The sequence below is a fragment of the Oncorhynchus mykiss genome, chromosome 17 (genome assembly GCF_013265735.2).
Source record: "Oncorhynchus mykiss isolate Arlee chromosome 17, USDA_OmykA_1.1, whole genome shotgun sequence".
Lineage (NCBI taxonomy): Eukaryota > Metazoa > Chordata > Actinopteri > Salmoniformes > Salmonidae > Oncorhynchus > Oncorhynchus mykiss.
The window spans coordinates 61,777,855-61,922,033 of record NC_048581.1 but is presented as its reverse complement, the minus strand read 5'-3'; the positions used below and the strand labels follow the sequence as shown (position 1 = coordinate 61,922,033).

The 144,179-nt window shown below is 42.2% G+C and overlaps 7 protein-coding genes and 1 long non-coding RNA gene across 16 annotated transcripts in view; 3 read left to right on the top strand and 5 right to left on the bottom strand.

The window, feature by feature from the left end:
* The window catches only part of LOC110494299 (GATA-binding factor 2), a 12,168-nt gene extending 11,814 nt beyond the window's left edge, over positions 1-354 (bottom strand). For both annotated transcript variants that reach the window (XM_021569244.2, XM_021569245.2), the window contains exon 1: positions 124-354. The gene's annotated coding sequence lies outside the window, so the exon portion shown is untranslated. The remainder of the gene's footprint in view (positions 1-123) is intronic.
* Positions 355-27,840: 27,486 nt separating this feature from the next.
* Positions 27,841-34,442, bottom strand: si:ch211-157b11.8 (microfibril-associated glycoprotein 4). Of its 2 annotated transcripts, none has more exons than XM_036950380.1 (6): positions 33,546-34,442; positions 32,555-32,750; positions 30,950-31,027; positions 30,532-30,680; positions 29,975-30,237; positions 27,841-29,587 (listed from the first exon to the last, which is right to left on the bottom strand). In XM_036950380.1, the coding sequence occupies exons 1-6, from the start codon at positions 33,804-33,806 to the stop codon at positions 29,257-29,259; spliced, it is 1,278 nt and encodes a 425-aa protein (XP_036806275.1). In that variant the 5' UTR covers positions 33,807-34,442; the 3' UTR covers positions 27,841-29,256. The 2 variants fall into 2 exon arrangements, with proteins under 2 accessions (XP_036806275.1, XP_036806276.1); XM_036950381.1 differs by having other exon boundaries at positions 30,532-30,644.
* A 1,710-nt stretch (positions 34,443-36,152) lies between these two features.
* On the top strand, positions 36,153-51,466 carry LOC110494293 (ras-related protein rab7). Of its 2 annotated transcripts, XM_036950378.1 has the most exons (7): positions 36,165-36,501; positions 38,811-38,869; positions 39,059-39,121; positions 44,083-44,209; positions 49,260-49,478; positions 49,773-49,901; positions 50,056-51,466. In XM_036950378.1, the coding sequence occupies exons 3-7, from the start codon at positions 39,069-39,071 to the stop codon at positions 50,149-50,151; spliced, it is 624 nt and encodes a 207-aa protein (XP_036806273.1). In that variant the 5' UTR covers positions 36,165-36,501; positions 38,811-38,869; positions 39,059-39,068; the 3' UTR covers positions 50,152-51,466. The 2 variants fall into 2 exon arrangements, with proteins under 2 accessions (XP_021424914.1, XP_036806273.1); XM_021569239.2 differs by lacking the exon at positions 38,811-38,869 and having other exon boundaries at positions 36,153-36,501.
* A 1,683-nt stretch (positions 51,467-53,149) lies between these two features.
* Positions 53,150-54,352, top strand: LOC110494294 (histone H1.10). Its single transcript, XM_021569240.2, has one exon. It carries the CDS (start codon positions 53,236-53,238, stop codon positions 53,818-53,820), a length of 585 nt encoding a protein of 194 aa, XP_021424915.2. The 5' UTR covers positions 53,150-53,235; the 3' UTR covers positions 53,821-54,352.
* Positions 54,353-55,440: 1,088 nt separating this feature from the next.
* On the top strand, positions 55,441-61,695 carry LOC110494296 (actin-related protein 2/3 complex subunit 4). Its single transcript, XM_036950379.1, has 7 exons — positions 55,441-55,584; positions 56,491-56,571; positions 59,028-59,146; positions 60,113-60,224; positions 60,560-60,655; positions 60,876-61,046; positions 61,133-61,695. Exons 2-7 carry the CDS (start codon positions 56,569-56,571, stop codon positions 61,136-61,138), a joined length of 507 nt encoding a protein of 168 aa, XP_036806274.1. The 5' UTR covers positions 55,441-55,584; positions 56,491-56,568; the 3' UTR covers positions 61,139-61,695.
* Positions 61,696-71,008: 9,313 nt separating this feature from the next.
* LOC110494292 (6-phosphofructo-2-kinase/fructose-2,6-bisphosphatase 4) lies at positions 71,009-105,544 on the bottom strand. Of its 3 annotated transcripts, none has more exons than XM_021569238.2 (14): positions 105,280-105,544; positions 77,460-77,576; positions 77,246-77,342; positions 76,852-76,918; positions 76,359-76,433; positions 76,168-76,224; positions 75,513-75,634; positions 75,127-75,334; positions 74,901-75,047; positions 74,533-74,637; positions 74,332-74,461; positions 74,058-74,120; positions 73,555-73,619; positions 71,009-72,683 (listed from the first exon to the last, which is right to left on the bottom strand). In XM_021569238.2, exons 1-14 carry the CDS (start codon positions 105,320-105,322, stop codon positions 72,624-72,626), a joined length of 1,356 nt encoding a protein of 451 aa, XP_021424913.2. In that variant the 5' UTR covers positions 105,323-105,544; the 3' UTR covers positions 71,009-72,623. The 3 variants fall into 3 exon arrangements, with proteins under 3 accessions (XP_021424913.2, XP_021424912.2, XP_036806272.1); XM_021569237.2 differs by lacking the exon at positions 105,280-105,544 and adding an exon at positions 82,994-83,230; XM_036950377.1 differs by lacking the exon at positions 105,280-105,544 and adding an exon at positions 78,926-79,082.
* Positions 105,545-108,377: 2,833 nt separating this feature from the next.
* On the bottom strand, positions 108,378-112,102 carry LOC110494291. 3 transcript variants are annotated; one of them, XR_005037041.1, is made up of 4 exons: positions 109,785-112,102; positions 109,015-109,567; positions 108,696-108,880; positions 108,385-108,579 (listed from the first exon to the last, which is right to left on the bottom strand). It is a non-coding gene; the product is annotated as an uncharacterized LOC110494291 (long non-coding RNA). The 3 variants fall into 3 exon arrangements; XR_005037042.1 differs by having other exon boundaries at positions 108,750-108,880; XR_005037040.1 differs by having other exon boundaries at positions 108,378-108,880.
* Positions 112,103-117,963: 5,861 nt separating this feature from the next.
* On the bottom strand, positions 117,964-126,990 carry LOC110494290 (MAP kinase-activated protein kinase 2). 2 transcript variants are annotated; one of them, XM_036950376.1, is made up of 11 exons: positions 126,791-126,990; positions 126,061-126,523; positions 122,130-122,269; positions 121,724-121,788; positions 121,532-121,611; positions 121,250-121,376; positions 121,002-121,077; positions 120,552-120,676; positions 120,260-120,345; positions 120,093-120,173; positions 117,964-118,534 (listed from the first exon to the last, which is right to left on the bottom strand). In XM_036950376.1, exons 2-11 carry the CDS (start codon positions 126,334-126,336, stop codon positions 118,325-118,327), a joined length of 1,266 nt encoding a protein of 421 aa, XP_036806271.1. In that variant the 5' UTR covers positions 126,337-126,523; positions 126,791-126,990; the 3' UTR covers positions 117,964-118,324. The 2 variants fall into 2 exon arrangements, with proteins under 2 accessions (XP_036806271.1, XP_021424911.1); XM_021569236.2 differs by having other exon boundaries at positions 126,061-126,512.
* Positions 126,991-144,179: the final 17,189 nt, after the last annotated feature.

Genomic DNA, 144,179 nt, shown 5'->3' with positions numbered 1-144,179 from the left:
AGTAAACTAATCATCGTCAGTGCACTCAGAACAAACTGTTAAAATTCTTACAGAGCGGAAGAAGTCATTTGTTTTCTTCACACAATTTTGGAGAATAAAATAATATATATTTTATGCAAATACCTTGTCTGTCTCAGGCTTGGTTATTCCGATTTCAAGCCCCTTTGGTAGAATTCTCCTCCAGTTGGCAAGTATATTTTCCTTTCTTGTATTGACTCAATTTATACGGCATATGTTTGGTCTATTTTTCCTTGGTTTTGGCGTAGGGTTATTTGCTGCGTAAACTCCGATGGAGACGGATAGGCCTTTAGCGACATGCAGCTGTAGGAACTGTCAGCACTGGCGCCAGTGAATTCCATGTCATGTGCGCAGGGGCGGGGTCTTGACTTCAGCGTTGATCCCGCGACAGCCAATTGGATTCTGCCTTTGCCAATTCTGACAACTGCCTCTGCAGAATCACCATGCCATTCGCCTCTCCATCCCAAGCACCAGCGAGCGGACAGCCCTGGCCCCTGTATGCTTGTCTCATCCCAGAACGTATTAATCAACAGCGTCACCTTATTAGTTAAGCAGCCCCGGGCCACCACCCACACCAATGCTTTCTCAACCAGGGGAGAAATGTCTTTGTTTATGCCAAGTGTAATGATCACTTTATATTTGAATAAAAAAGTTAATTTTCAATAGGAATGAGTATGTATACCTCTTTATATTTAGGCTACATTAAACTATATGCCAGACTTTTAAATCCCATACGTAAAAATGCGTAATAATTGAAATAGGCTAGGCTACTCCAATGTTAATCTTATTCATGCTGTTCAGCCTATGAATTACAAACATTCTGACAGAGTTATGGCTGTGGTGTAGGCCAGTGTGGTCTTTCGTGTAGTATAAACATGTTTGTGAATCAGTGGCAATCACATGCTGCTTTACATATGAATGCCTCCTTTGACTGGCGGGTCAGCAGCGCACAGGGCGTATACCAGCCATAGAGGGCCACCAAATGGGGTTGGTGTAGTATATGGTCACAATAACGCGGACCCAAGAAACCGAGCAGTCCAGCCACGGGTGCAAAGACACAGTGTCGCCACCGGTGTCTGAGCATCCTCATTATCCCGCGGGCAAAGCTTTCCAGATTTTTGTCGCACCTATCAAACCTGAGTAATCTCACATTAGATGAGAGAAATGAATGATGAATGTTTGTTGGGAGAACTGTTGGATTTTGGAGTGGGGGGCACATTTCAGCTGGTATATGTTATATGTTGTCATATCTCCTTATCGCCATAGCCGCGGGAAATAAAACTACTTATATGTTCACCAGTTTCTTGAAATACTTTGCAAATGTAACTTATTTTTATGTGAAAACTGAAATGGTCTATTCATTCCTTTTATATTTTCGTAGACACCCTTGTCCAAAGCAACTTACAATAATAATGCATACGTTTTCATACTGGTTCCTCATGGGAATCAAGCCCACACCGTTCTCTACTAACTGAGCCACATCACATCATCACAAACCACTTGATGTCTCAATGTACTCAATTACTGTATTGTGCATTGTTTTTCTTCATGGTGGTGGAAAGTCTACAGGTACAAACCTAGATGACCAGCCTATGTAAAGAAAAATTAAAAAGGAAAAATATGTAATTTGATGTGGATGTTTTGTGTCTTTACCCAGAACGTTGCACCTTTTGATGTAAATGTTTGAGGACAGGGTTTTCTTCTTTCTGTATTCCATTAGAATGTCAATCACAGAGAAATGGAGAGGGCAACAACTTTTTAATTCCAACTATTGAATCCTGCAAGACACTGTTGTAAGCGGAAATGCTAAAAAAAATGTTTTTGCCCCATGCTACAGACATCTATCTATATGGTACGCGAATACTGGTAAAGTCCCACCCAGTGCACTACTTTTGTGAAAAAATATATTTTTCAAAAATTATATTTATTTGTGTAACTTATAATCATTTGTATAAATATGTTTATTTTTTGGTAGTGTGAATATGAATGACAGGGAATAATGTGAGGAGGGAGCACAAGGCCCTGTCCCACCAACTAGCCGCTTATCTGACGCCCCTCCCTGACGTCACCGCATCTTTAGAGGAGAAAAAAAACATTATCGGGAAATGAACTTTTAATAATACTTAAAGGAGTAGATGGAGATGGGGGAGCACGAGATCTGCTTACCTCCCAAAGGATAAACTTGAATAAATGCAAGGACACTCTATTGTGAGGAATGCAGTAGATAGCAGTATTAATTATACATAAAGTAGTCTTTTGACCTTTGATGTGGTTTAGAAATGTGTGTACATAGATCCAGTGGCAACAGAAGACAGCGAGACTGAGATTGGGTCCCACTAGCCCCACCAGGAATTTGATTTGACCCCAGAGAACACAAGACACAATCAAACACAGTCAATAAAGCAGAGAAGTGAAGTCTGATGGACTATGGAGTGGACACAGCATGGGGGAGCACAACATAGACGAAAACAATCTGCTTTAATGCACTTTTGTTGTGAACATCCTTCCTGGTGGTTGGATGGTGGTCAGCGTGGTATCGTCACTTCCCTCTACCTGTTATTACAATGGTACAAGTAGCAGCCGCTGATTAGCCTATATAGCCAGATATATAGTCACCAGAGTCCTCCGCCTCCTATGTTTTTTATTTAACCTTTATTTACCTAGGCAAGTCAGATAAGAACAAATTCTTATTTGCAATAACGGCCTATTGAGGAACAATGGGTTAACTGCCTTGTTCATGGGCAGAATGACATATTTTTACCTTGTCAGCCAGGGGATTCGATTCAGCAACATTTCGGTTACTGGCCTAACGCTCTAACAACTAGGCTACCTACGGCCCCGATGACATGTTGATGACATTGCCACTACTAGACAATAGTTCGTTGTTTTTATGCTGTGCTGTAGCAAGGGTCTTGTGGGATGGGTGCCTTGGGGAAACAAAAAAGGCATTCAGAGCAGCAGTAATCACACTGATAATTAGCAAATGTCGCGACAAGTATTTGCGTTGCTAACCTGTTTGTTCCTACCGCGCTTGATCGCTCTCCCATTGGCAAGGTGGGCGTCTGGGCGAGGACCAAAAGGTAGGCGCGTCGCAGATAAAGGGTTGACATTACTGAGCGCCACCGTGTGAGCGCGCACTGCAGAGAGATGGTCCCTTGTCATTGGTAATTAGCCTGGATAGAAGAGGGGAGAGGGGCAGAAGGTCCTGCACAACAGGGCCCAGTCAGTCTCCAGCCCAACCACGGGAGGTGGCTGCTGAGATCAGTAACATTATTTTGAATTAGGTTAAAAATGTAAATTGAATGTCAAAATAAATTATTATTAGGCTATTATTATTATTATTTTATTATTATGATCATATAAACTATATATCTAGCCTACTATACTATTGTTATGTTATTATTATTGTTTCGTCATTGTTTTATTGTTATAAAGCAATCATAATATAGGATAGTTTTCAGAAATTAGGCCTATCCATGATTCCCAATGAAGTTCTACAAATAGTCTACTATAATGACGATAGGTCTACTGAATTGGAAGTCAAATAGTGAACATTCTGCACATATGTGATCTCTCTATGATACTAAAGCTGTATCAAGCTTTTAGCCAATAGCGCCCCTCATGCTTTCGATGCAGGATTTACGCTCACTTACAGCCACCCTCGCCATTCCTCATTTAAAGACGTTGCATTTGATAACACTGGGCTACTATAATACCTGTGAGCAGATGTCCATTGAAAATAAAGCACCATTTCTCAATTCAATGGTTCTATTTTTTCTGTGTGCCGGAATGAACAAATGCCACATGCAAAGTAGGTTACAAATACGAATATGCTTTGGAAAAAGTTATGCTCTCAGTAACACGTCTTCCAAAACAAAACTGCATATCCTATACATGGGAGATTTTCAGATTTTCAAATAGGCTACGTCTTGGCAATACTTGGCGCCTACTCTGTGGTGTGTGACACAACTAGGCTACTGTCCATTCAGAGCAATGCGCAGTGCTTGACTTTGCTTGACATAGGTTCCAGTACTCATTTTGGGTGCTGGTACTGTTTATATTTAGGTGCAGGAGTTCCACAATACTTTTCAGAGTATATTCTATAAGCGAACAGGAGCTCAAGCAATCAAACAAAATTGAGGTGCGGGTACTCAGCTCCGGTGAGCTCCTGCCCAAGTCAAGCACTGGCAATGCGCAACGACAGCGGAGGATAACAGAACGGCCATTTGGTTCGGATTCTCCTTTTCTCAAGTGAAAAGGCGTCGCTTACTATAGTCTGTGGCTGCGGTTAGAACCGTTACATTCTCTATTTTTCCAATCAGACACGAAGCTGGATTTCAGGTATTTTGAAAGTAATAGCCTATAACAATGCGTCAGATAGGGTTGAAATATCATCCTCCCTACTTCACCCCTATGCTCCCTGTCTTCCCGGCCAGGGTAAGCTATGTGACAGGGGAAGCTGGAAAACAGACTGCACTGTGAGGGATAGCAAGGCGGATTACAAAGTCGCGAGTCCCTGTTGTGATTGAGCCAACCCTGGGCGCGCGTGGAGTAGGCTACAGCTGTCAGAGCACGACTGGCACGGATGGCGGAGTCGTATTTTACACGCACTAGACACTCAAGAGCCTAAAAGCAAGATGGACAATCGGCAGATAGACCGTTAGCTAGGCTTATCTTAGGGCCATCAGAACCACATACCTGACAGTATTTAGATACATTTATCTACTAATTTTACTGTAGCCTATAGATGGATGAGACAGAACTTTGGCTGGCGAAATCTCGCATTTAAATAAGAAATATGTTAAATTAACCAATTATGTCCAATCCAGTGGTGCACACGATCTTGCTTTAATGGTTTACACGATTAACTTTTGTATTTAAAACATTGAAGTTACTCCCCCTCCTTGGCTATTGTGATTATAAATATACCCTTTACTCCTCCATTCATCTCCTTCACACATACACTTCACATTATGGAAAATAGCCTAGGCCTACTACACGCTAAGCCTTTGCAAAGCTGCCTAACAAGACCATGGGCTCGTGGCGCCGCAGCCGGCAGGTGCTTGAGAGCACGGGCTCAGGGTCTCGTGCCCACGTCCCCCCAGGTTCAAAGGGTAAAACACACACACACAAACACACACACACACACACACACACACACAAACAAAAGATTACTCGAGAAACCAAAACGTTAACGGAATTAAATTCACATATTTTAGAATAAGACAATACAAATCTACTGGGGGAAAAGGTGGCTGCTCTCAATTGCCTAAATGTTGGATGGAGTTGGATTTGAGCTGTATGATCATTGAAGAGAGAATACTATTATGAATACTATTCAATATAATTGAGAATGTTGACATTGTGTTGATAAATGTGCCTATCATAGACCCTAGCCTAATAACCGTTGCATAATGTTGCCTGTGTAAGGTGTCTTTCTTCATTTATCTTACTCGTGCTCCTCCTCAGAATCGAGAGAGAGAGAGAGAAAACGTTGCCAAAGTTCTATGTTGTTATGTGGCAGCAATCTCTCGCAGCACCGGCACAATGTGCCAGTTGTGTAGCCTATTTATGAGAATAATGACACCACTCGTCCTTTCCTCTTCATTTGCGTCATTACAATATGTGTACAAGCAGCAGGCGCGTGGCAATGTGCCTTTACTGCTTCTTTTGTTCACCCCCCTGTCTCTGCGTCTTGACTTTAATTTCAAACGAAAAGGGAGCCCATTTCAGCCGTTCCTCTTTCAAAGATGCTCCGAGCACGACAGGGCATGTATCCTTTACTTGTTAGCATGATTAACTGAACAACTGGCTAATAATAAGGATGGAGATTATTATTATTATGTTGAGGGATTATAATCGTGAATAGCCTAATGATAATAGTGTGATAATGCATTGATGATAAGGATAAACTGCCTATGCATGTCATATGTTCATTAGGCCTATAGATAAATTATTATTAGGCGATGTGTTGGAGCATCATTCTCAATAAGAAATTCTGATTTAGCAATATACGTTGTTTATTCTCACGTGAAGCCTATCTTTTTTTTTTTTTAAATCGGGTTTGGTTGGTCTTAATGAATTTACAAATGTCAGACATTGGCTAGGCGGGGAATTTGTCAGTGATGTGGAGTCTGGAAGCCTAAGGTCAATGTCACTTGGTAGACTTAATCACAATAGGACTGAACGCAGGCAGTGTTGTTAGACCGGCGACGGTGAAATATTTTGATTGGGCCTTATCTGCCATCACAGCTCCCAAAATAATCCTGTTTAAAAGACAGGAGAGGAGAGAACCTCAATGCAACAAATGAAATCTTGCATTAACAAGTGACAGCATTGTGCACAGTGAAATCTTGGATACAATACCCAGCTAACATATTTAAGTGTGCCAAATATTAAACTCATCTGCATGATAATGTGGCTATATCAATGTTGGCTGCGATGGGCATTTAGTGCGAGCCTTTTTGATCTGGTGTGGCGGGCAGAACCGGAGCACTCTTGATGCGCACGCGATAAAACCTTATCAGTGGCGAACATCCACTTCCATCTCACTTTTTTAATTAATCTCGCCACACTAACCCCTTTCCCTTTCTCCATACTCTTTATGTCTCTCTCTCTCTCTCTCTCTCTCTCTCTCTCTCTCTCTCTCTCTCTCTCTCTCTCTCTCTCTCTCTCTCCTCGCTCTCTCTCAACTCTAAACACACACAGGCACACACACACTGCCCTTTGCCACAGCGGCAGCAGTAATTATATTCAAACCACTAAAAAAGAGGAGAAGGAAGAGAGAGAAAGAAAGATGGAGATGCAGTAATTTACCACACTAATAATGTTTTTCAAAAGGAGGTGCAATGGACAATGCACAGTGTATCCCCCCCCCCCCCCCCCCCCCCCACAATAGTTATTATTGTTTTTCTAAATTGTTACTATTTTGAGTCTGAGATTATTATTATTATTATTATTATACCTGGTTATAATCCAATTCAAATAAATCCAATAAATGTTATGTGCCGCATCAGTTTGTTCCATGCAGCGGATGCAATGGAACAAACTGCATGCAGGATTGTAGGAAACATCCCTTATGCAATATATTGTGAGGGGCAGTCAATGTTTGTTTAATAGGAAGGAGAAGATGAGATTTCAAGGCTGTGTGTGTGTGTGTGTGTGTGTGTGTGTGTGTGTGTGTGTGTGTGTGTGTGTGTGTGTGTGTGTGTGTGTGTGTGTGAATGTATGAATATGCTCGTTGGATCCTCGGGTCCTCCTTCTGATTATAACCCATCCCGGGGTAATTTTTCAACGGTGCTAGCTAATCTTTGTTCTTTGTGAAGATAATAAATAGCCTAATCGTTATCAGCGAGCTGCTGAAGGTGTCGGGAGAATGAGGCTGATCGGCCCGGGAAATAGGCTCCAAAGTGCCGCGGAATAAATGGTATTTCTTATCTCCCTCATCCAGATTATCGCCGCCTTTTCAAACTCGCACAACAAATACATCCAATGCATCGAATGCATCATTTACCCGAGTAGATCTCTCCAAATGATAGACAGATAGTGGGGAGGGGGTTCGGAGGAGGGGGTACTGGGTCCCTGGAAATATTTCATGTGGCCCATGCGGCTCGTTAAATAAGTTTAAGCAAAGGCTTATATATTGATTTTGGCTTCAATGTATTTGGAGAGCCTATTTATTTCAATTCAACTCAATTATATTCTGTTACATTTGAGATACATATTTTATCTTTAGAATCTATCTGCAATCCATGGTCTTTGTTGTGGTATCGCACACCAGCTAGTTATTTTATGTTGAATTTCACTGGATAACGGTCTCAGAGGGAACACAAGTAATTCCTCCCATGGATGAAAGAAATCGAATAATTATCGCGACGGTTTTTTCTCTGCGAGAGAATTGTTGACTTTTCAGTATCCCTGTGCTAACATGCTAATAAAATTAACAAAATCATAAAATTACTCACGTAGAATCTCTCAATTGTAAAATACTTATAATAATTATAATAACTTTTCGATTAGAATTCGGATGTTTAATTTCTTTCGATAATAGCGGTCGTGTGGAAGTTGATTAGGCAGTTGTTGATTCACAGTCCACCCCCTGAAAAAAACTCTAGGAGCTTAAAGGGTGTTTTGTTATAGCCTAATGCTTCCATGTACTATATGCTTCTTATTATTGTTACTTAATAAATATATTTTTTTAACAGACAGAGTTCTTATTAATATCAGAATAACGAACTTGAATGATTTAGGGAATATAGGTTACTCACCATGAAACCCAACAGGTCTGTTATTTTTCAATCGGAGAATCTAGAATCCATAAACATTCATAGATTTTTTTGCATAATATGGCGTCCCCGCATCACAGCCAATCAATCATGTGCTGTGATATTTACATTTCTGTGTAGGATCCCCACGCCTGCCGCCCACGCCTTCTCTATGTGCGCACTCTTGTGGCCAGTGATCACCTTTCCATTAATTGAGTAATTAGCCGTTCTGCAATAATGAGCTGGCCAAGATTCGTTTTTTTGTTGTTGAGCGAAGCCCACCCCATGCCCAATGAATACGAATTGACCTAACCACGTTCGCGGCTGCCCCACTGTCTGCAGTCATGAACATAGGCTAAAAATGAGGGAACGAACCATCAAACCGATTTTCTGACCACAAGCAGAGTATATCAGAACTAACACAATTGAGAGCAGAGCTTTTTGATATCCAATGGGCTATTTTAGAAATATACATATCTATGTTCAGCCCAGCCTCACACTATGTTTGTAGCTGACCTAGGATGTATCCCCTACAAGTTAAACTCCACGTAGGCCTGGAAAGTAGATTGTGATGGTGTTGAGCCTGAGACGACTGAACCCCAGGAGGAGACTGAACCCCGGGAGAAGGAGTAGTTGAGGAGAATGTATATATCTGTACACGGCAGCAACAACACATCAGCAACGGTATTATATTGTATGCAAAACTCGGGACACCAAGTGCGACCTCTCATATGTTGACTATTTGATTAGTAATTTTATGTCATATATTAATTCGTTTCATTTCTAATTTAAAACGCACTTTGTCCCTAATGCATGTTCTAAGCCTATATGTTCGTAAAGCACGTGCACATTATCCTGAAACGCTTCTGTAATGTCTAAACATGTAGCGTAGGCTTACGCAGGTTCCAGTGGGCCAATCCTGTAACCTATAACAATATTATTTTTCGTGAAATCCTTTCATATACGAAAATTAAGCATACTTGTACACCTTTCATTCCTCTCGACAAATTGCATTCTTCAGGCAACGACGGAAAAACGAAACGCGTGGATGGCTCTGTGAGGGCACATGGCACAGGGAATGAAAAAGAGGCATCCACTTATTATCGCACTTGGAACATTATGTATATCTGAGTGACACGTTATGACAAAAAGCTGTATTTTTCCAATATACACAAACTCGGCGCTTAATAACCAGGCATCTCCAGGCGTCTCCCGGGCAACACTGATAATGCTACAGCCATTTTCCATATCTTTGCCATAGTCTATTATATTCAGGGATTAGCCCTCCTTCCGGGAAAGGTCAAACACAAAGTCATTGAACCTGGAGTATTTTTCCCTCCCTGTTTATCCCCCCTCGTGATAGTGCACATTCTATTTCCCCCATCCTCCCGTCAACCTGTTTTACTATCATTAAAACTACCCTTGTTTGGTTCCTTTGAAATAATCACAGTGAACCGAAGCAGCTCTTCTCACGACTTCAGTGCATGTAATAAATATTTAACAAACACAAACAAGCGCCAAGGAGTGTGCCGTTATCTCAATAGTCTCAATGCATTATTACAGTTTATATGATTATGGTCTATTAGCTGAAAGAATATGAGCGCCAGGCAGTGGGATGTGGTTATAAGCAGGCAGACAGTGACACCCAGTGGCGAGGCCGTGGCCAACACAACATTTTCTGCATTTAGCACTGCTTTAGTACCATCCACTCTTGCCACTTTTATGAAAAATACCATACCAGTTAAGTTGGAGAAAGCAGTTTGCTCACCCTCAATGATGATACAGAGAAACATGGAGTTTCACTTTGAAGAGGGTCTCTCTTGTCTGAGAGAGACACACCTGCTAGTGGTCTCCTTAAACTGTAAAACAGAAGTGAGATGTAGAGGAGAAAAAGTAGGCTCAAAAGTCTATGTCCTCTTTTCTGTCTCTCTCCACCCCCCTCTCTAATGTTCATTCAGGGTATTTCTGTGCCGAGCAGTAGAAGAGTTAGGTTAGTATTTCAGTAGAAGTGTTAGAACAGTAGAAGAGTTAGAACAGTAGAAGAGTTAGAACAGTAGAAGAGTTAGAACAGTAGAAGAGTTAGAACAGTAGAAGAGTTAGGTTAGCATTTCAGTAGAAGAGTTAGAACAGCAGAAGAGTTAGAACAGTAGAAGAGTTAGAACAGTAGAAGAGTTAGGTTAGTATTTCAGTAGAAGGGTTAGAGCAGTAGAAGAGTTAGAACAGTAGAAGAGTTAGAGCAGTATAAGAGTTAGAACAGTAGAAGAGTTAGAACAGTAGAAGAGTTAGAGCAGTAGAAGAGTTAGACCAGTAGAATAGTTAGAGCAGTAGAAGAGTTAGACCAGTAGAAGAGTTAGAACAGTAGAAGAGTTAGAACAGTAGAAGAGTTAGAACAGTAGAAGAGTTAGAACAGTAGAAGAGTTAGAACAGTAGAAGAGTTAGGTTAGCATTTCAGTAGAAGAGTTAGAACAGCAGAAGAGTTAGAACAGTAGAAGAGTTAGAACAGTAGAAGAGTTAGGTTAGTATTTCAGTAGAAGGGTTAGAGCAGTCGAAGAGTTAGAACAGTAGAAGAGTTAGAGCAGTATAAGAGTTAGAACAGTAGAAGAGTTAGAACAGTAGAAGAGTTAGAGCAGTAGAAGAGTTAGACCAGTAGAAGAGTTAGACCAGTAGAAGAGTTAGAACAGTAGAAGCGTTAGAGCAGTAGAAGAGTTAGAACAGTAGAAGAGTTAGAGCAGTAGAAGAGTTAGACCAGTAGAAGAGTTAGACCAGTAGAAGAGTTAGAGCAGTAGAAGAGTTAGACCAGTAGAAGAGTTAGAACAGTAGAAGAGTTAGACCAGTAGAATAGTTAGAACAGTAGAAGAGTTAGAGCAGTAGAAGAGTTAGACCAGTAGAAGAGTTAGACCAGTAGAAGAGTTAGAACAGTAGAAGAGTTAGAACAGTAGAAGAGTTAGAGCAGTAGAAGAGTTAGAACAGTAGAAGAGTTAGAGCAGTAGAAGCGTTAGAGCAGTAGAAGAGTTAGAACAGTAGAAGAGTTAGAACAGTAGAAGAGTTAGAGCAGTAGAAGAGTTAGAACAGTAGAAGAGTTAGAGCAGTATAAGAGTTAGAACAGTAGAAGAGTTAGGTTAGTATTTCAGTAGAAGAGTTAGAGCAGTAGAAAAGTTAGAGCAGTATAAGAGTTAGAGCAGTAGAAGAGTTAGAACAGTAGAAGAGTTAGAACAGTAGAAGAGTTAGAGCAGTATAAGAGTTAGAACAGTAGAAGAGTTAGGTTAGTATTTCAGTAGAAGAGTTAGACCAGTAGAAGAGTTAGAGCAGTATAAGAGTTAGAACAGTAGAAGAGTTAGAACAGTAGAAGAGTTAGAGCAGTAGAAGAGTTAGAACAGTAGAAGAGTTAGAGCAGTATAAGAGTTAGAACAGTAGAAGAGTTAGGTTAGTATTTCAGTAGAAGAGTTAGAGCAGTAGAAAAGTTAGAGCAGTATAAGAGTTAGAACAGTAGAAGAGTTAGGTTAGTATTTCAGTAGAAGAGTTAGAGCAGTAGAAAAGTTAGAGCAGTATAAGAGTTAGAACAGTAGAAGAGTTAAGTTCGATGTGTTAAAGGTGAAGAAAATAAACAGTTCTCTCTGGCCGTCCTGTTGGGGCCGGAGAGAGGGGGAGAGAGGGAGGGAGAGAGAGAGGGAGGGAGGGGGAGACTGGAGGGGGAGTGTGGTCCATGACCCTTGGGGACACAGGTTATGGACCTCATGTTTGTTATTGTAAAATGTTAGAGAGGTGACAGCAGGGGAAATTCTCCCTCCTCCGTCTCTCTTTACTCTCACTCTCTCACTCCCCCCCTCTCTCTGTTTCTCACTCTGGTTGTCTATCTCCCCTTTCCATCCTCCTCTCCCATATTGAAAATCGAAATCACAGGAAAGCTATTTGGAATGATTCAATTATATGAAATTGGACTGTCTATATACGAAATGGCCAGACAGTTCTGCAGTCAGGGATTCAGGGATATTTTAGTAAATGTTTTGTTTAGTTGCATTTCTGCTTATAAATACCATTTGGACTACACGTCTTCCACTCTATACAACCTACTATCTCTTTTCATTTAACATTTAAATATCTCTATCCCTCCTTCTCCTTCTCCATCTCCCTTTCCCCATAACAGTGTGGTGCCCTGAGAAGTGGCTGTGCTAATTCATTAGAGGTCAGGAGTTCACTTCCTGCCCAGAGTGCAACAGGAAGACAGCGTTTACAGCACCTCGTTGCTGACAACCGGTCAATCACACTGGCTTTCACAGGTCCTATCTAGGGACTTGGAGAATTCCAAACACTGAACTCAGCCTGTTTGCCTTCATCTGTCCGTCTGTCCGTCCGTCCGTCCCCGATTGGTTACCACAGACCTCTATGCAACTCTTGTGTTCATGTTGCTATCACTACCAGTGTTAGTGTAGCAAAAAAACAGGCATGTTAGACCAACGACTGGGCTAAGCGCGCACGTATGTGTGTGTGTATGTGTGTGTTTGTGTGTATGTGTGTGTTTGGGTGCACGTGTCCATTGGGTGTAACATAGTGCAATAATGTTCCAGACTTGAAGCCCAGAGTCTGGACGGGAAGTGTGGAGAGTCCATGAAGGTAGCATTTACCGGTAGTGTGGAGTGCTGAGAGAGAGAGAGAGTGAGAGAGAGAAAGAGAGAGATCACACGGTCTCTGTCTCTCTATATTTACCTACATTTTCCATATCTCATCATCTTCGTTCCAAATACTTAATGTAGCAGGGTTCCCATTTCCTCTGTGCAGGGATACATTGATAAGTAAGGTGCAAAGACAGCAGGTAGAGTGAGAGAGAGAGAGAGAGAAAGATAGAGACACACCTTCATATTTTGTGCATTTATGTATGTATGTCTGTGTGTGTGTGTAATGTTGTTAATCTGTATGTCTGGTTTGTCTGTAGATCCTGGTTGATGGAGAGACATAGATCCCCAGCAGACGTCATCCTACTCTGAGGAGCTGTCTCTGCTTTAAGCTGATTCACCAGAAACATCTGGTCCTGCCTGTCACATCCACTCTATATACACACAGACAGGGAGTAAATAAGATGCGGATCTGTCTGTGTGTATGTGTGTATGTGTGTGTGTGAAATGTCACTCTCTCCACACCGGAATCCTCTCCTCTGTTGGAAGTTAGCCAGTCAAAATCAAATCAATCACATTTTATTGCTCGCATACACAGATTTGCAGATGTTATCGCACTACAGAAAAATGTGTGTTTCTAGCTCCAACAGTGCAGTAATAATACCCAGCAATACAAAACAATAGGCACATAATCCAAAAGTAACAATATTTTTTTTTTAAACATTTTAGAAAAATAATTGTCAGAGTTCAGAAAATAAATATACTTTTGTTTTGGCCATTTAGCAGTATGGACAGTATACAGTGCCTTGCGAAAGTATTCGGCCCCCTTGAACTTTGCGACCTTTTGCCACATTTCAGGCTTCAAACATAATGATATAAAACTGTATTTCTTTGTGAAGAATCAACAACAAGTGGGACACAATCATGAAGTGGAATGACATTTATTGGATATTTCAAACTTTTTTAACAAATCAAAAACTGAAAAATTGGGCGTGCAAAATTATTCAGCCCCTTTACTTTCAGTGCAGCAAACTCTCTCCAGAAGTTCAGTGAGGATCTCTGAATGATCCAATGTTGACCTAAATGACTAATGATGATAAATACAATCCACCTGTGTGTAATCAAGTCTCCGTATAAATGCACCTGCACTGTGATAGTCTCAGAGGTCCGTTAAAAGCGCAGAGAGCATCATGAAGAACAAGGAACACACCAGGCAGGTCCGAGATACTGTTGTGAAGAAGTTTAAAGCAACAAAAAAATTTCCCAAGCTTTATTAAACATCCCAAGGAGCACTGTGCAAGCGATAATATTGAAATGGAAGGAGTATCAGACCACTGCAAATCTACCAAGACCTGGCCGTCCCTCTAAACTTTCAGCTCATACAAGGAGAAGACTGATCAGAGATGCAGCCAAGAGGCCCATGATCACTCTGGATGAACTGCAGAGATCTACAGCTGAGGTGGGAGACTCTGTCCATAGGACAACAATCAGTCGTATATTGCACAAATCTGGCCTTTATGGAAGAGTGGCAAGAAGAAAGCCATTTCTTAAAGATATCCATAAATAGTGTCGTTTAAAGTTTGCCACAAGCCACCTGGGAGACACACCAAACATGTGGAAGAAGGTGCTCTGGTCAGATGAAACCAAAATTGAACTTTATGGCAACAATGCAAAACGTTATGTTTGGCGTAAAAGCAACACAGCTCATCACCCTGAACACACCATCCCCACTGTCAAACATGGTGGTGGCAGCATCATGGTTTGGGCCTGCTTTTCTTCAGCAGGGACAGGGAAGATGGTTAAAATTGATGGGAAGATGGATGGAGCCAAATACAGGACCATTCTGGAAGAAAACTTGATGGAGTCTGCAAAAGACCTGAGACTGGGACGGAGATTTGTCTTCCAACAAGACAATGATCCAAAACATAAAGCAAAATCTACAATGGAATGGTTCAAAAATAAACATATCCAGGTGTTAGAATGGCCAAGTCAAAGTCCAGACCTGAATCCAATCGAGAATCTGTGGAAAGAACTGAAAACTGCCGTTCACAAATGCTCTCCATCCAACCTCACTGAGCTCGAGCTGTTTTGCAAGGAGGAATGGGAAAAAATTTCAGTCTCTCGATGTGCAAAACTGATAGAGACATACCCCAAGCGACTTACAGCTGTAATCGCAGAAAAAGGTGGCGCTACAAAATATTAACTTAAGGGGGCTGAATAATTTTGCACGCCCAATTTTTCAGTTTTTGATTTGTTAAAAAAGTTTAAATATCCAATAAATGTCGTTCCACTTCATGATTGTGTCCCACTTGTTGTTGATTCTTCACAAAAAATACAGTTTTATATCTTTATGTTTGAAGCCTGAAATGTGGCAAAAGGTCGCAAAGTTCAAGGGGGCCGAATACTTTCGCAAGGCACTGTATGTATGGAAAAAGGTCTGTACAGCGGAAGATTTATAGGATGAGCCATGACTAGAATACAGTGTAAAGTGGGGAAAACAGTGACCAGTGTTCAATAACTACGTTGCCTTCGGAAATTATTCAGACCCCTTGACTTTACAGCCTTATTCTAAAATTGATTACATTGTTTTTTCTCCCTCATAAAACTACACACAATATCCAATAATGACAAAGCGAAAACATTATACATTTTTTTGTTGCATATATATAAACAAAAAACTTAAATAACACATTTACATAAGTATTTAGACCCTTTATTCATTACTTTATTGAAGCACCTTTGGCAGCAATTACAGCCTTGAGTCTTCTTTGGTATGATACTACATGCTCGGCAGACCTGTATTTGGGGAGTTTCTCCCAATCTTCTTTGCAGATCCTCTCATGCTCTGTCAGGTTAGATGGAGAGCGTTTCTGCACAGCTATTTTCAAGTCTCTCCCGCGATGTTCGATCAGGTTCAAGTCCGGGCTCTGGCCGGGCCACTCAAGGACATTCAGAGACTTGTCCCAAAGCCACTCCTGTGTTGTCTTGGCTGTGTGCTTAGTGTGGCGAAGGCCGAATGGCATAGGCAAGATGCAGTATATGGTATAGAGTACAGTATATACACATGAGATGAGTAATATAGGGTATGTAAACATTATACAAAGTGGCATTGTTTAAAGTGACTAGTGATACATTTATTACATCCAGTTTTTAATTATTAAAGTGGCTGGAGTTGAGTCAGTATGTTGGCAGCAGCCACTCAATGTTAGTGATGGCTGTTTAACAGTCTGAAGGCCTTGAGATAGAAGCTGTTTTTCAGTGTCTCGGTCCCAGCTTTGATGCACCTGTACTGACCTCGCCTTCTGGATGATAGCGGGGTAAACAGGCAGGGGCTCGGGTGGTTGTTGTCCTTGATGATCTTTTTGGCCTTGTTGTGCCTTCTTCACCACATTGTCTGTGTGGGTGGACCATTTCAGTTTGTCCATGATGTGTACGCCGAGGAACTTAAACATTTCCACCTTCTCCACTACTGTCCCGTCAATGTGGATAGGGGGGTGCTCCCTCTGCTGTTTCCTGAAGTCCACGATCATCACCTTTGTTTTGTTGATTTTGAGTGTGAGGTTATTTTCCTAACACCACACTCCGAGGACCCTCACCTCCTCCCTGTAGGTGTCTCGCCATTGTTGGTAATCAAGCCTACCACTGTAGTGTCGTCTGCAAAGTTGATAATTGAGTTGGAGGCGTGCATGACCACGCAGTCATGGGTGAACAGGGAGTACAGGAGAGGGCTGAGAACGCACCCTTGTGGGGCCCCAGTGTTGAGGATCAGCGGGGTGGAGATGTTGTTTCCTACACTCACCACCTGGGGGCGGCCCGTCAAAAAGTCCAGGACCCAGTTACACAGGGTGGGGTCGAGACCCAGGGTCTTGAGCTTAATGACGAGTTTGGAGGGTACTATGGTGTTAAATACTGAGCTGTAGTCGATGAACAGCATTATTACATAGGTATTCCTCTTGTCCAGATGGGTTAGGGCAGTGTGCAGTGTGATTGCGATTGTGTCGTCTGTGGACCTATTGGGGCCTTAAGCAAATTGGAGTGGGTCTAGGGTGTCAGGTAGGGTGGAGGTGATATGATCCTTGACTAGTCTCTCAAAGCACTTCATGATGACGGAAGTGAGTGCCAAGGGGCGATAGTCATTTAGCTCAGTTTACCTTAGCTTTCTTGGGAGTTAGTCAGACCAGATTATCTTGTTTCTCATGGTCTGAGAGTCTTTAGGTGCCTTTAGGCAAACTCCCAAGCAGGCTGTCATATGCCTATTTACTGAGGAGTGGCTTCTGTCTGGCCGCTCTACCATAAAGGCCTGATTGGTGGAGTGCTGCAGAGATGGTTGTCCTTCGGGAAGGTTCTCCCATCTCCACAGAGGAACTCTAGAGCTCTGTGGAGCTTGGTTACCTCCCTGATCAAGGCCCTTCTCCCCCGATTGCTCAGTATGGCCGAGTGGCCAACTCTAAGAACAGTCTTGGTGGTTCTAAACGTTTTCCATTTTAAAATGATGGAGGTCACTGTATTCTTGGGGAACTTCAATGATGCAGAAATGTTTTTGTACCCTTCCCCAGATCTGTACCTCAAAACAATCCTGTCTCGGAGCTCTATGGACAATTTCTTCGACTTCAAGACTTGCTTTTTGCTCTGACATGCACTGTCAGCTTTGGGACCTTATATAGACAGGTGTGGGCCTTTCCAAATAACATCCAATCAATTTAATTTACCGCAGGTGGACTCCAATCAAGTTGTAGAAACAGCTTAAGGGTGATCAATGGAAACAGGATGCACCTGAGCTCAATTTCACATCTAATAGCAAAGGGTCTGACTACTTATGTAAATAAGGTATTTCAGTTTTTTTTTACTTTTAATTAATTTTCAAAAATGTCTAAAAACCAGTTTTTGCCTTATCATTATGGGGTATTGTGTGTAGATGGCTGAGAAAAAAAACATTTAATACATTTTAGAATAAGGCTGTGACGTAACAACATGTGGAAAAAGTCGAGGGGCCTGAATACTTTCCGACTGCACTGTTTGTACATAGGGAAAAGCAAAGCAGTCTCTAAGGTGCAGGGTAGAGTACCGGGTGGTAGCCGGCTTGTAACAGTGACTAAGGTTCAGGGCAGGGCACTGGGCGGAGGCCGGCTAGTCTGATGGCCCGAAGATAGAAGCTGTTTATAAGTCTCTCGGTCCCAGCTTTGATGCACTTGTCTCCTCCTTCTAGATAGCGGTCAGTCAGTGAGTCTCAGTCTGCGTTTGTGTTTGTGTCTGTGCACGTGTGCTCTCTGTCTGTCTGTCTGTCTGTCTGTCTGTCTGTCTGTCTGTCTGTCTGTCTGTCTGTCTGTCTGTCTGTCTGTCTGTCTGTCTGTCTGTCTGTCTGTCTGTCTGTCTGTCTGTCTGTCTGTCTGGCTGGCTGGCTGGCTGGCTGGCTGGCTGGCTGGCTGGCTGTTTTCTTTTCACCACAGCCCTGCAGGTGCAATTGAGGGAGACAGTTGGCTGTTGTGCTACTTTACCAGATCCTTCATCCTCCACCTCTCTCTATGTCCATCCCCAACACACACACCTGCACAGACATGGGTGGTGGGGAAAGACAAGGGGAGGGGCTAGGGGGCTAATTTCACTGAAGATGGTGGTGTTGATTGGCCTATGGATGATTGTCTACGAAGCTAACATACAGAATTGTTTTAAGATGTTCATACAAAGGATCATTTAGCTATTTGGTTTAGAATTTTAGGATCCCTTTAGGTATTTAAAAATATATACAGAAATTATTTGATTAAACATTGAAGAGATTGGGGCCTCCTGGATGGCGCAGTGGCTAAGGGCGCTGTACTGCAGCACCAGCTATGCCACCAGGTTCGCACCCAGGCTCTGTTGTAACTGGCCGCGACCGGGAGGCCCAGTAGGGAAATCCTTGTCTCATCGCGCACCAGCGACTCCTGTGGCGGGCCGGGCGCAGTGCGCGCTAACCAATGTGTCGGAGGTGCACAGTGTTTCCTTCGACACATTGGTGTTGGATGGCGCTGTGTTAAGAAGCAGTGCGGCTTGGTTGGGTTGTGTATCGGAGGACGCATGACTTTCAACCTTTGTCTCTCCCGAGCTCGTATGGGAGTTGTAGCGCTGAGACAAGATAGTAGCTATTAAAACAATTGGATACCATGAAATTGGGGAGAAAAAGGGGTAAAAAAACAAAACAAAAAAAAACAAACATTGAATAGATTCATACATGGAAAAACAGATAGTCCAAAAATAAATCAAAAGGAAGTTTGTTTTAAAGTGTCTGAGAGATATAAGAAAGATCAGGAAAGATCAGGAAAGATCAGGAAATATATTAAATGTACCAATTGTTAATAAATATTTTTGGGGGCACTAAACTACTTCCATATACACTGAGTGCACAAAACATTAGGAACACCTGCTCTTTCCATGACAAACTGACCAGGTGAATCCAGGTGAAAGCTATGATCCCTTATTGTTGTCACCTGTTAAATGTACTTCAATCAGTGTATCTGAAGGGGAGGAGACAGGTTAAAGAAGGATTTTTAAGCCTTGAAACATTGAGACATGGATTGTCCTAGAGCAAAACAGTTGATATGTACATGTTCACGAGAGTCTCACCTTTCCATACAGGGGCCAAACCGTTCAGATGCTACAGAAATGTTTGTGAGAAGACCAATTTATGGGATTCTCCTGGTCTGACAAACACTGCTGTAGCTCGGCCACCTTCCACCACAGAAGGGAAAGGTCGACATTGGCAGATGTGGTGGATTGAGACGCAGCCCATACAAAAAAAAACAGATTCTCTAGCTTAGACAGATTTTGATGGGGATTTTTTTATTATGCTAATTCGATTTCTGCAGGGGCTAATTTCATGCAAAATTACACATTTTGTTATGACTTATGCCATGTCAATGATATCTGAGTGAGAGTGACTAACAAAATGAATAGAGCCCCCCTGGTGGTCAGGACCCCTGGGCACGTGCCCTGCATGCCCGGTTTGTTTTCGGCAATGATTACTACAAGTTTAGATAACTTGCTAGACTAACTTACCAATCAACGTTTTTTTAGCTGACATGGCTAATTGAGTTACTGTCAGTGACTGGCAAAACAAGAGAAACTGCTGTTGCACAACCAAATGTTGAACTTGCACCTTCTGTATTCTACTATTCTAACTCTCAACAATAAGTTGACTGAGTGTATACTTTACTTGACTGACTTCATCAGGAAATAGATTGATGAGGGAAATCTGTGTGGAATGGTACTAGTTAAACTACAGAAGGCCTTTGATACAGTTAACCACTGTCTCCTAATCTCCAAACTGGAGGCACTGGGTTTAAGCAGTATCCCTCTAGGCTGGGTAAAGTACTACTTGACAGGTCAAGAGCAAGTGGTAGAGGTTAATGGTTCACTGTCTCAGGCAAAACCAGTAAGTTGTGGTGTTCTGCAGGGGAGCGTGCTTGTGCCTCTACTGTTTTTACTGTATATTAACGATATGATACTTGTTCTTGCCGTCTTTTCCTTTATGCGGATGACTCTACACTTCTGGTGTCTCATAAAAGTAAAACTATGTTGGAGCGAATACTTAGCCCAGAGCTTCCTGACATTAGTAAATGGGTTGTAGGTAATACGCTATCTCTGTACTTTGATAAAACTGAGGCAATTATTTTGGGGTCCAGACCTAAATTGTGTAGGTCCTCTGAAATCAGAGTGAAGTTAGGGAGTGAGATGCTGACTACTTAAATCTCTGTTAGCTACCTGGGATGCATCCTTGAACGAAGCTTGCGGCGTGTGAGCATGGTCACTAAAGTGCAGTGGCGTGCCGTGGGCCTGGGGCCTGTGCCTTCAGTGAGGTCCTACACAGTCCCACCCGAATTAATCCACCTCTTATTACCATCATTATGATGCCATGGCTCTAGACACTATACATTTAGACAGAAACGCAGTATAACCAGGCGTTGCGTCACCTTGAAATTGACATTTTTATTCAGAGAATTGCAGGGGAAGAGTACAATACCTTTTCATTGTGCAGCTCCGTTGCCCTGCACACTTGTTCGTTGAGCTGTAGATCCACTCGGGTGTCCCCAAAAGTTTTCAAAAGCACCATTGCTTGTAAGTGCCCAGCCGTACTTTGGTGTCTCGTTGCTGCCTTGGTTAGACAACTCACGTGTACTTCTCGGAGCCTGTGAGCCATTGATAGCGCTCGTAGTTGGAACTTTGAAAGTGGCGAACGAACCCCTTTCCCGCCTGTGACAGGCTTTGTAGCGTCGGCGTCGGGCGACCTCTCCTGACAATGTCTAACTTTTCTTGAAAAGTTTGTCTTGAGAATGGCGTTATAATTATATCCTCGACCAAATCGATATCTTCTCCTCCTTCCGCCATTGTGGGTTGAAAAAACAGCTTAGTAGTACGCAAATTAATTCGTTTATCAAATTCAGTTTCCTACATTTTCATTTCCATTCACTTTAAGCTACAAGCGCCCACACTGTTGATTCTGAAGGCCTGAGGGCAGATTTTAGACCCCTGGCAACACATGATGGCTGAATATGATTGGATAAAATATCTAACATAAAGACCAGCCCTCCAAATCTCAACCTGGGGTTGGAAGCAGTGCAACCAAGAGGAAAGCTATGAAATGAAGAGTATAACTCTTACTCTGGGGAATAATTTAATACATATTTGTGGGAAAATATATATTTTTTAAATAGGCCAGCAGAGAAGGCCTTGCTGGCCCTGACGGCCCACCACTGCTAAAGTGCTAGGGAAGGTTCATTCCTGGACTAAAGTATTGGCTAGAAAGTCCAAGCTGCTTGATAATGACTTCATGAGAGTGCTAGCCACTGCCCTCATTCAATGTCATTTTGACTACACTTGAACTTCCTGGTTTGGGGCTTATCTAAGCTTCTGAAGGGGAAGCTCCAGATAGCCCAGAATAAGCTGATCAGGGTAGTATTGAAGGTGAGTCCACGTATTCACATAGGCAGGAGCTGCTTTCAGGAACTCAACGAACTCAACTGGCTGCCTGTTGAGGATAGGGTGTCCCAGATTAGACTGGGTCTGGTTTACAGGAGTATCTATGGTTCTGCACCCAGTTATCTGACTGGTTACTTTTACCATGTTAGGGATGCACACAACCACAGCACCAGATCAGGTGTTGCTAATGTGTGCTTATACAGGTTCAGGAGTAATGCTGGGAAAGGTACTTTCTTGTGTACTGGAGCCTCAGATTGGAATGAGTTGCCTCTGCCCATAAAAACTGTGTCCTCTCTGGGCAGCTTTAAAAATAAAGTAAAAAACTGTTTGATGTCTTCTGTGCCCAAATGAATGTACCCTACGATGTAACTGCAATGATAAGATAGATGTTCTTCTTCTTTGTTTTCTTATCTCGCAGTCATACTATGTTCAACTGTGTTTGATCTTGCCTAGCCATCTTGTCTCAAGAGGACCACAATGGAAATAAGTCCCAGACTTTATTGTGTGTTATCCTCCATGCTTTAACAATGGAAATAAGTTCCAGACTTTATTGTGTGTTATCCTCCATGCTTTAACAATGGAAATAAGTCCCAGACTTTATTGTGTGTTACCCTCCATGCTTTTACAATGGAAATAAGTCCCATACTTTATTGTGTTATCCTCCATGCTTTAACAATGGAAATAAGTCCCAGACTTTATTGTGTGTTATCCTCCATGCTTTAACAATGGAAATAAGTCCCAGACTGTATTGTGTGTTATCCTCCATGCTTTCACTCATGTGCATGTATGGCTTTTTCTAGTTTTATGTGTGCTTGTTTTTTTAAATGGTCAAATTAATAAACGTAACTTAACACTCTGTGTGTATGTGTCTGTGACTTTCAGGGCAGTTTTATTAAGGGGAGACATCCCTTTGATATGAGGATTAGATTCTGCCTCATCCTCATCCTACCCTCTCCTCCTCTCTCTTGTAAAGGTGACAGATGACAGTTGAGCACTGGATTATTGGAGAGCAAATCAGCACATTCTGCAGCCTAAATTCCTTCCTTTCACCCTCTATTAGTGTGCACAACATTTACGGCATCTACTGTTGTCTTCATATACAGTACGTGTGTGGAGTTTGTGGTTGGAGATACACTGCACGCCTACACATTGGATTTGAGAAGGTGTTGCTTGAGGTTACCAACCAATTACACAACAAACCGTCCATTACAAAAAAGTCCCTCCACCACACCTCCCCTCTCTTCCACTCAATCCACCTGTGAGTACAGAGAGAGCATTAGAAACAGAAGACAGAAGGAGAGTTAGGCCAGCCACACGGCGCCCTCTATCTTCTCCTTCCCTCCCTCCCCTAACCTCTCTCCTTACCACATCAGGATACACTTGTTTTGGTGGGATCCGGTTTCAAACGGAACCCTGTCTTTCTCTGGTGTGCCGCAGGCCCGGTATTATTAGCAGACACATCCCGTCCCCTCTCAGTGGGCTGGTGGTCAGGGAGGGTTGCCCCTAACGGACTCTTAACCCCCCCACCGCCTTAGTAACCCCCCCACTCCACCGCCGACACACACATTCCCCCCCCCCCCCCCAAACTAACTCACCTCACCTTACATTCGGTCCAGAGTGCATTGCAGAGTGCATCCCTTCGTAGGGATCTTTACACGTTAAAGATCATAAAGGGAAAAAGTAAGAGACTGCTGCTTCTCACTTACTGAGCTCTCTTTTCTCTTTATCCCCTTTTTCAATCTCATCGTTTCCTTGCAATCCCTTTTCTGCCCCTATACCTGAGCACCAAGCCTTTATGCCTCAGCATGGGAAGTTAAGGGCAGAGACCTAGCCCAGCAGCCCAGAGACTGAGTCACATGTCACAACTCTCTCTTACTATCCCCTCACTCTATGTGCCCCAAATGACCCTTAGGCCAGGATCTGCCGCTCCAAGTGTTGAGATAAGGTAAAGCATGACTCAGGTCAGCAGAAGCTTAGCTCAAGTCTAAACTCTAGTCCTACAGGAGTGAATCTGGGAATGCCATCCTCAGCTATTGTCATATCATTGTCGTATGGCTATTCAGTATTCATACATTTGACATACTTTCAACAGTTGCTAAAGATCACATTAGGACCCACTGTGTGTTGTGGTTGAACTGCACTCTACCGTACAGATTATTTGGAGACTCCTGTCCCCACATACTCTTCATATCTCTGTCCAATAGCTATAGAATGGCATCATGCTAAGCTGATCCTCCACTGTAGGATATATGATACAGCCAGAGAACCATAGAGTGTAGAGTAATGATGAGGTCAAATCCCAGTGCAGTGGGAATGGCCTCTTATTCCCATAGAGAGGCACTGATCACGTCCCCTGTCCCCCTCCGCTCTGCTCCGCCACAATGTGCTTCTTATACACACTTGGGTTTTCTGTATGCACTGTATGTTACCGTACTATTTATTTTCCTACAAAACACAATATCTATTGTCTGGTGACGGAGACCTCGCTTACACACATTGTGATTCTGCACGTAGCTGCACATTGCCTCTGTGTGTTCGCTTGTGAATCTTTTAGGCTTTTGCCTAGTTTGTTCCCAGATGAACTTTTTAGTACAGGTCAGAAAGAGATTATTTTTTCCAGAACCGTCTCTCAACTTCAAGCGTCAACCCTCAGGCAATGCTGCCATCTGGTGCTGAGATCTGCTCTAGGGGTTTGTGTGTTCAGACCTCCTGAGTGTGTCAGGATACGGCCCTAAAGGAAGGCTGGATATAGTCATGCTCCAAATCCAGGCCCACACTTTGATTGGGCCTGTTTGGGTCCGTATGAGTTTCATTGTGTTGGATCTCTTTGCATAACCGTCTTTCTATTTTACGCTATTTGGACTTTACACACCTAAACAGGCCAACTGATTGTAGACTTCTACCATGTGCTCCCAAAATGTTGTATCTAATACGGGAAAAACAGAAAAAGAGTAACACTGAGTCTATCTTGGTCATACAACGCTCTTGAACATCACCAGTAGTGCTTTGAGGTTGCCATGGTAATGTTGGCACAGAACCAGAGGAGAGTGGGTTGTGAGAGCACCTGTCTGCTGACTCTCAGGCTCACTGTTGCCCAATGTCTATCTAGTGCCAGTGCCGAAGTGAGGTGAGGCAGGTTGTTGTTCGTAAAAACACTGTGCACTCTGTGCTCCAGGGCTGTTGAAATGGAACGGGTCACGTGTGTCACTTCCCCCAGGGGTGCATGGCGGTTCTCAGGGGGGATGTTGCTGGCTAACCGCTGCCCAGGCTGGGCTTCCGGCCCTTGGGCAGCTCAGCCTGCTGGGGCCCCTCTCGCCCTCCAGCACCCTCACTATCACCCAACTCCAGACACTGTGTCAGGATACTGTGGTGACACAGCCCTGGGCCCTCGGTTCCTCCAATGTCAAAAAGACTGATGGGAGGATAGGGGAAGAGAGATGCTTACAGGTATGAGGAGTTACTGAGTGATGGTGTTCTTAATCATCAATGTAGCGATCTTCTTCTGCACTGTTCCACAGCCATGTGTTCTGGCATAGTTTTGCCATCTGTCGAACTGCTTTGCTTTATCTTGGCCAGGTCGCAATTGTAAATGAGAACTTGTTCTCAACTTGCCTACCTGGTTAAATAAAGGTAAAATAAATAAACAAAATGTTCAACTTGACTCTGTGAGCCTAAAAAATGATTGCGGGCCCACAAAACATAGCCCTTCAACAATACTGTAACTCCATCACACTACAGATACTTTGACGTTATATGCTGTTGATTGTGTCAGTGACAGTGAACTTGCCATAGGTTTTGATCCTAACTGAAGATGTTCAGATCTGAGTTTGTTGGCACTAATAATTTACCTCAATAATGAGGTTTTTAAGCTAATTTCCTACAATTCAAAGTATTTTGACATGGTTAAGGCTGTATTCTTATTCTCAAACATTATAACAAAACCAGTGAGGGTCTGATTGTTTAGCTTTTATTTTGTTGATTGTAAGTTCTCAAAGATTTTAGGCTATTATTGAAAAATATATAGAGCCATTATCTTTTCCACATACTTTCTATTTGGTTTTAGTGATTTAAGTTTACACTGAAAGCCTTTTTTCCATCGCAAACACGTATTACATTTTTTTTGGGGGGGGGGGGGGGGGGGGGGGGGCAGGTCGACCACCAGTTTGACCATCACAACATAAAGGACAATATGCCTGCTTTGGTTTTTACCCTTCTAACTCAACCCTGGCTGCAGTGATCAACAGTTCTCTCTTTATATATCCAACCACAAGGGGGTAGATTGTCTCTCATCCCACATCAAGTTACAGTAAAGACCAAAATGTCAGTCAATGATATGACAAAAGAGCCATTATAGGAAAGTGTGTGTGAAGGGTGGACTGGTCTTAGGACAGTCAGGGCAAATGGCAGATGGCCTGGTCCATTTTCTGTCTTACTTGAGGGTTTTGCCCAAAATTGTCATTCTTTGGCTAATACCCTGCTGAAAGAAAACTGCATAGACCAACAGAAATTTCAAACTGGTCTATGCTGGTCTGATGCTGGTCAGACAAACATGGTCTAGCTGCAGGGCAGTGCACATACCTCTGGTGACCAGCATAACCAGGTCTATGCTGTTTTTTTCAGCAGGGTAAGGAGGGCCTCAAGGGAAAACATGGGCCAGTGTGTTAGAAATGCCTGGGACAATTTCTCTGTGTGTGTGTGTGTGTGTGTGTGTGTGTGTGTGTGTGTGTGTGTGTGTGTGTGTGTGTGTGTGTGTGTGTGTGTGTGTGTGTGTGTGTGTGTGTGTGTGTGTGTGTGTGTGTAAGAGAGAGATAATGATAACTGAAGCGGTATGATCAAACTACATCTGTGAGGGGAGAAGCCAGCTTGAAGCCTTTTCATCTCTAATAAAGGCTTGTTTTTATTAAGCCAAGCGCATCATTCACCTCCCATTCAAGAGAGAGTGTGTGTGTGTGTGTGTGTGTGTGTGTGTGTGCGTGCGTGCGTGCGGGCATGTGTGCATGAGCATGAATGAGTGTGCTTTTCTGGAAGTAGTGTTTATTCATACGTACCCCCCCCCCCCCCCCCCCCCCCCCCCCGGTGTTATTATTAGCCACTCAGAGCTTGTTGGACAGACTGGCAGCTCGTCGCAAACGCTACTAAAATGGGAACAGCAGTTTACACACCCCCTCACCCACCACTACCACATAGCTTCACCAGCCCCAACGCACACACTTACACCCCGCAGACACCCTGCACACACCTGCACACAGACAGTGCTCACACACACACTCTAAACTCCCAGAAAAGCTCTGTGAACCACAGCCAGAGAAGGAGCCGCCCGTCTGACGCCAACTTCAGAGGACAGCCAGAGATCAGTATGTGTGCGTGTGTACATTTGCGTCTTTCTCACTCTGTGTGCCAGAGAGTGAGCGAGCTACCAAGGTAGGCTTCACCGTGCCCCTAATGCCCATCATGATTGTGTGGGATTTTGGTGTGGGACAGTGTGAAAGCTGTTACAGGTTCTGTGTGGGTGGTACCAAAACAGAGCTGTTCTCTGTTGAGTGTCATAGCATCATTTCAAAAGAAGCACAGTTAGGGTTTGGCTGAGCAATCCCACAGCTGGAGTCAGAACACAGCGGCCTGGAGGCCTGTGGGTAAAGAGTGCTGAGTTGGCTTTCGGCTGCCTCTCTGTTGTACATTAGTACATTATCATGTTATCGGGCCATGGTTTGGAAAGGTCTGAGTATCACCCAACTGATGACTGACCCCCTTCTGCGTGAAGCTGGCACCAGTCAGAGGGGATGGGGGGCAGGAGAAGCAGCCACCGTGTAACTCAGAATGTCTACGTTTTACAGTGTAGCTTTGGATTCTTATTGAAGCTATACACCTTGTTCACCTAGAAATACAGGTGAAAAATGAAGAGGTGCTTGTTCTCTTTGGTCAAGTACTGTACTCAACTGGCATTTACAGTCAACAACACCAAAATAACACCTATAAACTGTTTTCAGAGACAATAATGAAGTCATAGCAATTTATTTCAAAAGTAATTTCTCTACAGGCATGATTGTTAATGCACATTTCTACATTACGTTTTTGTTGAAAGATTTGCATAACATATATATGAAAACTTTACAGTTGTTTTAATCTCACAAAAGAAAAAGATGCTGCATGGTATATGACTTGAATGAGGGATAATACAAATGAAGCAGGGGCGAGGAGCCCATGAGCCTTTAGGGTCACAGATTCTGCTGGTTAATGGTGTAATTCAATTTCAATACATACTTCAATCATAAACGCTACCTTGTCCTGGACCTAGTTTTCAACCCTCTCTCTCTCTCTCTCTCTCTCTCTCTCTCGACCTCTAAATGCTCAGCTATGAAAAGCAAACTGACATTTACACCCTCTACAACCACTGAGATTATTATTTGACCCTGCTGGTCATATATGAACATTTGAACATTTTGAAGAACAATCTTGCTTTAATGGCCATGTTGATTTGACTTGATAAGGACAGAGTCATCTGACCAGTTTTCCATTTAGCACCATATTTACACCTGGAAAAACTTCTTTAATGGCTCACTATCCCAACATTATCCAGTGAATCAAACATCCAGTCATTAGCTGAGTAACAATAACCTTCACACACTCTGCAGCCAGTTTAGGGTTTCCCTAGCCTGGTCCCAGATCTGTTTGTGTGGTTTTGCTAATATTGTTTGGAGTGACATGACTATAGGAGTTGGCAAGACAGCACAAACAGATTGGGACCAGGCTAATGTTCCCCACCCTAGATTTGCATATACAGTACCATGGCTCAGAGTATTGTGTAGTAGGCCTATGTTTTAATTTGAAGATGTTAAGTCCCCTATATAGGGGACTTTGAGCGGTTCAGGACATGTTCCAACTGATTTTGGGGTACAAAGCGTTCTGTGAAGGTATTAGGGTCCTGTACCTTATATTGTCAGAAAGCCCCATCTATCTACTCTGCGCTACCACTCTCTCAACGGAGCTGACTTGAAGTGTCAGGTATCAGACCCCACATTTGAATAGAGAGTGACATGTCACATTTTCTGGCCTATACAGACAAAGAATCGATTCGCTCTGCTTATGAGTGACAGAGCCCAGCCTGGGAGGCGGCATATGAACAGTAACAGTCTAGCGTACCCAACAATTGTGGTTCATGTCACTGTGATATTCTCAAATACTAAATCATTTCATAATAATTTTTTATATTTTCATAATATTTGAACTATGTAATTGAGCTTGTGTTCTCACAAGTGAGTATATCTCAGCAATTTATTAAAAATGTTTTACCGAAAGGTGAGATCCAGACCTTTCTATAACTATACAACATTACCAGTTATTGTTTATGGCCATCTCCTGAAAAAAGATTCTGTTTGGGTCTGTTTTTCTACTAGCTCCCAGGTCAGTCTTCATTAGAAGTTGCGTGGGCGTGTCTTCATCTCCACACTCTTAAAGGAGTAGCGCTCTCCGCTGTGAATGTCTGTCAGGATGTACCAGGTGCCCCAGTATATGCCATTAGTCAGCCCGCTGTAGCGCCCGCGGTAGAAGAGTCCATTCAGGTTAGACGCCAGGCAGGCGTCGAACCACCAGCCTGCACCATAGTACTCCGCACAGTTCCCTGACGTGTAGCGATCGTGGTCACGGTCGTTGGTGCTGAAAGCTCGGCCGTCGTGGTTGTAGCGTTTGCTGTAGCTCAGGGCATTGCCCGCGTCACCAGAGTACTCCCGTGCTGTCAGACGGTACCTGGGAGAAGGACAGACAGCATTAACACCATGTACTACTATGTTAAAGAGATATGTTCATGCCAAAATCGAAGTTTGTCAGATGTTTTCAGACCTCAAAAGAGGTCTAATGTGAAAACGAGTCCACGTCCTACTCCACCTGTTGTGTAGATCCAGCTACATGCCTTAATCCCAAATGAATGGGAAAGATTGTCCCCGTCTGATTTCAGGCCGTCCCTATCTTCCCATTCAGATGCCGTGGAACCTGAACTGATCTCGACAATATACCACTTTTGTTGTCGTTTGTCAAATACTTTCAAACTTTAATTTTGAGGCAAATAATCTATTTAATTTGTGTGTATCCTTGTTTGCTCATCGGTGTATGTGTGTGTTTGTGTGTTTCCATTACCTCTGTGCCTCTGCTGCCACTCTGAAAGTGTTGTAGGTGGCTTGGCGTTTCTGCTGGTGCCAGTCCTCCAGTTGTATACGCAGCAGGTGTTGACCAGTGTTGGTGAGAGCATGCAGCGCTGCGTTCCCCAGCCAGTATTCTCCCTGTGGGGAACCAAAACCCTCGCGGTACTCCTGCCACGTCCGGTTGAAGTCCACCGAGCCATCTCGCCGACGCTGGAACACTGTCCACCCCCCACCTGCTGTCTCCATGTCACACTCTGCCTAGGGCAGGAGGGTGCAAAGGTCACAACTCCTGGACATCAGACATCGGTCACATTTACATCAGAGAATAATGATGAAGTTTGCCTGACCATTGCTAATAGTAAAGGGAGTAAAGGGGGTGAGGAGTGAGAGACGTAACGCATAGAGAGTTTCTACTCTAATCTGTAAGCTCCATACTATATTTTACACTCTTTATCTCTCTGTATGTTCCCCTCCAAGCTATACAGATGGGACATAACCCATATACAGTATACAGGTTGTTTGCATTCAGTGTGTGTAAGTATTAGGAGGTACCTCCACTGCAGGTCTGCGTGGGTCAGGCTGGATGGTGTAGATTCCGTTCTCTTTGATCCCCAAACGATAGATCTCAGCACAGTCCTGAGGATGCAGCCTCGCTGAGGGGACCGCTGCAACACACACTCGCGCTCTTACAGCTGTATATTCTGTACGCACACGCACACGCACACACACATACACACACGCAAACAGAGTACACACACACACAGAGTACACACACACAGAGTACACAAACAGTACACACACACACAGAGTACACACACAGAGTAAACACAGAGTAAACACACAGAATACACTCACTGAGTACACACTGAGTACATACACACAGAGAGCACACACACAGAGTACACACACACACATACAGAGTACACACACACATACACACACACACACAGAGTACACACACCACTCTCACCTGTTGGAGGGTGTTGTGTGATGCTCCTCAACAGTAGTATAAGGTCTTTCTCTCCCTCTCTCCCAACCGCTGCCCCCTCTAAACACATCGACAAAGAAGAAGTTGTGTGTGAGATCGAGGACTCATCCTTCTAAACTGCTGTAGAAGTTATATGGTGGTTGTGAGATACCAGTGTCTGCCCTACTCATACCACACAGAACCTTGCATTCCTGTGCACTCACCTCTGACCGACACAGAGCAGGCCTTACTAAGGCTCTGTTTAGTGTGTGTGTGTGTGTGTGTGTGTGTGTGTGTGTGTGTGTGTGTGTGTGTGTGTGTGTGTGTGTGTGTGTGTGTGTGTGTGTGTGTGTGTGTGTGTGTGTGTGTGTGTGTGTGTGTGCGTGTGCGTCTGCGTCTGTGTCTGTGTCTGTGTGTAGTGTTTGTGTGGTCCTCTTAAGAGATAGGAGAGACACCATCATTGTGTGCAGGTGTGAGTGTTTATGGGGGCAGAGCTCAAGAGAATGAACAGGAGGACACAGAAAGAGAGAAGATCAGTGTGTGTTTTTGTTCATTTGAATCAGTAATGCCCAGAGCACGCAGGACCCCCCACCGGCGAACGATGAACTGAAAACTCGAAAGTCATGAGTCCACAAGCCTCTCGTTCAAACATCGTTCACCATAAGGGGCTTTTTGGAGCCATTGTTTGTGACTGAGACTTTTAGACATGAGCTTAAAACAATGTACATTTGTTGATTGCTAGACATACAAATAAGATTATTTGTTGATACATTTGAAATTAGGTCTGATAGCAGCCTCAACCGGACTACAATGTAAACAACTCTTGGTGAAATGCCTTGCTTGACTGCAGTGAGGGTGATAAACACAATGACGTTAGAACTGCAACAGCCCAAACATATTCTTCTTCTCTATTCTCAGGATCTATTTTCCTGCCCGCATATTGTCATGCCTGCTCCCGCTCTCCCTCCCCGAGCGCCAGGTTGCCCAGCACTACACACTCCTACCAACATAATTACACACGCCTGCTTCCCTTGTCACACGCATCAGCGATTCATTGGACTCACCTGGACTCAATCATCTGTGTTATTACCTCCCCTATATCTGTCTGTTCCCCAGCTCTCTTCCCCGCTTCAGCATTAATTGTTGTATGTCGTTTTGTTACCCTGTTCTGACGCTAGTCCTGTCCTGATCCATGTCTGTGCTATATTAAATGTTCTCTCTCCGTACCTGCTTCTCTACTCCAGTGTCGGTTCTTACATATATGACAGACAGTTGTCATATTGAAGGCTTCCACCATGCTTCTGCCATTTTAAAGTAGTCAAAGTAGTATACTTGGTGGGCATTCCTTTGGGTTGTAGCCTCACTGGCGCTGCCCATGTTGTTACAGACGCTATCTCAATGGGAGCCGCTGAGCCGGAGTAGTGTGTATTAATCCTGCTGTAGTAGGACTCATTGCAGCCAGCAGGTCAAACGAAGACAAAAATGTATGAGTCACTCAGATAAACTAATCATGACTCTCGAGTCAGTAAAAAGAGTTGTTCAAAAAGAATGAATCGTTCACAAAACTGCACATCACTAGTGTGTGTGTGTGTTTGCCATGCTCCTCACCCAGTCGCCTGGCCATAGCCCTGAGGGCCTGACTGTGACAGTGTAGGTCACACTCTGTCAGTACTGCAGCCATCAGAGCCAGAATGGCCCCCAGCGTGTCCCCTCCCTGGCCTACACGGCCCCTGGGGACCCCTGGCTCCTGGAGGGAATTCATACAGCGCTGCAACTGGACCAGACGCTCCGACACATCCCTGGACTGCAGAGACAACACTTTAGCATTACAGTCATAACATATGCATGTTATACACACCAGGATTGATAGACACATACAGCAGCATTCACATCACACACATACACAATAGTCACACTGCTCTCTCTCCCTCTCTCTCACACAAACACACACAAGCACGCACCATCATTGACAGTCATATCACACACACACAAACCGACACTAAGGGATGCAAAGTAGATCACTGCCACAGACTCAATCACTCAGTTACACTTCCATCACTCCTAGCCATGTCAGTGGAACACCTGTCATTGCATGGGCTCAGCAGAGCCATATGATGATGACATTTATAAACCCAGGCCTAATTTGACTCCCTCTTTGATTGTTATCCCTGGAAAGCGTCTGTCATGTGGTGCCCCTAATCCCGACAGTAGGGACCTGTTGCCCCCTCTCCATATACCATAACACTATTGCTAAAGGCACCAGTCACTATCTATACCACTATGCTACAGAGTTGGGCTCGATTCTATTTCAATTGGCTGAGTGATGTTATGTCCATAGTCACTTTTTCAACAGCTTAAACTTTACCCCCTGTCAAACCAGAGGCACATGGCGTGTCAGACTGAGAGACTCTAACCCGGCAGTATCTAATCACCCCTACAGAACAAACATTGTCCAGGCCTTCCTCTGTGCCACCCAGCTCAGAATTATCATTGTTTGGCGTGTACAATACCGGAGTCAGTTATATCAATACCTCACTCATTCTACTGGGAAAAGCACAGGAAATGACTTCAGATTGACCTGGTGCGTGATGTCACTCACCTCGGGCTGAACCTGTCGAGCTTCATGTCTGTGTTCCACCCTCAGAGGGGGGTCAGAGGCAGCCAGGGGGACGACCGCCACCCTGCAGCCTGCCATCCCGGGGCGTCCCTCACACCCCCCTGACCCTGTCCTCGCAGGTGGAGCGGCCACCAGACTGTCCTTGCAGTGGGGACAGGCTGGAGGTGCATCCGGGGGGGACAACATGGCCCCTACACACAGGGACAGCAGGGGGAGCACGCCGAGAGAGCCTAATGGAAACATGGGAAGACTCCTAAAAGAATGTGAAAAGCTGCAGAATTCGGGGCAGAATCCAGTCTCTCAGACACTACACCTCTGTGTTCTTCCTTTTACTGTCCCCCCTGACACCGGTTTTCACCTTAAAGCTGTTCTGCCTTGCCAGCCTCTTGGACTTGGGTGCCGACAAGTCTTTAGTGACGCTCTTCTTTTGAGTATTTTTTGGTGTTCTTGATGGGTTTCTGCTCCGCTTGATGCTTTGTTTGAAGCCTTCGATGGTGTTCCTCCACACTTTTCCCATAACCTTCTTCTATTTCTGTGTTAACTTCAACTTCTTCTTCTCTGTCTGTCTTTCTATCTGCATGCCTCTTTCATCCTCTCCACTTCTCTCTTTCCTATTTCTCTCTCCCTCTCTCTCTCTCACTCTCTCTCTCCCTGTCTCTGTTAGTGAGGTTCCTTTGACTCAGATTCCTAGATAACTGCGGCTCTCTTTGCTGTCTGACATGCACTAATGCACCCACCCCCTGATTCACACACACGCACGCATGGACACACGCCTTCACACAATCGATTCATCTCTTTGACCCGTACCCTCTCTCTCTTTTTTTTTCTCTCTCTCTCTCTCTCTCTCTCTCTCTCTCTCTCTCTCTCTCTCTCTCTCACACACACACACACACACACACACACACACACACACACACACACACACACACACACACACACACACACACACAGTTCATGGACACATGCACCAGGAAAGAGAGAGAGAGAAGAAGAGAGTAAGAAAAGGAGAGAAGGAGGGGAGGGGGAGGAACATGTGACTTGAGCATGAGAGGAGAGTAAAGAAAGGGAAAGTGATTGAACTCTAGAACAAGCTCAATCACTTTCCCTTTCTTTACTCTCCTCTCATGCTCAAGTCACATGTTCCTCCCCCTTCTTCTCTTCTTTTCTCACTATCTTCTTCTCTCTCTCTCTTTCTCTCACTCTATTCCTCTTTTGCTTTCCCTCTGACTGTCAGTGCCCACCTCTAACTCTCTCCTGTCAGTGTGTGTCTGTGTGACAAAATGTGTATATTTGTGATGGTTTTTCCTCCAAGAAGACAAATATTTTCAAACACTACCCTCTCTTGTATACCCCCACGTTTCTCACCCAATCCCCTTGGTTTATTGGCATATGTGTTAATCAACTACGTTCCTACCAGGTCATAAAGACTAGACAGACACTCAAAAGGGGAGAAAAGTCAGGAATTCCTCCATAAACACTAGGGTCATCCATACTCATTAGGATGTGCTAAACGGACACACTCTAACAGAATGCCAACAGCCAAGGGGCAAAGACACTTCCAGTGGACTGGCCACCATTCCCATTTGGCCTTTGCCCTTTCACTGTCAAACAATTGGCACAATTCAGCCACATCCACATTCCAGTACGTGTTGTCAGTCAGTAATGGCGAACAGTCCATTAGTCCTGTACCAGCGTCCCTTCTTTGAATGCACAGACAATAATGGAGGACTGAATGGCTTCAGGCAGCCCTGGATCTCAGGAAATATCAGGGTGATATCGAACACAACAGCACTATGATGATGAAGTATAGAGCAGCTATATATTTTACACATGAGATTCATTATACAAATAATTCAGTTACAGACAGAGACAACAGAGAATAGATAGCTCCTCAACATCTGTGGTGATGAAGATAACTGATGTTCATCTCAAAATAGTAATGATGACTAATCCAGTTGTCTCAATAGGCCTACAAGAAAATCCGTAAGGGAGATTGTTTTTGGCCTGCTCAATAACGCCATCTCATCATGACCAGTTCGCAAGTAATCAGAGCCTCTATCAGAAATGAACGAAGGCTGCCCTCTAGTGGTTTACTTCCCATAATATCTGTCGTCATCAAATAAATGAAATAATCACCAGATATTAGGATATGGCCTATAGAGATAAGACTACAGTTGGCAAATGTGTGGTATGTTTGGAGCCAGTCTGCTTTTGCGTAACATCAAAAACGTGGTCAATGTTTTTTGGAGAATAGACAGTCATGCCAGGTATGCTGTTTTTTTTTTTCTAAAATAAAATGTTTTTTCCCTAAACTTATTTTTGGCTGTTATCTGCTTATCTCCTACTGCTCATGGTGCTGTTTAGACTGGAATGTTATATCAGATGAAATGTGGTATTGCAATTTGGAGAACTTCCAAAAATGGATTTAATTTGCATCTGGGCAGTCGTGGAGTAAACATGTCATCATTGCGTCTGTCTTTGTCTATATTTGGTACAGTCAAAGCCAAGGTATTTGCAACCTTGCTAAAGATGCACCCCTGATGCAGTTATTAAAGTGGGCGTGGTGTATCCTGTTTGTTGCGTGAAACGTTTTAGAGCAATGACGCAATAGTTGTTTTGGAGGAAGTGAAAGAGGGGAGGAAAAAAATCAGTCTAGGAAAGAACCTCTGAGAAAGAAGCCAGAGCAAAAGGTACAAGCCAACCAAATCGGAACTGAAACTATAGCTAGATATTTGTATTTAAATTACCGTGGAGAGAGTCTGGAAATACTAATCGGGAAGCTGGATATCAGAGCGATAAGCAACGGCCACCAAGTCTGAACATTAACATTTTATCTGGCTAGCTTGCTAGCCTGAGACATTTATTCAAATCCAGTAAAAATAGGCTGTCCTGAGACAGCAAGTCGGAAAACAGCGTTCTGGTGTGTTGGAAGTTGAAGGTAAGTTATATGATGTAACATTAGCTAGCTATGACAGCAACTTATGAGGGTCATTATTTCTTACTAAGCGCTTGTTTACCGACGCGACAGGGGGAATGTGAGAAATGTGTGACCGTCAGTGGGGCGGCTTCTCTTGCAGACTCATTTAGCAATAGGTCGGGGACGGTCGCGGTGTACAAGTCGAACCATGGCGTCGTGTCCGGCAACAACCGAGTCGCAAATGTATGATGTTCTGTACCTTACGGATAACTATATCGGACGTCGTTTTAAGAGAGCCTAGAGGGGATGGGTCAAAGAGACGGATAGATTGTGTGCGGGAGTGTGTCCGTCCTTGCATGTATGTGAATCAGGTGGTGGGTGCATTGCATTAGTGCATGTCAGACAGCAAAAAGAGCCACCCTTATTTTAGGATTCTGAGTAAAAGGAAACTGATTTACGGAGTGTGTGTGTCGCATTGTTTGTTAGATATGTTGCACTTGGTATGTCGTATGCAAATGAGGCGATTTTAAAACAAATTCCTTTTCGGCAGCTACCTGAGCTTGGGAAAATCTTTAGCCCATGTGTTCCGACTTCTAGAGTATAGTGTCATGGGTTGCAGATTAGAAGGCGATGACTGGGGTGTTACAAGAAACATGTTGGTTATTTTCAGTTGGAGTGTTGGATCTACAATAGTTCCATTACAATCTAGGCAAATATGACTGCTTCTACACAGGCAGCCAATTCTGATCGTTTTTCACTAATTGTTCCTTTGACCAATCAGATCATCTCTGAAAAATATTTGATGTGAAAAAATCTGATGTGATTGGTCAAAAGACCAATTAGTGGGAAAAGATCAGAATTGGCATCCTGAGTGAACACAGCCATACCACAGATAAGACAAGCAGCCAGCTGTTTCACCATATGTTTAAATCTGGAGCATCCAGTTAGAATTTCCACTCCTTACCATGGTGAGGAGAGGAAACCCAGTGGCCGGCAGTATAGAGCGAGATGGAACTGGGCCGACATTCTGGGGTAGGGACATCCCAAGATGTATCTGCTAGCAGATACTCATAGACTTCCAGTCATTGCGCTAATGCTTTTTAGCATTGGCTCGTGAAACTACCTCTAACTTCCTTCATACTGGACACCAAGACATACAAATGGTATCCAGGAGTTCATCTGACTCTGGGGAAGTACATAAAAAGGCAATCATCCTAAAGTATCCCTTTAACCTTACCACAGAGTTGAACGTTCTTAGCACAGCATTTGCTTTATATTTGGGCAGAGCATCCATTGTTTGTCCTGACACCCAACACACTACCATAACTCTTCACATAACAGTATAAGGCCAGTGTGCATTTTTGTCACTTTATTGAGCTGTCAAGCTTCTATCTACTCAGCACTCACAGTAGAAGCGGTAACAGTTAGTTCACTCTTCTCTCTGACTGGTGTCGTTGTTTTGGACGATGGTGTCCAGTCTTGCTGTAGCATGCTAAGGAAAGATGGGCTAATAGCCATGTAAATAGAGCTCTCTTCTGGACCAACAATGAAGAACTGCATTTTTTCCCCCCGAGTGTTTTCGGTGGATTAAATGCAGATACAAATACATTCGTAAAAGGCTAATATCAGCTGATAATATCAGTCAACTGATAAGTTGGTCAGGCTCTATTAAGCTGACTGTTGGCCTGGCTGCTACGTTGTTGTTTCCCATGATAAATACACTGAATTTGAATGGGTCACTCATGTCGTTGTTTCAGTATAGCTTTGGGTAGCTTTTTTATGATGATAGGACTAGGCTGGGCGGACATGGTTCGCTCCAATGACACTGCACCAGGTGTGTGCCTTCTCTATGGCTCCATTGAGAGAGTATGCCCTCAGAAGTTGGGAGTATGGCAGTAGTATTGAAGTGTAATTGCAATTACTTATTAAAACTACAGTCTGGGAATGGACACCCTGCAAGTGATTGGGAAAGAGTAGAGTTTTATGGTTGGGTCATTCTCTAGCCTCTGTAACAGGAAACATGATCTAGTCCTCAGACTCACTTCCTGTGTGTGTTAAGAGAGCGAATTAATGATGTCTTACTCGTGACTTGGCCAGTAGCTTAGGGAACGCATGACTGGAATGAATGGAGCTCATGTCTGATTGGCTCATTGGAATAGCCCTGATTCTACACACAGATTGCTAAATCACACACATTATAGCATTGTCATACACTCATTGTGCAGAGCTATGGATTTCAACCCCAACGATCAGTTTGAAACTATTGGAATATAAGATATCTAGATAAAAATCAAGTCAATATACTTGCAATAACGACTTTTGGTTTTTAGGTAGGGCAGTGGTGTCAAACAAATTTTGCCCTGGGGCACCACATTCGTTCTTCATTATGGTACGTATCCCAGGAGTATCATACTGAAAATGTGCTTTTTCACTAACCTTTAGGGATTTAAAAGGAAACTCCCTCTAGGCCTACACCAATTAAAGGCTTTTAAATTGGTAGGGAGTAGTGAATGAGTACACACGAAGGGGAGATTATTGGGACACAACCCTGATTTTTGTGTGTGTGGTCTTTCCTCAGACTCGACAGAATGACATCCAGGAAGAAAGTGCTCCTGAAAGTCATCATCCTGGGGGATTCTGGGTAAGCCCCTGAGTATTGGTGTTCTCTTTCTGTTTGACCACAGTGTTTAGTCTTCTAGTTTGATCAGAGAATGCAGTTTGGGTGTGCCAGATTCATTAGAACTACAGCTTACTACAGTCTTCCTGTCCAACCAGACTGCTGTTGGTTGGTTGTCCCACACATCTACAGTGCCTTCAGAAAGTATTCACACTAGGGTTCGCCGGTATCCAGATTTTCATACCGTCATGCTGTCCTTTCATCCCGGATATAAGGTATTACTAGTTTAGTACACAAGGGGTCACCAAAAAAACGCAAAAAAAACATTGGGTGTTTTTATTACCAGAATGCTAACAAAATTAGCACAAGTAATATTGCATTTCCATGGAGGCTGTTAGCTAAAAATAAACAAATGGCAAAGACAGGCAATCCAGCTCAGTTATGCATATTTAGGTAGGAGCTACTGAATGTACTTTTTGGTGAGTTTGGCCCTCTTTACAAGTGAATGTGAACGAGAGAAATTGTACAAATGAACAAAGTTTTGACGCCTGCCTGTCTGAGGAAGAACAGTACTGACTCTGGAGCAGCATGTGTACAACGCTGTGTCTGTGTGCAGTCTGGAGCCGCAAGGGCAATTGGCCTGCTTGCTCTGCTTGGAGGAGAATACGGGCCTAGAATGTAGAGGAGAAAAAATGAAAGGAAATCAAGATGGTGGCAGCTGTACAAATAACTCATCCGAATGGCTTTAACTTGTCAAACACGGCAGACAGTGACACAACACGGTGCCCAGTCACCTTATTAATTCAGTCACTTACTTGGATAACTAGCAAGTTCAAATTAGGGGTCGCTTTAAATGCAGAATCTTGCTGCATTCTATAAACGCAGATGTAAAATGCTTCTTAATGTTATTTCTTCTCGGCATCAGACAAATTTTGCGCTCTGACTGATGTTTAGCTACTTTTCTCAGGTACAGTATAGTTGCACGTGCCTGATCACTCTGTTGAAGCAAAAAAACACTGACTTTCAATATAAAATTAGACTCCTGTCGATACACAGCTGGACTCACCTGCTCCTCCCGCTTTCTCCTGTTGTGCTATTTCCAACTGTTCTGGGAAACTATGGTAAGCTTCATAATGTGACAGGGGAAATGAAGAACGTAATCTGCTTTATCTCCTAACGGATTGCACAAGTTGACTGCAGATATTTACTTAAATAGCTACAAATATTAAAAGGTATTGAAAAAGGTCAAATAAATAGTTACAATGGTATTGAAAAAACCATCCCGTGGCTATTTCCAAATGCCCTGGTATACCGCCCAAGCCTAATTCACACCCCTTAACTTTTTCCACATTTTGTTGCGTTACAAAGTGAGATTAAAATGGATTGAATTGTTATTTGTTTTGTCAACGATCTACACAAAAAGCATTTTCTTCCTCTATCTTCATTAAATAAGTATTCAACCCCCTGAGTGTTAGAATCACCTTTGGCAGCGATAACATCTGTGAGTCTTTCTGGGTAAGTCCCTAAGAGCTGTCCACACCTGGATTCTGCAGCATTTGCCCATTTATTCTTATCAAGATTGTTGTTGATCATTGCTAGACAAGCAGTTTCAGGTCTTGCCATGGATTTTCAAGCAGATTTAAGTCATAACTGAAACTCGACCAATTAGGAACAATCACTGTCTTCTTGGTAAGCAACTCCAGTGTAGCTGTGGCCTTGTGTTTTTAGGCTATTGTCCTGCTGAAAGGTGAATTTGTCTCCCAGTGTCTGTTGGAAAGCAGACAACCAGGTTTTTATCAAGGATTTTGCCTGTGCTTAGCTCCATCCTGTTTTATTTTTCGATCCTGAACTCCCCAGTCCTAATGATTACAAGCATACCCATAACATGATGCAGCCACCACTATGCTTGAAAATATAGACAGTGGTACTTGGTAATGTGTTGTATTAGATTTGCCCCAAATGTATCACTTTGTATTCAGGACATATGGTTAATTGCTTTGCCACATTTCTTTTACAGTATTACTTTAGTGCCTTGTTGCAAACAGGATGCCTGTTTTGGAATATCTGTACAGGCAACCTTCTTTTCACTCTGCCAATTAGGTTAGTATTGTGGAGTAACTATAACATGGTTCATCCATCCTCAGTTTTCTCCTATCACAGTCATTAAACTCTGTAACTGTTTTAAAGTCACTATCGTCCTCATGGTGAAATCCCTGAGCGGTTTCCTTCCTCTCCGGCAACTGCGTTAGGAAGGACGCCTGTATCTTTGTAGTGACTGGGTGTATTTAAATATATATATTTATTTATTTATTTATTATTTATTTCACCTTTATTTAACCAGGTAGGCAAGTTGAGAACAAGTTCTCATTTACAATTGCGACCTGGCCAAGATGAAGCATAGCAGTTCGACACATACAACAACAGAGTTACACATGGAGTAAAACAAACACAGTCAATAAAACAGTGGAAAAATAAGTCTATATACAATGTGAGCAAATGAGGTGAGAAGGGAGGTTAAGGCAAAAAAAAAGGCCATGGTGGCAACGTAAATACAATATTTTTATTAAAACACTGGAATGGTAGATTTGCAGTGGAAGAATGTGCACAGTAGAGATATAAATAATGGGGTGCAAAGGAGCTAAATAAATAAATACAGTAGGGAAAGAGGTAGTTGTTTGGGCTAATTTATAGATGGGCTATGTACAGGTGCAGTAATCTGTGAGCTGCTCTGACAGCTGGTGCTTAACTTGTGAGGGAGATAAGTGTTTCCTGTTTCAGATGTTTGTAGTTCGTTCCAGTCATTGGCAGCAGAGAACTGGAAGGAGAGGCGGCCAAAGGAAGAATTGGTTTTGGGGGTGACCAGAGAGATATACCTGTTGGAGCGCGTGCTACAGGTGGGAGCTGCTATGATGACCAGCGAGCTGAGATAAGGGGGGACTTTACCTAGCAGGGTCTTGTAGATGACCTGGAGCCAGTGGGTTTGGCGACGAGTATGAAGCGAGGGCCAGCCAACGAGCGTACAGGTCGCAGTGGTGGGTAGTATATTGGGCTTTGGTGACAAAACGGATGGCACTGTGATAGACTGCATCCAATTGATTGAGTAGGGTATTGGAGGCTATTTTGTAAATGACATCGCCGAAGTTGAGGATTGGTAGGATGGTCAGTTTTACAAGGGTATGTTTGGCAGCATGAGTGAAGGATGCTTTGTTGTGAAATAGGAAGCCAATTCTAGATTTAACTTTGGATTGGAGATGTTTGATGTGAGTCTGGAAGGAGAGTTTACAGTCTAACCAGACACCTAGGTATTTGTAGTTGTCCACATATTCTAAGTCAGAGCCTTCCAGAGTAGTGATGTTAGACAGGCGGGCAGGTGCACGCAGCGATTGGTTGAAGAGCATGCATTTAGTTTTACTTGTATTCAAGAGCAATTGGAGGCCACGGAGGAGAGTTGTATCTCATTGAAGCTCGCCTGGAGGGTTGTTAACACAGTGTCCAAAGAAGGGCCAGAAGTATACAGAATGGTGTCGTCTGCGTAGAGGTGGATCATCGACTCACCAGCAGCAAGAGCGACATCATTGTAGTATACAGAGAAGAGAGTCGGTCCAAGAATTGAACCCTGTGGTCCCCCCATAGAGACTGCCAGAGGCCCGGACAACAGACCCTCCGATTTGACACACTGAACTCTATCAGATAAGTAGTTGGTGAATCAGGCGAGGCAATCATTTGAGAAACCAAGGCTGTCGAGTCTGCAGATGAGGATGTGGTGATTGACAGAGTCGAAAGCCTTGGCCAGGTCAATGAATACGGCTGCACAGTATTGTTTATTATCGATGGCGGTTAAGATATTGTTTAGGACCTTGAGCGTGGCTGAGGTGCACCCATGACCAGCTCTGAAACCAGATTGCATAGCGGAGAAGGTATGGTGGATTCGAAATGGTCGGTAATCTGTTTGTTGACTTGGCTTTTCGAAGACATTTAGAAAGGCAGGGTAGGATAGATATAGGTCTGTAGCAGTTTGGGTCAAGAGTGCCCCCCCCCCCCTTTGAAAAGGGGGATGACCGCAGCTGCTTTCCAATCTTTGGGAATCTCAGATGACACGAAAGAGAGGTTGAACAGGCTAGTAATAGGGATTGATACACCATCCAAATTGTTATTAATAACTCCACCATGCTCAAAGAGATATTCAGTGTCTGCTTATATTTTTTAATCTACCAATAGGTGCCCTTCTTTGCAAGGCATTGGAAAACCTCCCTGGTCTTTGTGGTTGAATCTGTATTTGAAATTCACTGCCTGGCTGAAGGACCTTACAGTTATCTGCATGTCTGTCTGGGGTACAGAGATGAGGTCGTCAGAATGCAACTTATTATGTGACTTGTTAAACACATTTTTACTCCTGAACGTATTTAGGCTTTCCATAACAAAGGGGTTGAGTACTTATTGACTCAAGACATTTCAGCTTTGGATTTTTTATTAGTTTGTAAACATTTCTAAAAACATAATTCCACTTTGACATGATGGGGTATTGTGTATAGGCCAGTGACTAAAGAAAGTGTCATTTTTCAATTCAGGCTGTAATGCAACAAAATGTGGAAAAAGTTAAGGGGTGTGAATACTTTCTAAAGGCACTGTATGTATCCATTTGATTTATGACTTTTTTTATTTCACTTTTCCTCCCCCTCTCTCTTTCACACTGTAATCTGATGCTGCTGTATTCTCATTGTGCCACTGCATGCTCAGCACTGCAGAGGAGAACTCTGGACAGTGTGTGGGGCACCTCTGATGGGGTTTTACTGGTGTCTGGTGTCTCTCTCTGTACCTTATTGATTTTGTCTCGAGGCATCAGTCATGGTTTCTCTTTCACCATTAGGACTGAATAGATAGATGGAATAATGCAGTCATGTTGAACAACAGCTATTAATTTATCTTTAACACCTCTCTCCCCTGATTGTCCCCCCCCCCCCCTTCATCTCTATCTCCCTCTCAAGAGTTGGGAAGACCTCCCTGATGAACCAGTATGTGAATAGGAAGTTCAGTAACCAGTACAAAGCTACAATAGGAGCTGACTTCCTGACCAAGGAGGTGATGGTGGACGATCGGCTCGTCACAATGCAGGTACAGAAACATGGCCACAGCACCACTATCATAGCGACAATATCTATTAATAACGTCACCATATAAACCGCACAGCCTGGCTGACACCATATTAACAGTATAACATAGGAGCACAACAGACATTTTCAGGCCGAGAAGACACATCAGAAGTGCCAGACAGGCACACAGATTAATTGACAATATTATAAGGACAGGAGAAGTCTTGGCCTGGAATTCCAGTATGGCGACCGTGAGGTAAGGTGATCTGTTTGGCATTCCCTTTCTTTACTAAAATACCCTTTTAAATACTGGGAAAATGCGTGGTGGAGGCCGAAACCGGGTTAACCATGGAGAAAATTGCATGAGAAAAGCTCCAGAGAACCAGGTGTGAACAAAAATACATAATTACGGGGCTTACTGAAATTGACTTCAGTTGCCGTTCAAATGTTAATTTTGTAAATTTCCCCGAAAGCTGTAATACCAACATGTTTCAAGCAGACCACCATAGTCCCTGTGCCCAAGAACATAAAGGCAACTTGCCTAAATGACTACAGACCCGTAGCACTCACGTCCGTAGCCATGAAGTGCTTTGAAAGGTTGGTAATGGCTCACATCAACACCATTATCCCAGAAACCCTAGACCCACTCCAATATGCATACCACCCAAACAGATCCACAGATGATGCAATCTCTATTGCGCTCCACACTGCCCTTTCCCACCTGGACAAAAGGAACATTTATGTGAATGCTATTCATTGACTACAGCTCAGCGTTCTACACCATAGTACCCTCAAAGCTCATCACTAAGCCAAGGATCCTGGGACTAGACACCTCCCTCTGCAACTGGATCCTGGACTTCCTGACGGGCTGCCCCCAGGTGGTGAGGGTAAGTAGCAACACATCTGCCACACTGATCCTCAACACTGGAGCTCCCCAGGAGTGTGTGCTCAGTCCCCTCCTGTACTCCCTGTTCACCCATGACTGCATGGCCAGGCATGACTCCAACACCATCATTAAGTTTGCAGACGACACAATAGTGGTAGGCCTGATAACGAGGAGACAGCCTATAGGGAGGAGGTCATAGACCTGGCTGGGTGGTGCCATAATAACAACCTATCCCTCAACGTAACCAAGACTAAGGAGATAATTGTGGACTGCAGGAAAAGGAGGACGAGCACGCCCCCATTCTCATCGACGAGGCTGTAGTGGAGCAGGTTGAGAGCTTCAAGTTCCTCGGTGTCCACATCAACAAAATAGAATGGTCCAAACACACCAAGACAGCTGTGAAGAGGGCACGACAAAGCCTATTCCCCCTCAGGAAACTAAAGATTTTGCATGGGTCCTGAGATCCTCAAAAGGTTCTACAGCTGCAACATCGAAAGCATCCTGACTGGTTGCATCACTGCCTGGTACGGCAATTGCTCGGCCTCTGACAGCAAGGCACTACAGAGGGTAGTGCGTATGGCCCAATACATCACTGGGGCTAAGCTGCCTGCCATCCAGGACCTCTACACCAGGCGGTGTCAGAGGAAGGCCCTAAAAATTGTCATAGACCCCAGCCACCCCAGTCATAGACTGTTCTCTCTACTACCGCATGGCAAGCGGTACTGGAGTGCCAAGTCTAGGACAAAAAGGCTTCTCAACAGTTTTTACCCCCAAGCCATAAGACTCCTGAAATGGCTACCTGGACTATTTGCATTGTGTGCCCCCCAACCCTTCTTTTTACGCTGCTGCTCCTCTCTGTTTATCATATGCATAGTCACTTTAACCATATCTACATACTACCTCAATCAGCCTGACTAACCAGTGTCTGTATGTAACCTCGCTACTTTTATAGCCTAGCTACTGTATATATCCTGTCTTTTTACTGTTTTATTTCTTTACTTACCTATTGTTCACCTAATACCTTTTTTGCACTATTGGTTAAAGCCTGTAAGTAAGCGTTTCACTGTAAGGTCTACTACACCTGTTGTATTTGGTGCACGTGACAAACATTTGATTTGAACCAGAATGAAAGAATTCCTGAAAGTTAATACCACAAATACTGGGCCAGGAGAACTTCACACAGGCTCCCACAATCAGACGAGCACATCGAACAAGCGGCCTGAGAGGGAACACAAGCAGCTAAACCAAGGGGTATCATCGCAAAGTTCCTTAACTATAGGGACAAAGAGATTAAGGCATGATAATGGAGAAATTGATATTTGAATTGAAAAATGTTATTAAAGTGGACACATGTTGTCATTACGTGTCTTTTATAAAAGAGGGATAAAAACAAGCAGCTATGTGCGTGCGCAAAGCCCACAATTATGCACCTTTTCGATTAATATTTTGAGCTCTTTGTTGGACAGTTATATCGAAATGTATTCATTAACTGAATCCTAAAGTGGAATGTACAAGAAATGTAGCTAGGTCAACTGAACATGTAGCCGGTAAATTCTGAAAATCAGATGAATAAATGGACGCACGCGCTTTGGTTCGGGCACTGATGTTGATTTAATATTACAAGTCATGATACCATCACTCTTAGTGATCTGCCTGTTCTGTCCCCCGGTGGGTCAAAACAAGTGCTCCCCACATGTGGTTGTGTTCAGTACAACGGAACTGTCGACTACTCCAGTGGGTATGGGCCTGTATCTGTGTTGTATTTATTTAGTTGGAGAATAATTTGGAAAGTTGGGGGAAAAAATGGCTTAATATACTGTAATGGTGCCTAAATAGTCAAATTAATTTTATTTTCAATTATCACAGTGATGGCAAGTGCTTTTTATGTTTTCCTCTTGTTCTAGGCCCTGGGAGGAATAACCTATTCCTTTCACTTGGCTTTTAAAAGTGTCTCATGTATCTCAGAAGGCAGAACCAGCCAGGACTCCTTAATAATAATCACTATATTTACCTAAAAAACACTAATTATACTAGTTGACTAGCATGGACATAGTATTTACACTCAGTCTCCAGCTGTTGAGAATGGGTATGGAAGCTGAACACGCAGCAACCCAGACCAGTTGTTGGAGATTACACATACTGATTTATGTATTTGATTAAACAATATATATATATCTGCATGAGATGATATGTTTCCCACTTAACACATTTTTCAATGAATATATCAATTTCTCCGTTATGTGGCCAGTTTATTAGATACGTCCATCTAGTATCAGGTCGGACCCCCTTTGCATCCAGAACAGCCTGAATTCTCTGGGGTGTGGAAACGTTGCTCAGTTGGTATCAAGGGACTTAACGTGTGCCAGGAAAACATTCCCCACACCTTTACTCCACCACCAGCATGTACTGTTGACACCAGGCAGGATGGGGCCATGGACTCATGGCCAAATCCTGACTCTGCCATCAGCATGACAAAACAGGAACCGGGATTCGGCGGACCAAGCAACGTTTTCTCACTCCTCAATTGTCTATTGTTGGTGATCGCATGCCCACTGGAGCTGCTTCTACTTGTTTTTAATTTATATGTGTGGTCATCTGCTGCAATAGCCCATCCGTGACAAGGACCGGCGAGTTGTGTGTTCCAAGATGCCTTTCGGCACACCTGTTGTTCTGCCCTGTTATTTGCCTGTTTGTGGCACGCCTGTTGGCTTGCACGATTCTTGACGTTCTCCTTCTTGTCAACTAACTGTTTTAGCCCACAGGACTGCCGCTGACTGGATATTTTTTTGTTTGTCGCACCATTCTTGGTAAACCCTAGACACTGTCGTGCGTGAAAAGCCCAGGAGGCCGAACGTTTGAGATACTGGAACCGGCGCGCCTGGCACCGACGATCATACTATGCTCAAAGTCGCTTAGGTCATTCATTTTGCCCATGCTAATGTTCAATCGAACAGTAACTAAATGCCTCAATGCCTGTTTGCCTGCTTTATATGGCAAGCTACGGCCACATGACTCACTGTCTGTAGGAGTGAACCATTTTCGTGAACTGGGTGGTGTACCTAATTAACTGGTCGCTGAGTCTATATTGGACTTACCAATGGAACCATAAGTTGTATTATTATGAATTTTGTTCTTCATAACACGCCTTACTTAAAGTTGGACATTTGTGGTTGACTAGAATGCATTTAAGTCTGGCCAAGACTGTACATATACTTTCTTTGTATTTCATAGAGACATAGTCACTGACCATTTAACTTGCATTACGGGGAATGACTACAATGGATGCACCAATAAGGTTGCTCTTTCACCTGTGCAACAGGACAGATTCATGCAGGAAGCATCAAAGGGGAGGAAGTGAAAAAGGAACATGAGGGATTTGTTTTATTTTTCATGTCCACTAAGAAGCCTGAGGATTTATAAGTTCTATTTTCATTGTAGCTGTTTTCTAGTGTTTCAACACAATGTATGGAGTCAATATATAAAGACTCATCTCAATATCATGTGTCGTGGATAATACTTAAGATATGAATGCATTAACATGTGTGTCATGGAATGTCAATGGAATTGTGCAACCAGCCAAAATAATAGAATTTTATTATTTGAAAAAGAACGCCAACATTTTTTTTTTTTTTTCAAGAAACTCACCTATCAGCAATCGAAAGTGAAAGGTCTGGGTGAGTTTGGGATGGATTGACATTCTCCTCCACTTATTCCTCAAGATCCAGAGGAGTATCAAGTCTAATTGATAAAGTTCCATTTAAGTCTACAGAAATGGCTACAGGCCCAAATGGGTGTTTTTAATAACAGGGAACAGGAAAACTGGCACAAGAAAAAGTAACTTTACTGAATTGCTATTGCCCAAATGAAGACGACCCAAAGTTCATTAACGACAATATTGTAATAGTGATTACATACTGAGGAAAGGCAAACAACTTGTCACGCCAATGGGTGATCGGTGTGATTTGATCAAAAGTTGATTTATAAAGTACTCTTTTGGTAGCACTGATGCTAACTTCATGAAGTGGCAACCAAACATGGCTGATTACATGACACAGTGAGTGGGATTAGTTTAAGATCTTAGTTCAGAAAATATGTTGCCCAACAATAGTTAATCCTCTTGCCTTCTGTCACTGTTTCCCTCCCTCCCTTTCCTTTCGTCGCTCCCTCCACCTGTCCTCATGGTCAGATCTGGGACACGGCAGGGCAAGAGAGGTTCCAGTCTCTGGGTGTGGCGTTCTACCGTGGGGCAGACTGTTGTGTGCTGGTGTTTGACGTAACTGCCCCCAACACCTTCAAGACTCTAGACAGCTGGAGGGACGAGTTCCTGATCCAGGCCAGTCCCAGAGACCCCGAGAACTTTCCTTTTGTGGTGCTAGGCAACAAGATCGACCTGGAGAACAGACAGGTGGGTGACAGATTGTTATAGGTGTTAAAACATCTCAAGTTACAGGACCTCATGCTACTGTTGCTAATGTCATCTCCACTGGTGTTTTTAATACATATGATTAATAATTTCTTAGTTGCAGGGTATTATCTAATGTATGTGTTTCAAAGTATTAATGTTGCCACTTTTTCAATCATTGAATTGGAATTTCAGTTTTCTTCCTGAATTGACTGCCCTCAATTGGAATTGAGCCCAACCCTGGTCTCCTCATTGATCTCATCTGATGTTTGTGAATGTCTTTCCACCCACACCCAGGTGACGACCAAGCGGGCTCAGGCATGGTGTCAGAGTAAGAACAACATCCCCTACTTTGAGACCAGTGCCAAGGAGGCCATCAACGTAGAGCAGGCCTTCCAGACCATTGCACGCAACGCCCTCAAACAGGTGGGTGTCCAGGAGAGGGAATGGGTGTTTTGGGTTTTTGGTGTTTACCTTTTTTGGGCGGTTGGGAACTTAAGTAGAAGAGCAAAACTTAGATTCCGGTTTCTCCATCTTCTCATCCTCATTCCCTCTTTTTGTTTCTTCTTCTTCTTATTAGGAAACTGAGGTGGAGCTGTATAATGAATTCCCGGAGCCCATCAAGCTAGACAGGAATGACAGAGCAAAGACTTCAGCAGAGGCCTGCACCTGCTGAGGGGGAACATGGACTATCTTCTGTCTGGCTTTCTGGAAAACCCTTCTCTCTCCTCACCTGCTCCCCTTTAGGGAAAAGACTGCATCTCTGGTCTCTGCACCCATGTCACATCCCCCTCCTACCATAATCACACTAAGTTCCCAGTTACACACACAATGAGTATATTGCTCCTCACATGCACCCCTAACACACATTCCAATGATCAAAGATCACGAGAGAAGAATTTGTAGATCCCTGCCTGCCTGTTCCTGAATCCATATCATGAGTGAACCCACAACCTGGCCCACCCACCCTGTCTAACTGTGTCCCCTCTTGGCCTCTCAAATTGGGGGGACCAGATGGAGCCATGTCCTAAGAATGCAGTGGGGAACTCTAGAAGTGATGGCTGATGCTTTTTTACATGATTATGATATCTTTGTGTCATTGTCCTGATACTTCTTATCCTGTATTTTCTGTTTATCAGGAATTAGTTTTGACTTGAAGTTCTATATTGCCTACCTAGCTCTTGTCAAATAATCAGCTGAATTAGAAGTTATTTTTGTTCTTATTGGCTGTCTAAGTTTAAGCCATCAGAAGCTTATACTTGTTTTGCACTTTGTTGTTTTACTGTTTTTTTTGTTTTTGGGGGGGGGGGGTGGATTTAAACGTTGAACTCTGATTTGAGCAGTGTCGGCTAGACCAACAACAATACTACTCCCACCATACTTCTCTACTACCCCTAGGAAGCCTGTTGATGCTATAAAAATAGAAAACAGAAGGCTAACTACGCCCTTTGTAGGGACTGGAGTGCATTGGTTGGTTTAGTAGCCTCATGTTGCAGGGGAAATATTTATACGTAGGCAATGACGAGAGAAGCTGATCACACAAACAATGAAAGACAAGAACTTTCTTCATAAGATAATAATACTATTTGCTACTTAATACTACTAGAACTACTGCTACTATGTGCTGTATGTCCTTTGTCAGCCATCTTGTTTCAAAACCAGAATTACAGCTCTGTCCCTATTTACATCTGTCCACTTATGTCTGTATTCCCTGTCTGTTTTTCTGTCTGCTGGTAGCTCAGTATGGCAAGAGTGCTTAATATTACTTTAATTGATTGTGTGCAACTATTGTGTGTAGATATAATAGGGACAGTCTTTAAAAAATAAAAAAAAAACAAGTTGAGATGAAACATAATGGGATGAGCTTCCTATCAATTAAAGAAACAGTCCAAGGATTTGCCCTCTTAACAAAATAATCAGTGTTATGCCAATGAATTTGTTGAAAGTAAGTCTTGGGATTTCAAAAGTAATAATAAAAATGTTGAATATAACCATTGTTTATGGTTGATTTATTTCCATGTGTTTTAAAACTGTTGGTGAGTGGTTGCATGCGAAGGTTGATGGGATAGAATGACATGGTGTTTATATAGGGAGCATGTTTTATTTGATTAACTTGTGAAGACTGCTTAGCAATCTCCACTTTTATTCAAATGGGAAGTAAAATAGGTGAGAGAGCTTGTTTTATAGTTATTTTAAAATCCCCAGTCATCCCTACCGTATCTTATAGGCTCATAGTTATTTAATGAATACTTTCTCCCTAATGCTACTCTACATGTTGTATGATTGGAACCACGTTTTAAAATGATTTTTCCGGGCAGGGTAGCCTAGTGGTTAGAGTGTTGGACTAGTAACCGGAAGGTTGTGAGTTCAAACCCCCGAGCTGACAAGGTACAAATCTGTCGTTCTGCCCCTGAACAGGCAGTTAACCCACTGTTCCCAGGCCGTCATTGAAAATAAGAATTTGTTCTTAACTGACTTGCCTGGTTAAATAAAGGTAAAATAAAAAATAAAAATAAAAAATAATGTGCATTAACTGGATTTGTTAGGAATGCCGATACATTATAATCAGGGTCAATTAACCTCTACAGGATCGGTGTCCCCCCTCCCCCGAGGGACAGTTGAGCTAACGTAGGCTAATGTGATTAGCATGAGGTTGTAACAAGAAAATTTCCCAGGACATAGACATATCTGATATGGGCAGAAAGCTTACCTTCTTGTTAATCTAACTTTGCTGTCCAATTCACAGTAGCTATTACAGTGGAAGAATTCCATGTGATTGAGGGTGCACAATTATGAACAAATGTATTAATAAACCAATTAGGCACATTTGGGCAGTCTTAATACAACATTTTATACAGAAATTAAATGGTTCATTGAATCAGTCTAAATATTTGCACATACACTGCCATCTAGTGGCCAAAATCTAAATTGCCCCTAACCTGAAATAGTACATTATGGCCTTTCTCTTGCATTTCAACGATGATGGAAAAAAAACGCATGTGTTATTCTCCTACATTGATTTCACATTTACGCAAACTTCAAGGTGTTTCCTTTCAAATGGTATCAAGAATATGCATATCCTTGCTCCAGGTCCTGAGCTACAGGCAGTTCGATTTGGGTATGTCATTTTAGACGAAAATTGGAAAATAAAAAGGGTCCGATCCTTTTAATAGTATTGGTGCCGCGCATGATAGGGAATAAATCTCGATTTGTCAATAGGCTGCCACGCGAGGGCGTTTGTGTTAGTTTACATGAATTAAACGTTTTGTGTTGCAGTGGTATTCCATTTAATCGGCATATCATTGATCCATTTCGAATGGCCATACTCTACACTGTTGATTTGCAAGTAGTATTTTGTCAAATAATTTACCGTTTTCAAGTATTTTTCTCCTGAAGTGGGTGCCCCCCTCCTATTTGGAGCTGCGTGTGTGGAGTGCCCTCTGCTCATTCACTGTTTTCTTTGAGATTTCGACATGGACTGATGTGAGCGCGATACAGAACATAATGCATCGCTTAGGCTTCAGAAAAGTTGCTGGTTATAAAATAATGACCTGTCCAATTAAGATAAAATCACCTCCAAACAAAAATCTAAAAGCACATATTCCAACATACCATTTCCGCACTCTGTGTTGTTGTTCCCAATCACGTCCGTTTGGTAGTTATATAGTCAAGCCAATCCACCACACACCCACATTCACAGCAAACCCGACGGTGATAACAGTGCATTGCAGAACTTCACCTTGGTTTGAAAGTAAACGTCATGGTGAAAAGCGAGGTGAATGTGACTATAAACGCGGAGGAGGCTCCAGTGGCAAGTGGGCCTAAACCAGCCAAGAAAAAGAAAAATAAGAAAAAAAAGAATAAGCCTGGCAAATACAGTGTTCTTGTGCTAGACGCTGTCAAAAAGTTGAATGAGCGAAGCGGTTCCTCTTTGGTAAAAATTTATAATGAAGCCAAGAAGGCAAGCTGGTTTGATGAGCAGAATGGGCGAACCTACCTGCGGTATTCTATCCGAGCGCTGGTACTCAACAACACGCTGATCCAAGTAAAGGGCATGGGGGCGAACGGTTCCTTCAGGCTCAATGAAGATAAGTTCGCGAAAGAGGTACCGAAAAAGACTCAGTCCAAGCCAGCCAAGACCACCACGAAAACTGCCAAAGCATCGACTACCAAGAAGGCAACCGTCAAGCCAAAGGCGAAGAGCAGCCCGAAGAAGGCACCAGATGCAAAGAAGCCCGCGGCTAAAATGAAGAAGCTGGGTGTCAAAAAGGTGATCGCTGCACAGAAGAACAAGAAGCCGAAGAAGGCCAGCAAGCCACCAGCCAAGTCACCGAGGAAGAAGTAGCCTAGTCGCTATCAAATACAGAACTTTATTTGAGATTTTTATTTTTACACATCTTTTGTAGTTTTTTTTCCTTCCATGGTTGGTTTCACTGGCATACAATGCATAATCAACGGATTATTATAGGCTAAAAGTTGTTTTCTATGTTTATTCTCTGCAAGGCAATGATTGTCTCAGTGGCGTATTGTCAGAGGGACCATGAGTGTAGTGTTGCTTTGAAAAACAGGCAACGCCCCCAGTTTTATGTTGTCACTTGTCAGTCCGAGAGATGCCCTGCTACAAAATGTTACATTGTAACCAATATGTTTTTACCTTTACCCAAAGGTTTCCCCTTACGGATATGACCAGGAAATCCTAGTCGTGGCTTTTCATTCTTTTCGAGGTGGCTGACAACATTGCGAAAGTGGTATTTGTAATTCTGAGAAACTGATGGTTTAAAAGACTAGGTCTATTTGATGAGCATTGTATTGTCTCTTCGGGACACGTGGCATTGAAGTGATTGTTAATCTCTGTAAATAAATACCTTAACACGGTCTTTTTTGCATTTTGTGATAAACATTTCTATTTAATGTGAGGATCATTTCCTACACTGTCTGTTTACTATACATAGACCAATATCCGAATACTATGGAGTATCTTATTTAATCATGCATGTTGGACTCATTTGTTTTTCAATGAGACAAATCTCAATGAGTGTCTCCCCATATTGTTCAGCTCCATATTTTCTGGTTGGTCTCATAGCTGCGGAAGAAGGGGTGCTGGGGATGCTAAAGCGCCCCTGAAATCGGGATTAATTAAAATAATTACATCAAATACAAATGTAATGCACTGGGCCCTTACTTGTCCTGTATTAGCAGACATAATTCTGTGGCGCAGCAAGAACTTGAGTGATTTGGAGCACATGGTATTAACAAACTGTTCATCTTTGTTGTATTTTGTTTAATTGAAAGTGTATATCCTGCCTAGTGGCTCAGTTTTTAACTACACAGCTAACCATCCTAAAATCTGGATAGGTGTTAGGTGTAACGTTAACATTAGCCCATAGGCCTGCTATGCTACGCTATTATATTTGGTTATGTTACATAAAATGCTAATTATGTGATCTTGCAAGACATTGATTAAGCTTTGATCTAACTTTACTAAACGAGCACCATTGTGAGAAGTGATCTGTTTGTGATGAGTAGGACAATTTGGTGTAGGCAACGGATCTTGGTAAGTGTTCTTGTAAATGATTGGAGCACCCCTTGGTTCAAAAATGACAGCGCTAAGTAAACTTTGATTTGATTAGCTTGAACACATGGTTACAATATACCTTATTTCAGAATAAAATAAAACAGAGCGGTGGACTATCAATGTATATAATTGATTTTCATAGATTTAATAAAGTAGTGAACATAAATCGTTAATGTGCAGGCAATTCATTTTAAAACAGCCATACAAATCTAGCTTTTAGTGTGGTGTATTCATGCATCTCAAACTCTAAAATATATATATTATTTTAGAAACTATAACCTAAATGCATTATCTCCAACTTGGCCCAATTTCCATTTTCCTACCCCGACATAGCCTACCAAGCTAGAACTGGCGCTGCGTCTCAACCAATAGCCAATATAGGCTAAATATCCCAAGCAGGGCTACAGCAACTTCCAGAAAGGGTCAGGCTCTTGGGCTTTGTGGTGGCTACTCTGGTTTGGGTGTCCTCGGCAAAATGGTGTCGCTGTAATCAAGGGGTCACATATCGTTCTGGGTTCCACTGTGCAAGAGCAGGTCTGTGGAGTTTTATGAACATTAACGCAGACACATTAATTTATATATATTTTTCAATGTTCTGATGTTCTTAACTTGTCAAGCCTCCAACGGGCCTCTGCAGTGCATACATGTAGCCTACATATTTATTTGATTTGTCATTCTATTTTTTTTTTTCTATTACTACACAGCATCTTCAGAGTCTCTCATTCTCTTTCTGTTGTCAGTTCACATGACATGCATTTAGTGGCGGCTTGAGTGTAGGAGCTAATTACACAACAGGGCAATTTTAAGTGTATAACGGTATAATCGTTTTCAAGATCATATGTAGTTTAGTCAATTTACACATGGGGCTTGCACACTCAACAAATGCAAATATCTAATGGGACAGAATCTGGCTCTGGAGCAGAAGCTTGCACACTGCAGCTCTTTTAGAATCACAAAATTAAATCGTTAATAATACAGAATCAGATTATTGTACCATAAAACCCACTAAGATTATGGAAACAGACCTTCGTAAATTTCCCCCCTATTGGCAAAATAGTGGAGAGATCCTTTTACCTTATAAGGAAGAAAACACCAGTCAGACAGGTTTTAGAATGATAAGAATAATGAGACAAAATCCTTATCATTCAGTTTAACCATTTATAGATTGAGTACTGTTCTCATATGAAGAATGAGAGAACCCAAAATAATTCAGAATTCTATTTTGTATTAACATTTTGCTGCTTGTGAATTATATTATCAAAATGTTCTCATCCTATGTAAATTGGGAAATTGTGTAACCAAATAATGAAAACCGCCAACAATTACTTTTTAAAATAAAATACAAGTATTACATGTTTGTCTGCTACATTCAAACAATTAATTGTATAGAAAAGTCTTTGTCTTAACGAAATAGGCTCCCCTATGAAGTTTTGTACATAGTGTGTTCCAGTGAGCGCAGAGGGTCACGGAAGAGCCTTGGTAAGTGTACTTCCGTCTTCCCCCAGCGGATACAGAGAAATGGTAAGAGAATGTAGCTATCATTTTTACAATAAAAATAAAGACATTTCGACATTATTTCAACATCAGTCATACGATGAGCAGTATGTCGAGCCTTGCTTGCGTTAATGTGTATGTTTATTGCTAGATTTGGTTTGGTGGCTAGCTAGCTTAGCTAACGTCAGTTAGCATCCCCACCCAAAAGGGAGAATCTGTTTTTAGCCAGTGATGTAGCTAGATACAAGGTTAGTTTGTTAGTTTGGAAGTTAGTGCCAAATACTGTAAACTAAAGTATCCTTTCAAATGTATGCATAAATATAAACATACATTTTCGGGTAACTATTAGCTAGCTATCTGTAATGGTGAAGCAGGGAGCTCACGTCTGTAATTTTACGTCATCTATCAAGCTGGTTTATACAAAAAATGATTGCCATGAGTAAAGATCCCCATGCCACATCGATATATTTTCAAAGACAAGCTGGTAGAAGAGGCTAACTAGTTAGCAGAGATCTCTAATCTCAAGCAGACAGCCTAGGTATTTAAGAGGTATGCTGTCTCAACATTTGCTTTCATTTGTCCTCACCACCATAAGTTATGCACTTGCATCTCGCCTGAATTATTTTGCTTTGCAGTAGGTAGGTCCAAAGTCTCTAGATTTCTCTTAATTGCACTTCACACACATAGGGTTGCAGTAAGACTTGCCCACTGAAATGTCCGCCCCCATTTACATCGACGGGGCTGCAGTGGAGCGGGTTTGAGAGCTTCAAGTTCCTTGGTGTCCACATCAATAACAAACTGTCATGGTCCAAAAACACCAATACAGTCGTGAAGAGGGCTCAACAATGCCTATTCCCCCTAAGGAGACTGAAATGATTTGGCATGGGTCCTCAGATTCTCAAAAAGTTCTACAGCTGCACCATCGAGAGCATCACCGCTTGGTATGGTAACTGCTTGGCATCTGACGCAAGGTGCTACAGAGAGTAGTGCGAACAGCCCAGTACTTCACTGGGGCCAAGCTTCTTGTCATCCAGGAGCTCTATATATGGCGGTGTCAGAGGAAGGCCCTAAAAATTGTCAAAGACTCTAGCCAGCCAAGTCATAGACTGTTTGCTCTGTTACAGCCCAGTACCGGAGCGCCAAGTCTACATCCAAAATGCTCCTTAACAGCTTCTACCCTGCAAGCCATAAGACTGCTGAACAGTTAATCAAATGGCTACCCAGACTATTTGCATTGACCCTCTTTTTTACACTGCTGCTAATCTCTGTTTATTATCTATGCATAGTCACTTTAGCGCTACCTACATGTACATATTACCTCAATTACATCGACTAACCTGTACCCCTACACGTTGACTCAGTACCGGTACCCCCTGTATATAACCTTGTTATATTGTTACTTTAGTTTATAAAAAAAAAAAAGGTTGCAAATATTTTCTTACTTAAAAAAAAGAAGAAAAATTGCAAATAAACTCACTTCTGAGTGAGGATCAAGGTAAGGTCTACTACACCTGTTGTATGCGTCACATGTGACAAATAACATTTCAAATCAAATGTTTTCTCGGCCCAAATCAGATGCAGACTGGATTGAAGTAGCTAGATATTGTCATTCTGAAAATGCATGTAGTGGCAGTGCACTCGACTGGCCCTAGGCCAGAGCCAATGTGTACACACCATCCTTATCTATTATAGGCTTTATTCAATGTAAAACATAGCAAACATTTCTAAAAACCTGTTTTTGCCTTGTCATTATGTTATGTGTAGATTGAGGGAGGGGAAACAATTTCATCTATTTTAGAATAAGGCTGTAATCAAACAAAATGTGGAAAAAGTCAAGGGGGAACTTGCTTAGTTAAATCAAATTAAGAGGTTCTGAATACTTTTCGAATGCACTGTACTCATGTGGTCAATATACTTGAGGGACTCCTGGATGTATCAATTTAATGGTGACTTCACTCATGTTCCACAGTCAACATTATTGTTTTGCATTTGGGTTGTTAGGCCTATTTGAATTTTTACTGACTGTGTTTGAGTTTCTGGGATGGTGAAACCAGTGTTGAGCTTTTAGAAACCGCAGTATCAAATACGCACTGCTGAGCTGTGTTGTCAGCCCAACCACGAGCCATTGCTATGGAAGACACAGTATGCCAAGAATTTTAGCTGCAGGTCTAGGCCTGCATGCCTGACTACTTTTGCCCTCAGTTTGTAAGGAGAGGTGGTGGTGTAGGAATAAGGGTAAGGGCCTTTTTTAGCTAATAGTTTTAGAGGATAGTAGGGTGGAGTGAGGTGGTATTTGGTGGTAAGAGAGGCAGAGGCTGCGGTCCAGTTCACTCCCCCTCTTGGATGTAAAATAGGATTTAGGGAAAGGGCATCTTCGTTATAGTAGCTAAGTAAAGCGTGGTAGGGGTATTTGGTGGAGTGTATGGGAGATATCCCCTCATCTTCTAACTTTTTTTCCTCCTCTTCCTCTCTTTCTCCCTCAGACAGCAACTCTGCGCCCGTACCTCAACGCTGTGCGTGCCACGCTGCAGGCCGCCCTCTGTCTGGAGAACTTCTCCTCTCAGGTGGTGGAGCGCCACAACAAGCCAGAGGTGGAGGTCCGGTGAGTCCCTGTGTGTCTGTCTGTGTGCGGGATAGTGTGTGTTTTCGGGTATTTGACCTTGCAGGTGTATGTTATCCCCCTCAGGAGAGTGTGTTTGACCTATCATGTGTATGTTATCCCCCTCAGGAGAGTGTGTTTGACCTATCATGTGTATGTTATCCCCCTCAGGAGAGTGTGTTTGACCTAGCATGTGTATGCTATCCCCCTCAGGAGAGTGTGTTTGACCTATCATGTGTATGTTATCCCCCTCAGGAGAGTGTGTTTGACCTATCATGTGTATGTTATCCCCCTCAGGAGAGTGTGTTTGACCTATCATGTGTATGTTATCCCCCTCAGGAGAGTGTGTTTGACCTATCATGTGTATGTTATCCCCCTCAGGAGAGTGTGTTTGACCTAGCATGTGTATGTTATCCCCCTCAGGAGAGTGTGTTTGACCTATCATGTGTATGTTATCCCCCTCAGGAGAGTGTGTTTGACCTATCATGTGTATGTTATCCCCCTCAGGAGAGTGTGTTTGACCTATCATGTGTATGTTATCCCCCTCAGGAGAGTGTGTTTGACCTAGCATGTGTATGCTATCCCCCTCAGGAGAGTGTGTTTGACCTATCATGTGTATGTTATCCCCCTCAGGAGAGTGTGTTTGACCTATCATGTGTATGTTATCCCCCTCAGGAGAGTGTGTTTGACCTAGCATGTGTATGTTATCCCCCTCAGGAGAGTGTGTTTGACCTAGCATGTGTATGCTATCCCCCTCAGGAGAGTGTGTTTGACCTAGCATGTGTATGCTATCCCCCTCAGGAGAGTGTGTTTGACCTAGCATGTGTATGCTATCCCCCTCAGGAGAGTGTGTTTGACCTAGCATGTGTATGCTATCACCCTCAGGAGAGTGTGTTTGACCTATCATGTGTATGCTATCCCCCTCAGGAGAGTGTGTTTGACCTAGCATGTGTATGCTATCCCCCTCAGGAGCAGTAAAGAGTTGCTGCTGCAGCCAGTCATCATCAGTCGTAATGACAAGGAGAAGGTTCTTATCGAGGGCTCCATCAACTCAGTCCGAGTCAGCATCGCTGTCAAGCAGGTCAGTGAGACTACTTATTCCAACGTGTTTAACTTGTCCTTCGGTGCAGTTGACATGCGTGATTTAGGTGACTTTCATGCTTTATTCATATTTAGGGATATTTTTCAACGTCATTGTCGTTACCCTAACAGAAGTGCAGAGATGTAAGCTCAGCTGTACCCTTTTCCCCCCTGTTATGTGAGGATGATTGTTTGCTGGTTTGTCATAGACATGAAATGTATACTGTGATTAGTTGTTTTTTACTACCTGGTGTATGATTGCTGGCTTTTAGAGCTGTAGCCTGTGATTGGTGGGTGCTAAGTCTGACTGCTGTGTGATTTGCTGTGTCCCTGAAGGCAGATGAGATTGAGAAGATCCTGTGCCATAAGTTCATGCGCTTCATGATGATGAGAGCAGAGAACTTCTTCATCCTGAGGAGGAAACCAGTGGAGGTGAGAAATGAGAGGGACTGGTGGTGCAACCAACAGTTTGAGTTGAAACATTATGATAATGTTTGTTCCCCTCTTAGAGAACTCAAGCGGTCATATTTTCACACTTTCAAATAAAATGTTTATATAGAAAACAATTGGCAGTGCAAAGAGCAAAACGGCCTCAGTGTTTACTCATCATTCCCCTCCTTTATCTCTCCCCCTCTCCTTCATTTGTCCGCAGGGCTATGACATCAGTTTCCTCATCACCAACTTCCACACAGAGCAGATGTACAAACACAAGCTGGTGGACTTCGTCATCCATTTCATGGAAGAGATCGACAAGGAGATCAGTGAGATGAAGCTGTCTGTCAATGCCAGGGCCCGTATCGTCGCTGAGGAGTTCCTCAAAAACGTGAGTCCTGTCTGTCTCTTTTACTTTCTGTCTTTTCACCTAGAAGTTTTCATTTGACCTGACATCCATGTTTTTGACTTACGCAGTTCTAAGAAAATTCCCAAACATTCCTTACGCTGATCACAACTGTCAACATGGTTTCTTGGAGGGTGCGCATCACAGGACAGAGAGAGAAGGGGCAAAAGTGTGACCAGTCAATCGCAGTCGAAAAAAGTAAAGACTCGTCAGACCAATGGGGTGTGGCCCTTCATTAAGGTATCCCTGTGCTCAAAAATATTGATGTTTGTACATAATGAATATTCACAGCCTCATTTAATTTCTGCTTTTAGAACAAAGCTTTAAAATCAGGGTGGGTCCTTAAAATGAAACCCTAATCAATATTAATGAGCACAGGGAAATTCAGATTTTTTTTTTTATAATGTAAACAGTTTTATTTTACTTTTTTTTTTAATATAAATATTATATGCACACCATTTTTTTGCTATGTTTTTGTTACAACAAACATTCAAACCTGAGGAAAAATGAATTGGTGCACTTGATTCTTGTCTTAATACACACAGAGCAGACCCTATCATTGATGGAAATTATTGTGATGATAATAATAGTGCTGGCAGTGATGATGAATAAACCCCTTTATTGTTTGTTTGCATTTTGGTGTGTTATTTACGGAAAAAAGACATTACACTACATTATTTTATTAATTAATCATTAACTATTTACATAGGGGGGAATTCCTACATGGGACTTAATTTTTTTACCGCATTCTGACTTTGAACTTAAGCATGGGGAAATGCATGTGCCAGCCAGGTATTCGTTTGGGATGGAGATTGCAGAAATGGAGGTGTGTTTACAGATATGCTTATTCTGACTTTGACTTGAATTCCACCACCTTTATGCGTGTGGAACAATGAAGGTCGAGTAACCTGTCAGTTCCAAGTGGAAAAACATTACTTTTTTTCTGACAAATAACACCATTCTCCATGCCCTGTAATTTACAAATTGATAAGGGCTAGGTAAATGACTTAATCTGGATAAGGGGATTGGAAATGTAAATGACAATTCTTTTAGATCCATTTGACCTTATCACTGGAGTTGTGAAACCAGTCATTTGGCAGCAAACTGAAGCGTATCACCTTTTCCACAGTGAAGTTAATGAAATGCTGTTCTTATAACTTGCAGGGATGTAATTGAGACCCAACCTATAGGCTTCTGAAGCCATGCACACATGACAGTATAGCGTCATTGCTGATTTCTAGAAGGTTTTAATTAAACGCCTGGACTTTCCACCAGTGGAGGCTGCTGAGAGGAGGACAGCTCATAATAATGGCTGTAATGGAATGGTATCGAAGACAAACGTGGTTTTTAAAACGTAACTACAAATATTCAAATGTATTTAAGTTAATACCTGCTGCTGAGGGGGGGGTCTGCTCATAATGTGTTTGATGATACCTTTCCATTGATTCTGCTCCAGCCATAACCACGTGTCCGTCCTCCCCAATTAAGGTGCCACCAACCTCCTGTGCTGCAGTCAATTTGTGCAATAGATTAGGAAATAAAGCAGATTGCGTTCTTCATTTCACCTGTCACATTATTTAACATTATGAAGCTTACCATAGTTCCCCAGAACAGTTGAGCCAGTCACGTGTGGTATTCAATTCACTACTAGATGTTTGCCATCAGATAACGGCTGACGTGCTTTAGAAGTAAAAAAATATATATAATCCGAGTTCTTTACAGCTGTCATTTTTTCCCCCCTATAATTGTTTCCCTTCTCTGTGCACCAATACTTTTCCTTCAGAAAAGCATGCATCACAACTTTATTCATTTGCACAATTTCTCTAGTTTAGGATTGTTGGCGGATCGCATCCAATTTAAGGTGCATGCACCGCCACCTACTGTACTGGAGTGTGAGGCTATTCACTGTCTACCAACATTTAGGCTCCCGAGATGCGAAGCGGTCTAAGGCACTGCATCTCAGTGTAAGAGGTGTCATTACAGACCCTGGTTAGATTCCAGGCTGTATCACAACTGGCCGTGATTGGGAGTCCCATAGGGGTTTGGCTGTCGTTGTAAATAAGAATGTGTTCTTAACTGGCTTGCCTAGTTAAATAGAGGTTACATTTAAATTATTATTATTTTTAATCTTTGTGATACAGTATTGTAAAATTGGGGAAAAGGAAAAATTATCCTGCCAACTATTAGCCCTCTAAAAAAAAATAAACACCACCCCATTCCACGATTTTACCCTACCAACAGTCTGGGAGGACAGAACACTATGGCTCAACACCCCCTGCAACTGTTCTGCAGTAAAACCTTGCAGTCTCAAGTATTTCTCTGCAGCTGCCACCACAACCTCTATTTTATGTGACTTTCCATCGAGTTCTGGAGTACAATTGACAACCATAGCTATGAATGCCAAGAAACCTACCTTACTGAAGCACATATTCTTCCCATTACTCTCTATTAGTCTCTGCCTACTCACAGGAATCCTCTCAGGATCCCTCACACAATTGATATTGTGTATGATAATGACATTCGGTAGCTACTAGCTACTGTTCAACCCCTATTGTACTTACCTTCCAATAGTTCATGGATTGAACAATTGCATATGCCAACTTTCAGGATGAATCAAACCACTATTTTTGATTCACCAATATATTTAGTGCGTAAAGGCTCTCCAAACCTGTTTTTTTATTATTCATAAATACTTTCCTAACCCTAAATAATATATTCTAATGAGTCTGTCGAGAAATTTGTATTTAAGGCTACACCAAATTTAAAGGTATGGCTTTAGTTAAATGTAATGAAAACCCTATTGAATGAAAATGGCACAAGAAATTCTGTTGGCCAGCAAGTGGGAGGGTTTTCAGCGGTTAAATGTATTCAGCGTGCAAGGGAACCACGCCTGCAAAGCCCTTAAGGTAAGTCTGAATACCAACTACTGAGGAGTGCGTAGGAAAGGCATACATTTCCTAAGTATGAATCGGGCCCATTTTTAAGTTCAAGGTCAGAATACCCATAGAGAGAAAAGTGCATAAAAAAGTAATTAAGTTCCATTTACACACACTTAATTTGGGTCAGAATCGGCCCCTTTGTGTGAAAGCTCTCCAAACCAGTTTTTTTTATGTAGGTAGATTCATAAATACCTTCCTTAGCCTAAATAATATACATTGCATTCGGAAAATATTTAGACCCCTTCCCTATTTCCATATTTTGTTACGTTACAGCCTTTTTCTAAAATGGATTTTAAAAAAAATAAATCCTCATCAATCTATACACAACCCATAATGACAAAGTGAAAACAAGTTTAATTGTTTTTTTATTTGAGCAAATGTGTGTGTGTGTGTATGTATGTATATATATATATATATATATATATATAAACAGGAATACCTTATTTAAATAAGTATTCAGACCCTTTGCTATGAGACTTAAAATTGAGCTCAGGTGCATCCTGTTTCCATTGATCATCCTTGAGATTTTTCTACAACTTGATTGGAGTCCACATGTGGTAAATTCATTTGATTGGACATGATTTGGAAAGGCACACACCTACAGTGGGGCAAAAAAAGTATTTAGTCAGCCACCAATTGTGCAAGTGCTCCCACTTAAAACGATGAGAGAGGCCTGTAATTTCCATCATAGGTACACTTCAACTATGACAGACAAAATGAGAAGAAAAAAATCCTGAAAACCACATTGTAGGATTTTTAATGAATTTATTTGCAAATTATGGTGGAAAATAAGTATTTGGTCACCTACAAACAAGCAAGATTTCTGGCTCTCACAGACTGTCCTCCACTTGTTACCTGTATTAATGGCACCTGTTTGAACTTGTTATCAGTATAAAAGACACCTGTCCACAACCTCAAACAGTCACACTCCAAACTCCACTATGGCCAAGACCAAAGAGCTGTCAAAGGACACCAGAAACTAAATTGTAGACCTGCACCAGGCTGGGAAGACTGCATCTGCAATAGGTAAGCAGCTTGGTTTGAAGAAATCAACTGTGGGAGCAATTATTAGGAAATGGAAGACATACAAGACCACTGATAATCTCCCTCGATCTGGGGCTCCACGCAAGATCTCACCCCGTGGGGTTAAAATGATCACAAGAACGGTGAGCAAAAATCCCAGAACCACACGGGGGGACCTAGTGAATGACCTGCAGAGAGCTGGGACCAAAGTAACAAAGCCTACCATCAGTAACACACTACGCCGCCAGGGACTCAAATCCTGCAGTGCCAGACGTGTCCCCCTGCTTAATCCAGTACATGTCCAGGCCCGTCTGAAGTTTGCTAGAGAGCATTTGGATGATCCAGAAGAAGATTGGGAGAATTCCATATGGTCAGATGAAACCAAAATATAACTTTTTGGTAAAAACTAAACTCGTCGTATTTGGAGAACAAAGAATGCTGAGTTGCATCCAAAGAACACCATACCTACTGTGAAGCATGGGGGTGGAAACATAATGCTTTGGGGCTGTTTTCCTGCAAAGGGACCAGGACGACTGATCCGTGTAAAGGAAAGAATGAATGGGGCCATGTATTGTGAGATTTTGAGTGAAAACCTCCTTCCATCAGCAAGGGCATTGAAGATGAAACGTGGCTGGGTCTTTCAGCATGACAATGATCCCAAACACACCGCCCGGGCAACGAAGGAGTGGCTTCGTAAGAAGCATTTGGCCTATCCAGTCTCCAGATCTCAACCCCATAGAAAAACTTTGGAGGGAGTTGAAAGTCTGTGTTGCCTAGCAACAGCCCCAAAACATCACTGCTCTAGTGGAGATCTGCATGGAGGAATGGGCCAAAATACCAGCAACAGTGTGTGAAAACCTTGTGAAGACTTACAGAAAACGTTTGACCTCTGTCATTGCCAACAAAGGGTATATAACAAAGTATTGAGATAAACTTTTGTTATTGACCAAATACTTATTTTCCACCATAATTTGCAAATACATTCATAAAAAATCCTACAATGTGATTTTCTGGATTTTTTTTCTCATTTTGTCTGTCATAGTTGAAGTGTACCTATGATGAAAATTACAGGCCTCTCTCATCTTTTTAAGTGGGATAACTTGCACAATTGGTGGCTGACTAAATAATGTTTTGCCCCACTGTATGCATCAGCTTACTAATTATACAAATAAGCCCTATTATATTTTTAAAATGTAATCAAATTTGCTAGCCTATAGGCCTACTTGTAACTGTGTAAGCTGCATGTGCTGCACCAAAATCGCATGTTCTCTTCTGCTTTGTTATGGTTTGAATGATGTGCGTAATTCCAGTCCATATAATACCCAGTACGATACAGTAATACAGTTTACACTCAAAGATTAGCCAACTGGAGCTAGTCTAATCTATTGAACCAATGGGTTGTATTGTAACTATTTTATTATAGTGCAAGTATATTCATGACGTCATATAAAAGGGGATTGGGCAAGTTGGTCCGTGTTCATTAAAGTCAACCAAAGTGATATTCGTCTCTGGATTCTTTACATAAAGCATAACACTACACTGAAGAGAGCATATAGCTTGCTACATCTATGGGCTTTTCTGTCGTGCGTAATATGCAGTAGCCTATATCACATGTATTGGATAACGGCACAATCATGTGAGCCTTTTTGGGCTTGAGCTCACTAAATGTTAATGTAGGGTTCATAAAATGTATTTAATATGGTTCGTCAGATTCAGGTAGCACCAGGTTATAATTTTCATGCTGATCAAAGCTACAATCAAATCCAGAAATATTTATATGCTTTATAATGCTTTTGAATGACACTTCCGGTTTTGTAGGGAAATACCGGGTTAGCCGGGAGAAAAGTGATTTATTCTCAGGATGAAACATTTGTAAAATACCAGTAAAATATTCAACCCTAGTGTGTAGCACTTGTTGTTAATCAAGCTAACAATCTATTCTCGGTAAAGTTATCTAGGTAGCTAGCTACATACATAGAAATAGGATAGACTGCCAATATTCGTTTTTTTAATGACACAAACGTTAGCTTGATCTACTAAAAACAACAATGTTAGCTAGCTAATTAACATATTTCATGGCCAAGATGTTCAAATGTTCATAGATGACCAGCAGGGTCAAATAACAATAATCAGTGGTTGTAGAGGGTGCAAGAGGAGTAAATGTCAGTTGGCTTTTCTTAGCCAATCATTCAGAGTATCTCTACCATTCCTGCTGTCTCTAGAGAGTTGAGAGAGAGAACTTAAATTCACACAGGACACCAGATAAGACAGGATAAATACTCCAGATATAACAGACTGACCCTAGCCCCCTGACACAAACTATTGCAGCATAAATACTGGAGGCTGAGACAGGAGGGGTCAGGAGACACTGGCCCCATCCGATGATACCCCCGGACGGGGCCAAACAGGCAGGATATAACCCCACCCATTTTGCCAAAGCACAGCCCCCACACCACTAGAGGGATATCTTCAACCACCAACTTACTAACCTGAGATAAGTTCGAGTATAGCCCACGAAGATCTCACCCACGGCACAAACCATGGGGGAGGGGGGGCGCCAACCCGGACAGGAAGATCACATTAGACTCAACCCACTCAAGTGGCGCACCCCTCCTAGGGACGGCATGGAAGAGCACCAGTAAGCCAGTGACTCAGCCCCTGTAATAGGGTTTGAGGCAGAGAATCCCAGTGGAGAGAGGGGAACCGGCCAGGCAGAGACAGCAAGGGCAGCTCATTGCTCCAGTGCCTTTCCGTTCACCTTCACACTCCTGTTTCAGACTACACTCAAATTTATTTGAGTTAGATGACAAAAAACTACAAATCGCACCTTTTAAAACCTCTTACAGGTCGGACCCTTTTTCCCCCGTCTAAAATGACATACCCAAATCTAACTGCCTGTAACTCAGGACCTGACGCAAGGATATGCATATTCTTGATACTATTTGAAAGGAAACACTTTGAAGTTGTTGGAAATTAGAATGTAATATAGGAGAATAACACATTAGATCTGGTAAAAGATAATACAAAACAAAAAAAACATACCTTTTTAAAAAAAAAAGTTTGTTCCATCATCTTTGAAATGCAAGTGAAAGGCCATACATTAACATAGGAGCCTAGGTGTAATTTAGAATTTGTCCACAAGATGGCAGCAGGTGTGTGCAAAGTTTCAGACTGATCCAGTGAAGAATTACCTGACTACACAACATTTTGCATCAAGTCTGCCAGGAGTTTGCCCAAATTAGTCAATTTATACATTTAGAAGTACATAACTATAGAGAACATACAAAATGCTATGGTAATAATAGCTTCCCCACAGAAAAGACACATCTAGATGGCTGGGCGGGGTGGGTGTGGAGCCAGAGACAGAAGTGGGGTCAAACCGTAGAACTCAGCTCCAACATTTTTTTCAAACAAAACTACATTACATTTTATCTCTGGGACCCTCAGGATGACAAATCAGAGCAAGATTACTGAATGTAAGTACATTATTTAGCCTCAGAGGTGAATGTGTCAAACCAGTTGCTGTGCACTATCATCAAACAATAGCATGGTATTATATATATTAAAAAAACTTTAACAAGGCACCCCTGTTACAGTTTTTGACAATTGCTTACACATGATATCTGAAACTATGGCTCCTTTTCTCTAGACTCTACACACAAAACCCCAAAACACACACAACATGCAAAACGTCACATATCTTGCAAAACAAACACTTAATTCCAAACAATTTGAACTCTTCTCAAAATTGTGTTTTTGCAACAAAACTCTACACACAAACCATAAAATCCGCTCTTATACACGCCAACTACACACAGATTTGAAAAATGTAAAAACACTACCATCTTGTGTCTTTTGCATGTTCAATGTGCAGTGGAGTCCACGGCAGATCATCATAGCACACGTACATGTGCACAAATATATACAGTATGTATGCATATTCAGTATATATTTACGCTATAAACATAAATGCAAGGGGGGAAAAAATAACATTGATTTATTTCTCAAAACGTATTTTCATCCATATTTCGGGATGAACAGTAACAGACAAAACAAATTCAGTAGAAGATAAACAAATAGGCTAGTTACTATAAAGAAATAACAATGCATCCTGTCTCCTATTTGGGTCTGGCCACAGCACCTCATCAACATCACAAGCTCTGTTCTCTCTGGCTAAACAGCGGGGGAAGTAGCGTCTGGAGTGGCGTATCCAGCCCTGGCATGCCCCCTCGTTTGTCACCACAGGCCTCCTCTTTGTCCTCGTCCCCCTCTTACTCTCTCCAAAATTTGCCTCCATTGTTGTCCAAACCAAGAAAGCCAACCTGAAGTCTATTTATAGCGCTCAATCTCTGATTTCTAAGTGAAGAAATTAGCTATGTGTTTTCACTCGTGAGCACTGGGTGTAGGTAATCGGCAAATGAGTGTGGCATTTTGAATGGCAGTGTTTTCCAAACGAAACACAGGATCTGTTAGTTTTGAAAGACGTCTAATGTAGAGAACTGTGTTTAGTAAAAAGTGTTTTAAAATTGCAAACTGAGTGTAAAGCAGATAACGTACTTGCAGTTTTGCAGACTTGGTTTTAAGATTAGGTACATGAGTTTATGGTTTCAGAGTGTGCCTCAAGTACCACTTTTAATGTTTAAGCGATTGTAAAAAAACTAAAACGAATTGCATTCCAGGTGACTTCCATATGAAGCTGGTTGAGAGAATGCCAAGAGTATGCAAAGCTGTCAAGGCCAAGGGTGGCTACTTTAAAATACAGTTGAAGCCGGCAGTTTACATACATACACCAGCTAATTTTCAGGTTTCCCCCCTCTCCACTCGGACAAATTCCAGACCGTTCTAGTACGTGTTGCTTGAGAACATGCTCTTTGCTAAGAATTATAATAATTATATATATATATATATATATTTTAACCATTTTAATTGAAAACAATCACAGTGAGGTACTTAATTGTTACGCAATTTGTTTTGATATTGAGATAAAAACAGCTGCTTTGGTCCTGTTTAAAAAACAGTTTTCTGTTTGAATGTTATGTACAATACAAATGATACAGCTCAAGCCAAAAACATGACAGCATCCTCTGAGGGGATAGCAAGCATTTTTGAAACCGTCTGAATGAGATACAAGTTTGAGGTGGGGTTTTTGAAGTGTTTCTCTCACTTATGCTTTGGCCACAAATACAAGTATAGGATGAATCAAAAACACTATTTGGGTAGGAGTTAAGATGTGCTTTTAAAAGTGAGACTTTCACCTGACAGTTAAGGCCAAGGCTTGAGTAAGGACTCTATAAATATGGCTCTGACTATAACTACATGAAACACTTCAAAGAGACATTTATTTTAGCAGAAGACTACAGCAAGAGATTTAACAAAAAAAGATTTATTCCATTTGGATGATGTAGATATTTACATTGAATGCATCATATTCTTGGCACGTTGACAAACAAGTCAAAATGGACAAACAAGACATGGTGAACCTGCTGAAAACGATAAACAACCAGTGAGCGATTTATTGACATTCACAGCATTACTGACACTTGATTATTATGGTGATTGTTACTTGTGTTTACACAGATATTAGTAGTCATTTCAATTGATTTGTCATGATACTACAGATGGTAAACTACAGCAGCATTTTAGACATTTTTTTTATTTTATTTTATTTTACCTTTATTTAACAAGGTAGGCAAGTTGAGAACAAGTTCTCATTTACAATTGCGACCTGGCCAAGATACATTGAGCAATAGAGCCAAACACATTCTAGATATAGCAGATCACTGATGCAACATGAAAAAAAGTAAATCAGTTTAGATTTGAACTAGATGACGAGGACCTTGATTGAAAAAAATAGATGTGCAAAACCACCTTTATGTCTGATTTTATACCAGACACACACATATATATATTGAAAAAAAAAATATTACCTACAATTTATGTCCCCACCTAGAGTCCGATTCCAAATATCACATCTTCTGCAGCGGGTAAACGCAAGAGTTGGTTTAATAGGAAATTCACAAACTAAAAAACAGCTTTAAAAAAACACTTGTTAACAGACAAATGGTTGGACAAAAACTAAAATACTAAGAACAAGGAGTATTACATTTAGCTTCCACAGGCTGCCAATTCTGATCTTTACCAAACGATTGACAAAAGAGTTGATCTGATTGGTTAAAAGGCCAATTAGTGGACAAAGTTCAGAACTGGGCTGCCTATGTAAACGCAGCCAGTGTCAAGACACTTTACAATTTGATTAAAAGCCATATGTCATGTATATAAAAAAGGTTTCACATCAGATTGTCCTTACATTGTTCATAATACACTCACTCACACACATACAAAACACACTCACAGGCACACATACCCCGATAGTGGGGTGAATCACCATTGAACTGGATTCCAGTTCTCTAGACGTTTAGACAGGCAGCCTAATTCTGATATTTTTTTTTCACAAAATTGTTTATGATCAATCAGATCAGCTCTGAGAAAGATCTGATATGATTGGTCAAAATACCAATTTGTGGAAAAAAGATCAGGATTGGGATGCCTGTCTAAACACAGGCAATTTTACACAGGCAATTTTGCACAGAAGGAAAGACACAGATCAGGTGAAGAACCAAGATGAAAAAATGATGTTTTTTTTTAAGAACCTTAAAAGGGGAAATCAGCAGTCGCTAATTACATTTTTGGACTTATAAATGAATGATTCTTGAAGAATAAAATGTATAAATGCCTCCATCAGAACCCAAAATCTAAGCTTTTACTCCAATGTTTGTAACCAAAGTAAATGTAAACAAACACTTTTTGCCTCAAAACATGGTTAAAACTCAATGTTGATATCATGAATGGTCATCCCAATTTGAGAATAGTTACATTTCTCCAGCCCATCCCTCAGCTTTTTACCGAAACCGGGGATCACTCTTCGTTATTGTTTCCTCTGCTGATTGCCACTGTAGATTGAAATATGTCAAATGAAAGATTCGGATGCACTCTTCAAATCCCGCTGCAAGGATTTTTTAAAATAGCAATTTGCATTGATTTCTGATTGAGTAGATGAAGTAGCCATGGTGAGCGTTGGCACTTTGGAGTCTAGGGCCTGGATTCAATCAGATCAAGCATTAACCAGTGGTAGCCAACACCTGCATAGCTGGTGTTTAGAAGGTGCTGGAAGTGGAACTGCTTTAGAGCTGAGCGGCTGCTCGTGCGGTTATTGTCACCAAGCCACACCCGTCCCACTCACGTTAGAAGTTCATAACGAGAAAGTCTAGGCTATATAGAAATAATGACACTCAAATTGAACATCATTAACCTAAATAATGAGGATTCATATATCAGCCTAATCGAGGTGTATATTACAACACATTCCCGTGTTTGAACTTGTAACAAGGCTGCATGGGATTATTACTAATGCGACTCGTCACATAAAATGGAAATGTCCGCAATAGGTATCACGCCGGGAGTCGCTTCCTGATTTGACAGCTCTAACGCCGTTACACCTACGACATTCAATGAATAAAAGCAATGAAACTGCTATGCAGTTGTCAGTTATCGCAGGTGAAGGAAGAACTGATTGAATCTAAACTTTGTGCGCCGTCACTCATCACTGGTGGGCGGGGACTGTGAACAGGGCTTCTTCCGGCATCCGTGAAATGTCTACATTCTGTACAATGAAAAGAGAGAGAAAGCAGTCAGTACTAGGACACAAGATTAGTTTAATTGAACCTTTTTCTCTCTGTTTAGCTGTGTTCACATTGGCAGTTTGAAGTGACTCAAATCCTACTTATTTGCATATCCGATTCGAAAATCTGTACTTTTTCCTGCAGTCTGAACAGCCAAAAAGTACATAAGATTGGATACCTAGGTGGTTTGACGTCGGTTACAATCCGATTTCTGGCCATGCAACTTCTGTCTGAACGGTCAAATCAGATTTATGCCCTCAAGTGGTTTATTATTAGTCATATTTATTTTTTCATTTTTTATTTAACTAGGCAAGTCCACTAAGAACAAATGTTTATATATCTTGTTGCTTGCGTGTGGTAGCAAACTAACTTCTAATTGTTTACATAAAAATGAGCGAATGTGCTAGAAAGTTAAACAGCTACCTAGCTAGCTAGTTGAGTGCTGTGGCTAGCCAAAAAGGACTGGTTTTGAAAGTTGGATCATCTTATCTTGAGGCTTTAAAAAAGTGTTGTTACACTATGATTTTGAACATTCAAAGCAAACATCCATGGCAGGCATCGTTGTCACCTTAGCACGCTACATAACGTCTCAGTGATAGGAGGCACGAGCACCACTACCAATCTGCCTACACACCAGTCATTACTATGACTTCTGTAGCCTTGTCAGCAAATTAATGCTGTCTAAACACACAAATCCGATTTGGTAACTTGTAACTTGCTGTTTGGACAGTCAGTAGTACAAATTGTATTTGAAAAACAAAAAAAACGTATTTGAGCATTAAGGCCTGCAGTGTGATCAAGGCTTTTGAGAGTGCAAGCCCAGTAAAGAGTGCTTCTGTCTGGGGTACCTACCTCTGGCCTGTCCCTATGGGTGTTCACAGCTTCCACATTCAACCAGACAGACTCTACTTTACATCCTACATGGACAGGATGGGAGACAAAACAAAACATGTTCCTTCGTCAGACCACTAGAGAGCAGCAGCAGTACACTGGGTCTAATACACAGTTCAACACTACTAAGGTACATAAAATATAGGTGCAGTGTAAAGGATCCAGGTGTTCCGAATCAAATGGATAAATACATGTCATGGGAGTAAATATGCATGGAATAAAGCAGGGGTGCAACTTTTATACAAATATAAAACACTAAAGCACACAATGCCACTTTTTGTATCACAGTGTAATGATACAACTGTGGGGGGGAGACATACACAAAAATGCTATTTCAGAATGTGTGGGAAGGGGGGGGCAGGTCCCCAGTGAAAGTTGCATCCCTGGAATAAAAGCATCTCATTGAAACCACTATGCTGTGTTTATTAATACTTTCATGCAGTTATTGATAATAGTGTACTCACCATACGCCACAGGGGTCAGCTTCAATACAGTGTGCAAAGGGCACTTCAGGTAAGGCAGCTCCTCTGAAGAACAAAAACAGAACAATGTTGTAAAAGCCTAAATGGATTCAATTGAGTTGAGTTAGAGCTACTAAAATCATATACCAATGCTTCTCTGATCATGACTGATGAACAGCACATGCAGAACACTCACTCTCCTATAGTTTGTTATTGAATAGTAGGAATTAAACCGTACTACTGGGGTGTGTTGGGTATTTTAAGAGATATATGGTACCTGCACTCTTATCCAGGAAGTAAGCGAGCAGGCAGCGCATGACAGCCTGGTGACAGATGACCAGGACGTTCTCCTGCCTCTCCAGCTCCATGATGACTGGCTCCAACCGCTGCACCAGGTCCTCATAGGACTGAGGGGACAAGTAGAGGCCTGTTAACACACACACTTTGTCAGTCAGTGTTGGTGCTGTGATGGACTCACCTCTCCTTTAGGGTAGCGGTAGCGGTATTTGTCCTGGTCTCTCAGTGAAAACTCCACAGGGAAATGAACCTGGATCTCCTCATACGTCATCTCTTCACACACACCCTAGGAGAGGGAAACAAAGTAAAACAAGCTGTTTAACAGCAGGGTTAGGATACATGGGAAGTGGGAACCACCAATCCCATTGGCATAATCGTAGATACACTATGAAAGAATAAATACAAACAAAACACCAAGTCTAAACACACATGCAACAAAAAACTAAAAGGTTGTTTAACAGCAGGCTTAGGAGACATCACATTGAAATTAAAAGGACACATTCAATTCATATTTTAGGCCAAAATTGCATACACACACACACGACTTACAGCATCGATCTCGTTGAGAGCCTTCCACTGCTCATAGGGGACAGCCACGGCCTCGGCTGTCTGAATGGTTCTCTTCATCTGACTGGTCCACACCTTCAGATTCTTAATGTTTTGCTCCTGGATAAACTTCCCCAGACACTTTGCAAACTGACCAACAGAAAAGGGAGAGAAAGATTGTTGCATATACATTTTTATTACGGAAAGACAGACGGCCAAACCAACAAACCTCCTTGCCCCTGCCAGACAGGCCTGAGTCTCCTCCGATGCGTCCTTTGACGTTGAGGTCACTCTCTCCATGGCGACACAGGTAGATGGAGCGTGGTGTGATGTGGATATTCATTAGGTAGTAGACAATGCGGCTCTGGATGTGGTCCAGCACCCTGTTCACCAGGTATCTCCGGCCCACGTCCATGATCTTAATGTAGGACAGATCCCTGGGGTGGGGGATGGAGTAGGAGTGACTATCAGATCTATTAGCAGTGTGAGGTTAAGACTGCTGACCTTGTCCATGTGTATTCTGAGTATGTGTTTGCATTCTCACCTGTCCAGTATCTTGTCAAAACGTATTCTGAAACCACTAGTGTGTGTGTGTGTGTGTGTGTGCGTGCTCACCTGTCTAGAACCTCATCCAGTGGCTGGTAAGAGTTCTCGTAGCACTTGATTCTCTTCATGAAGTCCTCGATGACCTCCTCTGTATTACAGTCTATGTAGTCAGGACTACCCAGCTTCACTTGCTGCACAGACAGATATGAAATACAGACAGTAAGAAGAAATACAGACAGTAAGAGGAAATACAGACAGTAAGAGGAAATAGAGACAGTAAGAAGAAATACAGACAGTAAGAGGAAATACAGACAGTAAGAGGAAATACAGACAGTAAGAGGAAATACAGACAGTAAGAGGAAATACAGACAGTAAGAGGAAATACAGACAGTAAGAGGAAATACAGACAGTAAGAGGAAATACAGACAGTAAGAGGAAATACAGACAGTAAGAGGAAATACAGACAGTAAGAGGAAATACAGACAGTAAGAGGAAATGAGTCGAGAGAAAAAGAGGAAAACCATCTTGCGTGTCTGAATGTTTGCCAGGGCATATCAACAGAAAGATAGTACAAATTATTCATCAGGAGGCCTGTCACACAGGAATATCAATTATTAAAGCAGAAGTCTTGAATTTTATGAGCAAGTATGCTTAATAATGTCTGATCTTTTATACAACCAGTGACACACGAACAGTGCTGAAAGATAGCAGAGATGTCACGCACCGCTATGTTCTCTGCAATGACATCAGGGTCTTCACACACAGACTCCACAAAGAACACCTGGGAGGTTGAAAATGAAGATTCAGTATAAAATGCATTACAGTGAAATATACTGTACACTATAAGAAAAGGTAGTGAAGCCAAAGAATAGACAATAACTACAGATAGTAACACCTGGCCCTGTGGTTCCATACCTTAAAGCCATTCTGCTCTGCAAACCTGGTGATGGTCCATCTCCTCTCCCTGGTGGTGTTAGTGGCATCAAACACCTGAGGTAAGGAACATCAAACTCCAGTCAGTCACAACATCCTCATTGCATTCAGGTAAGGAGTCCCGGCAGCATCAAGCAAAACATGAACATGTATAGGAGTTGCTGCACTTACCCAAACAAGTCTTGTAGACTGAAGAGCAATAGTGGGAACAAGGGTGCACATGCCAAAACACAAGTTATTCTCTGCATAGTAGGCTAGATTAATTACATACCTGTATATTGAATTTAACATTCAAGACAGCCCTGGCATTTGAATACATGTACCGAATGTACATAAATACATTCAGTAAATGTAATTACCAAGCAAGAAATAACTATTGGCGTGTGCACCCTTTTCCCACTATTCAGCAACATCCTCATTCACACTGTGATCATGAACCAAACAAGTCACCGTGGGCCTGATCTGCTCTACTCACCGCCACCTGGCCTCCCTCCACAGTCAGGTACTGGCACACATCATTCAGCGCCGTCAGTGCACACTGCCTATGGGTGGACACGAACACAACAGAATCAGAAAGATGGCAAGAAACTACTTCAAGAGACAATGTAGGTACAGATCTATGATAATTAACTGAATTGAAACTTTGCTAAAATAAAGCAACTGGGTCAAAATGTATTTTGTGGATATTAATGTAAATAGATACAGTTGAAAGAGGGGGGGGGGGGGGGGGGGTGGAAAGAAGTATCTGCCTAGTAGAGCCCAACAAAGAGCCTATTCCCTGTAACTTTGGCCTGTAATGAGGGATAAGGGAATAGAGTGTTGAGTTAGGCCTAACTCATTTCAATCCATCAGCCCTTCTCCAGCCTCACCTCCTGATCTTCAGCCCCTCTTCATTGTCTGGACGGAAAAACTCAAAAGACTTGTAGATCTTCACACACTCCCTCCTGTACTGACCCACGTTGAACTCTAAACAACACATAGATACTTTTAGTCAAGATTAACATGTTTATAGGGTAAACCCTATTCCCTGTGTGTATGTGTCTATGTGTGTGTGAGACCGAGAGAAAAAGCTTGACCTAGTACCTTTGGTTGGCACACCAATCCAGTTGAGATAGCGGGTCAGCTTCTTGGAGATGTAGGTCTTCCCTCTCGCTGGGAGGCCCACCGTCACAATGAGGGTGGGACAGTTGGTCATACATACTGAGAGAGAAAGAGGAGATACAGAAAAATAGGAAGAGAGAGACAGAAAGTTGAATGAACACAGACATTGTGAATATCAGTGGAAGGTACAGTCTATTGTTGAATCAAGTGGGACCTTGCCCCATTAACGCAGAAACGAATCGAACAACTCAAGACGTTAATTAATGCGTAGACTGGATGGAGTAGCTTTGGGTGATCATTTGAGTGAAGGTAAAGCAGACACAAACAGATACATTCATTCACAACGAGAATTAAAACCCCTAGCATATCTGAACCAACTGAGGAACAATGAGAATGTAGAATGGAAAGAGGAGAAGTAGGCATGAATTGTGTTGTTGACAGAGGGAATCTAGGAATAAAAATAAATTAATAAATTGCTCCCATACCGGAGAGCAAGTCAAACAGACTATGGCTTTGCAAAGGCTGGTGAAGCTGTGAGACACATATTTGCAGATGTAATTATACTAGGGTAAATAGACCTGACGCTAAGAGGGATCCACAGACTGCACACAGGCATACTATCCGATGAGCCTAGAACAACCAACGTACAGTGATCAACTACAAAACAGCCTTATTGAAACCATCAACAAAAGTTCAAAAACAGTGATACAGCATAAAACGCTGACCAACTGCTTGCTCCTAGTGCTGAGGGCAAAAAAAGCATCTAATGACGTACTTAGCTTTTCTACGAGTGGTCTGAGGCAGGCATTAGATTACGAGCTCCTACGAATGTTGAAACGATGAACTTAGCCTTAAGATGCTTTTGGTAAACCGGGCCTGGTTTGACAAAGTCATCCTGTGGCCCTCTTCTAAACAGAGGAAAAGTAGCCAACTGTACTACAAACTCTGGCTGCTAACAGGCTATCCCTCCTCCTTGGTAAACAAGCAATTGTAATCCCCTCCACTAGCCCTATGAAATCACACCAAGCCTGGCATGGTTCTGTGTTCTAGTATTTTTCCAATTACTGTGCCAAATATACAACGAGCCAAAGTGGGCACAACCACCTCTGAAATCTTCAGCGGTTGCACCTGAGGGAGAGAGTCGAGCTCAGCACAAGGGAGCATCTGGAATAGGTCAGAGGGAGAACAGTGTTTTTTTAGTGTGAGGACACGGAACAAGTCAAACCTAAAATATTACAGATTCCAAGCAGTGGCTGACTGAACCCTTGGTTAACTCAGCGAAAAGTAGACAGAGTTCCACAGGAGGTGAGACAAACCAAGACTGCAGAGTAATCATCTGCTGCCTACCTACCACACACAAATGACACTGCCCTCCACACAAACAACATCTATCTTCTGCAACACAGTTATGCAGCAGTATACCACCCTGAATCCCATTGCTGGCTTGCCTTTGAAGCTACGCCTGGTCAGTCCTTGGATGGGAGATCAGATGCTACTGAAAGTGGTGTTGGAAGGCCTTTAGGGAGCACTCTTCCCTCTGATCAAAGGAGATCCCAATGCCCCAGGGTAGTGACAGGGACACTGCCCCAAGTAGGGTGTCGTCTTTCGAATGGGACGTTAAACGGGTTTCCGGACTTCCTGTGGTCACTAAAGATCCCATGACACTTATAGGAAAAGTAGGGGTGTTAACCCAGGTGTCCTGGCTGAATTCCCAATCTGGCCCTCATACCATCATGGCCACCATCCCAGCTTCCAATTGGCTCATTCATCCCCTCTTCCCCCCTGTAACTCTACCCCAGGTCATGGCTGTAAAAGAGAATATGTTCTTAGTCAATTTACCAGGTAAAATAAAGATGAATTAAAGAAATATGCCCTCTAAGGAAATGTTCTTCATAAAACCGTCTGGGGAAACCCCTGTTGGGACCCGAATCCACAGTGAAGGGACATATGGAAGTTCTGTAGTGAATCAGTAAGTTTTCCCCAACTGTTTGTTTTGGACTTTTGACGATGGTTGGCTGCCTGTTATTCTGCCGCGCAACAATAACAGTGGCTCATATTGATCGTTTACCAGTCCCTTCTCAATGCTGCTGGGACATAGACAGGTGGACCAAACAAACAAATACACAAACAGGCGCTCCTGTGCTGTCCGTTCCATAAGTTCAACGTCGCCTTCACTGTGCATATATTTGCTCAAATTATGTTTAAAGGGCGGCTGAACTCACAGAATTTGCCTGGGCTTTCTGCTGCTCATTAAGAAAAACGTCAACAGTGAAGTCAACGTCAACAGTGAAGAGGTGACTCCGGGATGCTGGCCTTCTAGGCAGAGTTAAAGAAAAAGCCATATCTCAGACTGGCCAATAAAATAAAAGATTAAGATGGGCAAAAGAACACAGACACTGGACAGAGGAACTCTGTCTAGAAGGCCAGCATCTCATAGTTGCCTCTTCACTGTTGAGACTGGTATTTTGCTGGTTTGCTGTATAACCACCAAAAAAAAAACAAGTGTTAAACAAATCTAAATATATTTCAGATTCTTCAAAGTAGCCACCCTTTGCCTTGATGACAGCTTTGCACATTCTCGGCATTCTCTCAAATAGCTTAATGAAGTAGTCACTTCGAATGCATTTCAATTAACAGGTGAGCCTTGTTAAAAGTTCATTTGTGGAATTTCTTTCCTTCTTAATGCATTTGAGCCAATCAGTTGCGTTGTGACAAGGTAGGTGTGGTATACAGAAGACAGCCTATTTTGGTAAAAGACCAAGTCCATATTATGGCAAGAACCTCTCAAACAAGCAAAGACAAATGACAGTCCATCGTTATGTTAAGACGAGGTCAGTCAATACGGAAAATGTCAGTGCAGTCGCAAAAAACATCAAGCACTATGATGAAACTGGCTCTCATGAGGACCGCCACAGGAAAGGAAGACCCAGAGTTACCTCTGCTGTGATGAAACTGGCTCTCATGAGGACCGCCATCGGAAAGGAAGACCCAGAGTTACCTCTGCTGTGATGAAACTGGCTCTCATGAGGACCGCCATCGGAAAGGAAGACCCAGAGTTACCTCTGCTGTGATGAAACTGGCTCTCATGAGGACCGCCATCGGAAAGGAAGACCCAGAGTTACCTCTGCTGTGATGAAACTGGCTCTCATGAGGACCGCCATCGGAAAGGAAGACCCAGAGTTACCTCTGCTGTGATGAAACTGGCTCTCATGAGGACCGCCATCGGAAAGGAAGACCCAGAGTTACCTCTGCTGTGATGAAACTGGCTCTCATGAGGACCGCCACAGGAAAGGAAGACCCAGAGTTACCTCTGCTGCAGAGAATAAGTTGGTTAGAGTTACCAGCCTCAGATTGGAGCCCAAATAAATGCTTTACAGTGTTCAAGTAACAGACACATCTCAACATCAACTGTTCAGAGGAGACTGTGTGAAATCAGGCATTCATGGTTGGATTGCTGCAAGAAACCACTACTAAAGGACACCAATAAGAAGAAGAGACTTGCTTGGGCCAAGAAACACAAGTATGGACATTAGACCGGTGAAAATCTGTCCTTTGGTCTGATGAGTCCAAATGTGAGATTTTTGGTTCTAACCGCTGTGTCTTTGTGAGACGCATAGTTGAATGGATGATCTCCGCATGTGTGTTTCCCACAGTGAAGCATGGAGGAGGTGGTGTGATGGTGCTTTGCTGGTGACACCGTCAGTGATTTATTTAGAATTCAAGGAACACTTAACCAGCATGGCTACCACAGCACTCTGCAGTTATACACCATCCCATCTGGTTTGTGCTTAGTGGGACTATCATTTGTTTTTCAAAAGGACAATGATCCAACAGACCTCCAGGCTGTGTATTTGACCAAGAAGGAGCGTGATGAGTGCTGCATTAGATTACCTGGCCTCCACAATCACTCGACCTCAACCCAATTGAGATGGTTTGGGATGAGTTGGAGCGCAGACTGAAGGAAAAGCAGCTAACAAGTGCGCAGCATATGTGGAAACTCCTTCAAGACTGTTGGAAACGCATTCCAGGTGAAGCTGGTTGAGACAATGCCAAGTGTGCAAAGCTGTCATCAAGGCAAAGGGTGGCTACTTTAAAGAATCTAAAATATATTTTGATTTGTTTAACACTTTTTTGGTTACTACATGATTCCATGTGTTATTTCATAGTTTTGATGTATTCACTATTATTCTACAATGTAGAAAATAGTCAAATAAAGAAAAACCCTTGAATGAGTAGATGTGCAAACTTTTGACTGGTACTGTAAATAAATCAGAGGCACTGCGTAATGGGCAGGTTTGTCTCAGGTCCTGCTGCTATGAGTGGATAGAGTGTAATCAGCCATCAATCATGACAATTCGCCCTCGTAAATCATAGTCCACAGATGCTAGGACGCCATAGTCCGGCATCCCTGTGACACTAGCTACACTGCCCAACCAACATGTCTCCAGTACATGTACTCTCTTAATTTGATTATGTTGACAGTTTGAGAAATTGTCTGAGCTGTGCTGAGAATTTTAAAAGATTGAATGCCAATGGTCCAATATTCTAGAACATTGCATACGTGTACATGTTTGGTCTGAGTCCGCAGATAGAGACGCTAGCTATAGTCTGGCATCACATTGTGACATAGCTTCGTAGCGCTCTGAGACCACCATCCACGGGACTAACAGCCCTAATGCGCACCTAGCCAGAATTTCCAACCACTGCACTGCGTCCATTTGAACGTGTTGACAGTTTTGATTGAGCCACGCAGATAATTCGAAAATCGAGAAGTATGAAAGCCAATGGTCCAATATTGTAGAACACGCGTTTTGGACATTTGTGGCACTTTAATGGGCAAGTGCATGATTGTAATCCAAACCAACCCTCATGTAAATTGTGACAACCTCAGTTACACACATCTCACAAAACTCGGAATAGACTGACTTTATGACCAAAGTTATCCTACTTACACGATTTAGTCAATTTTGCAATTGGAATACGTGTTTGACTAATACCGATGCCACATATGCAATTTCCACTAGATATGTTGGTTTTAGCATTCAGTTTCCATTTAAACATGATTAGTTAAACAATAAAATAACCTTGTTTTACTCTACATCGGCATGGTTGGGTTGATCGGTTGTGCGATCACGGGCCAACAGGCGCGTTGTCATGTGCGTGTCATCTGCCTGGTCTAATTCAATTCTGAGCGCTTCCATACCCTTTCGGTATCATAGGCCATTTCTCTAGCAATTCATATAGTCATAGCCTATGCGTAATTGCAATATTGGCATGAATAAACATTTTGAAATGGAAATAGTGGATTCAATATTTGGCTAGTCCCTTGAAGAAAAGCCTGACCTTGTCATGCTGCGCAACGCCACTGTGTAGAACACCTGGGTATCTCGAACTTCGATGAAGTACAACATATCTACATTTGTTTAAAATATAAAGTATTTGGCCAAATCGAGCATACCCTTCCGCTGCGCCCATGTGCTGTTGGCACAAGCCGGTGTTTCTCCAAGGCAACTTACCCCTTCTTTGTAAAATGTGTACAAAGAGCCCGTTTTTCCATGGCATCCATATTTTCTTCAGCGGGTTCTGAGTAAGCTCACGGGGTGATGTTGCCATTATATGGTATTCGTTGGAAGTCATCCCGACAGAAGCGATATTCTACTTAATGACAGCTAGTTTGAGCAACAGAGCTGCGAGGGAATGATATCATTTTGGCTGAGGAACATAAAACGTATATCATTACCGTAATGTCACTACGCTGAGCGCATTAAATGGTGTAGGCTACTTTTATTATCATTCAATAGTTGAGCAAAACGTTGTAATTTAGGCTATTTTCTGTTTATTTACGTTTCTATGAAGATGACCTACCATTAACTCAGAGCATCTGTGTGTGTGTGAGGTCTGACTTTATTGTATGGGGCTTACTTGAAAAGGGATGCCAGTGTCAATGACTTCCCTGTTTTAGTCTACAGGCCTAGGCTTAAATGCAACATTAACATAATAACATGCCATGTTATATAGGAATACTATTAATGCTCCAAATACTGTCAGAGTTAGGAGAAAATATACATAGCCCGTTTGATTTTAAAATGCTTCAAAATGCATTGTTCACGTTTTAACAATATGGCTACTGCATGCTACAATTTAACAACACAACTGTGCTTGTACCGTAATATCATAGAACAGTGCCCCAAAAAGAGGGGCGCACTAAACTAAAGTAGGGGAGGGATAAGAAACGGGTCTTCCGCTGTTCGCATGCAACGCACATGGACAGAGAATGTTGATGTGAATTTAACCAATCACAGGTGAAAAGAGGAAATGCATCATCCAATGGTAAGGCCGACACATTGGTCAGGTGGGCGTGTTCACTGCATGGGATCTAACGATAAACAACACAACACATCATGCTAATTCATGGCATATGTTCACGTTAGTTAACAGCAGTCGGTCAGCTACCTGGCCAAACGGGGTGATACGCGGTAGTGTAAAGTACTTAAGTAAAAAATACTTTAAAGTACTACTTAAATAGTTTTTTCAGGTATCTGTACTTTACTGTTTATATTTTTGACAACCTTTAATTTGATTTAGGAATGTAGTGAAGTAAAAGTATGTGCTTTTTACTCCTTACATTTTCCCTGACACCTAAAAGTACTTGTTACATTTTAAATGCTTAGCTGGACAGAAAAATTGTTAAATTCTTGCACTTATCAAGAGGACATGCCTGCTCATCCCTACTGCCTCTGATCTGGCAGACTCACCAAAGACAAATGCTTGTTTGTAAATGAGGTGTGAGTGTGCCCCTGGCTAGCTGTAACAATAGTGCCATCTGGTTTGTTTAATATAAGGAATTTGATGATGATTTTTACTTTTGATACTTAAGTATATTTTAGCAATTCAATTTGCTTTTGATACATAAAAGTACATGTAAAACTCCAGAGTGGCGCAGGGGTCTAAGGCACTGCATCTCAGTGCTAGAGGCATCACTACAGACAATGGTTCGATTCCAGGCTGTATCACAACCGGCTGTGATTGGGAGTCCCATAGGGCGGCGCACAACTGGCTCAGCGTCGTCCGGTTTAGGGTTTGGCCGGGGTAGCCGTCATTGTAAATAAGAATTTGTTATTAACTGACTTGTCTGGTTAAATAGAACCCAAATACTTTTACTCAAGTAGTATTTTACTGGGTGACTTTCACTCGAGTCATTTTTTTTATGAAGGTATATTTACTTTTACTCAACAATTGGGTACTTTTTCCACCACTGGTGATACGTTTCCCTACACAGAAAGTGTCATTGAAACAGAGTTGATTAAAAGTTAATTAAAATGTGTATTATGCCACTAACAGTCGGTATGTGCTTTGAACTGTAGCAATAGGATAAACACAGCTTCTAACCAGTGTGTTGTTTTATTGTGCCTGTATCGTAATATAATAGAACAGTGCATCTGACAGCACATTATGCTAAAAAGAGGGGCGCACTCGGCGAAATGAAGGGGAAAGGTTAAGATAACACGCTAGTTTGCGAAAAATACGTCTTCTGCTGTTCACATGCAACGTACATGGACAGTGAATGTTCATGTGAATTTAACCAATCACGGGTGAAAACGGAAAATGCATCGTCCAATGATAGGGCTGACACATTGGTTAGGAGGGCGTGTTCACTGCATGGGGATCTGAAGATAAACGCAGTGGTCAAAGAGTGGGAGGTGTACAATTCATTCATGTTCAGCAATTCGAACAAACTGTTCAGAACAAACTCCCTTCCTCTGCATCAAAATAACCTGGATGAAAATAATCCAAGGTAAACATACCACACACAGTACATAACTGTATTTTGCAACAACACATCATACAGATTCATAGCATAGATTCACAGGTTAGTTACAGCAGTCGGACAGCTTTATCCACTGTCTTCCTGGACAAACTGGGTGATTATGAGTTTCCCTAATCAGAAACTGTCATTGAATCAGAATCGATTAAAAGTGAAGTAAAACACGTTTATTATGCCATTGACAGTCGGTCTGTGTTTTTAATTGTAGCAATAAGATAAAAAACAGCTTTTAACCAATGTGTTGTTTTATTGGCCGAGCTGACAAAGTTCTGCTAATGGACAGAATATTGAATCATGTTGCAATATTGTAGCTACAGTTTTCCCAAATTGCCAGTACTCACTTTCAGAGTAGAGGGATCATAGCGCCCCCTTGTGGCATTTCCTAGCGGAAAACTGTGGACTTTCTAAAAACACTGGGAGGGGCTGTGTACCCACTCAATCCCCCCATTGACACCAAGTAACATAGTAATGGAGATAATACAATCATATCTACCTACATATACACACACACACTACCGGTCAAACGTTTTAGAACACCTACTCATTCAAGGGTTTTTACATGTTTACTATTATCTACATTGTAGAATAATAGTGAAGACATCAAAACTATGAAATAACACATATGGAATCATGTAGTAACCAAGAAAGGTTAAACAAATCAAAATGTATTTTATATTTAGCCACCCTTTTCCTTGATGACAGCTTTGCACACTTGTCATTCCTTCAACCAGCTTCATGAGGTTGTCACCTGGAATGCATAACAGGTGTGCCTTCTTAAAACTAAATTTGTGGAATTTATTTCCTTCTTAATGTGTTTGAGTCAGTTGTGTTGTGACAAGAACAGCTCAAATAAGCAAAGAGAAACTACAGCCCATCATTACTCTAAGAAATTAAGGTCAATCAATACGGAACATTTCAAGAACTTTGAAAGTTTCTTATGTGTAGTCGCAAAAACCATCAAGCGCTATGATGAAACTGTCTCTCATGAGGACCGCCACAGGAATGGAAGACCCAGAGTTACCAGCCTCAGATAAATGCTTCACAGAGTTCAAGTAACAGACACATCTCAACATCAACTGTTCAGACTGTGTAATAAGGCCTTCATGGTCGAATTGCTGCAAAGAAACCACTACTAAAAGGACATCAATAATAAGAAGACACTTGCTTTGGCCAAGAAACACGAGCAATGGACATTAGACCGGTGGAAATTTGTCCTTTGGTCTGATGAGTCCAACTTTGAGATTTTTGGTTCCAACTGCCATGTCTTTGTGAGACGCGGTGTGAGTGAACGGATGATCGCCGCATATATATATTTCACACCGTAAAGCATGGAGGAGGAGGTGTTATGGTGTGGGGGGCGGCTTTGCTGGTGACAGTCTGATCTATTTAGAAATCAAGGCACACTTAACCAACATGGCTACCACAGCATTCTGCAAGCGATACACCATCCCATCTGGTTTGGGCTTAGTGGGACTATCATTTATTTTTCAACAGGTCAATGACCCAACACACCTCCAGGCTGTGTAAGGGCTATTTTACCAAGACGGAGAGTGATGGAGTTCTGCATCAAATGACCTGGCCTTCACAATCCCCCAACCTCAACCAAATTGAGATGGTTTGGGATAAGTCGGACCGTAGAGTTAAGGAAAAGCAGCCAGCTAGTACTCAGCATATGTGGGAACTCCTTCAAGACTGTTGGAAAAGCATTCCAGGTGCAGCTGGTTGTGAGAATGCCAAGAGTGTGCAAAGCTGTCATCGAGGCAAATGGTGGCTAAAATATATTTTGTTTAACCCTTTGATTACTACATGATTCCATATGTGTTATTTCATAGTTTTGACGTCTTCACTATTATTCTACAATGTAGAAAATAGTAAAAATAAAGAAAAACCCTTACAGCCGTATTCTAAAATGTATGAACGTTTTTTCCCTTCAAATCAACACACAATACTCCATAATGACAAAGCAAAACAGGTTTTTAGAAATGAATATAACCCCCCCCCCTGGAAATATCACACTTACATAAGTATTCATACCCTTTACTCAGTACTTTGTTGAAGCACCTTTGGCAGCAATTACAGCCACGAGTCTTCTTGGGTATGATGCTACCAGCTTGACACACCTGAATTTGGAGAGTTTCTCCCATTCTTCTCTGTAGATCCTCTCAAGCTCAGTCAGGTTGGATGGGGAGCATCGCTGCACAGCTATTTTCAGGTCTCTCCAGAGATGTTCGGTGTGGTTGAAGTCCGGGCTCTGGCTGGGCCACTCAAGGACTTGTCCTGAAGCCACCCCTGCGTTGTCTTGTGTGCTTAGGGTGTGCTTAGGGTCATTGTCCTGTTGGAAGGTGAACCTTCGCCCCTGTCTGAGGCCCTTAGCGCTCTGGAGCAGATTTTCATCAAGGATCTCTGTACTCCATTTATCTTTCCCTCAATCCTGACTAGTCTCCTAGTCCCTGCCAGTGAAAAACATCCCCACAGCATGATGCTGCCACCACGCTGCCAGGTTTCCTCCAGACGTGATGCTTGGCATTTAAGCCAAAGAGTTCAATCTTGGTTTCATCAGACCAGAGAATCTTGTTTCTCATGATCGGAGAATCCTTTAAGTGCATTTTGACAAACTCTAAGCAGGATGTCATGTGCCTTTTACTGAGGAGTGGCTTCCATCTGGCCACTCTACCATAAAGGCCTGATTGGTTGAGTGCTGCAGAGATGGTTATCCTTCTGGAAGGTTCTCCCTTCTCCACAGAGGAACTCTGGAGGAACTCTGAATTTACCACAGGTGGACTCCAATCAAGTTGTAGAAACATCTCAAGGGTGATCAATGGAAACAGAATGCACCTGAGCTCATTTTAGAGTCTCACAGCAAAGGCTCTGAATACTTACATAAACAAGTTTTATTTTTTATAAATTAGCAAACATTTCCAAAAACCTGTTTTTGCTTTGTCATTATGGGGTAATGTGTGTAGGTTGCTGATCATTTTTATTTATTTAATCAATTTTAGAATAAGAGAAGGGGTCTGAATACTTTCCAAATGCACTGTACTCTAATAGACCACTAATAGGACCTGCAGTAATATGCTGCATCCAATGTCATTCAGAATAGGGATAGAACAACAGAGGCTCTTCATATTACTTTAACAAGTCCTAGGCACCTGGTTTTATAATCTAATGTGTGTTGAAGAACGATAGTTTTTAAAACATTTTATTTTAACCTTTATTTAACTAGGCAAGTCAGTTAAGAACAAATTCTCATTTTCAATGACGGCCTAGGAACAGTGGGTTAACTGCCTTGTTCAGAGGCAGAATGTCTGATTTTTACCTTGTCAGCTCGGGGATTCGATCTAGCAACCTTTTGGTTACCAGCCTCCCCAGTTACAGGAGTTGTAACTCCAGTTCTATGGGTGGAGCAGAGCCCCCGCTGCCTAGGCAGCAAATAGCATGAGAGAAAATTATGCACACACCTGCAGCCAATAGGAGTACAGGTGTCCCTATATAAGGGGACGCTTCCCCTCAATCAGCCTTCCAAAAAATTAACTTCAGCGAGACTGGGGGTCGGCAGAGCCTTAAGTCCTATGGGGCTCCGCTCCACTCATAGAACTGGAGTTACAACTCCGGTAACTATCGTTCTATATTGTGGAGCTCCGTCCCATAGGGGAGCTCTGCTCCTAGTGGTTTATGTCGGAGCGAAACGGTCCAAAATGTACTCCCTGCCGAGCCTAACACTTCCCACTTAAAGAAAGGTTGGGCCCAACAATGGCTGCAACAGTAACACACTGTGAAAACAGACTGCGTCATAATGTACTGGGTCCTCAGTCTAATCCACCCTACGCAGTCTAAAAGGCATAACCAATGACTAGTGCGCAGACAAACAGAATATGAGTCATACTAATCTGTACCACCAGATAGATGAGCTCAAAACTGTCAATACTAAAGATTGGTCTAATAGTACTGTAACACCAGTTACAGAAACTATTTCCCCTAATCCTTCCACCCAAACACAGTCATAGACCTGTGAGCAGGATACAACACATGACTCTACTGTGCCACATCCCCAGCCAGGAGTCATGTCATGTAGTCATTCTAATAGGAAAAAGCAGACCTGATGGAAACCCTGTCCATTTGTTCTGCTTTTCCCACCTTAATTCTAGCCTTCACCTCAGCAAAGCTGAGTAGAGGCTGAACCAACTTAGAAGACATACTCACTGATTTCTCAGTGTAACCCACCACACTCAATCCATAGGCAAAGCCAATGATTCATGGGGCAGATAATCGAATATGGACTAGACATTCCCTACTGTACTGACAAAGTCAAACAGAGGTCATGTCGCACATGCCTCTCTTTGCCAAAAAGAACGGACCTAATGGGAACCCAACACAATAGTCCCGCATCTTTTCGGCCACGCTGAGTACAGAACGAGCTAAAGAGTTAGTCGACATGTCCAACAGGTAGAATCAGATAAAAGGAGACAGTGACGACCACGACACCGCTGCACAAATATCCTCTACCCCAGTTCCTCTGAAAAGGGCCGTAGACGCCACTACTCCACGAGTGGAGTGGGCTCTTACGCCTTGAGGTATTGGTCGCCCTGCTGCCTCATAAGCCGTCTCAATGCCTTCACAAAGCCAATGACAGTCGCTGTTTCGAAAGTGGTCTACCCAGTGTACTAGCACCGTGACACACAAACAGCTCAGGCGATGACCAAATCATCAGCGTGTTATGTGCAGCGCACGGCAAGGCGCGCACCGGGCACAAGCGTGAAGTCTCTCCTCCACCGAACTTTCCCAATTCACAGCGAACGTATGAGATTAATTACTGTCTGTGTCGTGTGTGCCATTACCAGCTCTGTTGATGGAGCCAGAACCACTAGGTTGTCTAGGTAGGCTAATAGCCTTCTCCCTTGACGACGCAATGGTTACAATGCCTCCTCCATGCATTTGGAAAAGGTGCGAGAAGCCAGGCCGTAGCCAAATGGCATCCTCGCATACTCGCACGCCACCCCTTGAAAAGGCGAAACGCAGAAATTTCCTGTGACGCTGATGTATCGGCACATGAAAGTATGCGTCCTTAATCTCTATGCTTATAAACTCAGCAAAAAAAGAAACATCCTCTCACTGTCAACTGCGTTTATTTTCAGCAAACATAACGTGTAAATATTTGTATGAACATAACAAGATTCAACAACTGAACAAGTTCCCCAGACATGTGACTAACAGAAATGTAATAATGTGTCCCTGAACAAAGGGGGGGGGGGGGTCAAAAGTAACAGTCAGTATCTGGTGTGGCCACCAGCAGCATTAAGTACTGCAGTGCATCTCCTCCTCATGGACTGCACCAGATTTGCCAGTTCTTGCTGTGAGATGTTACCCCAATCTCCACCACAGCAACCGGCAAGTTCTCAGACCTTTCTGGGGGGAATGGCCCGAGCCCTCACCCTTTGATCCAACCCAACAGGTCCCAGATGTGCTCAATGGGATTGAGATTCGGGCTCTTCGCTGGCTATGAACACTGACATTCCTGTCTTGCAGAAAATCACGCACAGAACGAGCAGTAAGGCTGGTGGCATTGTCATGCTGGAGTGTCATGTCAGGATGAGCCTGCAGGAAGGGTACCACATGAGGGAGGAGGATGTCTTTCCTGTAATGCACTGCATTGAAATTGCCTGCAATGACAACAAGCTCAGTCCGATGATGCTGTGACACACCACCCCAGACCATGACGGACCCTCCACCTCCAAATCGATCCCGCACCAGAGTACAGGCCTTGGTGTAACGCTCATTCCTTCAACGATAAATGTGAATCCAACCATCAACCCTGGTGAGACAAAACCGTGACTCGTCAGTGAAGAGCACTTTTTTCCAGTCCTGTCTGGTCCAGCGATGGTGGGTTTGTGCCCATAGGCTACGTTGTTGCCGGTGATGTCTGGTGATGACCTGTCTTACAACAGGCCTACAAGCCCTCAGTCCAGCCTCTCGCAGCCTATTGCGGACAGTCTGAGCACTGATGGAGGGATTGTGCGTTCTTGGTGTAACTCGGGCAGTTGTTGTTGCCATCCTGTAACTGTCCTGCAGGTGTGATGTTCGGATGTACCGATCCTGTGCAGGTGTTGTTACACATGGTCTGCCACTGCGAGGACAATCAGCTCACAACGTCCTTCTGTGTGTGCTCAACTACGCACTCATAGTGGGCTGTGCTACACGCAGAGTGGTGAGAGGAAGATAGAGAGAGAAGGAACTTGAGCGGTCTCAGTTTTGTTATGGAAGAGGTTCTCATGTGACAAAGTCAAATGGAACACACTCTTAATTAAACTTCTTGACGCTACCCATTCCTTAAGCGGGATAATTGTCATCAGCAACCACTGAATAACATAGCGCCTCAGTCAAATAATATTACTAAAAATATTAATATTCATGAAATCACAAGTGCAATATTGCAAAACACAGGTTAGTTTTTTGTTAATCTACCTGTCATCTCAGATTTTGAAATTATACTTTACAGCGAAAGCAATCCAAGCGTTTGTGTAAATTTATCGATCGCATGACAAAACATTAAGTACACTTAGCATCAGGAAGCTTGGTCACGAAAATCAGAAAAGCAATCAAATTAATAGTTTACCTTTGATGATCTTCGGATGTTTTCACTCACGATACTCCCATTTACACAACAAATGTTCCTTTTGTTCCATAAATTATTTTTATATCCAAAATACCGCCGTTTGTTTGGCGCATTATGTTCATAAATCCACAGGAAAGAGCGGTCACGACAACGCAGACAAATTCCAAATAATATCCGTAATGTCCACAGAAACATGTAAAACGTTTTTTATAATCAATGCTCAGGTTGTTTTAAAAATATATAAATCGATAATATATCAACCGCAAATGTCTTTCACAGTAGGAGAGGGAAAAACAACAGCTGTCCAAATTCTGTTGCGCGAGCAAAACTCAAAACTTGACGCGATGTTATCGTTCTGGCTAATTTTTCAAAATAAAAGCCTGAAACTATGTCTGAAGACTGTTCACACCTTGAGGAAGCGATAGGAAAAATAATCTGGTTGATATCCCTTTAAATGGAGCAATGGGAGGCTATGGAACATGGAGTTTTCTAAATAGAGGATACTTCCTGGTTTGATTTTTCTCAGGGTTTCGCCTGCAATATCAGTTCTGTTATACTCACAGACAATATTTTGACCGTTTTGGAATCTTTATAGAGTTTTCTATCCTAATCTGTCAATTATATGCATATTCTAGCATCTGGTCCAGAGAAATAGGCCATTTACTTTGGGAACGTTATTTTTCCAAACATAAAAATAGTGCTCCCTAGCTTCAAGAGGTTTTAACAAAAGGACACATTGGCTCCTCCATCCCTTTGCAGGGGTGGGGAATGAACAGTGGGCGCTGTCACAAGAAGTGCTGTGTTCTCAAAGGTCTTCTCCCCTTCGTCCCGTCATAGTCATCGTCTCTTCTGACTGCCTCTCAGCTGCCAGGGCGACGAAATTAAAACCTCTCGTTGGTTGAGCCGCTGTCTTCTCTGGTGCTGCTGGAGGGGCCCGCTCTTGGTACACCAGGTGCAGCTGCTTGGCGGGCTCTCCGTCTGGCCGTAGACCCAGGTCTACTGGAGACGGTGGAGCGAGGGGGTGCCTTTGAAGCTGCTCTAGACCCTCCTGCAAGTGGCAGGTGTCTAGACAGCTGCTTCTTCTCCTCCTCCTCAAGCATCCAGAAATGCACCCCTGCATCTTCAACGGTGGTTCCGATGAGACCGCAGTCAGAGATGGAGGCGTTCAATAGGGCGGTTTCGTTGGTCTCCTTCATAGCCGTCAAAGACAGCCAACGACATCGAGAACAGGATATCGACGGTGGGTTCGTCCTGAGATTTCTCCTCTTCTGGGCTTCTTCAGACCAGTCCTGTCGCTGAAGATGATGGGAGGCTGATTGAGGGGGAAGTGTCCCCTTATATAGGGACACCTGTTCTACTATTGGCTGCAGGTGTGTGCATAATTTTCACTCAGGCTATTCGCTGCCTAGGCAGCGGCACAAACCACTATGGGGCAGAGCTCCACGATATAGAACAGCACAGATGCAACATTTGGTAACAAGATGACGTTCACATCTCCCCAAAACTCTTAAAAATCAGTACAGTACAATACTGGACTCTGCTCTAGTGAGCTTTACTGTACTCTGTACTGAACTGAACTCTGCTGTACTGTGCTGTACTGTGCTTATAGCCGTCTATAATTGGTTCAGATTTGGTCCGGTCCAAATCTGAACCAATCATAGAAGTCTATGTTTGGACCAAATCAAGGCCAGTCTGGAAAAAAAAAACGACATCTGTGGATTTTGAAATCAAGGCCAGGGTGAAATGTAATGTAATCTCTTTCTCATCGCCTATGGATGTTTGCTTTCGGTTGGTGCTCAGTGGTTGAGGATGCTGGTTACAGTGAATGGAAAGAGAAGGGGCTCATGGGTAGTTGTCAGTTAAATTGTGAAGATGGGGAAGAGAGGGAGGGGTTGTCCAGACTGGTTTCACACTCTTTCTTTGACCACCAGATGACAGAATGAGAAAGAAAACATTATGAGTTGACCATAACAGTATGCCAGTGGAAGGGAAAACAGTAGCAGGTGACAACTATGCCTACTATGATTTCCTATTGTAGCCAATCGCAGTCATTCTGTTAGTGATTTCTCAGTCCTTCCATTACCGATTTGGTTATAGAATTATGGTTTTTAAATCACTTAATAAATCAAAATTGTTATCAGTAAAAACAAGTGATAGGTCTACCTTTTCTTGTTACTTCTGTGAACTTTCATTATCACCCCTCCTCATGAGGGAGAGATATTAGAAAATATCTTAAAAGATGTGGGTTTTTGGTAACAAAATGACAAGGCACTAGGCAATATTTCTTAAACTTACAAAACAAATCAAATTTATAGAAGGCAAATCCTTTCCGCTAAACTACATTTAAATATTAGTAGTTGGCAGGGGTCTATTTCAATATTATTGTGTTTATGTATTTCTAATACATTGGTAAGACAAGACAATTTAATACATATCTAGATAAAAATGGGCTCCGGTCCAAAAACTATATTTTAGTTTGAAACGATTCGGTTTGATTAGAGGAACGAATTGGTGTGATTTCGTTAGATGCGATATACATTTGTGATACTGACATTTGTTGCATAAAACACATTCATTTTCCATTCTAAATTAAAATCTGCTGCCAATGGAGCTCAGCCTCTCTGAGCTGGATTTGTCAGAGCTGACTTCTTTCTGTGTGTGCATGTCAATGATGTATATGTCTATTAGTCCATGAGCAAGTTTTCATCCAATATGTTGCGAATACAATATTGTAAATGATGAAAGTATTGTTGGTAAGATAGGAATGCTATTTTAGGTGTCATGAGAACTTCTAATCATATCCTTTGCACATTAAGTAGCCACGCCCGAGTGAGGTCAGAGAGTTTGTCAGCATGACGGAACGCCCCTTTTGACCAGGAGTGCATAAAGGCTTGGAAGAGGAATCAACCTTTAGACCAGGAAACGTGAGGCGAGAACTACATGTTTTAAATGGTTGAAACTGATACCAAAACAAGGAGGAATATCTTGTTTTTGTATTCAGGATTCGGACCACGATGGACATGAGCTGCAGCTCTTCATGTCTCTGGAAGGGGAGTTTATTTCTTCATCTCCTGTTGAGGTTCAGAGTTTCAAACATTTAAAACATGTAGTTCTCGCCTCACATTTCCTGGTCTAAAGGTTGATTCCTCTTCCAAGCCTTTGTGCACTCCTGGTCAAAAGGGGCATTCCATCATGCTGACAAGCTCTCTGACCTCACATTACTGTCATCATCAACAATATTGTATTCACAACATATTGGATGAAAACTTGACAAATAAAGGGGTTGCTGAGGGTAATTAGCTATAATTGGGCTATTAACTCACTAACTAGAAAATAACATGAACAAATGTGCACACTTGGCAACATGAGGCTTTGGTCTCAAAACAAGTGTATCTTCTCGAGATCACTCAAGCCTGTCATTGCAATTGAATTCTCCAATGCGATCAGCCTAAAAGAAAATCACAGACTGATTATTGCATAGTTATATTTGTTATGGATTGCATTGATTCAAACAATTCTCACAGTAGAAGAAACCATTGATAGTGTAAATTAATGGGTCAAACTTGAGTAAAATTGATTGAAGTTCAATCTCGTGCATCTGCGCAGGCTGGTATTTCTTCTACACGGCAGTCCTGGATGAGCTGTGCACCCGCACAACTTAGAGGGAACATTGGGTCCCTCTAAGTCCCTACGGGAGTTGCAGCGACCCATTTGACACCACGAAATTAGGGAGAAAAAAAAAATATTAAAAAAATGGCCAAAATGAAACAAATAAAAATAGCTTCTTAGCCAAGAGCAGTTTCTCAAGCAAGAAATTAGCTAGGCTCCCGAGTGGCGCAGCGGTCTAAGGCACTGGACCGCAGCGGTCTAAGGCACTGCATCACTACAGACCTGAGTTCAAATCCGGGCTGTGACCAGGAAACCCATGATGCGGCGCACAATTGGCCCAGCGTCGTCCGCGTTAGGGCAGAGTTTGGCCGGCCGGGATTTTCTTGTCCAATTGCACTCTAGCGACTCCTTGTGGCGGGCCGGGCGCCTGCAAGCGGACATCGGTCGCCAGCTGGACGGTGTTTCCTCAGACACATTGGGGCGGCTGGCATCCGGGTTAAGCGAGTAGTATGTCAAGAAGCAGTGCGGCTTGGCAGGGTTGTGTTTCGGAGGACACATTGCTCTCAACCGTCGCCTCTCCAGAGTCCGTAGGGGGGTTGCAGCGATGGGACAAGACTAACTACCAATTGGATATCATGAAATTGGGGAGATAAAAGGGTAAAAGTACATCAACAAACATAATTTAGCTAGGACTGTCTGGGAGTGGGGAGAGGAAAACTGAAAATGAGCTTTTATTGGCAAAGAGGTTTAGAACTCTTTCTTATTGGTCTTTTAACTAATTTACCGCATGGAGATGTCACCATGTAAGGCCAAAACTCCCACCCACCAAAACAGGCTGAAATTTCAGGCAGTCTTTTCAAACAGCTCTTACACCAAAAGGACATTATCACCATTTTAACAATTTAACGGCATTATTCCAACCTCATAGTGTGGAAATATATATAAACACAGGAAAATCACATTTTTGACTGCACTGGACCTTAAAAAGAGATTTAAAATGTTTTAAAAGTACCTATTCAATGTTTGGAACCACAACCATCGTGTTGTTGAAATGTGTATGCTAAAAGTGGCTTATCAGTTTCAGAACCATAACCACAGGAAGAGGGCCACAGAACGTTGGAGCCCTATGGGGCCGTTTATGGGAATTGTCTTTCTGGGCTGGACATCAGTTAAACTGCAATACCAAAGCTGTCCTCTGGGTACAGTCAAAAGTGTGCTACTACCAGAGTTGCCAAACCAGACAGATCAAAAGGTAATTCGGGAATAATCACATACCAGGCCTAATGTAAGAGAGAAACAGTCACAAGCAGGAACCAGGACGCGATTATCTAATTTTAGCAACAAAGTAAAAAAATAATCTGTGATGATCAAGGGAACTCTGTATTTATCATGCACAGTGGCCTGCATCAACACAGACAGCAATGGAAAGTTACTGGCTACAGTTCAAGCTTTTAGAAATGATCCAGCCACCCCACAGACAGAACAGACACCGCCTTTAAAGCCCTTCCTGGTCCTTGTGAAATATCCGTGACTTATTACTCTGTTACAACAACCACCACCCACCTCATCAACTCTCCTCCAGCTACAATGGGATCAGGGGATGGGCTGACAGTGCAACGACAATTTATAGCGGGAGATACTAGCATAAATCAGGCTTCAATTCATTGCAATGGTTGGTTCTATGCTCCACTTTGACACAGCTCTGCAGTAGGATCAGGAGTTTTTCCTGGGCCCTAACAATAAAACGCAGCTCTGCTTTGCGAGCCTTAACACAAACCAAAACACACACATATACAAACAATGGCATCAGCCTCTCTCTGACCTAACTAATATTGTTTCATGCTGGTGCACACCCTGTAATCAGTTAAATCAACGGAGCAGTCCAAAGAATGACTTCATGGTCCGTCTATCATTCGACTAGTATCAACGATAGGCCTATTTCATTTTCTATTTCATCAATGACAAAGGCTTATAGAATAATATGTTGCGTTTGTAATAAAAACACATTCAATGCAAGCCCCCTCTGGCATTTGTCCTATGTTTATATTGTAGTGTAGGCTATGGCTTTTAGGAAGCCAAGACATTCTCATCTGGATGGACCTACAGACAAACATGGATTCATGAACATGAGCATGCACACAGGCAACATAGGAGAGAGTGGAGTAAGTTGAGACACACCTTGTTTCTAGGAAACAATACACAAAATTAATCATGTGAGCAAATATTTAGGAAGATAATCATTTCATGGAGTCTTTGAAGGAATAAACCACATGGAAAAAGTGGTAAGCAAGTTAAGTCCAGCAAACTGACTTTCACAAAATCAAATGTAGTAACCAAAAGGTGTTCAATCAAAATATATTTTATATTTGAGATTATTCAAAGTAGCCACCATTTGCCTTAATGATAGCTTTGCACACATCTGGCGCACTCAACCAGCTTCACCTGGAATGGTTTTACAAAACTGTCGTTTACATGAATTCTGATTATTTCCAGGGATACACAACATCCTAAAATATATTTAGAGATCTTTCCCTTGACATAGTGATGCTGAATGTAAAAAAATGTCTCAACTTATCCCACTCTTCCCTAGACAGATGAACATGCACACAGACACACAGTAGCACACACAGATAAATCTCTCCCTGGAGCCTTTAATGGGATTGAGAGCGTGGGGTTGAACTTTCACACAGATAGAGGCAGAGGAGAGATATAGGCAGCATAGATGGAGGCAGATGGAGAGGCAGCGTAGATAGAGTGAGGGAGAGAGAGAGAGGCAGAGAGAGCAGAAGGTGTGAGAAAAAAAAGGTACTTTTGAGGATTTATTAGGCAGAGAATGAAGATAAGGGTGGAAGTAGAAGGGGGTTGTTGGCGTAGAGGTTTGATTTCATTTATATCATTCATGCTTGCAGACTGAATATGCAGAATGCACAGTCACATTTAGACAATACTTAAATATACTACATTCAATTAAAATAGGTCCTAGCTTAGAAGAACAGTTTACAAAGTGACATTTTGTTATTAAAAAGTCTGATGGCATTGGCTATGGTAGAATTTGTCAGCGTATTTGTCCTTGCGTCGACACTGGACAGTTGTTCCTGGTTTCGCAGGACTCCCTTCTCTGTGTAGAATACCTTGTAGAGAGGGTGGTCAGGCTGGTGCATTTCAGTGACCAATCTTATTGCTGCTTGCTCTAGATAAAAACCCTGTGGCATACTGTCACAGTGGAACACACACTGGCCTGATCCTACCAGTCCTGTCCTGTCCCTATGACAGTCTTGGGCACAGCACAGATCTCCAAAACACCCCCTTCTGTCTATACCTGACATAAATGATTAGGGGTCCACCTGTTTCTAACACACACTGACATAACCTAAAAAACAATGGGATGAGGGGGTAAATAGCCTCTCTTTCACTCTGACCTCAGTAGCTAGGCTATTTAGTGTCTGAGACATTCAGATGGTTCTTTGGCTCTACATCTGAGACGGTGAGAACAATGTGGTGGCCCACAATGTCTAAAAACTATGTCAATGTCGAAAACATTCTCTAATTGACTGATGTCGAAATAGCAAATGGTTTACAACTAGATTTCCTCTCTCTTTGTGGTCTAGTTGCTGCTTGTGGTCACTAATCTGCTTTCTATTATGTCTGTACTTCTCTTTAGCGTTTTGTGATTTCAAACACCACTGTGAAGGGCACTTCACCATCATATAAAGAATTGACATTGGGTCATAAGTAGAGCCAGGAGATTTTTTCTGCCCATTTGGCCTGGGCCCTAGAATTCTCAGGGGGGGAGCTTTTAGCAGGACACAATGTTTAGGAAAGTTCCAACAGAAATACGCTATGTAGCCTAATGTAAAACAAACAAGGAACCATGTCGGCTGTATTCATGGCATTTCTATCTGCAACGTTACACAAAGTTTAGAACCTAAACGTGGCCCACTTCAGGTCAAGTGATCAGGTCAAATAAAATAAAATTGTCACATGTTTCGTAAACAACAGGTGTAGGTAGACTAACAGTGACATGCTTACTTATGGGCCCTTCGAAAAAAATGCAGAGAGAAAAATAGAAAGATATTGACACAGGGAATAAATACACAATGAGTAATAACTTGGCTATATACACGGGGCACCAGTACCGAGTCGATGTGCATGGGTACAATGTTATTGAGGTAGATATGTACATATGGGTAAGGGTAAAGTCAGTTGGCAACAGGATAGATAAAAAGCAGTAGCAGCACCGTATGTGATGAGTAAAAAGAGTTACTGCAAAGGGGAGGTCAATGCAGATGGTCCGGATAGGTATTTAGCAATCTTATGGCTTGAAGCTGTTCAGGGTCCTGATGTACTACCCTCTGCAGTGCCTTGCAGTAGGATGCCAAGCAGATCCGCACCTCTAAAGCCCTGTCGATGTGGATAGGGGTGTGCTTGGCCCTCTGTTTCCTGTAGTCAGTTTATTTTTTGTTGTTGTTGATATTGATGTAAAGGTTTTTGTCCTGGCACCACACTGCCAAGTCACTGACCTCCTCCCTATAGGCGGTCTCATTGCCATTGATCATGCCTACCACCGTCGTGTCAACTTTAGCAAACTTAATGATGGTGCTGGAGTCATGCTCGGCAGTCATGGGTGAACATGGAGTAGAGGGGACTTAGCACGCACCCCTGAGGGCTTCCATGTTGAGGGTCAGTGTGGCGGATGTGTTGTAGCCTACCCTCACCAGCTGGGGGCGGCCCATCAAGATCCAGTTGCAGAGGGAGGAGTTCAGCCCCAGGGTCCTAAGCTTAGTGATGAGCTTGGAGGGTACTATGGTGTTGAACGCTGAGCTGTAGTCAATGAACAACATTTTCACATACAGTGCCTTCGGAAAGTATTCCGACATCTTTACTTTTTCCACATACGTTACAGCCTTATTTTATAATTGATTAAATTATAAAATATCTATACACAATACCCGATAAAGACTAAGTGAAAACAGGTTTTTAGGAATGTTGGCAAAAATAAAAAACAGAAATACCTTATTTACATAAGTATCCAGACCCTTTGCTATAAGACTCAAAATTGAACTCAATTGATCATCCTTGAGATGTTTCTACAACTTGATTGGTTGTAGAAACATGGTCCAGGGTGTCTGGGATGATGGTTTTGATGTGAGCCATGACCAGCCTTTCAAAGCATTTCATGGCTACACAGTAAATTGGCCAGTGTTACCGAGTGTTGATTTTTCAGTGTAACATTTCTAGTGTCGATTCAGGGTTTAAATGAACACTCAGTGGTGTAAAAGTACCGCAATGTTGTCGTTAATAATAACCACTGTTGTGTGTGAAAGAGTGATTGTGTCAGTTATACTCTGTGGAGAGTAAAATACTCCCTTCAAAACCACACCCATCATTATCATATTTCCCAGCATGCTCTACTGAAGTTTGATTTTTTGGGATTGTTTTTAATATCTGTGTATTCGCATGTACATTGATTGATTGATTAATCTCATGCTACACAAGCATAAATAACAGAATGATTTCTAAACTAATCCAATCAGCTAGTTACATTTATTGCACCTTATTGATCCAGTTTAAATGGTTTAGGTAGTCTCCTTTATCAATGTCAGTCATTCTGAATGTAGGTTGCTGATGAAAGGTTCCAACAGTTGGATGTCCTAACTCTGGATGGATTCCAATTGGAATTACACATCGCTTGGCAAACCAGCCGAATGTGCCCTGCAGGCCTGATGTGGCCTGTAAACCATGATGTTCCTAGCACCACTGTGTCAAGGTAGAACTCTTCCATCAAAGTAAGTGATAACATGTATTGGTCAACAGTTTTATTTTAATGATAACATTCGTTTACAGTAGGAACTCACTTGGTGAATTGCACAGGAGTGAAACAGAACAAATTTAACAATCAAGTCACTGTCACTAACACATACAGTCATGGGTGGTAACTCTACAATTCAATTGAAAAGGCAAGGGACACTGGGAAATTATATTGGGGGTGTGGCTTGATGGGGACAAATGTTTGGCTACCCGTGAGTGGAAGTGTGGTACCAGTTTAAGTGGTCTATGGTTATGTAAATTAAAATGAAAAAAGACCACTACTAGTGCTGAAGTATATAACTTGCTTACATAACGGCATGTGACAATAAGGATTTAGAAATACTATTGTAATGTCCATAACCTAACACTGAGTGATCTTGTCAAGCGATAAGGACCTTTATGTGTTGATTCAAAATACTATATGAGGTGTTATTACATAACACCGTTGGTGCAAACTATACACACTTCCTGGAGTTAAAAATACTATACAAATCAAATCAAATGTATTTATATAGCCCTTCGTACATCAGCTGATATCTCAAAGTGCTGTACAAAAACTCAGCCTAAAACCCCAAACAGCAAGCAATGCAGGTGTAGAAGCACGGTGGCTAGGAAAAACTCCCTAGAAAGGCCCAAACCTAGGAAGAAACCTAGAGAGGAACCAGGCTATGTGTGGTGGCCAGTCCTCTTCTGGCTGGTTGTTATTGCATAACACCTTTGGTGTAAACTATATACACTTCCTAGAGTTAAAAATACTATTGAAGGTGTTATTGCACAACACCATTGGCGTAAACTATATACCCTTCCTAGTGTTAAAAATACTATTCAAGGTGTTATTGCACAACACCATTGGCGTAAACTATATACACTTCCTAGTAGTGATGTTACGTTTGATACTGGAGCTCCAAGGCATGCGCAGAAATCGCTAAGGGACTAACTTCGAAGCAGTGTGCCGATGCGTGTCACTTTATCAGAGGTACGTCATCAATGACATCCAAAGCTTTGTTTGATCACATGCCTTTTCAAACTGTGTGTTACAAAATGCGAGATCCCACTGATTTTGCATTTCCTACACATTTCATTGTTTATGTGTATTTCACACTATGTTGAGATAAAAATCTGAGTATAATGCTTGTATGGATGTCAACCCCAACACATGTTCATGTCATTGTTACCAATAAACTGCATTACAGTTAAAAATTACTGACCAGCTTATACGAACGGGAGTTAGCATTTAGCAGTCACTTCTTCTCAACCTGAAAAGGGACAACTTCTACATGTTATGTAGCGAAAAACAGCCAACTATATCTAAATCAGACTTAAATAACAACGTTCTGCACCTGTTACAATACATAAATCATGGCGGATTTGACAAATATCCACTTTGTTAGATCAGATTTGTTGAATGTGCGCCAATCTGGTTAATGGAAGGTCTGAGCTTGTTTTGATGCCAGAACAGGGGTCTTGCATAATAGTGCAGTGTCATAATGACTGAGTCATGGGATAACATACAGCATCAGCTGTTTAAATATGGAGATAGAAATGGTATACTGTGTAGTCAGACAACAGCAGAAGAAAGTTTACCTATTCAACTGCCAACATTGTAATGCTTTTTACCATTGTTGGACACTCAGTGAAAAAGCAGCTTGTGCACTCACACTCTACAGCCTACATACAGCATGTGTCCAGTCTGAAATTGATGGTCATGTTCATGCTGCGCCCTTGATATGGGACAACAGATTGTTTGTTCATAGAGAAACAGCCAAGCCTTCTGGAAGTGAAATCTGACAGTCCCACATATGGAAGAAACAGACCTGATATGGCTCTTCTAACAGTGTCAGTAAATTAAACTGAGTCTGTAGCTGTAAAAGTATTAACAAAGAATGCTGTTTTCTCTCATGCCACAGACAGACTACAGTTCACCAAGGCTTTCAGAATCCCACATAACAGAAGTCAGTCCATTATTGGGATACACGAAGCCCAAAGGAACCTAACGTTACTCCTTATAGTCCAAGGACCGTACGTGTTCTGTTGAGAGGCCAATTGGCTCTGACAGCCAAAACAACCAAAAACTCCATCTAAACGTGAATCGATTCTCAATTGCGTTACCGTTATAGAAACATAAAGCCCTTATCACATCAAAATTATTTCACGAATGCAAAATACACACTTAGTGTACACTGTTTTAAGAGGTTTTACAGTTGCAGCCGACAATATATTTTTTATAACACGTTTGTGGCCGTCTTCTATTTGCACACAGTTCTTCGGAGAAACAGATAGCTAATTAGCACAGGTAGCTACGCCTCTGTTTTACGCAAGTAAATGCTGTAACATGGGGAATATGGCTGTGTGGGAACCCTAGCCCTAATAAGGTGTAGTAATTTAACCCTTTTTTTATGATTATTTCTCAATGACTGGAAATATACATTCCATTTGTTTCCAAAACCGGGCTCTTAACAAAACTCTCCCTGCCAGAAGATACTCTCGTCAAGGCATCTATGAATGGGTTAGGCTATGTGCAGTACTCAGCAATTAAATGCTTGCATCTGACAGGAGGTTTATGGTGACACATGGTTCAATATATAGGCCTGAGAATCATAGCATTCTATGACAAGGATTGGGCTTTAAAATACAAGGCCACGTGTAAATACCATTTTAAAGAACTTAGATTAGATAACACGTTCCCAAGGGTAAAGCCTCCCCTACATAAACACTATTATGGTACACATTCACACACCCCACTTCTCCAGTCCTGCAGATGTCAGTTCAGGGCTTAGCAAACTAAACCACTCCATGGTGAAGGACAGGGCGGCGCACAATTGGCCCAGCGTCGTTAGGGTTTGGCCGGGGTAGGCCGTCTTGTAAATAATAATTTGTTCTTAACCGACTTGCCTAGTTAAATAAAGGTAAAAAAAATATATATATATATATATATATATATATATATTTAAAAAACGGAGTGGCGCAGAGACCAAGTTTTGTGTAATCTAGCTCCAACCACATCGGTTCGACAAGGTCAATACTTTAAACAAATGTTTAAATGAAACGCCTACCTTGTACCGATGTTTGTCCTCTGTAGTTGTGTGGCTTTCTTTGCTAAAATTCATACTTTTCAATAAACGTTAATCAAATACAACCACTGACTGTTTCCTTGTTGAGATTCAATCGGCACATGCACATTTGCGCTGAGCAAACACTCAGAGGTTGTATTTGTTCATTAAAAAAATATGGATTTCAGCAAACAAAGAAAAGCATGCAACATAGGCACAAGGTAGGTGTTTCATCATTTCCATGTTTCGTTAATATTGAACTTGGGCGAATCGATGTAGTAGGAGCAAGATTTAATGTAGCATGATTCTCTTCTCCTCTGTTGGTGGAGTCATCAGAAACTTCCTTATTCAGGGAACTGCGTGATAGGCTATTTGTGGATCAAATATGCGCAATGTATTTAATTTCCCAAAACATTGCCTCTCACATAGCATTTATTGCACAATATTTAAACGCATATTTAATAATGAAATAGACTAGCTAACGTTAGCAAGATACATTTTGACTAACAGCTGTCATCACCACGATTCCACTAATACAAACGCAACATGTACTAACATTGACTAACCAACCAATAGTCACTGACAGTTGACGGTTCACTAGCTAGACAGATTGCGATTCTTCTAGAGGGGCACTATGAACAGCTGTCTTTGCAAACGCTGACAATATTCGTCTATTGCTTCTAAAAAAAGAAAATCGGTTGACATCGCTTTATTATTATTTGAAGAGTCGATATGGTTCTGTTGTTGTATGTAGACCTAGCCTACATGACAACCTTGTTTACTTCCTCCGCCGCGCGCTAGCTAGCCGGCGCACTAGGCAGTATGTCCTCGTTAAAACTCCCTCATCGCATCCATCATGAAATTATACATGTTACAACTCCATCGGTGTTGAAACCCTACCTGTCCAGTCTTGCGTGGCTCGTGGTCGGCAGGAACCCCTCATAGTCCAGGTTTGAAGGAGAGCTGCTCGTTGCCAGTGTTGTTTCGTTGTGTGCGTCTCTCCGCGGTGCTTGATGGCAATGAATGGAGTCACGTTTGGAGAGGCATGCAAGTCCTCTCCAACAGGACGGAGAGGATTTCAGACAGCGCAGATGCGCTACAACAGGCACGGGGTTATGTGAGCACTAGCTGAATTGAGTTTTTCACTAGCTGTAATGACTAATCTTTGAAAATACACATTTCATTGTTTTGTTTAAATATGGTTGGGTTCACATTAATCAAAAGATGACAGCCTATGTGGCAATAAGATCAGGGGTCACCACTTGTGTTGTGTTGAGTTGTGATGAGGTCAGCAAGAATGAGAACGTTCATAAACTCATAACATCTCTCTCTTTCTCACACACATTCACACAATTCATAGGACATTTTAGTCATAGTTCAATGGAAAGGATTTCACATATTTAATTTCTTAGAAAGGGCTTGATTGTGCATTGCAATCTTCAATAAAATATCAGTACTTCCACAATACATCTTAGAATGAATAATGATGCAAACTTTTTTCAAAAGCAGAATTCATTAAAAAGAAGAGAATGCTTGTGAAAGCAAGATATTTCTCCTCTCAGCTGGGATCTCTACAGCTGCACCCCACTGCAAGAATCCAGCCCTGCAGAGAGGACAGACATAATGATGAGTTGCAGAACATGACTGACCTGACAAAACCAGTGGCGATTTTAGCATGTAAATCTTGGTGGGGCAAACTCCCTCAATTTTGGGGGGGATGCATGCCAGCAAAGTCACAACACTAAACAATATATTAATTGCACTATAGCGGTGAGAAACGGTGCCCACAAACTGTTAGGGCCTACATAAAACTGTCCCAACAGCAGAGTCCCAACACCTTACCACCGCTACACCTGGCTATCAGCAGAGCCTTGTCTGGCAGCGAATCAGTTCATTCAGCCTCATTTACTGCCATTTAAAAAAAACAGCTGATACGGCTGACCTGCTTAAACAAATGTGTTTTTTTAACAGCTTTTTTTCTCCCCAATTTCATGATATCCAATTGGTAATTACAGTCTTGTCCCATCACTGCAACTCCCGTAAAAGAGCCATGCGTCTTCCAAAACACGACCCTGCCAACCCACACTGCTTCTTGACACAATGCTCGCTTAAACCGGAATTGTTGAAGGAAACACCAACCATGTCAGCATGACCCCGGCCCGCCACAAGAGTCACTAGAGCAGAGCGCAATGGGACAAGGACATCCGGCCGGCCAAATCCTCCCCTAACCTGGATTGTGCGCCGCCTCATGGGTCTCCCAGGCTGCGATACGCCCAGGTTCGAACCCGGGTATGTAGCAATACAGTGCCTTAGACCGCTGCGCCACTAGGGAGGCATACAAATGTGGTTTCTACTGAGAATTGAGATGTACAAAGTATGGCGTAGGGTGACAACGAGCAGATAATTCGTATTTATATATTTATTTTATTTAACCTTTAACTAGGCAAGTCTTAAGAACAAATTCTTATTTACTATGAGGGCTACCCCGGCCAAACCCGGACAACGCTGGGTCAATTGTGCGCCGCCCTATGGGACTCCCAATCACTGCCGAATGTGATACAGCCTGGATTCGTACCAGGGACTGTAGTGACGCCTCTTGCACTGAGATGCAGTGCCTTAGACATCTGCGATACTCGGGAGCCCAAAATAAGAGGCAATCCGTAATTTCAATTAAGACATTAATGAATGAGCTAGTACGGACGTAGTCAATATAACTTTGTTCGGCACTTTTGAAATGTACAGTGACAGAATTCAGAACATGGGCCATTCTTACAGTATTCTCCCTGTACACCAAGTCAGAACCATATGATTAATAAAGGGAGCATATAAGCAGACAATGAAAGCTCTTACAAATGCTGCATGTGCACCACCAAGTCAGAACAGTAGGTGAAATTATGAAGGGAAAAGGGACCAAATTATTAGGTTGAGGCACATGGGCTACTAAAAGCTTACTACACAACATACTTAGTATTACTTTCTTAGCTACAGTATATATATCTCCTGGCATATTAGATAATTTATGCAGCAACATACAATACCTTTTTTGGACCTTGTGCTGTGCTCACTTGAACTGGAAGGTGGTGCGGCAGTCCTTCCTCTGCAAATGTTGTCATCAAAGTCTGGCATTCTCTGGATTTATGGTGCTTTTGAGATAGCTGGGAACTCATAAAAAAATAAGGTTGAATCATGATGTCAGTGATCTTCAGGTCGGAGCTCTAGAAAGAGGCCTGAGTTCCTGACTTGCAATTCCGAGTTGGATGACCGTTCAAAACGTATTTTCCCAGTCGGAGCTAGTTTTTTCCCAGAGAAACCAGTTGTTTTGAACTCACTGAAGTCTGAGATTTCTCAGTTCCCAGTTGATTTGAGCGCAGCAGACATCATGCTGCATTAACGGCATGGTCAATGTTGTAATGTTTGTCCTTTTAAGCTTGGAAAAGAGACCCTTAAACCCAGACTTGGACCACACACCCACTCCACTGAATAGCAGGCTAGTGATTGCTTTGTAATGCTTGCAGTTAGCCTCTGATTCCTTGCAAACCCTTCATTGTTGAATTTGCGATTTCCGACTAGTGTAAGGTTTATGTCCAATGGCCGAAGAGCACCGATACATTTTACGTATAATTTCTCTTCATGTGGCACGGATTGGAAATAATTGTCCAGTATATTGTTGACTTGATTCATGATGGTGACTGCTAGCTAAGATTTTGAAAGTATGATGTTGACATGATCAGTCCAATCAAAGCTACTGTAGATATGTGATTTGACATCATTTTATCTGTGGCCAATGACCTTGAGCCTTCTTGGATGGGCACTTCTAATGTAACTCTATAGCAGCACCCAAGGGGCTTGAATTTGAGCTCTACTCGTAGATTTTTGCGGTGACGTGTCCCCATGAGTGAGCCAATCACGGCGCAACTAGAGAACATTACCAACCCCTAAGCTCTATATTTTCCGCTGGTTGCCCCACCATCACAGAAAGCACAGAGCCAGGCTGAAACACCTGCATTTTGGATCTGCTTTACACAAGAAAGCAAAAAAGAGACCAAGTTTGTTTGTAGCTTTATTAACTTAATGATTATTTGACATTGTTTGCAAACATGTGTGACATGTATTAATGCCAAAATAACATGAAAAACAGGCAACAAAAAGCTTAACAGGTGGGGCTCTGCCCTGAATGACAGGTCACCACTGCGTCACAGACTGTGGATGAGATGAAATAGAGAGAGATACAGATTAGTTCAGACTACAGCAGAAGGTGAGCCCACCTATCATACGTGCACACAGACACCATTGTACTAACCACACATCAAATTCACCATGTATTGGAAATTGTCTACTGTCATTGACATGCCACAGTCATATTCTCTCACTGATCGAAAGCTCTTTCTGATCATCTCAGGGTGTGCCCCTCTAGGAGGAGGGTGTGTCTGTCCTTCATATCCTCCTCGTTTAGCCCCGCCTTCCTGAGCAGCTTCCTCAGAGCAGGGTCCAGCTCACTAGACTGCACACAGATGAGGATGTTACAATACAATAACATTGATAACTGTGATATAACAGAGATATAAATGTGATCATAATGCAGTATCATAATAATCATAAGTATCACCACAATAGTGGTGCAGGTGCTGTACTCACACTGAGGCCTTGCTCTGGGCCCACTCCCACCTGGGACTACTGTCTGGAGAAGAGACAAGATTAAATCAGTCAGACAGCCATTTATATTTTCTTCCATTCTAATGCAGCATCATAAAATGTATCTAATAGTGAATTATCTGGGTCTGTCTGAGCTCCAGTGTGCTGATGTTGGCCTATATATTTCTCGTTCTGACACATCTGGATATGGAGTGCTGATCCCAGATCTGCTCTGTTCCTGTTCACACAAACAGCCTGAGGCAGAGTCCACACTGTCAGTACGGTGCAGCTGAGTCTGCCCACTAGCTCTGTTTGAGAAAGAGAGGGAGAGGAAGAGAGACAGCAAGTGAGACAGCGAGATCGGGGAAGAGGAGACGAGGGGAGAAAGAGAAGAGGACTGGCCTGCCTGAAGCTGAGAGAACTAATTATATTGTAAATGTGATGTGACGTGTGTGTGTGTGTTGCTGTCCAAATCTGGAGCTTGTTGGATCTGTCTCTCCAAGGCTGCACAGAACCTCTCTGCCTCAGCTGCAAAGTTCAGGCTCACCTGGCAGTCCTGCACAAACACACACAGCCAGTGTGGGATGCCATCAAGGACCAGAACAAAGATGTTTTCAGAGCCATGCTATTGACCAAAGCCTTTTTAATAGCGGAATGGTTAATATTCCCCTAAAAGCTGTTCCATAAACAGTTTTGTTGCTTTGACCATCAGGGTTGAAACAGGCTTATAGGATTGTGTTTGAAAAGGGGAAAACTTGGAGCATGTCACTTACATATGCAGGGAAGGTGTGGCAGTAGGGGCAGATGCAGAGTAACAAAATGGAACATACAGTTCCTGTTCCCATAGCAACTCAGCTCTCTGGTATATTAAAGGAGAAAGAGATTAGAGAATTAAGTGTGGTTAAAATGAGTCATCAGTAATTTACAAAAGAAAAACATCCACACCCTTTACAACAAAGCCTATTGTTTTTTAAGGAACATGCAAGCTCATGGTGACTGGTAAGACATAAGAAAACTATGTTACGTTCCCCAGTTTCTGTGTTGTTGTGGGTTTGTATGTATATGTGTGTGTATTTCAGGAAATGGAATCTTGTATTCTTCAAGCAGCTGATTGGTCGGCCCCATCGATGATTGGCGCTCTGAACCCTCCCTCTCGTCAGGGGAAACACCTGTCTTCAATTACCAATTCCTTCTACAGCTGGATAAAAGCCAGTGATCCTTGGTCAGGAGGAGAGAGCTTCTTTGATGTCCTGTGTTGGTTGTTAGTCTGTGAAAGTTTTGTTGAAGTATTTTGTAGCTGCTACTCCTGTATGCCAATAGGGCCTAGTGTTTTTGATTATTGAAATTGTTCACTTTCAGTTAGTAATTATTCTGTTTTATTTGTTCCTGGGGGGGGGAAGGGGAATGCACCTTTGGAGTGTTTAGGCAAGAGGCCTGCGGGCATACATAAGCTGTAGTATTTACTGTCTATGCACACTAGGCAAGACCTGGGCGGACCACCCCCTGTATTTTGGTTAGCTCGCCAGGAGGTGCTAAAATATTAGGTAAGTAGTGGGTAGGTAGGAGAGGGGACTATTTAACTTTTACTTTATTTTCTTTGGTTCTGTCCAGCCCCTTTTCCCCACATTTCTGTGTTAGGAATAATAAATTCACTGTAAATGGTAAAAAAAATTCTGTCTGTTGTCCTTCCCCTGTACCTACAATCACATACCTTTTTCACTCCACGGGGAGTTGAGTTGTAGCAGGGTGTTGCGTTCCCTTCACCCAGGGGGCGTATGTAACATAATGGGGGGCTCATCCGGGATTATTAAATCCACAGGACCCCGCTGCTCTGATCTCTGTGATTGGAGACTGAGGTTTGGTTGTGAGTTTGGGTGACTTAATTTACATGTGTTCACTAGGCTGCTGTGTACCATGACTGCCTCAGCCATCTCCCATTTTATTGAAGCTCCCTCGGTTGGTGGGGTTTTGTAAAGTAGACCTTTGCGCTATAGCTGATCATTATGGACTCTTTGTCCCTGAGGAAGCCCGAAAAGCTAAAGCTGAGCTGTTGGTGCTAGTCAGGGGGGGTTTAGTGAGAAAATGAATTTTCTTTTTGAAATATGAGGGAGGCGGATAGACCTTCCGATGCCAAGGCGGAGGAAGGGGTTGCTCGTACCCCTTCTACATTGCCCCGATTCAACCCTTTATCTTCTGCTTCGGGTTGTTCAGACGGGACCGCTAGGCTAAAGGTGGTGCTGGCCTGTTTGGAAATGGAGCTAAAATATAAAGAGCGTGTTTATCCAGCTGGAGTTTGATTTAGAAATTAGGAAAATGGCCATATGAGCCGACAAGGAGGTAAGGATCCGACAACTCCACAACCTACCCATCATCAAGCCTACTTTGAAGTGAGTAAAAATATTGCGTTAGTCCTTCCATTTCGGAAGTTGATTCCAATTTCTCTGCTTTGAGCATGTGGCCACTCGAGGTTTGGCCGCTCCTGTTGCAATGTAAATTGTCTGGAAAAGCCCAGGAAGTAGTAGCCGCTTTCTCCCTGGAAGACAAGTTTACAGTACGATATAGTTAAAACAACCGTGTTGCGGGCTTATGAGTTGGTGCCTGAAGCTTAAAGGCAGCGCTTCAGGAACCACAAACCCTCTCACCGTACTTTTGAGTTTGCTAGGGACAAAAAATCTGTTCAATCGCTGGTGTTCGGCCCGTTACGCTAACACCTTTGATATTCGGAAGTTGATGCTGTTGGAGTATTTTAAAAGCAACCTGCCTGAGAGTAGTAGTTCATTGAAATGAACAGAAAGTGGCGACATTGGCCCAGGCAGCAGTGTTGGCAGATGAGTAAGCTGGTGTGACCTCATTTTGAAAGCCTAAGGTCTTCAGTGCCTCGTTCGGGTTGTTGTTTTTTCTACAACGACCCTAGCCTTCGCATGATGTCACCAAAAGGGTCACGTGATTGCGGACTGCACAGTTTTGCAAAATAAACCGAAACAATCCCTGTCACCATCCCCTAAGTTAAAAAGCGTGGGTTTATTACCGTCTTTGGCTCGTCCTTCGAACCGAGTTAATGATTCAGCATTTGGGAAACCGGATCCTATCTATGCTGCTAAAACTAGGGAGACCGCCTACTTTATGGAAGCAGGAGTTTTGATGCGTAAATGGGCAGCTCATAACAGTCAGTAACTGGAGTGAAGTGGTTCAAGTGGTTGTTCCTACACCGTTCTGACAGCAGGGGCTGTCACTCCTCCATGACCAGGTGTGGTCCAGACATTTGGGGATCACGAAGTCCTTCATAATTTTTTTTCTGGCCAGGTTTGAAGTCTGACATTGTCCAATTTTGTAAAACATGTCATGTATGTCAACTCACTGGGAAAGCGACTCAAACAGTTTCTTGTGCGCCACTCTGCCCGATTCCTGTGGTGGGGGAACCATTTGAATGAGTGATAATTGATTGTGAAGGTCTGTTGCCAAAAACTAGGTCGGGTAACCAGTTCTAACTAACAATGTGCTGTGCTACTCGATACCCAGAGGCTATCCCTCTCCATACTATAACGGCTAAGACTGTGGTGAAGGCACTAGCGAAGTTCTTCTATGTTTTGACTCCCTAAAGTAATCCAAACTGATCAAGGAACAACATTTATGTCAAAACTGTTCTCAAATGTGTTAGACTGTGTATTTCCCGTCAGGTCTCCATGGGCCCTTGAATGCTGGCATCAGACGCTTAAGGCGACTCTACGCAAGTATTGCATGGATACCAGTACCGATTGGGATGGGGGGGTGCCCTTTGTCTTATTTGCTATCAGGGAAACAATACAAGAGTCGTTATGCTTCAGCCCTGCTGACCTTGTGTTTGAACACACCCCATGGGGTCCGCTAAAAGGATATGCTCCTTCAAAACTATCTCCTACACCCAGTAGCGCCCCTAAAAATGTGTTGGATTATGTCAGAAAAGACATGAAATTACATGACAAAGATGTACATGTTGGCCATTCTTTTGCACAAGGGGATCAAGTTTTGGTTTTGGTTCCCATCCCTGGCTCATCTGTTGGAACATATTTTTTATTTTTTTTTACATTTTATTATTATACCCCATTTTCTCCACAATTTCATGGTATCCAATTGTTAGTAGTTACTATCTTGTCTCATCGCTACAACTCCCGTACAGGCTCGGGAGAGACGAAGGTCGAAAGCCATGCGTCCTCCGAAACACAGCCCAACCAAGCCGCACTGCTTAACACAGCCGCACATCCAACCTGGAAGCCAGCCGCAAAAATGTGTCGGAGGAAACACAGTGCACCTGGCGACCTGGTTAGCGTGCACTGCGCCCGGCCCGCCACAGGAGTTGCTAGTGCGCGATGAGACAAGGATATCTCTACCGGCCAAACCCTCCCTAACCCGGACGATTCTATGCCAATTGTGCGTCGCCCCACGGACCTCCCGATCGCGGCTGGCTGCGACATAGCCTGGACGCGAACCCATAGTTTCTGGTGGCACAGAGATGCAGTACCCTAGACCACTGCGCCCTTTGGCACGTTTTTCTGGGCCATATCTTGTGGAAAAGAAACTGTGACACCAATTATGTGATGAAGACCCCGGTTCGTAGGCGTTCTTCAGGTGTGTGTCATGTTAACATGCTGAAAGCATATTATATGCGTGACTCTCCAGACAGCTCCTCGGGTAAGCTGGTCCAGCCTGCCATCTCCATGCTGAAAAAGTTACCCTCTCAAATGGAACATTTGGATAATGATCAAACTATTGATCTTATCCTATTAATAAATAGTTCTCAATGTGTTTCAGGATGTTCCAAGTCATACGTTCATCTTGGAACATGACGTGGATGTGGGGAACACTGCTCGTATACGTCAGCAACCGTACCGGGTTAACGCTAAGAAAAGGGATGTAATGAAAAGTGAGGTAGCTTATTTATTACAGAATGAAATGGCAAAACCCAGTAACAGCTCTTGGAGTTCCCTGTGTATTCTCCTTCCTAAGCCTGACGGTAAGTCCCGCTTATGTACGGACTAGTACGCAAGTATAAACACCATGGGACCACGCAGCCGTCATACCACTCAGGAAGGAGACTCGTTCTGTCTCCTAGAGATGAACGTACTTCGGAAAAGTGCAACTCAATCCCAGAAGAACAGCGAAGGACCTTGTGATGATGCTGGAGGAAACAGGTACACTAGTCCTATATCGACATAACTTGAAAGGCCACTTAGCAAGGAAGAAGCCACTGCTCCAAAACCGCCATAAAGCCAGACTATGGTTTGCAACTGCACATGAGGACAAAGATCATACTTTTTGGAGAAATGTCCTCTGGTCTGATGAAACAAAAATAGAACAGTTTGGCCATAATGACCATTATGTTTGGAGGAAAAAGGGGGAGGCTTGCAAGCTTAAGAACACCATCCCAACCATGAAGCACGGGACTGGCAGCATCATGTAGTGGGGGTGCTTTGCTGCAGGAGGGGCTGGTGCACTTCACAAAATAGATGGCATCATGGGGTAGGAAAATTATGTGGATATATTGAAGCAACATCTCAAGACATCCGTCAGAAAGTTAAAGCTTGGACACAAATGGGTTTTCCAAATGGACAATGACCCCAAGCATACTTCCAAAGTTGTGGCAGAATGGCTTAAGGACAACAAAGTCAAGATATTGGAGTGGCCATCACAAAGCCCTGACCTCAGTCCCATAGAACATTTGTGGGCAGAACTGAAAAAGTGTGTGTGAGCAAGGAGGTCTACAAACCTGACTCGGTTACACCAGCTCTGTCAGAAGGAATGGACCAAAATTCACCCAATTTATTGTGGGAAGCTGGTGGAAGGCTACCCAAAACATTTGACCAAAGTTAAACAATTTAAAGGCAATGCTACCAAATACAAATTGAGTGTATGTAAACTTCTGACTCACTGGGAATGTGATGAAAGAAATATAAGCTGAAATAAATAATTCTCTCTACTATTATTCTGACATTTCACATTCTTAAAATAAAGTGGTGATCCTAACTGACCTAAAACAGGGAATTTTTACTAGGATTAAATGTCAGGAATTGTGATACTGAGTTTAAATGTGTTTGGTTAAGGTGTATGTAAACTTCCGACTTCAACTGTGTATATATTTAATTTTTTACTGCCGCAGCAGTAAGTTGTTGGCTGTAGTAGCCCTCAATCAATTGGAATAGCAGGTTCACATGTTTGCCTTCAAGTTGACTATTTTTTCAAAAACATAATCTGTGGATTTATTTAGGTTGCTTAAGACAAACTTATTCAATACTAAATAAATTATTTCAACGGTGAAAAAAGTGTGGTTTCAAAACAAATGGTGTCTTCTATGTCTTCCATGCCCTCACGTCCCTGAATGTTTCCTACTCGACCTAATGAAACATTTGCTACAAAATCCTAACTAGATTTGTAACTACAGTGTCCAGTGGAGGTCATGTTTGAAAGCAGCTTGGAATATACAGTGCCTTGCGAAAGTATTCGGCCCCCTTGAACTTTGCGACCTTTTGCCACATTTCAGGCTTCAAACATAAAGATATAAAACTGTATTTTTTTGTGAAGAATCAACAACAAGTGGGACACAATCATGAAGTGGAATGACATTTATTGGATATTTCAAACTTTTTTAACAAATCAAAAACTGAAAAATTGGGCGTGCAAAATTATTCAGCCCCTTTACTTTCAGTGCAGCAAACTCTCTCCAGAAGTTCAGTGAGGATCTCTGAATGATCCAATGTTGACCTAAATGACTAATGATGATAAATACAATCCATCTGTGTGTAATCAAGTCTCCGTATAAATGCACCTGCACTGTGATAGTCCCAGAGGTCCGTTAAAAGCGCAGAGAGCATCATGAAGAACAAGAAACACACCAGGCAGGTCCGAGATACTGTTGTGAAGAAGTTTAAAGCCGGATTTGGATACAAAATGATTTCCCAAGCTTTAAACATCCCAAGGAGCACTGTGCAAGCGATAATATTGAAATGGAAGGAGTATCAGACCACTGCAAATCTACCAAGACCTGGCCGTCCCTCTAAACTTTCAGCTCATACAAGGAGAAGACTGATCAGAGATGCAGCCAAGAGGCCCATGATCACTCTGGATGAACTGCAGAGATCTACAGCTGAGGTGGGAGACTCTGTCCATAAGACAACAATCAGTCGTATATTGCACAAATCTGGCCTTTATGGAAGAGTGGCAAGAAGAAAGCCATTTCTTAAAGATATCCATAAAAAGTGTTGTTTAAAGTTTGCCACAAGCCACCTGGGAGACACACCAAACATGTGGAAGAAGGTGCTCTGGTCAGATGAAACCAAAATTGAACTTTTTGGCAACGATGCAAAAATTCAAAAATAAACATATCCAGGTGTTAGAATGGCCAAGTCAAAGTCCAGACCTGAATCCAATCGAGAATCTGTGGAAAGAACTGAAAACTGCTGTTCACAAATGCTCTCCATACAACCTCACTGAGCTCGAGCTGTTTTGCAAGGAGGAATGGGAAAAAATGTCAGTCTCTCGATGTGCAAAACTGATAGAGACATACCCCAAGCGACTTACAGCTGTAATCGCAGCAAAAGGTGGCGCTACAAAGTATTAACTTAAGGGGGCTGAATAATTTTGCACGCCCAATTTTTCAGTTTTTGATTTGTTAAAAAGGTTTGAAATATCCAATAAATGTCGTTCCACTTCATGATTGTGTCCCAATTGTTGTTGATTCTTCACAAAAAAATACAGTTTTATATCTTTATGTTTGAAGCCTGAAATGTGGCAAAAGGTTGCAAAGTTCAAGGGGGCTGAATACTTTCGCAAGGCACTGTAAGAAAGCACCGGAACTACGGTGATTTAGTGGGATTTTGCAATACATGGTTTGAAAAAGCATGTGATCAAACAAAGCTTTGGCCGTCATTGTTTACGTACTTCTGATACATGAATCGGTACACTGCTTCGAAGTAAGCTGCTTAGCAATTTCGAAGCATGCCTCAGAGCTCCAGTATCAAACGTAACATCACTTTTATTTAGGATAATACCATACGTATTTCACAAGGCCTTATTTTGAGGGCCTAGTTTTCCCTAATATACAGGGGCCTGAAACTCATACACATCCCTTTGAACCAAAACCATGCCCATCATATTTCCCAGCATGCTGTATTGCAGGTTTATTTTTTAGAATTATTTTAATAGCTATGTTTAATAGCTATGTTTGCATGTACATTGATTAATCTTATGCTACACAAAGATAAATAACATACATTTTTCTAAAATAATCTAATCAATTAGTTAGATCGCTGGAAGAATGTTCAGGCCTCGCTGTTGCTCAATGACTGACAAAACATTTGAGACCCTGATGTTCATCAATTGCCATCTTAAATGATTAACCAAGATCTAAAATGATCGGTGAAGAACCATAGGCTATGACGGTGATGTAAAGAGTGATGTAATGCATGATGTAAAAAAATTCTGGAAACTAAACAGTCTGTTTAGCTTGATATTTGTATTACTTTCATTCTTTTGATTGGTAAATGTTAATGTTCATCATGTAAAAAAAAAAAAATTCAATCATTAAGTATTTAATTCTAGGCTATTAAGATTCCTATCTGAAAGCCCTCCAAACCATGTGCTAATTATATTTAGACTAAACTAACTTCTAGTTTTTGGTTCTTCATCAAAAAAAGTTTATTTTTTATTTTTTTAACTTTTCTGAGACCTGTATTTGAATATCAAAGGAAATAGTTACCTTTTAATTGATTCTCTATATTCGACTACTTCAAGTATTTGAAAAGTTGGTCATTTCAAATAAACTACAAAATACAACAGTTTTTCTCTCTCACACGCATCAGTCACTTAAACAGTCATGCATACACATACAGAAATGTGCATGAGGAAGGGGAGGTACTGTACTCCATGTGAGACCACATCTTCATACATGACACATTCAGACCCAAACAAAGTAACACAAACTTCCTTAGAAACAAACATTTATTTCATGAAAATAATAGCAGTAAATAAACATGACATCTACAAAACAAAAGCAATTATATTATAGATCAGTCTGATTAACTGAGCTGGAATCTCGTATGAGCTGGTGACAGAACAAGTAAAGGACAGAGAAAAGCCTTATCTTTCTGATTACTACCAACAGAGGGCAAATTGCTGCCATCTCAATCTTGGTGTGGTCCAATTAAACACTTATTTTGACCAATAACGAGAATAGTTTTCCTGACCACAAGATCTGATTAATTCCAGAAACAACTTGTGATCAGGGCCCTGGTGAATATTGGTCCAAATAATGTCCTTAATATAACACCCCCTCCTCAAACTCTCACTGGCTGTTACAAACCATTGCTCCGACTACTCCTTCACCCCCTCCTCCCCCACCACCTCCCCCTCCTCCCCCCTCTCCCTCAGCCTGCCCAGCACCAGGTCTATTGCGTCTCTTATTGAGCAGCGGGTTGTTGGACGTGTCCAGGTCTTTGATCTTCACCTGGTCATAGTCTACACGCATGGTGGCCAGGGCACTGGTCATCTCTTCCTGTAGGCAGACAGTACAGATACAGTGCTTTCAGAAATGATGCATACCCTTTGACTTATTCCACATTTTGTGTTACAGCCTGAATTCAAATTAAATATTTTTTTCACCCTTCCAAACACAATACCAGATACGGTAATGACAGTGAAAACATGTTTTTAGAAATCTTTGCAAATTTATTGAAAGTTAAATACAGAAATATCTAATTTACTGTACATAAGTATTCACATCCCGGAGTCATGTTAGAATCACCTTTGGCAACGATTACAGCTTTAAGAGGTTTGAACACCTGGATTGTACAATATTTGCACATTCTTTTAAAAATGATTCAAGCTCTGTCAAGTTGGTTGTTGATCATTGCTAGACAGCCATTTTCAAGACGATTTTAAGTCCACTGTAACTAGGCCACTCAGGAACATTCAATGTCGTCTTGGTAAGCAACTCCAGTGTATATTTGGCCTTGTGTTTTAGGTTATTGTCCTGTTGTAAGATGAATTTGTCTCCCAGCAGACTGACCCAGGTTTTCCTCTAGGATTTAGCCTGTGCTTTGCTCCGTTTTCATTTATTTTCATCCTAGTCCTTTGCCGATGACAAGCATACCCATACCATGATGCAGTCAACCTCATGCTTGAAAATATGAAGTGGTAATCAGTGTTGTGTTGGATTTGCTCCAAACATAAAACGTTGTATTCAGAACATAAAGTTAATTTCTTTGCCACATTTGTTGCAGTTTTACTTTCGTGCCTTATTCCAAACCGGATGCATGTTTTGGAATATTTGTACAGGCTTTCTTTTCACTCCGTCATTTAGGTTAGTATTGTGGAGTAACTACAATGTTGTTGATCCATCCTAAGTTTTCTATCACAGCCATAAAACTCTGCCTGACTCTCTGGCAACTGAGTTAGGAAGGATGCCTCTCTTTGTAGTGACTGGGTGTATTGATACACCATCCAAAGTTTAATTAATAAATTCACCATGCTCGAAGGGATATTCATTGTTAGTTTTTTTTACCCATCTACCAATAGGTGACCATATTTGCGAGACATTGGAAAACCACTCTGGTCTTTGTGGTTAAATCTGTGTTTAAAATTGACTGCTCGACTGAGGGACATTACAGATAATTGTATGTGTGGAGTACAGAGACGAGTCATTCTAAAACGATGTTAAACACTATTATTGCACACAGAGTGAGTCCATGCAACTTGTTTTGTGACTTGTTTATTCCTGAGCATATTTAGGCTTGCCATAAAGGCTTGAGTAGTTATTTTCATTTTAAATGAATTTGTAAAAATGTCTAAACATTAAATCCACTTTGAAATTAGGAGGTATTGTGTGTATGCAGTGACACAAAATCGAAATGTAACCCATTTAAAATTCAGTTTAACACAAAATGTGGAAAAAGTCAAGGGGTGTGAATACTTTCTGAAGGTGCAGTGTGGGTCTTGTAAATATAGTGTTTACCACCCCCTAATGGCTTCTTAGTTTTATATTAAATTGGCCCATTGATATGCAGTTTTTCTTATTACCACAGTGTCCGTATTTTACAGTTCTCTAGTCTCACCTTGACATCGTCCCACAGTTCTCTGTCCTCTGTCAGAACACGGGACGTGTGCAGAGGAGTCGGAGGGACCACCATCGACTGCTGTAATGTCAACACACACACACACACACAGTGTAAATGAGAGTCATATTATCCACAGCACTCAGACATGCAGTAGTAATACTCACATTGATCCAAGGGTGGTTCATGAAGTGCCCGATGGTCATCCTCTCGTTAGGGTCTGTCTTCAGCAGCTGGTTGATCAGCTGTTTGGCTACAGAGGTAAAGGTCATAGGTCAACAAGCATAGTAAATAAAACATGATCAGGTAAACTAGTCAAGATGCTTATCAAAGGACCTACAAATCACAACCGTAGAAAAATCTGTCAAATATTTGGAACTTAGCAGAACATAGTTTGTCTTGCAGTGAAGCATCTCCCTCTACTATAGACCACCCCCAGTTTTCTGTCTCTAGTCTGACCTTCCTCAGACACTTCTGCCCACTCAGGGTTGGGGAACTTGTACTGGCCCATCCTGATCCTCTGCTTCATCCCTGGAGAGATTGCCTGGCCAGTGTTAGAGTAGAATGGAGGGAACCCACATAGCCTGGGGACACAGCACACTCTTCAACATGAGAATAGAGCAACTACAGCTACTGTATGCACTCCAACTGGACACTCATTGAACAGTCATTCATACTATATACAAGGAGGGAGATAAGGAGAGGGGGAAAGCAAGTGGACCATGAGAAGCTTAGTGTTAAAAGAGAGGTAGTAGAGAGAAATGAGGGTGTAAATGAGGCCCAGGGGTGAACAGTAGGGGGAGTGAGAGTGAATGAGAGGCCTGTGACTTGATTCTCACACACAAACAGACACACTTACAGACACACTCACTGACACACTTATAGCACACAGACACACTAGGTACTCACAGGATGTACATGATCACGCCCAGAGACCACATGTCACACGACTTGTCATACTTCTCTGGACCAAGCACCTCGGGGGCTGATAGACAGACATTGAGACAGAGACCAAGACACCAAGAGACAACCAGTCAGGCAGACAGACAGGGACAATATGATGGGTAAAAGTCAACCATAATACTTTATAGCCTACACACCATTCACATCCGGATAGTATACTACACCACTACTGGTGTAACAGACCCAACACTCACCAACATAGTAGGGGGTGTAACAGGGTGTCTGGAGGGAGTTGTGGAGGGTGGTCTCCTTGGCAAAGCCAAAGTCAGTTAGTTTCAGAACGCAATTGGTCTCCTTGGTGGTGTACAGCAGATTTTCAGGCTGTTGTGTGTGTGTGTGTGGAGGGAGGGAGGGAGGTGTAAAAAAGAAAGCAATAAGTACATCACTAAAACCACCAGAGGTAAATACATGCCTGTCAGCGAGTGTCAGGTGAAAAATAAAATGATGTAAATGTGTGTCTAGGAGTAGAGTCCCACCTTGACATCTCTGTGAGCTATGTCCATGTGGTGGAGGTACTCGATGGCCGTGCCTATGTCCCTCATGATCTCCGCAGCCTCTGATTAAAAGCCATGACATGAATCTGATTAACAAAATGCGCACAGCTATAGGGTCACTGTAAATAATTGAGCACTGTAAATAATACAACACAGTTCCCCATCATAACTCACCTCTCTCTGTGAACGCCTGGTCCCCTCTGGCCTGAATGTGACTGAACAGCTCCCCTCCTTCCATACTGAGCCAGGAACAACAACACGAGAGACAGATCAGAGCTTCTCAACAAGAGAACAAAGCCATCAATTAAACAAGAACAGCCTTGTCCCTTAGTAATTACCAGGCAATTACTGAGCCCAATCAACTAATTCTAAGCATAATGACCAAGAAAGAGAACTGGGACATATTTGATGTTTATGTAAACTTTCATTTGGCCAGGAGTTTTTCCTGACCACGTGACCTAACCAGGAATTTTTTTTAAATTAAATTAAATTTTAAATTTTAAAGTCTGACATGCTAGAAAAGCTAAGAGGATTCATTACACAAATGCATTCTGGTCTATGTAGTCTCTATGGTCCTCACCACTCCATGATGATAAGCAGGCATTTCTTCCCCTGGTGCATGTTCTCATAAAGGCTGAGGATGTGAACGATGTATGGGCCCCCCGACACTCTCCAATGCAGCTCTACCTCCCGCCGCGCCTTAGGACAATCATACAGAATCTGCCCCCACAGAGAAGAAGGGTGGGTATAGAAACAGAGACGAAGAGAGAGAACAATGGGCATGTTTCGGAAGCACATTTACTATGACTAGGTATGATGATGGATGCAACATGCATCTGTAGTGGAACGTAGGCATCTATGCAACATGTACAGTATCAGTCAAAATTTTGGACACACCTACTCATTCCAGGGTTTTTCTTAATTTTTAAATATTTTCCACATTATAGAATAATAGTGAAGACGTCAAAACTATGAAATAACACATATGGAATCATGTAGTATCCAAAAAAGTGTTAAACAAATCAAAATATCTTGCTGTGACAAGGTAGGGTCGGTATACAGAAGATAGCTATTTGGTAAAGACCAAGTCTATATTATGGCAAGAACAGCTAAAATAAGCAAAGAGAAACAACAGTCCATCATTACCTTAAGACATGAAGGCCAGTGAATACGGAACATTTCAAGAACTTTGAAAGTTTCTTCAAGTGCATTTACAAAAACCATCAAGCGCTATGATGAAACTGGCTCTCATGAGGACCGCCAGAGGAAAGGAAGACCCAGATTTACCTTTGCTGCAGAGGATAAGGTCATTAGAGTTACCAGCCTCAGATTGCAGCCCAACTAAATGATTCAGAGTTCAAGTTACAGACAACTGTTCAGAGGAGACTGCGTGAATCAGGCCTTCATGGTCGAATTGCTGCAAAGAAACCACTACTAAAGGACACCAATAAGAAGAAGAGACTTGCTTGGGACAAGAAACACGAGCAATGGACATTGGACCGGTGGAAATCAGTCATTTGGTCTGATGAGACCAAATTTGAGATTTTTGGTTCCAACAGCCGTGTCTTTGTGAGGACACAGAGTAGGTGAACGGATGATCTCCACGTGTGGTTCCCACCGTGAAGCATGGAGGAGGAGGTGTGATGGTGTGGGGGTGCTTTGCTAGTGGCACTGTCAGTGATTTATTCAGAATTCAAGGCACACTTAACCAGCATGGCTGCCACAGTATTCTGCAGCGATACGCCATCCCATCTGGTTTGCGCTTAGTGGGACTATCATTTGTTTCTCAACAGGACAATGACCCAACACACCTCCCAGGCTGTGTAAGGACTAGTTGACCAAGAAGGAGAGTGATGGAGTACTGCATTAGATGACCTGGCCTCCACAATCCCCCGACCTCAACCCAATTGAGATGGTTTGGGATGAGTTGGACTGCAGTGTGAAGGAAAAGCAGCCAACAAGTTCTCAGCATATTTGGGAACTCCTTCAAGACTGTTGGAAAAGCATTGCTCATGAAGCTGGTTGAGAGAATGCCAAGAGTGTGCAAAGCTGTCATCAAGGCAGAGGGTGGCTACTTTGAAGAATCTCAAAAATAAAATAAATGTGGATTTGTTTGCTTAACACTTTTTTGGTTACTACATGATTCCATATGTGTTATTTCATAAGTTTGATATCTTCACTATTATTCTATAATGTAGAAAATAGTACAAAATAAAGAAACCCTGGAATAAGTAGGTGTGTCCAAATGTTTTGACTGGTACTGTCTATCCTGTGTGAGTGTGTTTTTGAGTGCATGTGTCCATGTTGTCTATAACCACTCACAGGTCTTGGAGGAATTGATCAAGGGTATAATAACAGCCTTAATCAGGTTAAAATCCCTGAATCTTAGTCCCACATCTCTCTCTCACCTATCTTTGATACTTTCTCTCTCTCTCACGCACACACACAGAGTCTCTTCATATTCTCACGTAAGTGAATCTATCATTACAAATAAAATCTGGACCCTTCATTCATATTAATTTGCTTGCCAGGACGATTCCCTCTAGAGCTTTTAAAATGAATGCTGCCTTTTATTAGTGCATTCAAACTCTGCCTTCAAAGTGTACCAGTAATAACAACCTTGCAATGTGATTGGATGTAAGGGTGGGAGGGATCCCCAGACACCACAGCCAGATAAACTAGCTTATCTTCTGTCTGTGACAGGATGCAGTGCATGGTGGGACAGGGAGGAGAGGGCAGGTTGAGATTAAACTGTTTATAGAGGAGTAACCTAATACTCTGCTGAAAACATTGTCCACAAATACTTGAAGAGCACACTTATGAAAGAATGTATACAACTGATCATACTCAACACATTTCATTGATCTATCTTTAGTCTACCTGGACAAAAAGAATATGGACCTATTTTGGAGGTTGAGACTGTTCCATTGAAAACATATCCATAGGCTTTCTGTTATTGTTTTCTCAAGAATACTTCTGGTGACCCATTATTCTGGTTTTGAATTTGCATAACCTGTTGACCTAGCACTGTTTCCAAGTTGCTCACTATTCCAGTGGTTGGACTTCAAAGAACAGAAGAAAAACATTCCCCACTGGGCACAGATGTCAATTCAATGTCTATTCCGCATTGGTTCAACGTCATTTCATTAAAATGACGTGGAAACAACGTTGATTTAACCCGTCTGTACCCAGTGGGTGACCACAGATCCCCCTATGTCCAGAAAGGATAGATAGAACTTAGAGCACATGCCAAGGCATAACTTAAGGAAAGGGATGGGGAACATCTGGTCCAGGTGGGTTGCATTCTGTGCAGGCTTTTGTTCCAGCCCAGCACGAACACACACCAGATTTGAGTTGAATCAGGTATGTGAGAGCTCGGTTGGAACAAAAGCCTGCACACCAGAGTAGATCCTCTCTAGATGGAACATAGAATCAGTCCAGACAGAGCATGTCATTGTCCATACAACATGACAATGACTACTGGCACTAACAACCTACCCTCTGTGTAAGACACGGTCCCACACAGTACATCACTATCTCTTCCCAGACTCATCCACTGTCTGTCTGGACAGGAGTCGAGTTAGCTTAAAGCGCTGCACTTTTACCGCTGGTGGCTCCTCCCCAAACCTGGCTCACAGAGAGACAGTTATCTATTGGTGTTATTAGTGCTTAAGTGGACCTCTTTACAAGAGGAACAGGCACCAGTCAAAGAAACACACTCTCTCTCTGACTCTCTATATCCTCTTGTTTGTTGATACAGTAAATGTAGCAGAGGGAAGAAGTGGGACAGAATGTGACAGTAAGTGACAACCTCTGTAACCTCTGCACACCAGATGCATGCTGTATACTGTAACCATGCCAAAATATGTCAATATGTCAATCAGTTTTTAGCATTATAATGTGGATATATGTCCTCCTTCATACAACACCCCACCCCACATCAGACAAATTAAGTCATTCCAAATGAAGGAGTGATCCCATTGGGGAAAGTGAGCTGCAAAACTGAATGCCAAAATGTGCGAGGGGCTGCCTTAATCAACATCCATGTCATCGGTGCGCAGGGAGCCGCTGTTGTAGGGGGGTTGGTTAACTGCTTTGCTCATGGGCAGAACGGCAGATTATTTGATCCAGCAACCTTTTGGTTACTATCCCAATGCTCTTAACTGCTAGGCTACCTGTCGCCCCTGGTATCAAACCGCAAAGAAGGATGAGAGATCTAGGAAACGACTGTCTAAGATGGAGGAGTAGTGAATAATTGATGACTATTCTCCCTCTTATCGTCACTATTGTAAATACATCCTCAAGTTCCCTTTAATTTACATCAGAGGATAAGAAAAGAAAGCACGCAAGACCTCAAATACTTGGTGCCACTTGGGTCTGGTGACTGATGGTCTCTCTCGCTCTCTTGCTCAAATTAAATTCAAGGTGCTTTATTGGCATGTGAAACATATTTTTACATTAACAAAGCAAGTGAAATGGAACACACACACACACACACACACACACACTACCTTCAGGGCACACTTCTCCCCTGTCTTCTTGCAGTAGCATTCCATCACCTTCCCACTGATACCCAGTCCTAGTACTTGAGTTGTTATTTTGTAGTCCTCTGTGACTGCGTTGCGTTTGAACTCCAGTTTTGACTGGGCAGGCAGTTGGAAGAGTGTGGGGTCGCTAAGGGTGTCCCTGCCTGGGATGTGTAGAATGCTTCCACTCGGCGTCCCCTGGAGCTGAGGCTCGGATTGGTTGGCTGACTGCCTCTCTTCTCCGTTACCATTGTGTTGCATGATGTGTTTCTTGCGGTTCAATCCCACCCCCCTGCTCTCCACGGAAACAGACAGAGAGAGAGAGAGATGCAGTGGTGTCCCCTCCCCGTCCAATGTCCAGCAGCAGCCTCACGTTCCCTTTCTCCCCCCAGCTCCGAGACGAAATGGCAATTTTTCAGATTCCTTTCTCGATTTTACTTTCAATTATCTAGCAAAAATAGGCGAATTATTCCACAGTAGGCTTATTTCTTTCGAGGAATAGCTACCCTATAATAATATTGGCACATTGACCGAATAAGACGTTTTTGCATTGCATATCTAGAATAGTTAGTTATATGAAGCATTTTGAACTTCACTCTAAAAGAACATTCTAATTTGTGGTATAGTTAACAATCAATTATGCTAAATTTGAGTTTGTATTAAAATAAATGGAACACAGGTAACGTTAAATGTGCAACAGCAAATACATTTGTACCTGATGTCCAGTTTAGTAGGAATTGACCAAAATGCGCATTACATTTCCTGTAAAATCAGCGGCCAAATTTTTAAAAAGATAACAGTCCTCGGTCTAGTTCCCTATCCTCTAAGTTATTATTCTTCCCGTTATTTTCCTCTCCGTTATTTTCCTCTCCTGTGCCCTTATCTGGGGCTACACAAAACTCTTCAACTCCCCTTACGTCAGCGCAGCACGGCTCAAGTTTATTCACACGGCCCTCAACTCTTAAAGGAGCCGCCACACGCAAAGACGGGCGGCCAGTAGGGCATCCCACTGGGCACAAACATAAATTCATTGCCCATTTTAACTAGGCAAGTCAGTTAAGAACAAATTCTATTGACGCTGGGCCAATTGTGCACCTCCCTATGGGACTCCCAATCACAGACAGTTGTGACACAGCCTGGAATTTAACAGGGTATGTATGACACCTTTAGCACTGAGATGCAGTGCCTTAGACCACTAAACCACTCGGGAGCCCTATTCCACATTGGTTCAAAGTACTTTTGAAACAGCGTTGATTCAACCAGTGTGTAGGATGTGGCAAAGATTTTTGTTTTAACAAAAAGTTGAATAGGACTAAAAATGCTGGTCAGTCACAGAAGTAGTCTTTGTGGTATTAGACATTGTAACTGCATGACATAATGTACTGCTTTATCTTCAGGAAATTGTTGAGAGACGTTCATTAAAAACTACTCATCTAAAAAGATACACCTCTGACTGGACATTTACTCTATATTACATGGTCTCAGAAATTCGTGAGAGGCACACATCTCACAGCACATTCTCCAGTGTTATATCAACACTGAAAGAGTGGGACCATATACACACTGGAACCAGTGTTAAATTAACACACTGCTTAGTGTTAAACCTTATTCAGATATTTCCAAAGAGTGCCTTGCCTTTCGAGTGAATTGCAGAGTTACCAGAAATATTCTGTGCAATGGACTTATCAATAAATATGTTAAAGTTATATATATATATATATATATATATATATATATATATTATTGAACACAATATCATACGTATTTCATAAGGTCTTATTTTGAGGGCCTAGTTTTACTTTTATATCTATCAATATCTATATTTTTTTGACAGCAACCTCCAAAAAGCAAGTTCTGCAGGTTCTAGTTTTGACTAATGTTTATTAATGTCCAGTCGTGTGGTCCAGTGCGGCGAGGAAAGACCTAGTTAAGCTGCAGCTGGCCCAAAACAGAGCGGCACGTTCTGCTCTTCATTGTAATCAGAGGGATGATATAAATACTATGCATGCCAGTCTCTCTTGGCTAAGAGTTGAGGAGAGACTGACTGCATCACTTCTTCTTATAAGAAACATTAATGTGTTGAAAATCCCAAATTGGTTGCATAATCAACTTACACACAGCTCTGACACACACACTTATCCCACCAGACATGCCACCAGGGGTCTTCTCATAGTCCCCAAATCCAGAACAAATTCAAGAAAATGTACAGTATTATATAGAGCCCTTATTGCATGGAACATCCTTCCATCTCATATTGCTCAAATAAACAGCAAACTTGGTTTCAAAAAACAGATAAAGCAACACCTCACGGCACAACGCCTCTCTCCTATTTGACCTAGATAGTGTGTGTATACATTGATATGTAGGCCACATGTGCCCTTTTAAAAATGTATGTAGTTCTGTCCTTGAGCTGTTCTTGTCTAATAATGTTCTGTATTATGTTTCATGTTTTGTGTGGACCCCATTAAGAGTGGCTGCTGTTTTTGTAACAGCTAATGGGGATCCTAATAAAAATACCAAATACCAAATGTATACAGTGCATTCGGAGAGTATTTAGACCCCTCACCTTTTTCCACATTTTGTTACGTTACAGCCTTATTCTAAAACTGATTAAATAACAAAAAATCCTCAGCAATCTACACTAGAGGTCGACCGATTAATCAGAATGGCCGATTTAATTAGGGCTGATTTTGGACGCCGATTTTGCCGATGTTTTTATTTTATTTTATTTTTACACCTTTATTTAATCTTTATTTATCTAGGCAAGTCAGTTAAGAACACATTCTTATTTTCAATGACGGCCTAGGAATGGTGGGTTAATTGCCTTGTTCATGGGCAGAATGACAGATTTTTACCTTGTCAGCTCAGGGAATCAATCTTGCAACCTTACGGTTAACTAGTCCAACGCTCTAACCTCCTGCCTCACGAGGAGCCTGCCTGTTACGCGAATGCAGTAAGAAGCCAAGGTAAGTTGCTAGCTAGCATTAAACTTAATCAATCATAATCGCTAGTTATAACTACGCGTGTCCTGCGTTGCATATAATCGATGCAGTGTGCATTCGCGAAAAAGGATTGTCGTTGCTCCAATGTGTACCTAACCAGAAACACCAATGCCTTTCTTAAAATCAATACACAGAAGTATATATTTTTAAACCTGCATATTTAGCTCAAATAAATCCAGGTTAGCAGGCAATATTAACCAGGTGAAATTGTGTCACTTCTCTTGCGTTCATTGCACGCAGAGTCAGGGTATATGCAACAGTTTGGGCCGCCTGGCTCATTGCGAACTAATTTTCCAGAATTTTACGTAATTATGACATAACATTGAAGGTTGTGCAATGTAACAGAAATATTTAGACTTAGGGATGCCATCCGTTAGATAAAATACAGAACGGTTCCGTATTTCACTGAAAGAATAAACTTCTTGTTTTCAAGATTAGCGTTTCCGGATTCGACCATATTAATGACCAGGGCTCGCATTTAATTAAGTCTATGATTTGATAGAGCAGTCTGTCTGAGTGAGGGTAGGCACCAGCAGGCTCATAAGCATTCATTCAAACAGCACTTTTGTGCGTTTTGCCCGGAGCTCTGCTGTTTATGACTTCAAGCCTATCAACTCCTGAAATTAGGCTGGTGTAACGATGTGATGTGAAATGGATAGCTAGTTAGCGGGGTGCACGCTAATAGTGTTTCAAACGTCACTCGCTCTGAGACTTGGAGTAGTTGTTCCCCTTGCTCTGCATGGGTAACGCTGCTTCGAGGGTGGCTGTTGTTGTTGTGTTCCTGGTTCGAGCCCAGGTAGGAGTGAGGAGAGGTACGGAAGCTATACTGTTACACTGGCAATAATAAAGTGCCTATAAGAACATCCAATAGTCAAAGGTATATGAAAAACAAATGGTATAGAGAGAAATAGTCCTATAATTCCTATAATAACTACGACCTAAAACTACTTACCTGGGAATATTGAAGACTCATGTTAAAATGAACCACCAGCTTTCATATGTTCTCATGTTCTGAGCAAGGAACTTAAACATTAGCTTTCTTACATGGCACATATTGCACTTTTAATTTATTCTCCAACTCTTTGTTTTTGCATTATTTATACCAAATTGATCATGTTTCATTATTTATTTGAGGCTAAATTGATTTTATTGATGTATTATATTAAGTTAAAATAAGTGTTCATTCAGTATCGTTGTAATTGTCATTATTACAAATACATTTCAATAATCAGCCGATTAATCGGTATCGGCTTTTTTTGTCCTCCAATAATCGGTATCGGTGTTGAAAAATCAGAATCTGTCGACCTCTAATCTACATACAATACCCCATAAAGACAAACTGAAACAGGTTTTTAGAAAAACAGAAAGGTTTGTAAACAATTGTTTACAGACAGATTATTTCACTTAGAATTCACTGTATCACAATTCCAGTGGGTCAGACGTTTACATACACTAAGTTGACTGTGCCTTTAAACAGCTTGGAAAATTCCATAAAATTATGTCATGGCATTAGAAGCTTCTGATAGGCTAATTGACATAATTTGAGTCAATTGGAGGTGTACCTGTGGATGTATTTCAAGGCTTACTTTCAAACTCAGCACCTCTTTGCTTGACATCATGGGAAAATCAAAAGAAATCAGCCAAGACCCCAGGAAAAAATGTAGACCTCCACAAGTCTGGTTGAGTTGAGTTTTAGTTTATTTTTTATTTTTACAGGGACAGTGCACATTAATCAACGTTTCAGTAAAAGTGCCGGTTTTAGCCAGCCGGCTAATTTTCAACCGCAGTCCCTGGGCAGGTTATTAAAAACAATTACAATATAGACAATAGCAGCATAGAACAAGCAAGACATAGCATACAGACAGAGCAACATAGGACAAGCAAGACGCAGCATACAGACAGAGCAACATAAAACAAAAAGCAGCAAGACAAAATTCATAAAAGCAACAAAGTGTTTCCACACCTCACAAGCTACAGACAACAGACAACATGGAAAGCGGCAACACACAGCTAGGGACCATGTTCACAAATCTGATTGACCTTTAGCCATGTCTTCAAGCATTTTGTGAAAGTGTGATATGTGGTGCAGTTATGTGTGTCTGATGGCAGTGTATTCCAGACATTGGAAAGCTCTCACAGAGAATGCAGATTTACTAAAGGTGCTTTTCCTTAGGGGAACTATACAGTCACCTCTCATGGCAGACCTTGTGGATCTGCTGCCATATGTCTGGGTTTTCTGTTTAACACAAATAATGAGTGGAGGGGGAGCCAGGCCATTAAGGATCTTGAATACAAGACATGCGACGGTGTATTGCACAAGATTTTCCCAACTCAAGAGCTCATGCTTTCTAAGGATGTGACAATGATGATGGCTATTGGGCTTCCTATCAAGCACTTTGAGAGCCTGTTTGTAGACAGACTGAATAGGTTTTAATGTTGTACAGCAAGCTTGGGCCCAACTAGTTAAGCAGTATGTTAAGTGGGGGAGTATCATAGATTTGAAGTACAGTTTTGCTACCTCTGTAGTCAAACAATGTCGTATAAATCGGAAATTAGCTAGGTTGAATTTGGTTATTTGAATTACCTTTTTCACATGCTTTTTAAAAGAGAGGTTGGAATCAAGTATGATGCCAAGGTACTTAAAATCGGATACCACCTGGAGCTTCTCCCCTGACACATAGACATCTGGCTCAGTAGCATCTGTTGCCCTCTTTGTGAAGAACATGCAAACAGTTTTTTTCACATTGAGATGCAAACACGAGTCACTGAGCCACTTTGTAACCTGGACCATTACAGTAGTGAGTTCTTGTGCAGCTTGTTGTTTGCTCTTTGCATGCACATATATCACTGTATCATCTGCATACATTTGAACTTCAGACCCAGTACAGACAGAAGGCAGATCATTAATGTACAGGCTGAACATGAGGGGCCCCAGTATTGACCCTTGGGGCACGCCCACATCATAGCTACGAGTGGGCGACAGCTCATTGCTCACTCTGACACACTGAGTTCTGCCTTCAAGGTATGATTTCATCCATCTCAAGGCATCAGGGGAAAAGTTGAACTTGGACAATTTTGTGATGAGAATCTCATGGTTAACAGTATCAAAAGCCTTCCTTAGGTCCAGAAACACAGCCCCAACAGCACCCCCTTTGTCCATCTTGGACTTCACATTTTCCAGAAGAAAGCAGTTGGCCGTTTCTGTGGAGTGTTTCGCTCTGAAGCCAAACTGCATGGAGTGTAATGTGAAGGGGCTGTTGTTGAGGTGGGCAATCAGTTGTTCTGCTACACACTTTTCAACAACCTTTGACACCACAGGTAGTATACTAATGGGCCTGTAGTTACTCACGTCAGCAGGGTCACCTGATTTAAAGATGGCTGTTATTATGGCCGACTTCCATACCCTTGGAAACACATCGAGACCAATAGATGTGTTGGTGACCTTAGTAATGGGGCCAATGAGTGACTCTTTGTAGTTTTTAAGAAAGGTAGAGTCCATCCCAAACACATCTTTGGCTTTAGAGTTCTTTAGTGAGCTAATCACCTTGTTCACCTTTGACTCAGAAACCTCCCTTATGATGAAGACAGGTTGAGTGTCATTCACTAGCACTGAGCCCAAGAAACAAGTGGAGGGGTTCTGTGTCAGTACCCTGACAGAGTCAATAAAGTAGGAATTGAAGGCTATTGCTATTTCAACTGCATCCTGTGTTAGATTGTTATTCACCATGATTTCTAGTCTTTTTGCAGTGTTACTATGGTCTTTCCCTGTTAACTTTTTTAGATTCTCCCATATCAATTTAGAATTTCCCTTTGCTTCACCAATTATGTTAATAAAAAAGTTTGCCTTGGCCTGTCTGATTTCTTTCATCACCTTATTTCTCAACATGGTAAACCTACGTCTGTCATGCTCTAATTTAGATTTTAGGGCTATTTTTAGAGCATAATCTCGTTCTTTCATCAATTTCCAGATTTCTCCATTTAGCCAAGGAAGAGTGCTATTTTGGCCAGGTTTGGATTTGATTTTCTTTAGGAAGCCATTTATTGTAGTCTGGATTGTGGATAGAAAAACCTGACTATCAGCTTCCACGTCTGTATAGGACAAGAGATCATTCCAGTTTATTCCCTTAATTGCTTTTTCAAAATAGTTTAATTCACTTTAGGTATTCTGAGTTGATCCGGCTTTCTAACAGTAGAGAGGTTAAACCTGCTCTTAGACAGCTTTCTGGCTATAAGTGTCAGATTATGATCAGACAGCCCAGTAACCATATTGAATGATTTAGTCACTCTCTCTGGTTTATTACTGAACACCAAATCAATCTGTGTTTTAGAGCAACAAGTCACCCTGGTTTGCCCTTTAACTAGCTGTGTAAGGTCAAAGGTATTAGTGATCCGTTTGAGGGGTTTCCTACAACACTTGTCTTCATAATTAATGTTAAAATCTCCCATTAAGATGACCTCTTTCCCAAAATCACATTCCCTAAGCATGGTATTAAACTGATCAAAAAACACACTTTTGGTGGAAGGTGGCCTATACATTCCAATGAGGGTAAAAGACATTTGGGGAGACAGTGTAACGTTCAGGCCGATACATTCTGGTTCATCCTTGGGAGCAATTTCCAAATGCCTGAAGGTACCACATTCATCTGTACAAACAATAGTACGCAAGTATAAACACCATGGGACCACGCAGCCGTCGTACCGCTCAGGAAGGAGACGCGTTCTGTCTCCTAGAGATGAACGTAGTTTGGTTCGAAATGTGCAAATCAATCCCAGAACAACAGCAAAGGACCTTCTGAAGATGCTGGAGGAAACAGGTACAAAAGTATCTATATCCACAGTAAAAAGAGTCCTATATCAACATAACTTGAAAGGCCGCTCAGCAAGGAAGAAGCTACTGCTCCAAAACCACCATTAAAAAAGCCAGACTACGGTTTGCAACTGCACATGGGGACAAAGATCATACGTTTTGGAGAAATGTCCTCTGGTCTGATGAAACAAAAATAGAACTGTTTAGCCATAATGACCATAGTATTGTTTGGAGGAAAAGGGCGGAGGCTTGCAAGCCGAAGATAACCATCCTAACCGTGAAGCACGGGGGTGGCAGCATCATGTTGTAGGGGGTTCTTTGCTGCAGGAGGGACTGGGGCACTTCACAAAATAGATGGCATCATAAGGTAGGAAAATTATTTAGATATATTGAAGCAACATCTCAAGACATCAGTCAGGAAGTTAAAGCTTGGTCGCAAATGGGTCTTCCAAATGGACAATGACCCCAAGCATGCTTTCAAAGTTGTGGCAAAATGGCTTAAGGACAACAAAGTCAAGGTATTGGAGTGGCCATCACAAAGCCCTGACCTCAATCCTATAGACAATTTATGGGCAGAACTGAAAAAGTGTGTGCGAGCAAGGAGGCCTACACACCTGACTCGGTTACACCAGCTCTGTCAGGAGGCATGGGCCAAAATTCACCCAACTTATTGTGGAAAGCTTGTGGAAGTAAAAAAATGTAAAGGCAATGCTACCAAATACTAATTGAGTGTATGTTCAATTCTGACCCACTGGAATGTGATGAAAGAAATATTAGCTGAAATAAATCATTCTCTCTACTATTATTCTGACATTTCACATTCTTAAAAAAAGTGGTGATCCTAACTGACCTAAGACAGGGAATTTTTACTAGGATTAAATGTCAGGAACTGTGAAAAATGGAGTTTAAATGTATTTGGTTAAGGTGTATGTAAACTTCCGACTTCAACTGTATGTAAATTTTATTTATCTCCCGTTGGACATTTGTCTTGTAATGCAGTTCACAGGAGCACTGACAGATGTGTTGACATGACAACTGGGTCAGAGATTGGAAGCACCCTTCCCCCCTTTTGTTTCATGCTGGCTGAAGATCTAGTTAGCCGGTAACTAGCTAACACCAGGCACAGATGAAAGGGGAAATAGTGTCAACTTTTAATTAATTGGGCGACGCAAGAGTCCCCACTTTAAATCTTTCGGGCATACTTCTGACTTATTGGGTGTGCTTGCAAAAAAAAGCCACATACAAACATGATCTCTTTCTTGCATTCTTGAGTAAGGTATCTCCAAAATGCAGGTGTTTCAGCCAAGCTCAATGCTTTCTATGGTGGTAGGGCAGCCAGCGGAATATACGGAGCGTAGGGGTTGGTAAGGTTCTCTAGTTGCGCCGTGATTGGCTCAGTGTTCTGTCACTCATGGGGACACTACTTCACCACAAAATCTACAGGTAGAGCTCGAACATTCAAGTCCCTTGGGCGCTGCCATAGAGTTATATTAGAAGTGTCCATCCAAGAAGGCTCAAGGTAATTGGCCACAGTTAATATTACATCAAATCACGTTATAGCTATGTAGCTTTGATTGGACTGATCATGCCAACATCATACTTTCAAAATCTTAGCTAGCAAGCTAGCATTCATCATCTTCTGGCAAATCCTTTTCAATTATAGATAAAACGTATTGGTGCACATCGGCCATAAACATTACACAACAAGTTGGAAATCGCAAATTCAACAATGAGTGGTTTGAAAGGAATCAGTGGCTAACTACAAGCATTGCAAAGCAAGGAGAAGCGGGGGTGCAAGCTCACCTCCCCGCTTCTCATTCACCCAAATCCAGACAGCTGATGTTCTGAAAGAGCTGCAAACTCTGGATCACTACAAATCAGCTGGGCTAGACAATCTAGACCCTCTCTTCCTAAAATTACCCGCCACCGTTGTTTGAAACCCTATTACTAGTCTGTTCAACCTATCTTTCGTATCATCTGAGATTCCTAAAAATTGGAAAGCAGCCACGGTCAACCCCCTCTTCAAAGGGGGAGACATCTTAGACCCAAACGGTTACAGACTAAACCCATCCTGCACTGCCTTTCTAAAGTCTTCAAAAGCCAAGTGAACAAACAGATCACCGACCATTTCGAATCCCACCGTACCTTCTGCGCTATGCAATCTGGTTTCCGAGCTGGTCACGGGTGCACCTCAGCCAAGCTCAAGTTCCTAAACGATATCATAACCGCCATCGATAAAAGACAGTACTGTGCAGCCGTCTTCATCGACCTGGCCAAGGCTTTCGACTCTGTCAAACTCCGACTCTCTTCTCTGTATACATCAATGATGTTGCTCTTGCTGCTGGTGATTCTCTCATACACCTCTACGCAGACGACACCATTCTGTATACTTCTGGCCCCTCTTTAAAGACTGTGTTAACTAACCTCCAGGAGAGCTTCAATGCCATACAACTCTCCTTCCGTGGCCTCCAACTGCTCTTAAACGCAAGTAAAACTAAATGCATGCTATTCAACCGATCACTGCTCGCACCTGCTCGCCCGTCCAGCATCACTACGCTGGACGGCTCTGACAACTACAAATACCTAGGTGTCTGGTTAGACTGTAAACTCTCCTTCGTAAAACTAAACATACCCTCGGTAAACTAACCATCCTACCTATCCTCGACCTCTGTGATGTCATCTATAAAATAGCCTCCAACACTCTACTCAACAAACTGGATGCAGTCTATCACAGTGCCATCCGTTTTGTCACCAAAGCCCCATACACTACCCACCATTGCGACCTGTACGCTCTCGTTGGTTGGCCCTTGGAGGACAGAGGAGCCTCTTAAAGAAGACGTTACAGGTCTGTGAGAGCCAGAAATCTTGCTTGTTTGTAGGTGACCAAATACTTATTTTCCACCATAATTTGCAAATAAATTCATAAATAATTCTACAATGTGATTGTCTGGATTTTTTTTCGCATTTTGTCTGTCATAGTTGAAGTGTACCTATGATGAAAATGACAGGCCTCTCTCATCTTTTTAAGTGGGAGAACTTGCACAATTGGTGGCTGACTAGATACTTTTTTGCCCCACTGTATACTGTAGCTAACAAAGTAATACTAAGTGTTGTGTAGTAAACTGTTAGTAATCCATGTGTAATTACCCTGGATAATTTGGTTCCTTTCCCCCACATAATTTAGTCTACTATTCTGACTTGGTGGTGCACATGTAGCCTATAGCCTGTTTTTGTCACACCATGATCTGTTTCACCTGTCTTTGTGCTTGTCTCCACCCCGCTCCAGGTGTCACCCATCTTCCCCATTATCCCCGGTTCATTTATACCCGTGTTCTCTGTTTGTTTGTTGCCAGTTCGTCTTGTCTCGCCAAGCCTACCAGCATTTTCCCCCATACTCCTGTTTTCCTACTAGTCCATTTTCTAGTTTTCCCACTTTTGACCTTTCTGACTGCCCTGATCCTGCCTGCCGTTTTGTACCTCTCGGACTCTGCTGTGGATTACTGACCTCTGCCTGCCCTGGACCTGTCGTTTGTCTGCTCCCCCCATTTTGTAAATAAACGTTTGTTATTTCGAACTGTCTGCATCTGGGTCTTATCCTGGGCTGGGATAGTTTTAGAGAAATGTAATCATCGACTATTGTAACAGCTTTCATTGTCTGCTTATATGCCCTCTTTATTTATCCTACGGTTTTGACTTGGTGTACAGGGAGAATACTGTAAGAATGGCCCATGTTCTGAATTCTGTCGGTGTACATTTCAAAAGTGCTGAACAGGCTACTGTGTCATTTACTCAATGCGGGGCGGAGAGGATTTGGCATTTCTTTGGTGGGGAGGGCGAGACGTTGTGCGTTGCTAACTGTTCCCGTTTTTTTTGTTTTTTTCGGAACACAGAATTGAGACTGAGCGGGGGGGTAATAGATCCAACGGGATGTGTCGACTTGTTTGGGAACTCGGCTGGGGTGTTCAGAGATTATTATTTTATGTACACCATTTATTTTCCTTTTATGTGAACGCAGCTGTAACTACTATCCACTTTTACCCAGCGATGACTTGCACTAAAGTTCGATTACTGTTCGATGACGATGACTAGTACCTTAAATCTATTGACATGGAACTGCCATGGTCTAGGTCATGCAATAAAATGGAAAAAGATACTATGTGCTCTAAAAAAGGAAAAAGCAGACATCGCGCTATTACAAGAGACACACCTCTGTGATGCTGAACAGGCCAAACTCCACAGAGCTTGGGTGGGACAGGTGTATTTCTCATCTTTCAAATCAAACAGTGAAGGCACATCCATACTTATCCATAAAAATGTTCCATTCATAATTGACAAAAACATATTTGATCGGTAGGGGAGATTTATTTTGATAACTGGGTCACTATATGGTCAACCAATTACTATCTTAAACATATACGCCCCTAACACAGATACTCCTGCCTTCATGTCAAAAATGATAACCCTGTTCAATGAGCATTGTGTTTCCTTTGGCGTGGTGGCCGGAGATTTTAATTGTACCCTTAACCCAACCCTAGACAAATCATCTCAAGTCCCCACCACAAATCCTAGATCTGCAAAGATGTTGAACTCTCTTACTAAAGAGATGGGACTGATAGATATCTGGAGAGAGACTAATAGCTCATCTATGGACTATACATACTACTCTAATGTCCATAAAACCTACTCCCGTATAGATTACATTTTTATCCCAAAGAGTTTCATAAATTCAGCCACATGTACAATCGGACCCATAGCACTTTCAGATCACGCCTTTGTCCACCTCCGCTTTGACCTCTGCAAAAACATCCCGAGGTCAAAGAGCTGGAAATTCAACACCTCCATGCTATCAAACGAAGCGTTTCCATACATTGGTAACTACATGGATAGACAACTACACACAAGACAACAAAGATTCTCCCGTTTCTCCGGCCACAATGTGGGACGCTGCTAAAGCCACACTAAGAGGTCATCTAATTGCATATGCTTCCTCTAAGAAAAAAGCAATGGAGGCACACAGGCTAGATCTTGAGAGGGAGCTGGAATGCTGTGAAAAAATACATAAACAATCCCCAGACAGCACCTCCTGGAGTCATCTTAAGGCAGCCAAAGCCAAACTGAATTTGGACTATACTCGGGAGATAAAAAAAAAGGTTTTCTTTACTTAACAGAAATATCATGAGTATAGCAATAGGCCCAGTAGATTGCTTGCTTACCCATTAAAAAAGGAGCAGTCAGAGCGTACAATCATGGCTATCCGAACAGCAGAGGACGAGGTCACATATAACCCAAAAAATATAAATTTAACTTTTCATGATTTTTACTGCAAACTATATAAAGTGGGGCAAAAAAGTATTTAGTCAGCCACCAAGTTCTCCCACTTAAGATGAGAGAGGCCTGTCATTTTCATCATAGGTACACTTCAACTATGACAGACAAAATGAGAAAAAAAATCCAGAAAATCACATTGTAGGATTTTTAATGAATTTGTTTGCAAATTATGGTGGAAAATAAGTATTTGGTCACCTACAAACAAGCAAGATTTCTGGCTCTCACAGACCTGTAACTTCTTCTTTAAGAGGCTCCTCTGTCCTCCACTCGTTACCTGTATTAATGGCACCTGTTTGAACTTGTTATCAGTATAAAAGACACCTGTCCACAACCTCAAACAGTCACACTCCAAACTCCACTATGGCCAAGAACAAAGAGCTGTCAAAGGACACCAGAAACGAAACTGTAGACCTGCACCAGGCTGCGAAGACTGAATCTGCAATAGGTAAGCAGCTTGGTTTGAAGAAATCAACTGTGGGAGCAATTATTAGGAAATGGAAGACATACAAGACCACTGATAATCTCCCTCGATCTGGGGCTCCACGCATTAACTCACCCCGTGGGGTCAAAATGATCACAAGAACAGTGAGCAAAAATCCCAGAACCACACGGGGGGACCTAGTGAATGACCTGCAGAGAGCGGGGACCAAAGTAACAAAGCCTACCATCAGTAACACACTACGCCGCCAGGGACTCAAATCCTGCAGTGCCAGACGTGTGTCCCCCTGCTTAAGCCAGTACATGTCCAGGCCCGTCTGAAGTTTGCTAGAGAGCATTTGGATGATCCAGAAGTAGATTGGGAGAATGTCATATGGTCAGATGAAACCAAAATATAACTTTTTGGTAAAAACTCAACTTGTCGTGTTTGGAGGACAAAGAATGCTGAGTTGCATCCAAAGAACACCATACCTACTGTGAAGCATGGGGGTGGAAACATCATGCTTTGGGGCTGTTTTTCTGCAAAGGGACCAGGACGACTGATCCGTGTAAAGGAAAGAATGAATGGGGCCATGTATCGTGATATTTTGAGTGAAAACCTCCTTCCATCAGCAAGGGCATTGAAGATGAAACGTGGCTGGGTCTTTCAGCATGACAATGATCCCAAACACACCGCCCGGGCAATGAAGGAGTGGCTTCGTAAGAAGCATTTCAAGGTCCTGGAGTGGCCTAGCCAGTCTCCAGATCTCAACCCCATAGAAAATCTTTGGAGGGAGTTGAAAGTCCTTGTTGCCCAGCAACAGCCCCAAAACATCACTGCTCTAGAGGAGATCTGCATGGAGGAATGGGCCAAAATACCAGCAACAGTGTGTGAAAACCTTGTGAAGACTTACAGAAAACGTTTGACCTCTGTCATTGCCAACAAAGGGTATATAACAAAGTATTGAGATAAACTTTTGTTATTGACCAAATACTTATTTTCCACCATAACTTGCAAATAACTTAATTAAAAAATCCTACAATGTGATTTTCTGGATTTTTTTTCTCTCATTTTGTCTGTCATAGTTGAAGTGTACCTATGATGAAAATTACAGGCCTCTCTCATCTTTTTAACTTGCACAATTGGTGGCTGACTAAATACTTTTTTGCCCCACTGTACCTCTGAGAGAAAACACACAGAGGCAGAACTCCATTCTTTCCTAGAGGGAATCTCGCTACCTAAACTATCAGAGACCGACCAAGATCTCAACTCATCCTTCACTCCTGAGGAGATCCTGGAGGCAATTACCTCCATGCCACCTAATAAGTCCCCAGGCCCAGATGGATTCCCCAGAGAGTTCTACAAAGCTTTTTGGCCCCAGCTCAGCCCTATCTTCATGCCAATGCTGGAGGATTTTTGCAAAAAAGGAGTTCTCCCAGACTCAATGCACACAGCTCGCATTACAGTGTTGCTCAAAAAGGACAAGGACCCCCTATCCTGCTCGTCCTTCCAGCCCATAAGCTTGTTGGATTTCGACTATAAAATAATTACCAAATTGCTCGCCAAAAGACTAAACACTCTTCTTCCCAAAATAATAAAAGTGGACCAAACTGGATTTATTAGAGACAGATACTCTTCTGATAACATTTGCCGTCTTTTTGATATTATTGATCAAGTAAACGCACAGAAGACCCATGTCCTGCTGGCTTCACTGGATGCTGACAAGGCATGACAGGATGGAGTGGAGCTTTCTGTTTTCAGTCTTAGAAAATTTCAATATGGGCCCAAATTTTATTAAATGGATCAAATTACTATACTCTCATCCGAATGCCATGGTGACTACTAATGGACTGAACTCTGACAGATTCCCTCTGAAACGGGGCACAAGACAAGGGTGCTCGCTGTCCCCCCTGCTGTACTTGTTGGGGGCGGAGCCTCTGGCAGAGCTGATAAGGAGCAATCCAAGTATTATGGATGTTTCTGCAGGCGGCCTGCAGCACAAGATTTCGCTTTACGCGGATGATGTCTTGCTCTACATATCTCCAACCCTGAGAAATCCCTCCCTCTCATTTTAGACACAATTGCTCAGCATGGCAAGTTTTCATGTCATCCGTATGAACGTCCTCCCTAGACTGAACTACTTATTTCAGATGCTCCCATGCTATCTCCCAGTTTCCTTTTTCAAAACAACTAATCAAAGCATCACCAAATTTTTATGGGGCAATAAAAAACCTAGGATCAAGTTTTCCACTCTATCGAAACCTGAATCTAAGGGTGGTCTTGCTCTTCCCTCCCTTCAATTGTACTACTGGTCTGCCCAAATCCGCAACATGCTAACATGGATCACAAACAGACAAGAGTCAACGTGGATTCAGATAGAAGCCCAAACCTGTGGTTCATTACCCTTAAGTTCAATTATATTCATTAATAACTTTAGTGAAGTGGGCAACATAGCCAAAACCTTTGTGATTTACAGCACCCTACTAGCGTGGAGGGACTGTAGTAAGAAATACCTGGGCATTTCCTCCCAAATATGTTCTCACTCGCCTATAGTAGGCAACCCAGACTTGCCAAAAGCCCTGAGGGATGCCAACTTTAATCTTTGGCATACTCTAGGAATCAGGACCTTTTCAGACCTATTTCATCAGAAAACCACTACACTGAAATCCTTTCAATAGCTCTGCAGTGAATTCAATGTGCCAAGATCCCATTTTTCAAAAATATCTTCAAATTAGACATGTAATTTCCTAATTTACCTCCAAGAGGAGGTTTAGAACTCAGTTGAATGAAGTTGAAACCCTTCTTGTCACAGCACAATCCCATTAAAGGCTAAATCTATACATCTATACATCTTTAGACTCCTTTCTGAGAAAGGAGGCTCCTCCTTTACTCCTTTGAAAATTATTTGGGAAAAGGACCTAGGTCTGACTATCAGTGATGAACTATGGGCGGAGGTTTGCAACAGGGTATACTGCACCTCTACTAATGTAAAAATGAAAGAATCTAATTACACATTTTTGTACAAATTTTATTACACTCCTTTGAAATACCATAGAATGAAAACAGATATGTCTCCTAACTGTAAAAGATATACCTCTGAAAGTGGAACCTATATGCATGTATTTTGGAGCTGTAGAGAGATTGCCAGATTCTGGCAGATTTTCTGCTGCACAGAAAATACTAAATGTACAGTTTGATATGACCCCGTGTATCTATCTTCTTAATGCCCAGCAGGACTTTGTTCTTGATCCTGACAGAGAAAATTTGCTTATGACTATTACATATTTAGCTAAGAAATGTATTCTTCTATTGTGGGACTCTAATACCCCTCCTACATTTAAAATGTGGATTGACCAGATTGTTGACTTTCTTCCTCTTGAAAAGCTCACTTATGACCTCCACAAGAGACAGCCCAAGTTTGATAGACTCTGGTCTCCACTATTCAACTATATTTCAAACTGGACAGAGGGAACGGGGTGACTAGGGAAATGTACAGATACATGTTGTGTAAGGTGCTGTAAAACCTAAAAACGAATGATTGGCTCGTCGTCTCAGCGAAGGCTAGAAATAGCTGATAAGAACCTTCATAGTGCTGCTGCAAGTTTTATATATGTTTTTTTTTGTGTTATTTTTTTACATTTGTGAGTACGTGTAGGTATGTAGGATATGTGTGTGTGTATGGGTGTGAATGTATGTATGTATATGTGTACGTATGTGTGTGTGTATGTATATATATATATATATATATATATATACATATATATATATATATATATATATATATATATATATATATATATATATATATATATATATATACATATATATATATATATATATATATATATATATATATACACCAAAAAAAGAAAAACGTTTATTATTTTTCTTAAACTTTTATTTTAATTGTATTTTTTTTAAATGTATTATTATTATATATTTTAACTTATTTTTAAAAACTTTTTTTAAGCCTGTCACATCTGTGAATGTGGAATGTGTTTAGTTGGTTGATTGAAAAACAAGACAAAACAAAAAAAAGTGCTGAACAAATAGTTATATAGTTATATATTACGTCCGCCCTAGCTCCTCATTAATGTCTTAATCGAAATTAAGGATTGCCTCTCATCTGCTCGTTGTCCCCTTATGCCACAGTTTGTACATCTCAATTGTCTGTAGAAACCACATTTGTTCAAGCAAGTCAGCCATATCAGCAATGTTTTTTTTTTAAAGGCAGTAAATGAGGCTGAATGAACAGCTTCGCTGCCAGACAAGGATCTACTGATAGCCAGGTGTAGCAGTGGTAAGGATTCACTCCATGGTGCTGAAAAGAAAGCTTTGCTGTTGGGACAGCTTTATGTAGGCCCTAACAGTTTGTGGGTACTGTTTGCCACCTTTATAGTGTAATTAATGTATTGTTTAGTGTTGTGTAGTGGCTTTGCTGGCATGAATCCCAATTTATTTATTTTTTGCCCCATTTTTATTTTTTTTACATGCTAACATCACAACTAGATGCTGCTACCACCACCATCGTAGGGATGGTGCCAGGTTT

What these genes read in the sequence shown, in the direction of transcription:
- LOC110494294 (XM_021569240.2), top strand. Translation starts at nt 53,236, where the DNA reads ATGGTGAAAAGCGAGGTGAATGTGACTATAAACGCGGAGGAGGCTCCA.
- LOC110494296 (XM_036950379.1), top strand. An exon ending in AAGCCAGAGGTGGAGGTCCG is followed by an intron (nt 59,147 to 60,112) that starts GTGAGTCCCTGT and finishes TATCCCCCTCAG; the next exon opens with GAGCAGTAAAGAGTTGCTGC. An exon ending in TCAGCATCGCTGTCAAGCAG is followed by an intron (nt 60,225 to 60,559) that starts GTCAGTGAGACT and finishes GTGTCCCTGAAG; the next exon opens with GCAGATGAGATTGAGAAGAT.
- LOC110494292 (XM_021569237.2), bottom strand. Translation starts at nt 83,114, where the DNA reads ATGACTTCCAACGAATACCATATAATGGCAACATCACCCCGTGAGCTT. An exon ending in TCATTGCAGAGAACATAGCG is followed by an intron (nt 75,635 to 76,167) that starts GTGCGTGACATC and finishes CTGTCTGTGCAG; the next exon opens with CAAGTGAAGCTGGGTAGTCC. An exon ending in TGTCTGGCAGGGGCAAGGAG is followed by an intron (nt 75,048 to 75,126) that starts GTTTGTTGGTTT and finishes TCTGTTGGTCAG; the next exon opens with TTTGCAAAGTGTCTGGGGAA.
- si:ch211-157b11.8 (XM_036950380.1), bottom strand. Translation starts at nt 33,806, where the DNA reads ATGTTTCCATTAGGCTCTCTCGGCGTGCTCCCCCTGCTGTCCCTGTGT. An exon ending in GGCTATGGCCAGGCGACTGG is followed by an intron (nt 31,028 to 32,554) that starts GTGAGGAGCATG and finishes CGATGTGTTTAG; the next exon opens with AGGGGGCAGCGGTTGGGAGA. An exon ending in CACACAACACCCTCCAACAG is followed by an intron (nt 30,681 to 30,949) that starts GTGAGAGTGGTG and finishes GTGTGCGTACAG; the next exon opens with AATATACAGCTGTAAGAGCG.
- LOC110494290 (XM_036950376.1), bottom strand. Translation starts at nt 126,336, where the DNA reads ATGCAACACAATGGTAACGGAGAAGAGAGGCAGTCAGCCAACCAATCC. An exon ending in CCAGGCGTTCACAGAGAGAG is followed by an intron (nt 121,612 to 121,723) that starts GTGAGTTATGAT and finishes GCTTTTAATCAG; the next exon opens with AGGCTGCGGAGATCATGAGG. An exon ending in TAGCTCACAGAGATGTCAAG is followed by an intron (nt 121,377 to 121,531) that starts GTGGGACTCTAC and finishes CACACACAACAG; the next exon opens with CCTGAAAATCTGCTGTACAC.
- LOC110494293 (XM_021569239.2), top strand. Translation starts at nt 39,069, where the DNA reads ATGACATCCAGGAAGAAAGTGCTCCTGAAAGTCATCATCCTGGGGGAT. An exon ending in ATCGGCTCGTCACAATGCAG is followed by an intron (nt 44,210 to 49,259) that starts GTACAGAAACAT and finishes CCTCATGGTCAG; the next exon opens with ATCTGGGACACGGCAGGGCA. An exon ending in TCGACCTGGAGAACAGACAG is followed by an intron (nt 49,479 to 49,772) that starts GTGGGTGACAGA and finishes ACCCACACCCAG; the next exon opens with GTGACGACCAAGCGGGCTCA.